The sequence below is a fragment of the Cornus florida genome, unplaced genomic scaffold (assembly GCF_030987335.1).
Source record: "Cornus florida cultivar Cherokee Brave unplaced genomic scaffold, ASM3098733v1 CherokeeBrave_3.0.0_Hap2_Chr02, whole genome shotgun sequence".
In the NCBI taxonomy this organism is placed as follows: Eukaryota; Viridiplantae; Streptophyta; class Magnoliopsida; order Cornales; family Cornaceae; genus Cornus; species Cornus florida.
Window position 1 is genome coordinate 758,415 of NW_026775572.1, and position 120,737 is coordinate 879,151.

General features: G+C 35.8%; 7 protein-coding genes across 9 annotated transcripts; 2 read left to right on the forward strand and 5 right to left on the reverse strand.

The window, feature by feature from the left end:
- The first annotated feature begins 8,613 nt into the window (after nt 1-8,613).
- LOC132290441 (pentatricopeptide repeat-containing protein At1g80270, mitochondrial-like) lies at nt 8,614-22,801 on the forward strand. Its single transcript, XM_059790095.1, has 3 exons — nt 8,614-8,846; nt 11,393-11,981; nt 21,327-22,801. The coding sequence occupies exons 1-3, from the start codon at nt 8,812-8,814 to the stop codon at nt 22,572-22,574; spliced, it is 1,872 nt and encodes a 623-aa protein (XP_059646078.1). The 5' UTR covers nt 8,614-8,811; the 3' UTR covers nt 22,575-22,801.
- A 1,458-nt stretch (nt 22,802-24,259) lies between these two features.
- LOC132290465 (F-box protein SKIP23-like) lies at nt 24,260-25,922 on the forward strand. The gene is made up of 2 exons (XM_059790103.1): nt 24,260-24,466; nt 24,559-25,922. The coding sequence occupies exon 2, from the start codon at nt 24,561-24,563 to the stop codon at nt 25,743-25,745; it is 1,185 nt and encodes a 394-aa protein (XP_059646086.1). The 5' UTR covers nt 24,260-24,466; nt 24,559-24,560; the 3' UTR covers nt 25,746-25,922.
- Nucleotides 25,923-26,022: 100 nt separating this feature from the next.
- LOC132290454 (DNA gyrase subunit B, chloroplastic/mitochondrial-like) lies at nt 26,023-50,533 on the reverse strand. The gene is made up of 21 exons (XM_059790098.1): nt 50,206-50,533; nt 49,830-49,974; nt 49,095-49,175; nt 48,876-48,989; nt 48,153-48,209; nt 47,760-47,861; nt 45,480-45,630; nt 45,257-45,333; nt 44,076-44,186; nt 42,543-42,613; nt 41,544-41,685; nt 38,079-38,177; nt 37,815-37,943; nt 37,562-37,676; nt 34,603-34,670; nt 33,077-33,190; nt 32,885-33,001; nt 32,710-32,763; nt 32,521-32,626; nt 26,710-26,840; nt 26,023-26,335 (listed from the first exon to the last, which is right to left on the reverse strand). Exons 1-21 carry the CDS (start codon nt 50,349-50,351, stop codon nt 26,267-26,269), a joined length of 2,199 nt encoding a protein of 732 aa, XP_059646081.1. The 5' UTR covers nt 50,352-50,533; the 3' UTR covers nt 26,023-26,266.
- An 8,972-nt stretch (nt 50,534-59,505) lies between these two features.
- LOC132290481 (microtubule-associated protein 70-2-like) lies at nt 59,506-68,250 on the reverse strand. The gene is made up of 11 exons (XM_059790104.1): nt 67,877-68,250; nt 65,729-65,814; nt 64,963-65,028; nt 64,691-64,861; nt 61,631-61,801; nt 61,365-61,520; nt 61,114-61,260; nt 60,945-61,016; nt 60,311-60,841; nt 60,028-60,215; nt 59,506-59,755 (listed from the first exon to the last, which is right to left on the reverse strand). Exons 1-11 carry the CDS (start codon nt 68,085-68,087, stop codon nt 59,737-59,739), a joined length of 1,818 nt encoding a protein of 605 aa, XP_059646087.1. The 5' UTR covers nt 68,088-68,250; the 3' UTR covers nt 59,506-59,736.
- Nucleotides 68,251-71,912: 3,662 nt separating this feature from the next.
- LOC132290497 (uncharacterized) lies at nt 71,913-80,896 on the reverse strand. Its single transcript, XM_059790105.1, has 3 exons — nt 80,737-80,896; nt 74,665-74,812; nt 71,913-72,305 (listed from the first exon to the last, which is right to left on the reverse strand). Exons 2-3 carry the CDS (start codon nt 74,785-74,787, stop codon nt 72,228-72,230), a joined length of 201 nt encoding a protein of 66 aa, XP_059646088.1. The 5' UTR covers nt 74,788-74,812; nt 80,737-80,896; the 3' UTR covers nt 71,913-72,227.
- A 2,553-nt stretch (nt 80,897-83,449) lies between these two features.
- Nucleotides 83,450-94,753, reverse strand: LOC132290514 (transcription factor HBP-1b(c38)-like). 3 transcript variants are annotated; one of them, XM_059790114.1, is made up of 12 exons: nt 94,631-94,753; nt 93,956-94,228; nt 92,642-92,742; nt 90,877-90,950; nt 90,574-90,771; nt 90,264-90,341; nt 90,117-90,176; nt 89,831-89,908; nt 89,584-89,635; nt 86,682-86,953; nt 84,613-84,861; nt 83,450-84,078 (listed from the first exon to the last, which is right to left on the reverse strand). In XM_059790114.1, exons 2-12 carry the CDS (start codon nt 94,051-94,053, stop codon nt 83,932-83,934), a joined length of 1,407 nt encoding a protein of 468 aa, XP_059646097.1. In that variant the 5' UTR covers nt 94,054-94,228; nt 94,631-94,753; the 3' UTR covers nt 83,450-83,931. The 3 variants fall into 3 exon arrangements, with proteins under 3 accessions (XP_059646097.1, XP_059646101.1, XP_059646092.1); XM_059790118.1 differs by having other exon boundaries at nt 90,574-90,720; nt 93,956-94,737; XM_059790109.1 differs by having other exon boundaries at nt 93,956-94,737.
- Nucleotides 94,754-116,131: 21,378 nt separating this feature from the next.
- LOC132288768 (uncharacterized) lies at nt 116,132-117,466 on the reverse strand. Its single transcript, XM_059789885.1, has one exon. The coding sequence runs from the start codon at nt 117,464-117,466 to the stop codon at nt 116,132-116,134; it is 1,335 nt and encodes a 444-aa protein (XP_059645868.1).
- Nucleotides 117,467-120,737: the final 3,271 nt, after the last annotated feature.

Here is a 120,737-nt window from a genome sequence, read left to right on the forward strand (position 1 = left end):
AGGTCAACCTTCTGAACCCGAACCTAAACCTTAAACCTCTCTCGTATTCTTCATCACCAATTTAATTAATCCACATTAAGACTTCGTTTGGATGGGAAGATTTGGGGGGATTTGGAAATAAAAGAAAGGAAAGGATAAGGATTGTTGTGTTTGGATGGGATGATTTGAAGAGGAAAGAAATGATTTGGAATGATTTAGAGGGATAGCTATCCCTCCAAATTCCTTATTTGGAATCCCTCCAAAATTGACAAAATTTGGAGGGATTTAGAGAGAAAGGGAGCTAATGACAAAAGTATCCCTCCGATGGATACTGATGACCACAAGTTTCTTCTACGAATTGGCAGTTGCAGAAAGAGACAGCCGGCTGAAGCTTTGCGAACGGCGACTCAACTAGAACAGTGGGTGATGGAAATTGATAGATATGGGTTTTGATTTGTTTAACAATCTGAAATGATATGTGGATATGGGTTTGATTTTTACAGTTACAGAGAGAGAGAGGGGAAGCTGAGAACGAGATAAAGGCTATTGGGGAGGCTGAAATATATATATATATATATATATATATATATATATATATATGTGTGTGTGTGTAGTTTGGTTTTGATTTTTGGAACAATCTGATGATGGAAACTGATAGATGTGGGTTTTGATCTTCTAATTCTTGTAGATTTTGTAGTTTGTATATATATATATATATATGTAGTTTGGTTTTGGTTTTTGGAACAATCTGATGATGGAAACTAATAGATATGGGTTTTGATCTTCTAATTCTTATAGATTTTGTAGTTTGCAGTTAGAGAGAGACAGGAGGGGATCTGTGAGAACGATGGAGTCGATTAGGGAGACTGAAATAATTTTACCCTACTAACCCTACCAAAAAAGGTAAGATAATCGATTAGGGAGACTGAAATAATTTTATCCTACTAACCCTACCAAAAAAGGTAAGATAGTAATTTCATTATTATCATTTCCATTCTTTTATCTTCTTTGTGTTATCCAAATAATAATATTGTCAATTCGTTTCATGTCTTTCCTATACGTTCAAACATGAATATACATCCAAACATGAATATAAATTATACCAGTCCTTTCCTTTATTTTATTTTCTCTTATAACCATTTCCTTTCTTTTCTATATCCAAACAAAGTCTAAAGCTTGTACATAAAGCACCGAAATAAGAATAAACTGTTATTTCTCTTGTTTGACCGATCAAACCCTCAAATATATCGATTGTCACAAGACTGAGGCTTTGGGGTATTTGCGATAAGCTGGATTGCTGGAATTTGCCGAAGAGGGTCGTGGTAGCTTGGAGCTTGCCGTTGAGTCAGTCAAAGCTCACTGGAATTGGAACCAAAACTGAACCACAACTCACCCAAACCTCACCGGAACTGTGTAAAGATGAAGTTCACCGGTTGCATACGATCTGAGAAGCTCGCCAGTTGTGTAGAGGTCAGGCTCACCGATTTGGTTACTGCAACTTTCTGGGTTTGACTAGAGCTTACTTGATCGGACTAGGTTAGTATGATCACTGAATTGAGACGAGTTGGTATTGAGTCACCGGATTGAAATAGAGCACACCGGAATGAGATTATCAGGAACTAAACCATGCTAGCTTCATCGGAACTGGAACGTGCTGGAACTGCTGGGTTGGGTCGTCGTCAAATCAGAGCTCTTTGCTGGTTTTAGGATAGCATAAATTTTCTGGGCTTGTCGGACTGTTTGGATGTTGTCGCCAGAGTTTATGGTGTTGATGAAGCTTTTGGGTTATGCAAAGCACAGAGGATGTTTTTTTTTATTTATGACTCATTATCCTCCTATAATCGTGGGGGAAAGAGAAACACATCAATTTCACTTCTCCAACCACGATCAAGTGCTACAATTCTTATACCACACAGTGATTTGATCAGACTGATAAGAGTACAGATATAGAGAAGAGAGAGATGAGATCGATTAACTAATGATACGTGAATTAGGTTTAGGGATTTGGGGGAATATAAATAGGGTGTGCTTGGCATTTAAATATAAGAATGGGGCAATATGGTCTTTTTGTATAATAAAGGTTAAATGGTCATTTAATTAAAATGTGGCACTCACGCGCGAATTAACTACCATAAAATTTTGCCCGTGGCCGGACTCGGTAAATTGCAACCAGCTAACTTGGTTGAAGGGATTTATTGCATTTTTCGTACTTCAGGTGGGTTAATTGCATTTTGGCCAATAGTTGATGGTTTTTTATTTTGCACTCTACCTTAATATTAAAAAAATTAGGCAAATTCACACAAAGCTAAAAATTTTGTGACAAATATACCCTTAAAAATACTCTTATGTCTTTTAATTCAAGGGCTAATTGAGTCATTTTACTGTAAACAATATCCATCTCTCTTTGTGACAATAATCCATGGATGCACATATCGCATCCAGACACCAAGTAGTGAGAGTTGTTGATGAGATTGATAAGGGAAGGGACCAGTTTTTTTTTATGAATTATGTTTAGAAAAAGTTTATATAAATTATTTTTATTTTTTATATTAATCAAAGTGGTGTGAAACAATAGTGGGGTCCATTTTTTTTTTTTTTTTTTGCAAAATAACAGAGTTATATATATATATATATATATATATATATATTTATATTTATATTATATTTTGTTTCATCATAGACCAAAAAAAAAAATTGAAGAACATATCTGAAAAAGTAAAAGTAAATGATTTTATATGTATAATTGAAAAAATAGAAATTCCTTACCAAAATTTATTAGGAATAATAAAAAAAATAATTTTAAAGCATTACATAAAATATGAAATTATATCTATATAGTATTCATATAATTTTAGACCTAAAGAAATAAATATTTACATTTAAAATGATTCGTTCTAAAAGCAAAATTGTATAGTATTCATATAATCTACTACTTACAAAAATAAATATTTACATTTAATATGTTTCATACTAACACCAAAACTGTAAAGCATTAATAATCTTTGACCTAATGAAATAAATATTTGCATTTAATATGATTCATACTAAAAAAAACATATTATTTGATCTTGGAAATATGAGAAAAGGGTAAATTTGGATTTTTAAATTTACATTGTGTCAAATTTGACCAAAAAGTGATCAGATAGGCTTATTTGCAAATTTTTTGAATTTTGTTGACTCAAATGTACATTTTTTAAAAAAGAAGAATGCATGGTGCACATAACCTACATTATAGGAAGTTTTCTGCATCTAACCCTAAAATATACTAAGAGCATTTTCACTCTTTGTGTAAGATATACACTGCCACATATGATTTGTAATTTTTTACATCTCCAGCAGTCTGTTAAGATACACTGTCATATCACCAATGTGTAGAAGGGTTGTGTATTTTACACCGCCCTTTTACACAGCCACATAAGCATATTTTCTCTTTTCTCCCCCTTTTCCACTCGTGGTTCTCTTTCTTCTCCCTCATTCCTTTACGCATCTTTGTTTCCCACTATTCTAAAGCGCCATAGAGAAAAATTTGCAACTAGCAGTAAGATAAGAACTGTTCGACCATCTTTTATTTATTATTATTTTTTTAATAAACATAATTTGATACATCATTTTCGTTTGACCTTGTCTTCTGTAATTATCGCCGTAAATTCTAGGGTTTTTTAAGATTTTTTTTATCCTTTTACATTATATTATAATGAGATAAATACGACTAGCTAGCCAAAGATTAAATATATATTTTAATCACGTTTTTATATAATTGTTGATATAAAACCTTTGATTATGTAGTTTCCACATAGTTGAATCTTATTTTATTATTTGTTATTAAGTTAAAACTCTGGCGGCGGCAAAAACAGTTTGCTATTGGCGGGATGGGAAAGTGAAATGTAGGGGAAAATTATTATTATTTTTTCTTAATTGAGAAGAATTGGGACGTGAAATTTTATCGTGAAAAAGCAAAGTGAATCAAGTAAGTTTGTAAGAGTTATATAGGGCCTTGGGTATGACACGTAGTTGGTTATTATTAGGGGATATGACACGTAGTTGGTTATTATTAGGAGATATTTTTTTTACACAAAGAGTATAAAACAATCGCTGGAGTTAAAAATAGGTAATACAAATTTTTTTGTGTAAATTTATTCTGCACATCAGATTTACACAAAATTATATACACAATGGTTGGAGATATTCTAACATAACTATAAATAAAAATAACAGTAATTAATATATTGCTGACATTAACTACTATTCATTTATGTTGCAAATATGCGCTTTATCAAATACGATATGTCACTACTTTATTCTACATTAAAGGTGTGTTTTGATTGAAGAAATTGGAGAGAAAAAAGAAATGGGGATAAAAAAAGGAGAAGATAAAAAGGAACAACTTATGTGTTTTCAAAACGAGGAGGAAAATGAGAAGATTACGATATATAACCTAGTCCCTTAAATAACATTTTGTTATCCTCCTTAAATTGGGAGAATTTTAAATGAAATAATTAGAGAGCTTTGATTACCTATATTGTTTCTAATTTTCAAAACAAATAAATAATTTTTGTATTATAAAAACAAAATAATACTATTTTTTCATTGGTAAGATTGCAAATCAATACTTTACTTTCTTTTCTCCCCGCTACCCCTTGAAAAAAAAAAAAAAATAAATTTATTTTTCCCTTCTTGATCTCCCCGCTACCCCTTGAAAAAAAAAAAAAAAAAAATTTATTTTTCCCTTCTTGATTATTCAAACATTATGAAAGATTAACACTATAATATACATTTCTTTTATTTCATAATTAAAATTACCTTCTAGCTTCCTTTATTTCTTACTTATCCAAACTATGCAATTAAACATTTGAATAAATAAATAGATTTGAAATAAAATGATTTGAATAGCAATGAAATATTTAGAAAAAAGAATAAAATAAAATTTTGGAACATAATGAGAGGTTAATACTATCATTCTTCTTTATTTTCTTTCATTATTAATATTACCTTTTAACGTCTTTTATTTCATAGTTATCCAAACTATGCAAGTAAAACATTTGAATATATAAATAGTTTTTGAAATTAAATGATTTGAATTAAATATTTCATAGTTATCGAGAGGGTTAAGTGCAAAAAACTCCCTTCTACTATCGATATGGTGCAAAACGGTCCTTATGTGGTAAAAAAAACCTCATATACTATCAATTTGGTGCAAACAGATCCCTTTGTGGCATAAAATTATGATAATATCCTCAGTTCAGTTGAATAAATTAATAACTATAAATGCAGGGATGTAAAATGACCCTTTTATCCACTTATTAAAAAAAGAAATTTTTTTTTTTTTATCATAATTGGATCGACAAAACGTGGTGGAGTCAACTAGGGTTTCGAGGATAGTCCATGGAGGAAGATCAGGGTTCATGCTGATGCTCAATGTTTATAGCCTAGGAAGACTTGTTCGAGGGATACGAGGTTAGAGAGAGAGGGTAAGGGCCAAAGAACTGGTTTCGTTAGAGAGATAAGGTTTTGAAGGGAGAGAGCTAGTTAAGATCGGAGGGTAATTTGCTGGAGAGATATTTGGAGGAGAGGTTGATGTTGGAGACTCGGTCGGAGGAGTCGCAGGAGAATCGGGTCCACTTGCAGTGGTTGGAGCTGGATGGCGTTGGTGAGATGGAATTCTTGCCCCAATCCTAGAGCCATCATTGAGACATTATAGAGATGAGAGAGAGAAAGATAGCCAATAACGCAAAAATTAAACATGATCAAAACCACATTTTGATCGTAGAATAAGGTCCACAAGACCGAGACGAACACGACGCTCCAAATATAAGCCACAGATGACGTTACATGTGCCTACACGCGCCACCTAAAATTCTACGCTTAGATCTCACGCGTTGTCACGTGTCCCATGCGTCTTCTCTGGCGATAATCCGATTCCGGTGAATTTTCCAGCGAGAATACGGTCACATCTCCGACGAGCCAAGCCGTTTAGTGTACTAATGGGTGAGGGGCAAAATGAGAATCAAAAGGGTAAAATAGGGTTTTCATATTTAATTTTTGTCAAAAAGTGGTCAGATGAGCTTATTTGCATCTTTTTTAAATTTTATGGACTAACATGCACAATTTCAAAAAGTAAGGACTAGTTTTGCATAAACCCTATATATCACTTAACCCATTTACTTTATGTCAATTTTGAAAAAAAAAAAGTGGTTAAAGGGACTTATTTGCACATTTTTAAAATTTTATAGACTGAAATGCATATTTTCAAAAAGGAGGGACTATTTGTGCACAAAACCTATATTATAGGGGGGTTTTACACATAACCCTTATCCAAACTATGCAAAGAAAATATTTGAATATATAAATAGTTTTGAAATTAAATGATTTGAATTAAAATGAAGTATTTTGAAAAAATAATAAAATAAAATGATATCTGTTGAGGTTAGATTCGTAAATCTAGTTGAATGTTAAGATAAAGGTGAAAGAAACATGTACAATGTTTGTGGAAAATGTTATTTGAAATAAATAAATAAATAAAACTCTCAAATCAATTTATCTAAATTATTTAAAAGGAAAAATTAGAATTTGGTTACCAAACCTAAACAAAATTGCGGTAAAGTGACTTTAAAGTCGAGAAAAGAGAAATAGTTACCAATTTTGATTCTTAATTGCTAATAAATGACCATTTGATGGTTTATTACATAAATATCCTTATTGTAATATACATATTTTTAATTGAACAAATTTATTATCAACATTAAACACTTTTACTGTCCCAACGAGAGGATAAGATGAAGAGGGAAGGGAATGGATCGAGGTGTATTTGAATGGTGTTGTGATTTTTAATCTTTTATTTTGTGAACAAGATGCGCGCGCGTATATATATATATATATATATATATATATATATATATATATATATATATATATATATATGTAATTCGATCAAACTTGAAAGTATATAAATTATAATTATGGATATAATATTTTTAGTTCTATGCTCGATCATGGTGGAGAGCTGTGAAAAAAGAAAAAAAAAAGTTAATAAAGAAATTCTAAATTTAAGATATAAGATTATTAAAGAAATCCTAATTTTTGAATTGGTAAGTTGCAAACTAAAAAAGGGAAAAATATAACAAGAAAGAGAGAGGAGAATTAATCCACAATTTTGTCATCTAAATTTTATTTTTAGAATATTTTATAAACAAGTAGATTTTGACCAAATTGTCCTCAAATGGTCACTTATTAGCAATTAAGTTTTAAAATTGGTTACTAACCATTTTTTCTTGACTTTAAGGTCATTTTTTAACAATTTTGTTTACGTTTGGTCACCAACATCTAATTTTCCCAAACGTAAATTCAAATTTTAACTCTAAATTTAAGCTACAACACGTTTATCCATTTCAATTAACTCTAAATTTAAGCTACAACACGTCTATCCATTTCAAATATTTAAATTCACATAGAGACTATGTTTCATCGTGTTTCATGTATTTATGCACGGATAAAAAAATCAAAAAATAAAAAAAGAAGAAGAGAAAGAGAATATGATTAACCATTAACTACAATTTAACATTATGTTAGGTTGAGAATGTTAGTTTAATATGGAAATGTTATATCATTATTATTATTATTATTTGGGTTTAATATTATTGTTCACAGGTCACACAGATTAAACTAATGAAAAAAAGCCCTAAAGTTTGGTTAACTTTGCCCAATTAGTTGATATTAAACAGTGAAAGTCAACTAATTAAAAAAATATAATGCCAAAACTATCCTTCCCTACTTTAAGTCATTTTAATTTGGACACGGCATAAGCCATAAATCAAATAAGTGCAGGTATAAGAAACTTAAATACACCCATGATTGGGCATCTCACTGAAAACTCAAAAAAACATCTAGTGTTCCCAATTTGATTTATTCTTTAAATTAATTCAAATAAATTATTATGAAATTGATTTTGAGTCAATGATACACAATTTAGCTGATTAAGCCAATAATACAAATGAATGATTACTTAATATATTTTTCTATATATAATGTTCATAATATGATGTCACATTTTTTCTCTATTTATTTATTCATTTTATGAATTGAATGGATCGAAGACACTAAAATATTACTCAGCATGAAACATATAATTAGCTTTACCAATCATATGCCTCAATTAAAACATCCAACTCAATGAAAAATGAAATAAAAAAAAGAGTCAAGTTCACGTTATCGCTCTAGTTGGTCTCGAATGGCCTCATATGTCTCATCTATACTAGTCAAGAGCAGTCTTGGTATTATATTTTTTTAATTAGTTGGCTTTTGACTTTTTTAACTGTGGCAAACCGGGGAGGTTAAGATTTTATTCTTTTCTTTTCTTTTTTCCACTAATTTAATATGTGAGCAGGGTGACATTTAACCCTTATTATTATTATTATTATTATTATTATTATTATTATTATGTATTAAAAGAATTTTAAGTAAAATGATGATTCATGAGATAGTCACTCAATCTTTCTATTTTAAGTAAAGTGTTGGTGCATCTGCTGCACGTGCGATGGTGCTACAAGCGGTGTCATTTCAATTCGCAAATTTTATCCATTATGATATTTTTAAATTGAAATTGAACTTAGTGTTTTTCTTTCTTATTTATTTATTAATTGTTTTAATTTTTGTATTTGATATTTTTATAGTTTAGGGTTTTTTTTAGTTTTTTTTAGTTTAGGGTTTAAGAGGGTGGGTTTTGGTTTTTTTTTCTACTTTCGCACAGTCCGAGTCGAAAGCTGCTAGGTTTTCTGTCATCATTTCCTCTAGTCTTTTAGGGTTTATTTCCTATCGGATAGTCTCTTGGAAGTCACCATGTGGGCGCTTCGCCGAGCCTCTAATCCTCTCAAGTAAGACACTATCTCTACGTATATGTATATATATTATACGTATACTTGTCTGTACGTGCATACATTTCTCTGTCCTGTTATATCTTCGTTTTCAAATGGATGAAATTGTTGCGATATTTTATAATGTTTATAGTAATATAGATCTGCTGATTATTTGTAATTTTTTATCTGGTTACTGAGGAAATGGTGGCTTTCTGATAAAAAAGAAGAAGAAGAAAACTCAAATTAACTAGGCCAAATGGTTGGCCTGGTCACAGTTGAATAGTGGGTTTATATATATATATATATATATGTATGTATGTATGTATTATTGAATACTAACCATTAATAAATCTGATATTAGATTTTATATTTCCTTTTATTTTCCTACCACTTCTCAGCAGCCTAACAGATTTTAGGTGATGATTCTATGACCATGGGTTCGTCTGTATTAGTCTCTCTATGTTATTGTCTGTTAATGTCATAATGATTAGTTCATGTCGTAGAAGCTAATAAGCGTCTATTACTCTATTAGGTTCCATTTTGTGTTTTCTTTCGTCTTATTTTCAGAAACTTCTTTTCTTTTTGTTTTCAGTGTGCTTTTTCTTTCGTCTGGCCTTTAATTTCATTTCAAATTTCAAAAATCACTTGTTTATCAAAATAATTTTCTTCACCATTTATTTGTTTGTATTTTTGTACAGCATCCCCTTAGTGAATTCAAAGGGGTCATTAGTTCATTTTTATTTTTAACAAATGTTTGTAGTATGACAAATTTTAGTAGCCTCATATTTAATTAGTATATTAATATTAATAACAAAAATTTGTACATCCATGGTGGATATACACACAAGAAATGAAACTGTATGAGTAAGAGAGGTCAAAAATAGAGAGAATTAGATTTCATCCAGTTTTGGGGTATAAGTGAACAGAAAAGACAGTGCTCAAATTTCCACTTGTTTTCATCATTAAATGTTCTGTTTTAAATTTTGTAAGTTGAATTGAATATGTAGTCCTGGTATCATAATGGCTGCTCCTAAGATTATTTGACAAAGATACATTTGATTGTAAACTGATGCTGGCTTTTAGTTTGTGCTGCTTTAGTGTTGATGACCATTATCTCATCATTCTTCCTTTCATGGACTCACGAATGATTTTATTTATTATGATATTTATAATATATGTAGACACCACATTTTGCCCCACCTTCTATTTCAGCCATTTTTCATCATTTGGGCTTCATAAAGTTCATAAATGGGTGCAATCAAGGGGTTCCAAAGATTCCACATCCACCTCAAAGGTGGAAATTTATCATCTCCTCACATCAATTTTACATTTAAAAAAAATTATTTTCAGAGCTTTCAAGTAATAATTTCTCAAATCAAAATCTTGTTGAAATCAACTTAGAGTACTCTTATGTCAAATCATATATTTTTTCCGAACTACGTTGGATCTGATTCTTTTCTTTTCAAATGAATGATATGTAGTTAGCCTAAGACCGCCCTTTGGTTCGATTCAATCAATCAAACAATTTAGGTTTGTTTCAATTTCATTTAGTATTAGTTGCATTTTTCATTCTCTCGCATGTAGCACTTAGGTTATTCTTGGAGTAGGTTAGTTCATATTGTTTGAGTCAAGTCTTAGGATAATGGATCACATGCATTGTGCCTAGAAGATATGAGTTTAGTTCTTCATAATAGGTCTAATCTCATTTCAATAAGGGTAAAGTAACCAAGAATCTCTAATAAGGTTCTACATGCATTTACATACACACACTTAGAGAATCACATGAAAGACCTCCGAATTCAATCATCTAGTTCGTTAGACCATATGTTTGCCATTACACTGGGCTATGCATTCAATTCATTATCACATACTTTAGGTAACCTAGCACACCAAAACTCGATGTTAGGTGGTGACTCCATTCTTTAGGCCCTATTTACATTGTGTCGCATTTAAAGTCGTATTTTCTCAATAACACCCTCATTCACATCTTTTACACATACATTCTTCATACGAGGGTGTTGTAGGGAAAATTAGGGTGCAACAATATATATATATATATATATATATATATATATATATATATGTATGTATATTTGAGGCGGAATCATTAGTACCTTTGAAAGGATTATGATATTTAAAAAGGTTTGCAGTTTTTCTGGCTATTGTAACCTGTTAGACTGGTGAACAAATGATTCAAGATTCGTCCTATTGATTGTTATAAAGGATATATATTTTTTGATGTGGAATCAGTAATACTTTCGTGAAAGGATAATGATATGTTAAAAAGTTTTGCATTTTTTCTGGCTATTATAAACTGTTGGACTGGTTAACAATGGTTCAAGACTATTGAGACTTGAACTACTCTATGGAGTCCTTAGAATATATAGGCATTTATTTCATACCATAATTTTTTCTGTATTCAAAATATCTGTATTTTTTCCAATTTTTTTTTTGGTTGGTATAATTCTGCCCCAAAAGGTTCATGGACACCATTAATCAATTGGGAACTTCTTTCCTCAATTATTTTGAACTTCTGTTTGTTTTATTATCATTTATGTTTTCAGGAACCGAGGATTTAGCATTGGAACTTCTCAAGCTGGCTTTACTAATTTAGAAATTACAGTTTGTAATTTAGATAACAAGGTTGGTATTGGTGAGTTACCCCAAGTAAAGGCCAATAGATCCCTATTCTTAAAGAGGTTCTACAACACAGCATATGATTCTCCAAAATTCTTTCTGGGAAGATTTAGTTTTTCTTCGCAAGCTGGTGCAAAAAGCAGCGGAGAGGAAGATGATGACTTGGAGGATGGATTTTCTGAGCTTGAAACTTCAGCAAGTGGCGAAGCAATTCAAAATAAAAATGCAGAGGATGAAAATGAAGATGAATTACTTTCTGAAGCTGAGCTCTTTGGAGAGGATGGTGATGGTAATGGGGAATTATTGGATTCTGAGACCGATGTAACTCAGAAAAAGTCACCAAGAAAAAAAGAAAGAGTTCAGTCGTCAATGTTGAAGGCTATCTTGGATGCTCCAGGTTTGTCTGTTCATAATGCTTTGGATAAGTGGGTTGAAGAAGCAAATTTGACCCGGGCAGAGGTATGGCTGGCTATGCTCAACCTTAGGAAGCGTCGGATGTATGGGAGGGCGTTGCAGGTGTTTTTTTTTTGACTTGATTTTTTCCTTACATATGCTTAATTTAATTGTGCATGCATCCTTGATCTTCTATGTGCAAAACCTGAAGCTAGGAATTTCAATATTCATTAAACAGTTTTCTATTAGGAAGTACTTTTGTTGACGTGCTAGGCAGAATTTCATTTTGTATTTTTTATTATCTTTGTCTTCTAAATATATTTCAGCAAAACTCTGACAAAGTTGGGGAAACTATATAAAAGTAAAAACATGTGAAAAAGGTTTTACCAAAGAACCATTTCTTTTTCATTTTCAGCACAAGCGACCATATGCTACATCTAGCATTCCCATTAAAAGCATAGCTTGGTTGTTTGGATACAAGTCAATAAAACCTTAATCCAAAGTGTTCAGGTTTTCCTGATATTTTTTGCATTTTTGTTATTTATTTTTGTTAAATGTTCTCTAAAATATTCCTCTCTATGGGCCTGATGCAACTATTGAAGCTTAAGACGTGCAGTTCTTTTCATCTCAGCCATTACTTCATGCAATGTGGTTGCTTAGTGATAGTAGAATCTAAAGACACAAAGAGAGAAAACAATGGAGGCGCAGCCCCTTTTCTTCTGCTGATTACAATAATATATATTATATGCCCTAATACATAAGGGGCATATATATAAGAGTAAGAGTTAAACTATTTACACACTAACCTCACATATTATAGAGAATTACAGAATTACCCCAACTATATATATAATTACATTCTAACACTCCCCCTCAAGCTAGAGAATATATATCATATAATCCTAGCTTGGCACAAATAATCGTCAATCTGTGATGACCTAGAGCTTTAGTAAACATACCAGCTAGTTGGTCTTTAGACTTCACAAATGGAGTAATGATATTCCCAGTCAGTATCTTCTCTCGAATGAAGTGACAATCAACTTCAATATATTTGGTCCTCTCATGAAACACAGGATTGGATGCAATGTGAATGGCTGCTTCGTTATCACAGAACAATGGAATAGGAGATTTGATTGTCAACCCAAGTTCCTCCAGAAAATGTTGTATCCATGTCAACTCACTAGTGGTATGAGCCATTGCCCTGTACTTAGTTTCAGCACTGGACCGAGCTACCACTGTTTGTTTCTTACTTCTCCATGCAACAAGATTCCCTCCTACAAATGTGCAAAAACTTGTAGTAGACCTCCTGTCTCAGGGGGATCCAACCCAGTCAGCATCTGTAAAACCTTCGACACTGAGATGACCATTCGACTTGTATAGCAACCCAAATCCCGGAGCTTGCTTGAGGTATCGAACAATTCGTAGGACAACATTCCAATGTGGTACTCTAGGAGCTCCCATGAACTGACTTACGACACTAACTGCATATGAAATGGCTGGTCGGGTGATAGTGAAATAAATTAATTTCCCAACTAACATCGATATCTACCAGGCTCGTCAAATATATCACCCTCATCAGACAAGAGTTTTGTATTTGGATCCATAGGAGTATCAGTGGGACGACTACCCAACATACCTGTTTCTTCTAATAAGTCCAACACATATTTTCTTTGAGACAAACTTGTACCTTTCTTGGATCTAGCAACTTCAATACCCAAGAAATATCTAAGTTTACCCAAGTCCTTAGTGTGAAACCGATTTTGCAGAAACAATTTCAACTTAACAATGCCTTCAGAATCATTGCCTGTAATCACAATAACGTCCACATACACCACAAGAAGAATGAAGCCAACATTGGTGTGCTGGTGAAATACCGATTGATCTGTCTGGCATCTGTTAAGACCAAATGCTAATATAGCCTCAGAGAATTTTTTGAACCAAACCCTTGGAGATTGTTTCAAACCATATTGGGCCTTCCTAAGACGACAAACAGTATGGCGATACTCCCCGGTTGCTCCATATAAACTTCTTCAGTTAAGTATCCATGTAAGAAGGCATCTTTTACATCTAATTGAAACAACAGCCAGTTGCAATTGGCAGCAATGGAGATGAGGACTCGGATAGAAGAGATCTTAGCAACAGGAGAAAATGTCTCAGTCAATGCCATAGGTCTAAGTGTACCATTTTGCCACAAGACGAGCCTTCAACCGTTCAATAGACCCATCATGATGGTATTTAACAGTGTAGACCCACTTACAACCAACCGTTTTAGAGCCCGGAAGTAAGGAAACAAGATCCCGTGTCTGATTACGGTGAAGGGCATCCATTACATCTACCATGGCTTAGCACCAATCCGAATTAGAGAGAGCATCCTGCAAAGTCTTAGGAACAAAAGTAGCCGACACTTTGGATAAAAAAAACATGAGAAAGAGGATGAAACTTATCAAAAAGAGACAAAGTTGGAAATGGGATGTGCAGTAACACATGACCGTGGAGCCTTACGGAGAGCAATAGGCAAATCATCAGATATAGGAGGTGGTGTCGGATCGAATGACTCCGAAGAAGATGGAGGGAGCGAAGTAGGCGGTCGGGGGCACCGAGTATAAACCTGGAATGGGACAACAGAGCGTGGAGGAGCGGGAGTAGGGAATAGAGAGGGAAGAGGTGGCAAAGGTGGCTTAGGAGTAATAGCAAAAGGACGACTAGAATCAGAAAAATATGGGGTAGACTTTGAAAAAGTGACATCTACGCTAGTGAAATATCGATGAAAATGAGAATTGTAGCAATGATAACCCTTCTAAGTGCGAGAATACCCAAGAAAAACACACTTAGTGACACGAAAGTCGAGTTTGTCAAGACCGGGTCCAAGGTTATGGACATAACAAACACACCCAAAGACTCGAGGAGGAAGATTAAACGACGGTGAATCTGGAAATAAGACAGAATGAGGAGATTTTCCTTGGAACACCTACGAGGGCATCCGATTTATAAGATGATAGGCCATAAGAATAACATCACTCCAAAATCGTTTGGGAACATGCATATGGAATAAAAGGGCACGACACACTTCCAAGAGATGACGATTTTTTACGTTTAGCTACTCCGTTTTGTTGAGGAGTATAAGTGCAAGATGATTGATGAATGATGCCTTTAGCTTGAAAATAGGTCGTAGAAGGGTCCGAGAAATATTCTTTGGCATTGTCATAACGTAAAACTTTAATGGAACACTCAAATTGAGTTTTTATTTCGTTTCGAAATATTTGAAAAATAGAGAATAGCTCAGAACGATTTTTCATTAAAAACAACCAAGTCATACGAGAATCATCATCAACAAATGTCACAAAATAACTAAATCCCCCATACATCGGAATGAACCAATTCAAAAGGACTTGCAACACGAATATGAACTCTAGGTTTGAAGGACACACGGCAATGCTTGCTAAACTGACATGCTTCACAAGACAAAGACTCAACACGACTAAGATCGGGGACTTGATGTTGCAAAACGGATAATGATGGGTAGCCAAGACGACAGTGCCACTGGAAGGAAGACAAGGACGACTGAAGAGCCGTGGGAGATGGGTCAAAATCAAGGTAATACAAGCCACCAACTTCATGTCCCGTACCAATCTTCTTCTTCGTTGCGAGATCCTGAAAAATACAACATGTGGGATAAAATGTAACGGAGCAATGAAGAGATTTAGTAATTTTACTAATAAACAGCAAATTAAAAGGAAATTGAGGAACATACAAGACAGAGGAGAGATACAAAGAAGATGTGAGATGAGTGGTTCCCAAACCTGAAACTTTATTGGATGAGCCATTAGCAAGAGTAACATTTTGAGATGGAGTAGAATGAAAATCAGATAAGAGATGATAGCTACTAGTCATGTGATCAAATGCTCCAGAGTCAATAATCCAAGGATTCGAACGGGAGGACAAGAGACATGCAGGTGCACTACCGGACTGGGATTGGCAAATGAAACCATGGAAGATGGGGTAGAAGTCCGTTGTTGAGTCATAAGCTGAGCATACTCATCGCGGGGAATCGTGACCATGGAAGGCTCAATAGCCAAGTGTGAAGCAGTTAGTGTCGTAGAGAAAGAAGAATCCCCTTCAATAGAGGTCACTTGATGTGTAAAGGTAGAAGGCGGCGGTTTCCCATGAAGACTCCAACAGTAATTGACCGTGTGATTAGTAAGACCACTGTAAGTACAGATTTTGGAGTCTCTACCTCTTCCACGACCACGACCACAGCCACAGGTAAAACGACCACCACCTCCACGAGAAGATTGAAAGCCACTCTGGGAGACAACCAAAGCAGAATGTTCACTGCTAGGAGGAGCAGGAACATCGCTTGAAGTACCACCTGAAGCTCCACTGGATAGAGTAGTATGCTGAAGTTTGGAAAACATATCAGGAAGAGAGGGAAGTGTAGAACTACCCAAAATCTGCGCTCGAACAGGTTCATACTCTGGTGACAACCCGGTGAGAACACGGACAACATTAAAATCCTCATGTTGTTGTTGCATACTCTTCACATCAGAGGTGATGGGCTGATACAGATTCACTTCTTCACAAATTCCCATGGCCCGTGAGAAGTATTCCTCAAGACTCGGGGTACCCTGCTGAAGATCAAAGTATTGTTTACATGACTCATAAATTCTGGTGATATTACCAGTACCCGAATACAACTGAATACAACTGTTGCAGACGATTCCAAATGTCCTTGGCAGTGTCAAAATACAATAAGTTGGAGCTAATATGAGGTTTAGTACAATTCAACATTAAAGAAATAATTTGAGCATCTCGTTGTTCCCATGAAGCGAAATCAACATCACTCTCTTTAGGTGTATCCTTAACTAAATGGTTGCCAAAGCCTTTGGCTTTCGGGAAAGTGGCGACTGACTTGGCCCATAAGACATAATTCTTGCCATTGAGCTTTACTGAGGTCATGGGAAAATTGAGAGAAGCCGAGGAAGAGAGCAAGTCAGCAGTGGTGCCATACCGAACCAGGACTCCAGAAGAGGAGAAGAGAAGCTAACCCAAAAAAAATTATCAAACCTGAAGAAGACAAGCTCGAATATGGATTCAGGTATTTGGGTCGAATCTGGATTCAGGTGTTCGGGCCGAAACTGGTTTCGGGTATTCGGGCCAAATTTGGATAACCGTGTCGTATACGGATCCGGTGTAGTTGGACACTCGTTCAGAATAGGATAAACTGGGTTTGGACAACACATGCCAGTTGCCAAACACCCCACAACGACTTTGTTTTCTTTACGGAGCTCAGCAACTCCCGGCCAGAAAAGAAAACCACCGACCAACGAACAGATTCACAAGAAGCGAGCAATTCTGCAACGCGACGGGTGATGGCAAAGGCCACAAATCGACCGCCTACCACAAATCAGGCACGGACGGCAAGCTGTAAAGGAGAGAAGACAGAGTTCGCGATCGCGACCCGACCGACAAAAACAAACTGGCGAAAGACCGTTGAAGCTTTACGGATGGAAGCTTTGTAACTTGCCAAGCAAATTCGCAGATGGGAACTCTAAAGCCTCTGCAACTCTCCAAGCAATCACACCCACAATGGCAGATCATTTGATACCATGTAGAATCTAAAGACAGAGAGAGAGAAAACAATGGAGGCGCAGCCCCTTTTCTTCTTCTGATTACAATAATATATATTATATGCCCTAATACATAAGGGGCATATATAAAGAGTAAGGGTTACCTAATTACACACTAACCTCACATATTATAGAGAATTACAGAATAACCCCAACTATATATATAATTACATTCTAACACTGATAAAGAGTCTTAGTTACTCTGCATGTTAACCTATGCAGTTCAGGCAAGAGTTTTGAAATATTTGGAGAAAATCTCTCATATTTTTTAGAAGAAGAGATCAGTTACGTTAGCGTTTCCCAGTTGAATAAAATTTTTGGCTACTGAAATTGGAGAACAAACAGAGGAATGGTACATTGGTTGTTGTAATGGAAGTTCTGTCACATTATCTGTCCACTACATGCATATTATTACATTTACATCTCTACTATTTTCAGCCCTAAATGATCCAAAACTTTTTAAATTTAATCTACTTGCAGTTTGTGCCATTCACTTCATATAAAGCCACATGGTCCACATCTTATGTTTCTTCTTTACTTTTTAATACTCCATATTATCTTGGTGCTTCATCTGCTTTAGTGACACGAGATATCGAAGTGATGAAAAAATTACTTGCAAATTAGTAGATTACTTCTTAGTACTAGGGGCTTTGAACTAGTTTGGCAGCAGAGAAGTTAGCCTTTTACATATTCCAGTGGGTAGATTACTTCTCATTATGTGGGGATTTGAACTGGTTTTGCTGCAGAAACTTAGGCCTTTACAGATTCCGGTGGTCCTTGGGTTTGTTTCTTGTATCTAAATTTTGTATAAATCTTTAATAGGGTTAAAATTATAAAACCCCCACTACTTTCAAATATCTACTTTCAAATATTGAATATGTTTCATAACACCCCAATCTGAATTAAAAAAACCCCTCAACTAACGAAACCCATCATTTTGCCCCCATATCCGTGTCCGACCCGTTAATTGAGTTGTGAAATGACAAAATTACCCTAACTATTTATTGTTAAATTTAAAACTAAAAATTATTATTCTTAATATTTCCTTGGGTTTCGCTCCCCTCTTGAGCGTCTTTTAATAATATTCTTTTATTTATCAAAAAAAAAAAAATATTATTCTTATAAAAAAAAAACTAAAAATTATTATTACTTATTAAAAAAAAAAAAAGAAATTAAAAATTATTATTGTTAATGACGATTTAAACCTTCCATTATCACCCGAATGGTCGTCCCTTTCTCTCCTCAAATAAGTCACGTGACCAAAAACCCCATCCCCACAATTTGCAGATTCAGACCTCTAAAAAATTGTTTCTCTCTCTCTCTAGATGTTCATACATATACTGATATACATACATATACATATACATACATATACATATATATATATATATATATATATATATATATATATATATATCTATCCCATGAAACAAATTGAGTCCTTGAATCTGAATTTTGTTGATTGGGAAAAACAAAAACCATATTTTGCATATTCCAGAGATCATTACAGAAGAAGCAAATTGCATCAGACCCTGCCTCTCGGGGTCTTTATCTTTATTTTGCAGTAAATTCGTTCTGCCACACGATGACTTTGATTCCGATTTTGCCCTCCTCAAGTCTATACATCGTCTCCTGGTCGACAAATTCGAAGCTCTAGCTACATACTCCGGCGAAACTTCGGTGGCTTATTGCCGGAGTATTAGCTTGGGTAGCAGCTCGTTCGAGGACATGGTGGTTTACAACGTCCTCTGTGATGCTATCAACTGCGAGGAGATCGCCGTATCAACGGATATATTTGTGGCTGCGCAGCTGAAGGGGAGGCATTACAGAGAGGTGCGGCGGTGGCCGTGGGGAAATTTGCCACGGAGATCAGGGATTTGGCAAAGAACGGGGGGCGGGTTTATTGAACAGAGGTTGTTGGTTATGAGTTTTGGTGTTGGTGGTGGTGGTGGTGGAATCCATTGCTGGTGCTGCTATTGGTGAGGTTGTTGGTACAAGTTGTTGGGCTCTGATATGGTGATTGGTTTGGGTGTTGTTGGTGGTGGAGTCTGCTGTTGCTATATTGGGTTTGGGTGGTGGCTACTGGTGAGGACGGTGAATGGACTTCATATCATTCAATGAAATCATATAATGAAAGTTCCATTACTAACTGGGTGTGTGTAAACATTGGTTTTAAAAAGCACAATCATAGTCCGAATCAGAGCAATGATGGCTCTGGTTTTAGAGAGAGAAATATGATAGTTTTAGAGAGAGAGGGGGTCAAGAGGAAGAGGATGGTCATCAGTTAATGGGTATTTTTATAATTTTAAAATAATGATGAGCAGCTTTTAATTTATCATTAAATAGTTAGGGCAACTTTGTCATTTTAAAAACTTAATTAACGAGTCGGACACGGATATTGGGGCAATGTGACCACTTTTTAAAGTGTAGGGTTTTTTATTTTATTTAATTTAGATTGGGATGTTATGACACATATATAAAACTAGTGGGGGTTTATGATTTTAACCCTCTTTAATATGAATATTCTTACAATTAAATTTGTTTTATGTTAGTCATTTCCAACCTGCAAAGTTTATTGGTCGAATGGCAGCGCATCTCCAAGAAGTATCTGTCATATGTTTTTTTTTTCCCTCTCATAATTGTATCTGCCATGTATTTGAAATTAGGAATTTTATCTTTAAATGTGGACACATCCAATATGTTTTGAACACGTCTTGCAGTGTCTTAGTGCCTGACTCATGTCTGAAACAGACACGACTGCATCCTAAAAGTGTCTATGCTTCTTAGCTTCCAATCCCTATCACTTTTAGAAGAATAGAAAAATTACTATTTGAAAGGTTGCAAAACTCGTTTTCCTCCTATTCCTTTCATTTCTCTCCTTATTTTTAAGGCTTAATTGCACTTAACCGCCCTGTACTATCATTTTGTGGCATAACCCCCTTGAACTATGTATTTGGCAGATAACCCCTGATTATCAAAAACATTGCATTGCCGACTTATTGTCCATTTTGACGTATTTTCATTTAATAACATATTTCTCTTAAAAATGGACAATAAAGTCATTTCACATTCTTATTTAACCGACAAATAACGTCAAGGGGGTAAGGTGCAGTTTTTTTGATAGTAAAAGGTAGTTTCTGCCAAAAACATAGTTTAGGGGTTATATGCCACAAAATGATAGCACAGGGGTGTTAAGTGAAATTAAAACTATTTTTAAACCAAAACTGAGGGAAGCGCTCTCTTCTCACTCTCTCTCATTTTCCTATAACTCCTTACATCCAAATGTATAGCTGTCTGCTTCTGGTTTCCTTCAATTGGCAAAGGCAAAAGTTTGTCATCGTTCAAGCAATAATTTTGTGGCTGCATTCTGTTTGCTACTGGATCATAATTACTCTGAGAAGATTTGAAGGCATGTATTCTGTGCCATTAATTCTAACAATCCTATTATTATTTGTTTGATTTCTTATCAATTAGGTCCACTATTAGGATTGTAGAAAAGATATTTAGTCTTAATGCATTCATCACGGCGTTTTCCATTGGCATGTATCACCCTGATTTGGCTTCTCTATCTCGCTGGTCCTTTATAACAAACCAGAAGTTTTATCATAAGAGATATATGAATTCACAAGTGTGGTCATTTCTGCTTTATCTTGTTCTGACTTCTGGCATAGATATTGAAATAAGAAGTCCAGCATATTTTTTGGGTAAAAAATAAGTCGAGCATTTTTATTAGTGGCTGAGTATATCTATATCATGTTTGCTTAGTCTCTGTCAATTGAAGGCTCAATTTTGTACTTTTGACATTTTCTGTTTTTTAAATTCTATTTATGTGGTTTTGCAGCTCTCAGAGTGGTTGGAGTCAACTAAGCGGCTAGATTTTGTTGAAAGAGATTATGCTTCTCGTCTTGATTTGATTGCCAAGGCACGTGGTCTTCAAAAGGCAGAAAACTATATTGAGAAGATCCCAGAATCCTTCAGAGGGGAACTAATGTACCGAACTCTGTTGGCTAATTGTGTTGTTGCCAATAATGTGAAGAAAGCAGAGGAAATTTTCAACAAAATGAAGGACCTAGAATTCCCAGTTACATCCTTTTCTTGCAACCAGTTGCTCCTCCTATATAAGAGGTTTGATAAGAAGAAAATAGCCGATGTACTGTTATTGATGGAGAAAGAAGATGTGAAGCCCACGCTCTTCACTTACAAAATATTGATAGATACCAAAGGCCTGTCTAATGACATAACTGGGATGGAGGAAATTGTTGAGACCATGAAGTCTGAAGGATTAGAACCGGACATCAACATACAGTCGATCTTGGCTAGGCATTATATCTCTGGTGGGCTGAAAGTAAAAGCTGAGGCTCTTTTGAAAGAGATGGAAGGAGGCAGCTTAAAAGAGAATCGCTTGGCTTGCCGATCTTTACTTCCTCTTTATGCAGCCCTCGGAAAGGCTGATGAAGTGGGAAGAGTTTGGAAGTTTTGCGAGTCTAATCTCCGGCCTGATGAGTGCATGGCTGCCATTGAAGCTTGGGGGAAATTAAAGAAAATTGAAGAAGCAGAAGCAGTCTTTGACAAGATGTCAAAAACGTGGAAGAAACTATCCTCGAGGCAATATTCTGCACTCATGAAAGTCTATGCAAATAATAAGATGTTGGTCAAGGGGAAGGATCTTGTAAAGCAGATGGCAGATAATGGATGCCGAATTGGGCCATTGACTTGGGATGCGCTTGTGAAGCTTTATGTGGAAGCAGGAGAGGTGGAAAAGGCAGACTCCATTTTGCAGAAGGCTGCTCAGCAGAACCAGAAGAATCCATTGTTTAGTTCTTATATGGCTGTTATGGACCATTATGCAAAGAGGGGTGATATACATAATTCTGAGAAAATGCTTCACAGGATGAAACAGTCTGGGTATGTCGGTCGTCCTCGGCAGTACCTAGTCTTGATCCAGGCTTATATAAATGCCAAAGCTCCAGCCTATGGCATTAGAGAGAGGATGAAGGCGGATAATGTATATGCTAATAGAACATTTACAGGACTATTGTCGCAGGTTGATGGTTTTAGGAAGAACTCAGTTTCAGAATTGCTTGATTAAGGATTATGGTCATTCATTCCTTCCCCTTGGGATGAATTTGGGGTCAGGTCTTCCAATGCTCACCAGCCAAGGATCCATTGCTATATTTTTATTTATATACAGTTAGTATCAGTTGAATTGTAGTAGGTTGAATATCTACTGTGGTTCTTGTTATGCTGTTTCTGTTGCTGCTGAACACTCAACTTACATTTCCATCGGAATTTTTACTATGTATTTTTGTTTTGCTATTTTAGGTGTTTTAATTTATTATTATGTTGTTCCAGTTTTGCTTGGTTGGAACATGGTTTGCTCCTCTCTTGTAGATGAGAGAGCGAGCCATATCAGTACGTTCTGGGCTTTTTTTCGGGGAGCGAAAAGCTGACCCAAAGCTACCTACGGGTACCAAGGCCAACGAAAGAGTTTGGTGGTGGTTTTTTTTCATATCTTTTTGTTGACAAAGAATTGAAGTTTGGTGTTTTTGGTTAATTGCATAAAAAGAAAAGAATGTTTTTGGTCACTTTATAAAAGTCGGCATTCATTTCTCAACTCATCTTTTTATTAATATATTATATTGTATTATATTATATAGAGCTTTTAAGAGTTTAAAATTTTGCATTTCTATGTTTGGACACAGTTTGTGGTATGTTTTTCTACTCAATCAATAGTTCAATACAACTCACTACTATTCTGTGTGTCCTGAGTTCCTAACAAGCATAATAATACCGGCCACCAACCACAACATTCATTATACACCTTGAATATAAAAACACCTCAATAACCTTTATACTACTAAATGCGAATGTATTAAAATAAAAACTCAAAAGTAGGTGTTACAATACATACATACATACATACATACATACAACTTTCATAACATTCATGTCTTCTCTATAAACCTCATTCCAAACATTCACCTAAATCAGTACACGTCAGATCTCTGCGCAATTATTTATAACCTACTATGGACACCTATGACCAAATTCCAAACTAATTGCAAATCTCTACAAATTACAATTGGTGTTGCAATTGAAAGGCTAATCCCTTTGTTTCACGTTTAATAAAACCATATTTCATCAGGATTTTTTTTTTTTTTTTAATTAGAAAAGAATTATATACTTTTCAAGACATGGAAAACATTTAAGAAAAAATAACCAAAAAGTCCCAAAATTTACTAAAACTGTTTCTTTCTTTGTTTCTTCGGAACTGCCTACAACGATTAGGAGCATATAAATTCAAGAGGACTCTTGTCAAGCAGTTCAAGTAACAGGGAAAACACTCAAAGAAGATTGGAATAATGATGAACCACCTTTTGCACCTCTGGATTTTCCAACCTTAATTGTCTTTCGAGCATATAAACAAATGGCAGTAGAATAAGATAACGGTAACAAGTGAAATTAAAGGCCTCTAACAAAAAGAAAAAAATATAAAAAAATGATACATATTTCCAACAATCAGTTACTTTCCACTAAGGACACCTTCAGAATTTGATCTCTCTAGTTTTATGAACACTCGAAACGCACTGTAAATTCTTGCATCATGCTCCTTCCAAGGGACCAAAAAGTGACACAGAAATTTAAAGGCTCTAAAAATAAAGTCGCATTAAAATTCACCCCCTCTCCACCCCAATTTTTAGTTTTGAAAAATACATAAATAAATGAACAAATATAACCAACCAGTGTATTGGATGAGGTCCAACATCAAATTGGTTGTACCAAAAAGCACCTCACCAAAAGTCTATTACTTTATAACACACTTGAATAATACACCTCCTTAGCTCTTAAGAAATACTAGAGATTTGCTTTTTAAAATGACAAAGGAGTCGTAGCATATAAGGTAGAGAGAAGAGAGTGGCATAATGTCTGAAATAAGTGTGAAAAGAGAAAATTAGCGATACATAGCTTCCTTCCATCCGGGTAAAAATCTTTTTTACATCATAATTTTGCATTTAGTTAGTAGTAATACCTAATTGATTGATTGATTTTTTAATTTTGTGTGTTTGGATCAGACATGGCCGATATGGACTGGTCTCAGCTTCCTTATGATCTGATTTCAACGATTGCGAACCGATTAAATGTGGTGGAAGATTTTCTTTCATTTTCAGGGGTTTGTCAGTCATGGCGATCTGTTTATTGGACCAAAAATTGGAGACAAAAATGTCTTCAATTTCCATGGCTCATGCTCTCATCATCATCACATGGAGGAAACAACAACAACGCCGCTGCAACTTTCTTTAGTTTCTTGAAGAAGAAGCGCCTTCAATTATCACTAGTGCCCCAAGCTAGGCGGTGGTGGGGGTCTGCTTGTGGATGGCTTGTCAGCATTGGTGGTGGTGGTGGTGGTGGTGGTGGTCACCAAATCCAAATCCATCTCTTGAATCCCATCACCCGACTCCATATCAATCTTCCATACGAATGTTCCATACACAAACTCTTCGTTTTCAACACCACCTCATTTCCAAGTGATCAAATGGGTGGTGGAGATGATGATGATGACATTGTTCCACTGGTTGTAGCAATTTGTGGGCCCAGGGGTTCTGATTTGGCCTTTGTTAGACCAGGAGATGATTCGTGGGTAATGGTGGCGGCAGCAGCAGCAGCTGCTTTCAAATTTCTAACTCTCTTTCAAACTCATATTTTCGCCATCTGTGAGGATGGATCACTTGTCATGGTTGAAATTGAGTCTGTTGCGCCAAGTGTGATACATATCGCTGCACCACCAAATTATTATTGTTGGGGTCGGGACGGCTTGTTGTACTTGGTGGAATCATTAGGAGACCTTTTGCTCATTTGCCGTTATGAGACTCGTTCTATTACTGATTTTTGTCCTCAAACTGTAAGTTTCCAAGTCTACAAGTTTGATTTCGGAGTTAAGGAGTGGATGGAATTGGATGACTTGGGTGATCGTGCATTATTTGTTGGTGATCACTTTTCAGTCTCACTCTCTGCATCTGATTTTCCCAATTGTAAAAGCAATAGCATCTATTTCACCCATGATCGTGACAGTCGGATGATGGTATTTGACGAACAACACCAACTCCCACTCCCGCCCCAACAACAGGAGGAGGGGAGATTGGATATGGGTATCTACAATATGACAGGTAGATCCATTGAGTCCTTCGACTTGGGTGATCATGATTTCCCACTTCATGATGCCACTCCTCCAATATGGTTCATGCCTACCGGCTCGTCTTAGTATATTATACTCGATGCCTCTCTACTGAATGAGAATTTTGGATGCTCTCCAAAATTCTCAACTCCTCTATTTATTGGATATACAACTACTTAAGAATAGAAGTTAATCGAGAGGAGTTTGTATAATTGACTTGTATTACTCAGACATTAGTAGTAATGTTGCAGTTTTAAATTTTGCGATTCATTGTTCCGACAAGTTTATCATGTGTCACTCGATCAATACATGTCATTTATCCACTGTCCTAACAGGCACCTAAAGGACAACACATCACACAGCCTTGAATATAAAAAACCTCAATAACCATGATAATTTGATAACTTATGTATTTAAATAAAAACTCCCAAGTGTTACATTACAACAAGAACACCATGGGAAGCCTTCATAACTAGCAGCAACTAAAACAGGAAGTCAAAATAAACCTTTTTTGCTTCTATACAAAGTAATAAACAATTTCCAATTCGATTGCCCTTTGTAAAGTGCATCGTACAAAAATTTTGCCCTTTCCACATTCAATGCTACCCTCATATATCCAGTTGCTCAATGTTGATCCGGCTCGCAGCATTCTGTATAAGCTCCTTGCGGACATCCACCTAAAGCAGTACAAGTTAGATCTTTGTGCATAGATATTGAAATTATTACAACTGTGGATAGTTATGACAAAAATCCAACTAATTTACAACTGGTGTTGCAATTGAAAGAGGGTTATCCCCTTTGTTTGGGGTCGAGTAAAAAATTATATTTCAGCAGTTTGTTGGTTTTTTATAGCAAGGAATCCTTGCTCAAAGGATTAAGCACCAAGGTAAATGGTCAAATGCGATCAGCCATCTCATCATGCTTGTGGGTTGCACAATAAGTTGACTGATCAACCCATTTCTATGTATCGACTTTTTAACAATTAAAAGACAAAAAAAAATGTAACTTCTTCAGAATATTTGACCCAAGCTAATATCCATGAACTGCATACCCGGGCACCCATAAGAGACGAGAAAACAACGTTTGCTTCTGCTGCATTCTCAACCACTAGCTGCTTTAGCACCCTTGTACCTGGATTTAATGTTGTTTCCCACAGCTGTGCAGGCATCATCTCTCCCAAGCCTATATTTGTTCATATAGAAAATATATATAAACCGAATCAACAAGAAATTTTTTGCATATATAAATATGTATACTTCCACGGTTATTTCTGTGTAAAAGCCACTAGAGGTAGCCCACACCAATGACAACATAATATGTTCCAAGGAATGAATTCAGTGTGGGTTTTTCCCACAAGAATCACATAAGCAAAAATTGAGGGTTTATAAGTCTTTTGGACTGCCTCCTCAAATGAGCCTTCTCTTGGATTGCATAGCATCCAGACAAGTCAGAATCACACTGTATACACTGCACTAAGATGTGTTCAAAATCATGAGAGAGAGAGAGAGTAATTCTGTATGTATTGTATCTTAACCTTAAGCCAAAAGGGGCTTATATAAAGGAAAAGAATTATAACCTAATTACACAATGTTACTTAATTACACAATAATCCTAACTACTATGGGTAATTACATAATGACCCAACATAAATATATATACACATAACATTCTAACACTCCCCCTCAAGCTAGAGAATATATATCAAATAATCCCAGCTTGGAATAGATAGTCTTTAATCGGTTATGACCAGTGCTTTGGTAAACATATTAGCTAGTTGATCTTCAGACTTTCCAAATGGAGTAGAGATGCTCCCACTTAAAAAATTTCTCGAATGAAGTGACAATCAACCTCAATATGTTTGGTTCTCTCACGAAACACAGGATTTAATGCAATGTGAATAGTTGCTTGATTATCACAGAACAATGAAGTAGGAGCTTCAACTGTCAACCCAAGTTCTCTTAGAAAATGTTGTATCCATGTCAACTCACTAGTGGTATAGGCCATTGTCCTGTACTTAGCTTCAGCACTAGATCGAGCTACCACCGTTTGCTTTTTACTTTTCCATGTAACAAGATTTCCTACAAATGTACAGTAGTCTGTAGTAGATCTCCTATCTGAAGGAGAACCAGCCTAGTCAGCATTTGTAAAACCTTCCACCCTGAGATGACCATTTGATTTGTATAGTAACCCAAAACCTGGAGCTTGCTTGAGATATCGGATAATCCGAAGAACAGCAATCTAATGTGGAATTCTAGGAGCTCCCATGAACTGACTTACAACACTGATTGCATATGAAATATTAGGTCGAGTGATAGTGAGATAAATTAATTTCCCAAGAAGGCGACGAAATCTGCCCGGGTCATTAAATAGATCACCCTTATCAGACACAAGTTTTGTATTTGAATCCATAGGAGCATCAACCGGACGACCACCTAACATACCCGTTTCTTCTAGCAAGTCCAACATATATTTTCGTTGAGATAAACTTATACCCTCCTTGGATCTAGCAACTTCAATACCCAAGAAGTACCTAAGTCTTTAGTGTGGAATCGATTTTGCAGAAACAACTTCAACTTAGCAATGCCTTCAGAATCATCACCTGTGATCACAATATCATCTACATACACCACAAGAAAAATGAAGCTAGCTTTAGTGCGCAGGTGAAATACCGAATAATCAGTCTGGCATCCGTTAAGACCAAATTCTAATGCCGCCTCAGAGAATTTTCCAAACCAAGCCCGTGGAGATTGTTTCAATCCATACAGGGCCTTTTTAAGGCGACAAACAGTGTGACGATACTCCCCCTGAGCAACAAACCCAGGTGGTTGCTCCATATAAGCTTCTTTAACCAGGTCACCATGTAAGAAGGCATTTTTGACATCCAACTGAAACAACAGCCAGTTACAATTGGCAGCAATGGAAATAAGAACCCGAAAAGAAGAAATCTTTGCAATAGGGGAAAAAACCTCATCATAATCAACACCATAAGTCTGAGTGTACCCCTTTGCCACTAGACGAGCCTTCAACCGCTCAATAGACCCATCGTGAAGGTATTTAACTGTGTAGACCCACTTACAACCAACTGTTTTGGAGCCCGGAGGTAAGGGAACAAGATCCCATGTTCGATTACGGTGAAGGGCATCCATTTCATCTACCATGGCTTGTCGCCAACCCGAATCAGAAAGAGCATCCTGCAAAGTCTTGGGAACAAAAGTAGCAGATACTTTGGATAAAAAACAAGATAAAGAGGATGAAATATGACGGTAGGAGACAAAGTTAGAAATGGGATGTGCAGTAACACACGACCGAATACCTTTACGGAGACCAATAGGCAAATCATCAGGTAAAGGCATCAGATCCGAAGACTTTGAAGGAGATGGAGGGAGCGAAGTAGGCGGTCGAGGTCATCGAGTATAAACCTGCAATGGGACAACGGAGTGAGGGGGTGAAGAAGCAGGAAACACAGATGGAACTGTTGGCATAGGTGGCTCAGAAGTAATATCAAGAGGAGTAGTAGAATCAGAAAAATATGGGAGAGACTCAAAAAATGAGACATCAGCACTAGTGAAACAGCGTTGAAAATGAGGACTGTAGCAACGATAGCCCTTCTGAGTGCGAGAATACCCAAGAAAAACACACTTAGTGGCACGAGGGTCGAGTTTATCAAGACCGGGTCTAAGGTTATGGACATAACACACACATCCAAAGACCCGCGGAGTAAGATTAAACGATGCGGAGTCGGAAAATAGAACAGAATGAGAAGATTTACCGTGCAACACTGACGAGGGCATCCGATTAATAAGATGACATGCCGTAAGAACAGCATCACTCCAAAACCGTTTGGGAACATGCATATGAAATAAAAGGGCACGACATACTTCCAGGAGATGACGATTTTTACGTTCAGCTACTCCGTTTTGTTGCAGAGTATAAGTACAAGATGATTAATGAATTATGCCTTTAGCATGAATATAAATCTCAAAAGGGTCCGAGAAATATTCTTTGGCATTGTCAGAACGTAAAACTTTAATGGAACACCCAAATTGAGTTTTTATTTCATTGGGAAATATTTGAAAAATAGAGAACAACTCGGAACGATTTTTCATTAAAAACAACCAAGTCATCCGAGAATGATCATCCACAAAAGTCACAAAATAATGAAATCCATTAATAGAAATATGTTTTATTGGTCCCTATACATCTGAATGAACTAATTGAAAAGGACTAGCAACACGATTACTAGCTCTCGGTTTGAAAGATACACGACAATGCTTACTAAGTTGACATGTTTCACAAGACATGGACTCAATACGACTAAGACCGGGGACTTGACGCTGCAAAACTGATAATGATGGGTGGCCGAGACGACAGTGCCACTGGAAAGAAGACAGATGATTGAAGAGCCGTGGGAGATAGTGCAAGATCGAAGTAATACAAGCCACTTACTTCATGTCCCTTCTTCGTCTTGAGATCCTAAAAAAGACAACATGTGTAATAAAATGTAACAGAGCAGTTAAGAGATTTAGTAAGTTTACTAATGGACAACAAATTAAAAGGGAATTGAGGAACATATAATACAGAGGAAAGGGACATAGAAGAGGTGAGATGAATAGTTCCCAAACCCAAAACTTTAGTTGATGATCCATTAGCAAGAGTAACACTTTGAGAGGAAGGAACAAACTGAAAATCAGATAAGAGATGAGAACTACCAATCATGTGATTGGATGCACCAGAGTCGAGAATCCATGGACTTTGACTAAAGGACAAAAGACATGCAGGGCCACTAGGGTAAAGGACACCATGGAAGATGAGGTGGAAGGCCGTTGTTGAGACAAAAACTGAACATACTCATCGCGGGGAATCGTGACCATAGCAGTCTCAATAGCCACGTGTGGAGCAGTGGGTGTGGCAGAGAAAGAAGAATCCCTGTCATTAGAAGTCATTTGATGTGCATAGGAAGAAGGTGGCGGTTTCCCATGAAGATCCCAACAGTAATTGACAGTGTGATTAGTAAGACTGCAGTGAGTGCAAAGTTTCGAGTCTCTGCCACAACCACGACCACGAGTAAAACGAACACCACCGCCACGAAAAGACTAAAAGCCACTTTGTTTCACAACTAAGGCAAAACGTTCACAACTAGGAGGAGTAGTGACACCACTCGAAGCACCCCCTGAAGCGCCACTAGATAAAGTAGCACGCTGGAGTCTGGATAACATATCAGGAAGAGAGGGAAGTGCAGGGCTACCCAAAATATGTGCTCGAATAGGTTCATACTCTTGTGACAATCCTATGAGAACCCAAATAACATTAAAATCCTCACGTTGTTGTTGCATGCTTTTCACATCAGAGGTGATGGGTTGATACAAGTTCATTTCTTCACAAAGTCCCATTGCCCGTGAGAGGTATTCTTCTAAACTGTGAGTCCCTTGCTGGAGGTCAAAGAATTGTCTGCACACCTCATAAATTATGGTTATATTACCAGTACCTGAATATAACTGTTGGAGTCGGGTCCATACCTCCTTGGCAGTGTCCAGATATAACAAGTTGGAGCTAACATGAGGTTCAATACAATTCAGCATTAAAGAGATGCTGAACATCCCTTTGTTCCTATGAACTGAAATCAGCATCACTGTTTTTAGGTTTATCCTTAACCAAATGAGTGCCAAAGCCTTTGGCTTTCAGGAAAATGGCTACTAACTTGGCCCATAAAATGTAATTTTTGCCATTAAGCTTGACTGAAGTCATGGGAGGATTGAAGGAGGTAGAAAATAACAGGTTTGAACTGGCAGCCATGGAGAAGATAACAACAAAAAAAACGAACCTGAAAAAAAAATTGCAGAATCTGTATTCTGGCCGAATCTGGGCAGTTGGGCCGGATCTGAGCAACCGGGTCGGATTTGGGCTGGATCAAAACCAAGTCTCTGCTATCCCGGTTTTAGTAAACCAGGGTTGGAATAGCATAACCGCGTAGCCAAACACGATTGTTCTTCTTCACAACCACACCGACAGAAGTCGGCAAGCACACAGCGACGACGGCAACCCAATCACAAGCAGCGGCCGACTCAATAAGCAACGACACCACACTGAATCCAAACCTCTGCAACTTCCGACCAAAAGAAAAGACGAATCGATGAAGCCTCACCTCTGCAAATAACGACGGTGGATGTTGGCGAGCTCGCTGACAACCAAAACGGCAACAACACGAGCAGCCAAAAGGACTTCAGATCTGACAACGACGAATGAGGCTCTCAACCTACCGGCGACCAAAACTTCCGACAGAGACACCAACACCACACTCGCGATTCCGATTGCGATTCCAATCTCACACAAGAACAACACAATTGCCATTTCCCACACCCATGAATTCATATTTCTCTGATACCATGTTTGAATTCATGAGAGAGAGAGCGAGAGAGAGAGAGAGAGAGAGATTAATTCTGTATGTATTGTATCTTAACCTTAAGCCAAAAGAGGCTTATATAAAGGAAAAGAATTATAACCTAATTACACAATGTTACTTAATTACACTAATCCTAACTACTATGGGTAATTACATAATGACCCAACATAAATATATATATACATAACATTCCAACAAGATGAAACTGTACCAATAACTTAAAACTGAATAGTGGTTGATAAAAATTTATAAACATATGGCATCATATTTCCTAACAAAATATTCATTTGGGACCAGCTCTCCCAATACCACATAACAATACATTAACGATGCACATTTGCAATACACTAAAGTTCACACTCCTGACTCCACATGAATGACACCTGTGCCATTCCCTGTTTTTTTCCTTTGTTTTTTCAAGTATCATATAAAGAACCAAAAAAATTACATTAGTAATCTTACCTTTGAATCTCTGAATGTTGTATGATGCATTTGCAGGGAAGGAACTCTGAAGTTGCTTGAGTTCTGCATCGTCATAGCAGTAAAATTCTTGCTTTCCCCTCTCAACCTGACCATTTCAGCAAAAACAAATTGAATCATATAACAAACAAGTACAGGTGGTATTTGAACCCATCAGAGCTGAAGGCAGACCTTGAACAGAGGAGGAACACCAACATAAATGCAGCCTTCCTCAAATAAAGCTCTCTGCAAGCGAAAAACAACTGCATTAGCTACATTGTCTTCTAAATTTGTTGAACATAATAATATGCTTTATTTAATTTTCCATATCAATAAATTTTAACAGACAATCATCTCCATTATCCACCTGATATCTAAAGAAAAATGTCAATAGCAAGGTTCGAATGTGAGCACCATCTACATCAGCGTCTGTTAAGATTATGATCTTATGATAGCGGAGAGCCTCCTTTTTAAAATCCTCGCCCTGAAACCCAGATAAGATCAAGTCAGATATAAGCCAAGCAGTTGGCAAGAAAGAAAATAACATACAAGTAGATACCTTCACTCCAAGCCCAAGAGCACGAATAAGATTTTGAAGTTCTTCGTTTTTGTACATTGCTGCTTCGTCTTTCCTTTCAATGTTCAAAATTTTACCCCTTAAAGGAAGAATTGCCTGCATGAAGCCACCAATATGCCATGATTAAGAAAAAAAGAAGTATCAACAGGGAACCATGTACTGCATGAATTTTATCAATTCAAAGAACCAAACTTTATTCCCATAATGTCAAATCTGACTGAATATGCAAGCAATCCATGGCAACATATCACATATGCATAAACATAACATGCTCACATACAAAGATAGACATGAGAGAGAGAGAGAGAGAGAGGTGCTGACAGAGACAAAAAAAAAAAAAAAAAAAGGATTACAACAACCACATTGCGAAAGAGAGAGCAGTTTTCAGTCATTCTTCCAAATCAACATAGTGTAGTCCTCGAAATCAAGTAAGCAATGGATTATTTCATCGAGGACCAGACATGATGAATGATAAGCTTGCTGTGTTCTATGTCACCTTATCAGGAGAATTAGTTTATTTAAGAGAGATGAGGAGTTGGTGACTTATTTGTTCTTGCATTGGCCGGTAGCTAGGGACGAGGGCTTTATTTTTGCATTGCTTGGTGTTTCTTGGGTCATGCCATTTTAGCTTGGAGTGGATGTATAGTGGGGAGGCAACCTCGAGATGCTTGGAGGGATGTGATCTGCTTTGTGGATAGTTCGAGGTACAACTTTGGTAATCCTTCTCACGTAGTTAAATTAAACCAAAAAACAAGAATTTATAAGCAAAATATGCAACAAAAAGTGCGAGAAGTACATGGATCCTCCAGGAAGAAGGCCACATCAATTATATACCTAAATCAAAATTAATGACGACTATCTGAAAAAAAAGATATTTAAGCCTAATTAAATCCATTTCGAAAAAACTGTAAGCTTTGATTCATGATAATCCTTCTCACAGGATAGCAACACGACATCTCAAAAACAAACACAACAGACTCCCTAGAAAGTATATCAAGCACATGACACAAATTAGTTCTGCAAAGGGTGTCCTCTATTATTTGATTCAGGCGTAATTGTCATTTCGGGATGTATTTTATAGTCTAAGTTGGGGGGTTCAAGGGTAGTATTTTCCCACCTTAAATGAGGTTACTAGACTCAAATAACCGGACTTCAGTACACATATTTCCACTTATTTTTTGTTTTACTACTACCACTTTAAGGTGCAATTCAAGCACAATTCCTTATGTCCTTTTTAAAAAATTTTTTTATTTATTTCCCTGTAGCATTTTCTGCAACCACGAGGAAGTTGAGTATCTCTGTGACCAACAGTGCCTGAGCTAACTAGCCAGAATGTTTACTTAAACGTTTTTTATAAATAAATTTTTTTTTTTTCAATAAACAACAAAGACTAAAAAGAATAAAGCAAACCTTGCTAATAATTGTTATGAAGGAGCATAAACCCTTGTCTGCTAAATGAGAAATATCATCACTGGCTAGCTACCAAATGCCAAAAGTAAAACGATCACCTGAAACTGCCTATCACGGCCTTGTTTTGCACTTCCACCGGCTGAATCCCCTTCGACAATAAATATTTCTGCAGAACTTAAAAATAACTTACGTTAAAATTAGTTTCCAATAGATATTACAGCCGCTCCAAACACAATATACCTTTCTGCATATAAAAAAAAATTGCAGATCCCAATTTGTTGGGGGCCTTATCTACCACTGTACCATAATGACACTGGCAATTATGAAAATGATATTTTCTTCTTCCATTTTTTTTTTATCTTCCCACTCATTCCCTGTGGGCCCTTCTTCCCCCTATTCTTTCCATTCTACCAAGGAATTCGAAAATCTAGATCAGCTAATTGTTCTCGGATAGCACCTGCTCCAGTAGAGATCTCTCAATTTTGAAATGTATCAAAGCCTTGGGTAGTCAAAAAAGTGGGATGCTTTATTTCCAGGATTGGATTTCATATTCGAATGAACCTCGTAATCCTAAGAAAGTGGGATTTTTTAAGCTACGGGCCTAGCAAAAGAAAAAAGAACTGAAATGATCCAAATTTGTTCAAAAGCATGGTTATTTAAAAATGAGAATAGTTTTTTACTAGTTAAATCTCAAACTACTTAAGTTGCAGCCAAGCTTAGGTAATTCAACCAAATCTCACCAATTTTTACAAATAGTTTGTCTGAAATTTGATAAAAGCAACAGGGTCAACTTTTCCAAAATTTCAGGAGTCCCACTAAAATCCTCAAAAGTAAAGAAGAATACTTTAGTGGTATTCTATCAACAGTAAATAGCTTGTCTGCAGAATATATCAATCAATTTTTTTCTGGACAATGAGGACAAGGTGTAGCTTAAACAGCAACAAATAATATTCTCGCAATCCAAGAAGTATGAAGTAGAAAAGAATTATATGCTATCAAGGACAAGCAAGGTTTGCAGTCACGGTATCAGTTGTGGTCGTGGTCGCGGTGTAACACAATCGGGCCTATATCGGTGTTACGTAACGGAATCGGTTATCACAGGCGTGATATATTTTTTTTCAAACTTGCACATATTGACCAAAATGCACCGATACGCTACTTTGTACAACATATAAAGATGAATTTTTTGTGAATTTTATTGAATTTCTTAAGATCTTTTAGCAAAAGCAATGACTTCAAGTTGCTGCCATTATTAAAAATGCTTATATTATACTTTTATGAAAATAACAAATTAAAATAAAATTAATGTCAAAATTTGAGGACAGTACAACAAACTAAAGCTTTGAGAACAACACAAAATAATGTCAAAATAACTCATTGAAGACATAATATATTTGTTAAAGGTTGGGAAATTATTTTGAAGAGTTTATAACCAAAAGATATTTGTGGTCCTCAATATATAAGTGTAAACCTCGAGCTTTGTTTCACAATTGAGTTTAATGGTTGCTGGATAAATCATATATGAATATACCATGAACTGCTCAACCTATTGTACACTCATTATTATATGATTTTGATATTAAATATGATGACAACTCCAATTCAACCATCTTCTTTAGTGAGTTTGTAGTTTGTACCATTTGATCGTATGTGCTATCAGATGGTATGGATCAGTTTTAGATACTCCAGTCTTCAAGTTGGAGACCAACATGAATGAGGGTATATGCTCTTCATGGTCTCATATAAGCTGAGCTTAGTATATTTAAAAACTGAGCTTGATATATACCCTTGCTATCATCCAAAATCAAGGTCCTGGGCAAGTATGGAGTCTCCAACATTAATGCGGTTTTAAAGTGCACACACTCAGAGACACAGTAGGCTTTCTTTCTGTTCCACATCGGATAATGTTAGAAGAACTAGTGACTAAGGAGTATTATAAAAGGAACAGAGGCACTCTTGAGCTTTATTTGGAGAGACCGGGCCAATGCCTGGTAAAATGGGCCAACTATTTGATTCAATCAAGTTTGCAATCATAAAACACCCACTACTTTCAAATTTTGATCATAAAACCAAAACCTGTTTCAGAAAACCCTTGCACTTTTAACAAGTGATCACTGCCCCAATATCTGTATCCGACCCGTTAACCAGGCTATGAAATGACAAAATTAACCTTACAACTTAATGTCAAATTAAAAATTACAAAAATACCCTTTAAAATTATAAAAATTATGTTTGAGAGAGAGAGGAGTGAGAGTTTTAAAGAAAGAGAGGGTGAAGAAGAAGATTAAAGAGTATTTTTATAATTAAAAATAATAATTTTTAATTTAACATTAAATAGTAAGGTTAAATTTGTCATTTCACAGCCCAGTTAACTGGTCGAACATGGATATTGGGGAAGTGTGATAACTTTTTAAAAGTATAGGGGTTTTCTGAAATAGGTTGGGGTTTTATGATCATAATTTGATAGTGAGGGTTTTATGAATTTAACCCTAACTTTAATTAATATTTGGTCCGGTTTGTAAAAAACGGCCGATTTTTAGAACTTGGTCCAGTTCTTATGTGAATCCATACGCACACCGGTAAACCGGTGATAACTTTTTAAAAGTATAGGGGTTTCTAAAATAGGTTGGGGTTTTATGATCAAAATTTGATAGTGAGGGTTTTATGAATTTAACCCTAACTTTAATTAATATTTGGTCCGGTTTGGTCTTGGACCGGTTTGGAAAAAACGGCCGATTTTTAGAACTTGGTCCAGTTCTTATGTGAATCCATACGCACATTGGTAAACTAGTGTCAGTGTGCAACGCAATCAGAGGTCCTTAAATAACTCATAGGTACACTTTTCTAGACATGGAAAACATTTCAGGAAAAATAACCAAAAAGTCGCAAATTTTTCTAAAACTATTATTGCAAACTGGATTGAATCAAATATGTCTCAAATAGTGACACTATTATTGCAGAAGGATCCTCATATGAATTCTCACAATTGTTGTCCACTAATTGAAACTTCTCCATGAGAATAACACCGACTTTTACAAAAGGAGAAATAAAACATACCAGATTCTTCCGGATTTGAGGATGAGCAATCGGCGAGCTTGCCGGGAAGCGATGATGATCTCAGGACACTTTTTTGTCTAACCAATTCCCTTGCCCTCTTTGCTGCTAGAGCAGCCTAAATAAAAAAACAATAAGTACATTGTCAAACCAAAAAAGGTGGCAACAGATTCAGAGTCATAAAGAGAACAACTTAAATCACTGAAACAATTGAACTTTGAAGTGAGAAACATGTAGTGGGCAATGAAAATGGTACCTTAAGAGCGTTAAGGGACTTGGAAAGGATTGAATCAAGTACATCTGGATGAAGTTCCAAGTAATCAGTAAGATACTCTTGAACAGCTTGATCAACCACTTTTCGCACCTCAGGATTTCCCAACCTTGTCTTTGAAGGATATAAAGAGAAGGCAGTAGAATAAGATAATTGCAACAAGGAAGAGGAGGAAGGGGGTGGGGAAAGAGGGAGTTGGCATCTAACAAAAGAAGAAAAAAAATTAAAAGAAGCAAAAACAGAATGTACCTTAGTTTGTCCTTCAAACTCGGGATTTGGAACTTTGACTGAGATTATGCAAGTTAATCCCTCCCTTACATGCTCACCACTTAAACTAATATCCTTCTCCTAGAATGAGAAAAACAAACTATCAGCAGTGAACATCATTAATATTTATATAACAATTAATTTTTATAAACATCAATGTCCGCCTAGAGTCATATAAAATAGACTCAGTTTCCTATTTTTTTTTAACCTATGTTGCATCCTGCTTTGTAAGGCAAACTTTTTTATTTTTGTTTAACTTCCTTGCTACACCAGAAAGAGACAGATTTATTATAGAGGAAAACGTTGGAATTCTGTTCTCTAATAAATATAAATAAAAATAGAAAACTAAAGTTGGAACTTTCTATTGTTCATCATTGAAAAATTGTACAACAATTTAAGTTATCAAAATAAAGAACAACAGTATATCACACACGCGTCTCCAAACAAACACAAAAAAAGAGATGCAAAATTTATCTAGTGCATCACTGGTTTATAGGCAATATTCAAACCTCATCCAAGAAGGAGAAAGCATACACAAGCATAAACACTTGCAAACCTTTCGTAATAGACTAATAAAAAATGTACATTATGTCTAAGCCAAAACACTAAACCCTAAAATATTTATAGAAAGTTAGGAGTTCAATAGAATTAATTTTATAAGATAATTTGTACTCTTTGTGCGTTGTATAAAACCTATTAATAGGCCTCTTGAGTTGTTTACTTTAAAGATGGAATTATATGAATAAATTTTGAAATCTCTCTCTCTCTCTCTCCATACTCTTTCTTCTCTAGTCCATCTCTATCTCTTATCTTATCTTCATGAGGCTTGGAACTCCGAGTTTACATACAATCTGTTTCATGTCCATCATCTTATCCTCATTCCTCTTCTTTTGTGAATGCAAGGCTTAAAAATACATTGAATCTTCTCAACATCACTGTATCAGGCCTGGCATTTAATCAGACAGATTGCTGCCCCTTCCTTTGACATTCATTTTGATTAAAATTTGAAACATTCAGACCTATTTAACATGTCCGAATCAAGCCAGGAAGGTGTCCAAAAAGAGTTTGTACAAATCATTCTTGTTAACAACCTAGGTTTCAACCCAAGTGCATTTGGATAATTTTAATGATAATAACATATTAATGTGAGAATTTGACAATCTACTTGAGTATGCTCATTTACAGATCATACACATTGCTCAAGTATTCAAAGCTCATGTGAACCCATGGAATGAGATGATGCTGACATGAAGGTCAAGAACATGGGTATTTTAGGTTGTTGAGTGTTAGGCTTGAAATGCAAAGTTATGCATGATGCATGTGTTGAAAGCTCAAGTCTAGGATTCTTACAGAAAAAAGTCCGAGGACCATTTGAATTAATTTTAGTTTAGGTTGGTGAGTGTTAGGCTTGAAAATGCAAAGTTATGCATGATGCATGTGTTGAAAGCTTAAGTCTACGACTCTTAAAAACAGACCTAGGACCAATTGAATTAATTTCATAATTCATATCACATCATTGTCCCTAGTACAATTGACTTGACCCTTGGACTTAGAAGATTTAAAATATAAGGGTAACAAAATGGTCAGTAAACCTGACCACTTTACTGCAGGTGACTGACAGTGGCCCAGCAGTACCAAGCCCCTACTTCTTAAAGAGAGGTCAGGGATTCAAGCTTTAGTGGAGGCATGAGTGTGGTATGTGAGTACCAACTAAGGAAAAAAAAAATAATGGTTAGTAAACCTGGCAAAAGTCACTTTGACTAAGACGTCTTAAGACACAAGTGACTAAGACGCCTACATGATGAGTAGACAAGTCGTCTTTACGGACTATGGAGTGTACTGAAATTCATAAGTTCCAGATGTCTACAATGAGCTTAAAGATGTCTATACCTTCATGCTTGGGACCCCCACCCAGTCAAGCAGGATGGAATGCCTACGCTAAGGAATTTCAAGCACGAGATATTGATATTCTTTTTATTTCAGTGAGCGCCCTTGAAACTGCAAGTGAGGAGTTCTCATAAAAAGTCATCTTCAGACATCTACTTGCCTTGTACAGACTATGTGCCTGCTATTTCAGCTTTTTCTGAAAATTGCCTTACAGACGTTTATGTCATGCAGACAGACATATAGGCCTTTATCTCGACTGAGAGGACAATTTCGAGCTTTTTTCTGAATATTGCCTTACAGACATCTTGCTGTGCACCGACTTTCGCTTGTACGCGAAACCAAACATATGGTCACTTAATCCATTCATTGCAATTTCTAATTAGGGTAAATTTTGAATATTCTTGCTGAGCCTTTAAAACCTTCATACTCTAGGGTTGAACTTTGAGCTTTCATCATTTGCAATATCCATTACTCTAGAGAGAGAGCTTTGATTTGAAATATACGTTTATAGAGGGATATTTTATACTCAAAATCTTATCTATAGACTGTATTGAGGCTGTTGGAAAAGTGTTGGTGCAACCCTCAAAGTCTAGGGGAGGTGTTCACTTAGCAAAGAGAGACAAACTCAAGGAGCTTTGCAAAGGTTACCTTCCACCTGTGAAGGAAAGTTGTTAAGGTTTTCTCTCCAGCTGTGAAGGAGAGTGAGATAGTGGATTTTGGGAATTCTCAAGAGGTGTTCTTGGGATGTAGACGTAGGCGGGGGGCTGAACCATGTAAAGATTTGGTGTTCTTGTGTTTTCATTTCTACATCCCTATCTCTTTACATTTAAGTATTACATTTATATTAGCATTTCGATTTGCTAAATCTTTTTGCACACCAAGTGTTTGACTAAAGTAAAAAATCTACTATAGTTTGCCAAAAAGACCCAATTCACCCCCCACTTGGGTTATTGTTTGAGCAACAATTCTAGTAAATGCAAAACCAGCAACAAACTGCCAAATCACGGCATTACTTCTGTATGAATTATACATGTAAATGCAGGGACAGAAATAACTATGTATACACATATAAATGCTACATATTAATCTAGTCTTTTTCAACTTACTTTTCATTCTTCAGTATAATTAGACACTAAAATAATGTACTTCCATTGCCATGGTCTAATAGTTACATGGAATTGGATACGTGTGTTGATAGCAGGTACATGCCTATGCATTGGACATGTAAAATCTCAATGCACAAAGACATATGGACATACGTGTGTTCAATATAGGTATTTCACTCGTTCTGAAGCAATAATACAATAAAATTGAATATAGATGCATGTTCAACCAAAAATAAATATTAACACGTATCCTACACCCATGTCTAAGTATTGTGTGTCGGACATAGGTACTTCACCTACTATTGAAGCATTTCATGCGCAAAATCAAATATTATTTTCACAATTGTTGATCACCTCCGAGAGAGAGAGAGAGAGAGAGACGTCAACCAAAGGAAAAAAAAAAATTTGAAGTAGATGTTTCTAAAGCTAAAAGAGCAGGTCCACACTAACGCACCTTTATGATCTTTGACTTCTTCGCTAGGTTGTTAAGAGTTTTCGTTAATGAAGCCTTCATACCATCTATGTGAGTACCGCCATCAATTGTCCGTATGCTATTAACATATCCCAGAATTGTATCTGAATATGCATCAGAACACCTATTACAAAGATTGAAGATAACCAAATTAAACCGTTTGGACAGCAGGATAAATGGCAGTTAACAGTGACCAAAATATTAGTATCTCAATTCTCACATTAACTTTGTGAGCATAAAATTGAATAATCTGAGGAGGCGTCTGATTTTCAACAATTGGTGTTGCATGTGCAAGGTGGAGATGAGTCCGGGAGTCATCTCCCCCTACATTGCCCAGTAGCCAGGGACAGCTGGGCTATGATCTTTTCTTTATACCACATTCAGTGGATTATGCAATAGTCCCCGTTTGGACGGGTCGTATAGTTCAGAGGCAAGCTCATGATGCTTGGAGGGTGGCACCTCTTTGTTTATGGTGGAATATGGCGGGAATGGAACAAGCGGTCTTTTGTAGGGAGGCGGTTCTCATTTGGATGCTGAAATTCTCTATCCTTTGTTCTTTATTCTTTTATGTTCAGGGATCTAATTGTAAATCTGTGGGGGATATAGTAGATTTTGCGGATATGTTGCCAATGCAGCGGGCTTCTCGCCCTTGTGTAGTTCTTTGGGATGCGCTCCCCTTTTGAACGACTTTTATGAAATTATTACTTGTAAAAAAAATTTAAAAAAAAAAAAATTGGAATATGGCATAACTACACAATGACTGTACTGATTTTTAAGTGCTGCATGAAATTCCAATTTATGCAAATGCATCAAGCAGCATGAAGAGAACATATATATAAGCTGACCAAATCTAGTGAAATTCATTTTTCTAGTTAGGATGTGTATAAAAAATAAGAAAGTCAAAGAAGGCACTGCAAACATAGAAGACAAGAAATAAATAATTGCAGAAAGAGACAAGAATAGAAGGGATAAATATTTTACCATTGAAGAGCTACATCAATCGTGATCCCATCTGCTGATTTTTTAAAACCCACAATGTCATGAAGTGGTTTCTGAATCAGAGAACTGTCAGTCACTATACAGTAAAATGCAATGCAAATGCCAAAACAAGAAAACCAGAATCCCACAAACATCAGTTAAATAAAAATGATGAAAATCCTTGTAGCACTATATCATATCCAATTTCCATCGCCTTATGAAGTAATACAAGTATAGGTGCAGCTTCAGAATGACAGTTGAGGTGCTAACTTAAACTTTGAAAGCTATTTGAGCCTATTTCTCAGGGGATTTTCAAAATTTCATATTTTACTAGATTCATAATCAGAGACACGTCTAGGGTTCCTTTCTGGGAGAATCTCACACGACCCTATTTTTAATTTCATGGTTTATGATCATCTTTTCATCCTTCGACTTAGAACTTCCATTTCTCCCAAAATTTAAATTCAGAGTAAATTGATAAGCATTCTTCTCATCTTTCCTTCTTAATGTTGGTATCAGGAGTCTAGTGGCCCCATCTCTTCTAAATCTTAATTTTTCTACCTTCTCAAGAAGTCAATCTTTCCCATTGTCCTTCAGCAAACTTATTGGAGTGTTAATATACTTCTTATAGTCAAAGCTCTAATTTAGTATGCGACTCCCAAGACAGTTAACAAAAGAGATGTACAACAATGTAGAACCAAATAAAACTCCCTGCAGTTCAAGTCTTCCCCAATTACTGGACAATTCCTCCTCTCCAAAGTGAAGTTTAACTTTGATGGTTGTTTCTTTGATTAACCGGGCAATAAGTCAATCAGGTTATCACAAAGGATAATACTTAAAATACCAAATCATTTTCTTTAGACTAGAAGCAAGATGCTATTTGGCACAGGCAGATAAAAGCCCTTTCAGAAGGTCATAGAAAAGCATCTAACATGTACTTGTGGCATTACCTGATCCAGAGCATTTTGGCTTTAATAGAGGGATGAATTGGATCTCAACCTCTTGGTCATTGGTGCTATGGTTTTGAGGAAGACTTTGACTTTGTCATATTCTTTTGAAAAGGAGATTAAATTGATCCCTCAGTTAAGTGCAAAAAAGGCATCAATATTAAGCCCTATAATTTATAGAAAAAAGAAGAAGAAGCAACCGGTAATTTGAAGCATATTGTGTTCTAAATTCAATCTTTTACAATCTCATACATCAATCCAGATATTAAAAAACTCTAAGCATCGCCATAACCAATAAGCATAGCATCTTTTCCATTCAAGATTAGCATTCATAATCTTGTTTTGAAATTGGTACTCCCATCACACTAACCATTAATTCTGTCTAAATATACCTTGATTACTATATGTGGATGATAAAACCTCTATATTTTGAAGTTGTAATACTGTATTAACATTACAGATATAAAGCAACCTGATACATACATCATCTTTGGATCCTAGAAGGTTGGATGTGCTGAAAGATAGAAAAAGATTAACAAAAGACTGCATTTCAAGCATAGCAAGCGATAAGGACGATAAACAAGCATACCTTATCAGTATTTAGCCATCTCACGTACTCTACTAATCCCCCAGCATAGAAGAATTCATTATACTGTTTCTTCGCTGGTTCAGCATCATCTTTTTCTAGAGCAACAGTCAGCTGCAACAGTTCAGACAAAAAATAGTAAAAATAAAGTCAGAGCTATTGTAACAAAGTGAAAACACTACTGTGATGCATGTAAAAAAGGGGGATTACATAAGGGGATCAAATCTTATCTTCTATAAATATATAAATAAATCAATAAACAAAAAAAGAGGGAGGGAAAGAACAGTAAAATATAAAGAAACAAAAAGTGCACAGTTGGCAACACATGAAAAAACTAAATGCAGAAATTAACATAATGGACGGAGGTTTCATTCCAACGGGGTAAGGTAGATAAGATATCTACATGCATATATAAAGGGGGACAATATATATAAATGACATTAATTAGATTAGGGAGACTTTTGTCATTTCCTTTAAGAAAAAGACAGAGAATAATGCATTTGTTGAAAAGTGGAATGTGGATATCACCTCCCTAAATAAATATAAATACATTCTTTGATAAGCGCCAGGGAAGGTACATTACAAGAGGTAATCAACGGCACATATAAAGCTAATCTGGAAATGTGTAGATATAGCCTCTCTAAGAAACTGAACATGTTTACAATTTAATGAAAAGACAATTTTCATACAAAAAACCATTTGTGAGTTAGCCATCATGCTCCCACTCTCCTACCCCAGGCTAAGAAATCGAAACCAAAAGCCATTCATCAGATTTGCTGTAGCAAAAGGAAAATAAACTATCTTCCTACATTTATCATTGTCCAACCATAGAATAACCCATTGTGAAATTTACTACCAATTTAACCAACACATCATTTGATTAATTGGTACACATGGACATCCTGAGTCCCTTCTATTGGAGGTTGAAACAATTGTACTCTAGAGCAAATTGTGTATGATTTGTGGTCACCAAATGAATAAAAACAACATATCCAATTAAGAGGAGGCTGCAAATGAAGAAGAAACAAAAACTAGTATCTTGGTAAATATCCAGCCAAATCCCAGCTTATTCAAGACACATAATAATGCAAAACGGAAATGAAAGGTTCCAAAAGCCTGTAATAACCAATACTAAAAGGGTTCACAAATGTGAAATAACTATAAAATGATGCTAATGACATTACCTCAGGATTAAGGAAAGCAAGCTCCCTAATTCGTCCAGCTATAGTATTGTGATCGAACTGAAAATCAGTAGTAAAAACTGCATAAGAAGTTCATAATCAGACAAAGGATTTGAATTGTGAAGATCCCCAAGTTCAATTATCACTCACATACCAAGATTGAGTCATGAACCAGGAGGTCCAGGATAGTCATAACAAACATCTGCTTTAAATAGTTGGGACTAACCTTCTTTATCAGGCCAAAACTTAATGCGTGTCCCTTGACGATCTTTTGACTCAGCCGGTAGCTCATTACACATTAAAATTGTCACAGGTTTCCCACGGGAATATTTCTGCCAGTATTCTTTTCCATCACGCCAAACGGTAACTTCTAATGCCTGTGAACCAATACAATGACAGAAATTAATGACTTAATCTGGCCATATGGAGACTACAGGCGCCTACAAAACTTAATGTGAAGATACAATAGATAAATAAGGCATATAAGAGCCAAAAGCAATATCATCATTTTGCCAGAAGACAAAATAATATAATATGATATACTGCATAGATGACAAGTCGAGACACAACTAGTGTCTATGATTACGGGTCATAACCAGCCCAGACCATGCCCAAAGTTGTTATGTCCTGATCGAGAGAGCAAGGGCATAACCTGGCAGCATACAAGAAATTAGAGGATTATTGTGCCAACCTAACATATAAATTACTCAGCCGGAGCAACAAGCATGTACTTGGTCTGAAACATGTGAGAAACATAAACAAGGGGCCAACAGAGTTGATTCAAAGCATTCACTTAGTTCAAAAGATGCAAGGAATCTCCTGTAAACAGGCATATCTTACAAAAACAGTATATAACACCATTGCTCTCTTTCTTGAAAAACCAAAGTCTATTGCCATAGAAGAACTATGGCTCCATTTGAAAGAATGAAGATCTTTAAAATGAATGGATTTGGGTTCCAACAAAAGAGTGTTTACTTTGAAGTTGGATCCCAAAACCCAAAAGGATATTAGGCTAGTCGCAAGAGGGACATTTTATTACAATCATTGTGCAGTTAAAATCCTTGCCGGCATTAGTTTCAAATTACTCCTTCCATCTGGTTATTTGAAATCCATATATATAAGCCTATAAATGTTTGTTAAAACTTAAACCCTAATTACTTACTCAAAATTCATCTATAAGCCTTAAATTATTAATCATATACATTCATTTCAAATCCTTCAATCCAAAGGAGCCTAAGTGGGCACAAAAAAATTATCTTTATCTTTTTGGACAATGGAGCCTAAAGAATGTTTAAAAGTTCCAAATATAGCTCCTATCTCTATTATTTTTCTCATTTTATGCACTTGGTGATATATGAAATCCTCTAATTGATTTATAAATATTCTTATTTATATCTACTTTCCAAAATTCTAATGTAAAAAAAAGATTACACTATATTTTATTCTCCTTCATATTTCTACTTTGGATTCTGCATATAAAATATTTTGGGTCTGCCCATGGCTTCTGCCATTGGTTTCCTGGGAACTACTTCGAGTAGGGTTTGATTAAACCATATTCACCCAATAAACTTTTAATCTGGAAAAATCACATTTTACAAAACCGGAAATTATTTCAGTTTATAGCATTGTTGCACACTATTTAAAATAAAACAGACCTTTAATCACCCAAATTAATCCCCAAAACCCAACCATTCTGTAATAGATCCCAAACCCAAATTGCCAAATTCTAGAGCAACTCCATTAATTTGTCCTTTCTACCCAAAAGTTCAACAGAGCTTTTCTCTTTTCCATCACCAAAATAAGCCTCAAAGCTCAGCAAATCTAACCCATAAGCAATCCCTAAATCTCGATCTTTCCTAAAAATTAGAAACCAAGCATTAGCCCACCATTATCTGCTTGTAGGCAGGCAGCATTGATCTCCATTCTTAAAGCTCCGTCCCACATCACATTTATTTGTCAATCATTTCAACCCACTCTCTGTACATCATATACCGCTGCCTTAGCTCACTGGACAATTCCTTCCCACTCAACCATCCCAGCATCATGGTACTGATGGACAGAATCTGTATACGACCAGGGACGAAATACTAATTCATATAACAAAAAGATTAAGAGCGGCCCAATTTACAAAAACCACTGAAGGAATTAGATTTTTTTTTTTTTTTTTTTTTTTTTTTTTCTTCCTTACTTATGAAAAAAAAAAAAAAAATCCATGCAAAACTCTAACCAGCATGTTCATTAAGTTAGGTATTCCTAACCTTTCAGCATTATTTCAAAAATATAATACACGTATCCTTTTGAACTTTTTTTTTTTTTTTTTGGGGTAATTCTAACTGAATGCATCTATTATAAATCAGTTCAAATTTTGGGATATTAAAACCGAAGCACAGTCAACATGAACTAAAGGGTTCTCAAACCACATGGAAAATAATAAAAAGAAACCACTAAAAGATATGTGCCTCGAACAGATTAAATTGACAGCCAAAAAAATAAGAGAAGGAAACACCTCAGACAACGCATTAACAACAGATAAGCCCACGCCATGTAGTCCACCTGAGACACTGTAGCCACTACTTGAACCACCAAATTTGCCACCTGCATGTAAAACCTGCAGAATTTGATTTGATATGTTATTTGCACCACATTCAAAATTTCAAACATTATTTCAATTGACTGGTCAATAATCATTATAAAAAAAAATACACAAACTACAATATATTAATACATGCACTTATACATACAGAAATATTCTCAGTTCAACTCTACTTAAAAAATATATAAAAACTATTTGGGCACATAGAACAAAATTCAAGGTGAAAATTCTGGGCCTCCCACAGAATCTCAATAGTGCACGTTATACACAAATTTAAAACAAAAATATGTAAAAGTGCAATAATACCGTCAACACAGTCTCCAAAGAGGATTTTCTTGTCACTGGATGCAAGTCGGTTGGAATCTGCACAACGAAACAGGGAAGCAAGTGAAAATAGTTGATGTAAGCACAATTTAAGCTGGCATAAATGACATATCTTTAAGCATATTCCCCAACATAACAAGAGCCACTCCATTGTTGCATTTTTAATCAGTAAGTCAGTAACTACATAACATTTTTAGTAACATTATTAAGATGATGTACTATGTACTTATATCAGATACTTCATATATATATATATATATATATATATATATATATAAGTACTTATATACACTAGTCTCCTGTATTTAATCGTTAAGAGTCAAATCTACTTTTATCACAAGGGTATTAAGCTTTTGTCAAGAATAAGCACAAATATCACTACAAATAAAAGCATTTCTTAACAAGATGTTTCGATCTCTAGAAATTAGTTTGAGTATCATTTTCAATTGTTATATGCCCAAATTGCAGAAAAATGGTGCATATGGTTAAAGGACTAACAAGAGAACATTTGAACTAGGTATATAAAGTGATGTCAAGCAATAAAAAGCAAGCACTGAGTTATTTCAGAATGTATAAATATCATGCATCCATGTCAAGGGATATTGATACACCTGTGAAGAAATCATGATGGTTGATTGTATTTAACAGGTGTCTTTGCTAAAGGGAAGTTCCATATGGCAGAAGTAGTATAAATATGTTTCGTACCCCGCGTCCATTGTCAGTGATGCTCACTGAATTGTCTGCATGTAAGACGACGTCTATCCTTGAAGCAAATCCTGCTTGTGCCTCATCAACACCATTGTCCAATATTTCATAAACCTAAAAGAAAGCAAAATCAATCAAATTTGGAAACTTTTTTTTTTTTATATGAATAAGAAAACTAAACGGTATTAATGTTGCAAATACAAAGAAGAAAGAAGGTACCAAATGGTGCAACCCACGAAGTCCAGTGCTTCCAATGTACATTCCTGGTCGTTTTCTTACAGCCTCTAAACCTTCCAATACCTTATCATACCAGGAAACTGTTGTTAAATAATAGCACCAACAACAACAACAACAACAACAATAATAACAATAATACAAAGTCAATATGAGAGCTTCTAAACTAGAGAATTTTAACTTAAAACATCAAAGTTCGCCTTATTTATCAATGCTCAAACCCTAAGGTTGATTATCATTTATAGGTTCTTTCTCTTCTTATTAACTCCTCATTTCCAATTTCAGTTAACTTCAAGATTGACAGTTTTGAACTTGACTATAAAAAAAATAAAAATAAAATAATAATTAAAAAAAAAAATTTCTACATGTCTTCTTTTATATTATTCCAACCATGCCATCAAGTTGAAATCCAAATATATAAATAATGGAACTTTTAGTTTTTATATTGAAAAATAATTATGTTTTCCCCCCATCCACATATATGAAATTAGTACTAATTAGCAAAAAGTTGTTCATCATCCTATTGAAAGCCCGTAAAGTGACCAAGAGGCCTGTGGCCTAGCGGTTTCAGGCCCCTACTTTCCAAAGGGAGGTTAGAGGTTCAAACCTCAGTCGAGTGGAGGCATGTGTGTGTGAGTTTTCCCAACTAGGAAAAAAATGAAAAAAGAAAAGCCCGTAAAGTGATGTGCAAACACGCAAATTTCATATGCGGTGAATTACCTGAATCTGTTCAGACCCATAAGCTTTTGAATTCGCACTTTCCTTAAAAGCTTCGGCCCCAATGCTTGACGACATAAAAGCCCGTGGAGACACTGCATTTCGAATCAAAACCGGATTCGAGAACCTTTTGAATCTGAAACTCGTCCTAAAACAAAAACAACAAAATAAATAATAATAATAATATCACAATATCAGTGAATAAGACCGTAAGATAAGCTCCATTTTAAGGCTGAAAAAATTCTAAAAACTATCGATTAAATTCATTTTCTCTGGGAATACCAGAGTAACAGACTATAAGAAACTCAATAAAATATATCTTTCTTTTTTTTAGTTTGTTTTCTCGGAAACCAAACGAGGGTTTAGAGAGAGATAGTACCTGGTAGTGAACAGGAGGGGGGAGGGGCGTGAAAGAGAAGAAGATGATGAGAGAGAAAAGGAGTGAGAGTGAATAGAAGAACACGTGAAGAAACGAGAGGCCATGAGTCGAAGATAAAAGTTTGGACGAGGTTTCAAGCATGCCATTTTGCCACTGGAAATTTATTTCGAACTATTGGTGTGTGAAGAAGGAAGAGGAGGAGAAGAAAAAGATAGATGACCTCTGGGTACCATCTGTCTTTTTATTTTGTTTTCCCTCTAAACCCTACTTCTTTATATGCAGAGTATTCATTTTGAAAACACAACATATTGATGTTTGGTCAGTGGTCGGTGCTTGCTTCCTTCTCTCCTCCTCTCTTTCCTGTTGATACGATTGGGTTAAGATCCAAAACAAAGATGGGCCTGTCCTAACCTAGGCCATTTTTATAGACTTCAAAATAAACCCTACTAAACCATGGCGTGGCCCAAGTGGGAATAAATTACACATGGGATCATACAACTTTTATCATTTTAACCTCTTCTGAATTTTAATCTTAGTTTGGACAAATTACACACATATATTACATGAATTTTCAGTCCTTCAGAGGATCTTTTATTACCGATGGTGGTCCGGCATGACTCAAGACCCTATCCAAGCCCTCCTCCATCATATCAGAAAGAAAACACTGGAATACATGGATAAGGTTCCAAAGTTAACTATTCCAGAACCCGAAATCTTTAACCCATTTGAACTTGTTAAAGATATGATCAGAAAATAACAACCATTAATTACCGAAGCCGATTTAATGGTTAAATGCATGGATTTTATGAGGACTAAATTTATTAAATCTTTTGATTCCTCCACACCTACAGTACGAGATGATGCATCCATGGTGTAAGTCTCTAGCCAAACCAGTCAAGAAGGTAATCAGTTTTCCTGTCTCGCTGGGTATGCACAAGATCCCAATGAACATCTTATTTCTGAAGATGAGCCTACAGTAGCCGACTATTGGTACTCTCTCACCAGTCACTTGATGGACAAGATGAATCCACCCAAAAAGTAAAGATTCCTCTTATCCTGCCGATAGAAGAAGACAAAGAACTTTTCCCCAAAGTCTTTGGTTCTACAGTATTTCCTTCATCAGATGTCTACTTTCCATCAGATAAGGAGACAGAACTTAGTGGTGGGCTGACCGACTGCATTATTCCCGCACACGATCCCATGCACTATGCGGACTTCAAAATGTTAATTTCAAGTCCATTTTATGTATAAATGGAGGGCAAGGTTTCCCTTCAATGTATCTTTCAATTTTCCTTTTCTTCTCCTTGTAATAATTTTCTGTACTAGCTTGGAAGTCCAATAAAGAAAGTTTTCTGTAAGTCTGTTTAAATTTCTTATTCTTGTCTTATCATATATTATCGTGTTTATTTCTGTATCATCTATCCTATATTATCCTATAATCGATCCCTCGATATTAATTGGTATCAGAGTAGAACCTATTTCAAAGACTTTCATCTTGATTTGAGGATCCTGGATATGATCTATAAGATCCAATAAGGATTGTTGAGTCGAAGTCAAAACATTTAAGCTTAACCCATTCATCTTAACAATTGCCTTATAATAATCATCATGAGAGGGATTACAGGAACATCTAGGATTTCCAATTTCTGCTTCAGAATAAGAAGAAGACTGTAATTCCATAACAACATCCCCATAATCAGCTGATGATTCTGATTCAGAAGAACTAGTATTAAGTAACAATTTACTTAATTGAAGTCTCAGTTCATCTTCTACGTGAAGACTACTGAGTTTCTCCTTAGTTCTGCACTTGTTTGCATAGTGGCCTATACGTCCACATTTGAAACATTTAGCCTCAGCTTTGGGCTTTCCTTTACCCTTTACTTTAGGAATATATTTCCTTTTAGGCTTAGTATATTGTCTAGAATTATTCTTTTCCTTTGAATAATTCTTTCTTTTGGAATACTTCATTTTATAAGGTTTTTCAACCTTATTTCTTTTCCTAGGTTTAGGATAAGATAAGGGAGTCTGGTAGGCAAATTGATCACAAAATTCACCTACTTCCTTCCTACCAGTTAATCTTTGTGCTTTTAACTGGGATTGTAACTTCAGATCATTACAGAGAGCTAGACCTTCCTGGATTACAATGTTGACTAATCCACCATAGGTATAGTTTCTGTAAGGGATAGAGATACCATTATTCATATCTCTAAGCTTTTTCCTGATTCTTTCAGCAAAGAAGGTTGGTAGACCATCTACAAATTTGGCTTTCCAATGCTCATGATTTGCATCATTAAGTTGGAGAACCTTTGCCAAGAATACATCTTTGTACCACCGGAAATGAGTTAAAGATGGGCATCTTAGATTCTGTAGAAGTTCACGACTCCGTTCACTATTAGCGCATTCGGGGCCAACAAAATGTTGGATAATAGTGATGATGAGGGTGTAAACCGCATCTGGAGCAGGTCCGGGTTGTTGAGTAGCTTCATCTTTAACTATCTTGGTAGCAGAAAAGATTTCAGCTTTCTGAATGTCGGTGAGAACATTATCCCACCATCCTTTAAGGATGCCTGTAAAACCAGCAACGACAAATTTAGCAATGGTTGGGTCAGTATTGTTGTTGATTTTACAAACTTGGCTATACATCAACATTTGATGAATAACCTCGTAAATCTGATAATCAGATTTCCCATCTATGTTTCATTCATAAATGGTCTTGCCATGAAAAGATTTCTGTGTATGAAAATAATCTTCTTCATACAAGATATCTTGAGGTGTGGGTCTGGGATAATAATATCTACTCGGAGCAGGGGCTGTATTGGAGTGGATATTCTTATCATAGACAATTCTGTTTAACTCAGGTATCTGAGTAAAATCAGTTTGGAAGACCTCAATATGAGATAACACTTCATCAGAATCAGAACCTATTTCAGATTGATCATGGGATAAAATCTGAATTTTAAGTCCTTGAATTTTCTGAGTAAGAAGAGTAAGGAATTCTTCATTCTTCTTAGGATGTGAAAGATTGAAGCCTTTAACTTCAATTGCAGGTTTGACCAATGCTTTGGACAAGGAAGCTTCAGGAGGAGAAGTCTTATCAGTAATACACTTAGTATTAATTGTATTTAATACTGTGTCTATTCCTGTTTCAATTCTCCCAAGCTGAGATCCTATCGTTTGCAAACAAACACTCGTATAATTGTTCTGCCTGTAAACATGAGAAATGTCTTTCTTAGTAGCATTACAGGATGGATCAATTATTTTAGGTTGGCTATAAGCCTTGGTTTCCACTTTGGCACCACTGTCAGGGTCAATCATTTTCAGAATTAGATGTTCAGTGGGAGGATGGACAGAGTGATAAACCTTATCTTCAGATGTGGTCCATGTTTTGAGAAAATCATTCAGTATGTTTATATTAACAAGAGAATGATTGGTCATAAAGAACCAAGAAACAAAAGGTATAACCATTTTGCGTTCTTGTAGAAAATCATAAAATTGGGTTTTAAAAAGCTGTAATTGATTTTGGTCAAAAGCTTTAAAATACCAATTTCTGAATTCTTTATATTGATCCTGTTGAAATTCAGTATTAATGGCAATTCTATCTGGGACAAAATCCATTAAAACTAATATTCATGAGGGTCATTGATGTCTGTAGGATCATCAAATTGATCCTTGACAGATTCATTTCCGATTCCCATTTCAGATGGAGTTGGGCTGAATTCAATTCCAAATTGGCGACGAGACATACCTATTGGTGCTTTCTCGTAGACTCCTCTTGGAATTTGATTATGAGATTGCTGTATTCCTTTCAGCTTGAGTTGATTTGAACCAACGACTTCAGGGAGATCGTCTTTTCTGTAATCCGACGAAATCGAATGGCGAGAAGGAGGACAAGAAACATGATAAGGAAGATGACTTCCTTTAGATGATGTAGATCTAGGTAGATCTATTGATTTTCTGAAATTCAGGAAAACATCACCACCTTGGTCCTGAATAACACAGTCCAAGCTATGATTAGCAATTGGCTTTGCCGGAACTGCGTTAGAAATCGTCCAATGTTCAGGAAATGTTATTTCACTCCAAGGAATCATCCTTTTTGTGGCAACATTTGATGTGTACATATTGGTGTCCCATAACGCTGTCACTCCTTTAGAGTCTTTGCGTATGGCATTTGGACACATAGTATCAAGTACTTTGTAATGGATGCGATAAATAACACCTATCACTTCCGATCCAGGTAAATAATCATACCCATAGGTCTGAACACGAAGACTGACGGCCTCATGGATATTTTTATCTGTTAAAGATAAATTCAGACTAGGATAGACATTAAAATAAACCGGTCCATGACATAGACTGGTTTCCAGTGCACCCATTAAGGAAGGGTGAAATTTCAGACATCTAGCATCCCGAAGGGTTGCTTGAATACAAGCATCCATACCTAACAAGGTTAAAGGTTTAAAAGCAATTTGAATTAAACCTATATGGATGTACTTATATTTGTGCATGTGCCTCTGAAAGTCACGGGAAGACAATAACTTAATTATGGTATCCTTAGTGCTTAATTGCATGGTCTGTTCCATGGTCTTGACAGTCCATAGATCAGTTAAATTAAGCATTCCGATTTTGTAAATGCTCTTAGCACTTACTGGAGGGATAGTCCATCTGTTTAATTTATTTTGAACATTGGTCCATTCCACTAATTCAGTATTTTTTACCAATTCTGAATCCTGGTTTTCTTGTACTCCTGAAGAGGAGGAAGAAGACGGTTTTAACATGTCTGTTAATTATTGTTAATGCTTTAAGGTCTGCATAGTATAAATATTATAATATTATATAATGAACAGTAAGTTACAATTCTGTCGTCGTTCTGCTTAAGAGAGATTCTATTACTCGTCTGTCAACGATTTACTGGAAACAATACCCTGTGCAGCAATTTAATGCAAAAAGCGGGCTTTTATGGAAAGTCTTTGAAATAGGTTCTGCTCTGGCACGATCTAATGAGGATACGGATAATCTAGATTTTCTGAGAGCAGAAAATCATTACAGCATGAAAGAAGTTCTAAGCAGATTAGAACACCAATGACAAAATTCTCGTCCTGCTAATCTCCCTGATCTCAATATGGAGATTAATCTTTTAAAAGAAGAAATTCGCCAGTTAAAGTCTCGTCAACATAAGATGGAACTGGAAATTACTCTTTTAAAAGCAACATCTGTAACTGAAACTTCATCATCCCAGATTGAAGTCCCTCAAACCGAAAGCACGAATTATCTTCAACTCTTGAATCAAGTTACTTACCAAAAATGGTATATCTCTATCAATTTGGTAATTAATCAAGAGTACACTATCACTAATGCTATTGCCTTAGTTGATAGTGGTGCAGATATGAACTGTATCCAGGAAGGATTGGTTCCTACTCAATATTTTGAGAAAACCACTCAAGGTCTTACCAGTGTAAGTGGTGGTAAGATGCAAATTAAGTATAAACTTAATCATGTTTTCATTTGTAAAGAAGGTATTTGTTTACCATCTACTTTCTTACTCATCAGGAATATGGCACAACAAGTTATTTTGGGCACCCCCTTTTTAGCTTTGATCATGCCAATTGAGAAAATTGATTCTCATGGAATATGCTCTAATTTACATGGTCAGTCAATCACTTTTCAGTTTTTGACCCCACCAGTAAACAAGCATATCAATGCTCTTAAAGATAATATTATCTTTAAGGAAAAACAACTGAATTATTTGCAAAAGGAGGTATCCTCCTTAGCAATTAATCAAAGATTGGTACAACCCACTGAGCAACAGAAAATTGAGTCAATACGACAAAACTTTCTAAAGGAAATCTGTAGTGAGATTCCTAATGCTTTTTGGGCAAGAAAGAAGCATATTGTTTCTTTACCCTATGAAAAGGGATTTACCGATCTCATGATTCCTTCTAAAGTTAGTCCCAGCCACATGAAAGCTGACTACTTGGAATTATGCAAAACTGAAATCAGCTCTCTAATGGCAAAGAAGCTTGTCACTAATAGCTACTCCCCCTGGAGTTGCAGAGCTTTTTATGTCAATAAAAATGCTGAAAAAGAACGAGGAATTCCTCGATTGGTTATTGATTATCGACCACTTAATCTAGTTTTGAGTTGGATCCGATACCCAATTCCCAACATCAAAGATCTTTTAGATAGGTTACAATCTGCTGTAATCTTTTCTAAATTTGATCTTAAATCTGGATATTACCAGGTACAGATTGCAGAAGAGGACAGGTACAAAACAGTTTTTTGCGTACCTTTTGGACAATACGAATGGACATTAATGCCATTTGGATTAAAAAATGCCCCTTCAGAATTTCAACATATTTTGAATGACATATTTAATCCTTTTACTGAATTTTATATTGTTTATATTGATGATATTCTCATATTTTCAAAATCAATCGATCAGCATTATAAACACTTGAAAATTTTCAAAGATGTTATTTACCGCAGTGGTTTAGTAGTTTCTGCTCCTAAACTAAAACTGTTTTTAATTAAGGTCAGATTTCTTGGTCATGAAATTTGTGATGGGAAAATTAGACCTATTAATCGCAGTATTGCGTTTGCTTCTAAATTTTCAGATGAAATTAAGGATAAAACTCAGCTTCAAAGGTTTCTGGGTAGTTTGAATTATATTCGAAATCACTACAGCGATCTTGCACAGGATACAACAATTTTGTACACCAGGTTAAGGAAATCTCCTTCCCCATGGACTTTGGAACACACTAAGGCCGTCCAGAAGATTAAACTCAGAGCCAAACAAATTCCTTGCTTAGCTCTAGCCAATTCTTCATGGTTCAAAATTGTGGAAACAGATGCATCAAATATTGGATATGGTGGTATTCTTAAACAGAAGAATCCAAATACAGGAACAGAAGAGCTTGTTCGCTTCACTTCAGGAACTTGGAAAAATGCACAATTAAATTATTCAACCATCAAAAAGGAAATTCTTTCTTTGGTTAAATGCATTTATAAATTCTAAGATGATTTAATCAATCAGAAATTCTTGTTACGCATTGATTGTAGTGCTGCTAAACAAGTACTGGAAAAAGATGTAAAGAATTTGGTTTCCAAACAGATATTTGCTGGTTGGCAAGCCGATTTATCTGCTTTTGATTTTTCTATTGAATATATTAAAGGCAGTTCTAATTCTTTACCTGATTTTCTAACTCGTGAATTTTTGCAGGGTTCATGAATCAGCCCCCCCATGGGCAGGGCCGGGGTAATACTCCAAAGGCTCGTGGCAAAAACAAGGCTAAGGCCAAAATGGTTATACCACTAATCAATTTCCATATTTGGATCATGTTGCTGATCTGCTCAACACACCTTCTAAAGGAAGCAACAGTACACAACAGAAACAACAGAAACCAACCATGAAAGAGGTTCTTGAACAAGAGACTCCATGGATACCTAATCAAAGGTATATTCAGACAGTATTGGTACTGGATTCTCAGGATGAGCAATGGATGCCAGATCCTTGGGAAGTGAAATCCAGATATTTCCAAACTCAACAATATGCTGCACCGGATGGTCGCCATAGATAAATCTATGAAGCCATTCTTACTGAAACTTCCTCTGTGGAGATCAACCACACGAAGCAATTTCCGAATTCCAAAGATAGTCCTCTTACTTATAGTAAAGCTATCTTTAAGAGGCTTATACGGCCTAGTGACTGGGGATTAAATCCTAATTTGCCAAGGAAAATATACTATGGTCACAGTTACAATTATTGGGATTATATTTCAGCTTGGACATATTCGTTCTTTTATCAAAATCCGAAGCATAAGCATTCTTGGTTCTTCAAGATATGCCCTCAATCAGTTAAGGCTGATTTCTCAAACTGGGTTATACCCTGGTGGGCTATATTTGGCCCTGATCTGGATATTTTGCTAGAGTCAATTCGGCAGTTATACTTGCCATGGCAACAATTTCATCCTCAATTACGGGGACAGGATAATATTTCTGTAGGGAAATCCACCCTCTTGTTGTTTACTGAATTTGGAATCCCTTGGATTTGGAAGTGGGATTTCCAATGTGGTTATACCACTGACAAGTTACCAGTCCTTCAGAGGATCTTTTATTACCGATGGTGGTCCGGCATGACTCAAGACCCTATCCAAGCCCTCCTCCATCATATCAGAAAGAAAATACTGGAATACATGGATAAGGTTTCAAAGTTAACTATTCCAGAACCCGAAATCTTTAACCCATTTGAACTTGTTAAAGATATGATCAGAAAACAACAACCATTAATTACCGAAGCCGATTTAATGGTTAAATGCATGGATTTTATGAGGACCAAATTTGTTAAATCTTTTGATTCCTCCACACCTACAGTACGAGATGATGCATCCATGGTGTCAGTCTCTAGCCAAACCAGTACCTAATAAGCATTAACAATAAAAAAATGTTTGCAATATCAGTAACTTCTGTAATTTGCATGTACATATATAATTTATTATTATTTTTTATAGTTATTATTATTTTTTTCCCTAAACCTTATTTTCAAAGAAGAGGGCCATGAGGCCTTGAGATATTAAAAGTTGGTTTTGAACAGAGGTGTTGCACAACCAGTATGCAAACACGTATATGTATTTGTATAGGTACATACGTATGCTATGTTATATACAAAATTGTTTTAGATTACTCTCTCCTTTTAACACATCAATCTAATAAGTCGTCGGAGCCTCAAACTCGGTTCCACTAACTGTTTGTATCTTATTGATCCGGACAATAATTATATTCGTATTGCAAGCACAAGAAAAATAAGCACCACGGACCCACCACCGCCAGCTCACAATAACCCTCATCAGCGCTACAAGAAGTTAGAATTAGGTGGCTCTTGCAATTTAGTGCATCTCATAAGCAATGGAATTGATTGCAGCAGCTGTGCTGTTGAGGCTTGTGGTTTAGTTCATGGTTCTAGTTGAGGTGGTTTATTATGAATCGGGTGGACTGACTAGTGAGCTGCCATAGGTGAGGAGAGAAGACCATCATTATCAATCCCCCACATGCATCACAGGTGACCAAAAAGAAGTACAGGATGCTGATGAATTAGAACACAGTACATGGAGGAACATCCTGCATTCTAAAGAGGCTATAAAAAGTAGTGATTGTAAAGCCAAAGGAGTGAAGGAGGAAGGCCAAGTGAAGCATTTGATTCATGTGTCCCTTGTGAAAAGTGACCATGTCTGTCTCTCCCTCTATATATCATTTTCTTAACCTTTCTTTGTATTTCCTTAAAAGAAAAATAATTTATTAGACCAACTATTTAGTTAATGTCAAAGCACACTTTATTTCCAAATAATCACTCTAATACACAAAATATACAAGAAGTGAATGATGTCTCGGATCGGAACACCTCAAATCGATCAGTTCTATACAAACCAACTAGTTGGCCGAGACTGCTAATTAATAAAAAAGATACACAAGAAGAATGAGATGAGGGAAAAGATAGATCCCCTTGTTTGGTCAATGTATTGCAGTCACCCCCTGTCCTGCTTATGAGTTCCGTGCATTCCTGAAAAATGAAGCTTTTAAATATATAATTATTTTTTCACTGAATTCATTCTTGACAAGAAACCAACAATACTCTTTTTTTTTTTAAGGACAAATGAACTTGTGAGTTATGAATTTTCAACGAAGACTAAAAGTCTATTGGCTTTCCATTTAACAATTTGAAATCCATTTTCTCAATGAATAAAAGCAACCATCCTGTTACCATCATTCTCCTATGGGATTAGCTGATTTTGCTTATAAAATAGGGAAATTAGAGAACCTAAATTATTTCACCTTGCAGAAAGTGGGTGAGAATTATTTATGGCTCCCTTGGTAGCACCGAGCCGTCTTGCCCTTTGATCTTGATCCTTGCTAATTCGTATTGCAGCAACTTCCTTTTCCATGGCAGCTACTTCTCTGCGCATTTTTTTGGCCTCAATTTCCATTGCTTTGTTTAATGTATCAACCTTCTTTGTCAACATCTGAACAATTTCATAGTCCAAGAAAATAATATCAGAGAGAGAGAGAGAGAGAGAGAGAGAGAGAGAGAGAGTAAACAGGTAGATAGGTTTCCAACCTCAATTGCATCATTTTTGTCTTTAAGGCTCTGATCTTTCTCATGGCAAGCTTTCCGCAAAGTTATGACCTCTTTCTGTAACATATCATACAGCGTTCCTGAAACATAATCTTCATGTTGTAATTTTGTTTTCTCAGTAGCACCCCCATCCCCATTCTCCTCTTGTGTATAAATTATCTCATTACTTGGGATATGATCACCAGCACTGGTGGCTCCATTATCTACCCTAATCGCATTTGGAATCATCTTATCTCTATCAAGTGATCTACCACCATCATATGATCTCGATGAGATCTGGACATGCTTTAATAATGCAGCACTATTAGATAGGAAGGATCCAGATTGAGGAGTAGTTCTTCTCGATAAAAGGCCATTTGAGGATGATTTGGACAAATGTTCTGCTCCACCAAGAGACTGGCGTCGTGAAGGCCCATTACTTATACTTCTTCCTTCTGAATTAGTGCGGGAAATGCCATTAGAAGATGATTTAAGTCTTTCTTCCAAAACTTTAAATCGTAATTGATATTTTTCCTATGCAACAGTTCAACCAACAAGCTATTAGATAAGGTGAGAGTTGGGAAAAAAGAAAAGAAAAGGACCAAAACCAAGGAATATTATAAAACTAATTCCTTACTTTTAACTGTGCTTCTGCCTTTGCAGCACGCTCTGCTATTGCCAGTTTGTCTCGAAGTTGTTGCATTTCTCCCTGCCGAGAAACAACAAACTATGTTACATACTGTTTAGAACATTAAGAAGTATAGAAATGTTCAAAAACATAAGTTGAGTATTAAGCCATAACATGCCTGAAAAAATCTTCTTTCTTCAAGCCATTGCTTTACAGGCATTACTTTGTCATTGGCATCTTTCCACTCATTTGCAACTACAACAGCAACCCGATTTGCAGTAACCTTTGCACGAGCCAGTTCTCGGTCCAGGGTCTTTCTCTCTTCCTACACAAGCCTTGGAATCAGATCCAGCTCAGAGATTTGTTATAGATGAGGGATTGTTACCAGTTAACACTTCCAAGAATGATAATACTATTACAGCTTATTACATTCATCTCTTGTACTTTTCGCTGGTAATCACGCACAGCATTGGCAGCAGCACCACCAGCCAACACAGCCTCCTCAAGCTCACTTACAGTTTGGGTTAGTTTTTCGACCTCTGCAACCTTTTGCCGATGCATTTTATCTAATATCTTATTCTCCTCCTGAAACAAGAGCAGCACATGATACATCAAACTGTACAGCATTGATTAATAGCCAAGCTACGTGCTTGTACTTCCATATATAGCTTCTTTAACTTCAGAGATAGTCAAACCTGGCATATTTCAATCTGCTTCATTAGCTCTTGGTTTTTATTTTGCAGATCATCAACCAATGATGCTTTGGCCAAAGCCATTTGAACAGTTCTCTCAGCCTCCAGTAGAGCAGCCTCCTTGGACTTAGTAAGTCGATCCAGCGCTCTGTTGTCATCCTGCAACTTCCCTACCTAATATATCCAAATTTCCAACAAAATCAGAGAACTTTCCAAGTTACTTTAATTGAGTTACTTCAATTAATCTTGTATATTAAGCAACAAACCATGAAATGGCTGCAAAAATTTAACGATACAACCAAGATGGAAAACCAACTTCTAGGTGTGAAGGTGGACAATCAATTTTTTCACAATAAAAGGATTTGAGGAGCTGATTGTATTATATTCTTAGCATATGAAGGATATTTATACTTAATTTATCCATAATGAAGTCTGACCACATCTGTGGACTTGATTACCTTCATGCATAAAGATACTAGATTACTGAGTAGAAAGGATATAAGAAAATCGCAAACATCACTTTCTCTTTGCTATTGCCTTTTCTTGATTCCAACAGGATGATTATATGGTTTTTTTTTTTTTTTCTTCCAAATTTTAAATATGTAGAAATAAACAAGAAACAACATGTGTTATGTCAATAACACCGAGGAATATTTAATGAACGAAACTGGGAGTTAATGAATATTATGGAACGGAGTTACTTTGAGGTTAAAATGATTGCAATAGAATATATCATATGCTTCATAATCTTACGTCACCATAGACTTCTGAATCTAATTTTAGTAGTTTATCAGTTTAAGATAGTTTAAATTTAAAAATTCATTAGTTTATTCTTTTAAATAAGTTTTCTTTCTTTCTTTCTTTTTTTGTCCTTTTTTTTTTTTCCCTTTAAGGCTGTTGACAGTGTGGACTCCATTAATCAAGGATGGTGGAAAGGGTAGGGTTAGTGCATGAAATGAAGCAGGTTTGATCCAAGACGGAGATCCAATGTCCAGTATGGATCTTCATAGAGAGATCCATCATGGATCTGGGTCAGACCTGGATATATCCATGACGTGGAATGGATCGAGTTTACCCTTACAACCAGGGATGGACCCAGCAGGGGACTAGGGGGGGGCAGATGCCCCCCCTGAATTTTTAATATTTTCATTTTATACCCTAATGTTTTTAAAATTTATGAAAATGCCCCCCCTAAAATTACAATTTGCCCCCACTGGATTCTTTTTTTTTAGCATTTTATACTTCAAATTTTGATAATTTATGAAGATGCCCCCACTATAATTATAATTTCCCCACTGATTTTTTTTTTTTTTCATTTTATACTTAAATTTTTTTAAAATTTATGAAAAAAACCCTATTAAAATTACAAAAATGAACCCATCGTATAATTTTGTACCCACAAATTAAAAATTCGCCCCTCCTCACCAAATTTTCTGGGTCCGTCACTACTTACAACCAACCCAAATCATATCATATTTTACTTTATTAGGATCTTGTTTAAATCAAATGGATCATTCCATAGGTCCCGATTCAGATCCAGAAATGGATCTTGACACCTTAATATGGATATGAATTTAAATTTACATGAATCTACTCCAGATCTGCTCCATTTTAGCCCGAGTAAGCTCGGTACAGATGCATATGATATCATTTGCTTTAGGACGGTTATGCACTCAGAACTATGTTCTCACACCTCTGATCTTTACTTGCACTAAACAACGGAAATCATCATGTTTTCCTTTATTAGGATCGTTTTAATCAAATGGATCATGTCCATAGATTCCAATTCAGATCCAGAAATGGATCTTGTCACCATTATATGGAAATGAACTTAGATTTACATGAATCTACTCCAGTCTGCTCCATTTTAGCCCGAGTAAGATGACGTATATGATATCATTTTCATAGAACGGTTATGCACTCAGACCCATGTTCTCACACCTCTGATCTTTACCTGCACTAAACAATAGCCCTTGTGTCGTTACTAACAGGGTAAATTACACTGACCTCCCTGAGGTTTGGGCAAATTACACACCAGTAGAGCATTTGGCCTTTATTACTTTGACCTACCTTGAGATTTGGCGCGTGTGCTCAATGACACCCCCTGCCGTTAAAATTCAAAAAATGACTAAGTTGCCCTTCGCTTGTGTTAAAAGACCTCAATAACCTTATATTTTGACTTGAAATGACAAAAATACCATGAAATGCCATTAAAAGACAAAGTATCAATTTTCATACCAATTTTATATTATTAAATTTTACTAAAATGTTTTTTCTTTTCTTTTTTTTGTTAATGACATTTGATTAGGTTTCTTTTTAGGGTTTGACTAGGTTACTTTTTTTTTTTTTTTTTTTCAAAAAAATTTTTTTTAGGGTAATATAGTGTTTACAAGATGGGAAACAAATTTGGCCTAGCGGTACCAAGTTCCTACTTCTCAAAGAGAGGTCAGGATTTCGAGCCTCAGTGGAGGCATGTGTGTGTGAGTACCAACTAGGGAAAAAAGAAAAAGAAAAAAAGAAACAAAGAAAAGAGTAATATAGTGTTCACAATAGTCTTTTGGTTTGACAGGTTTTTTTTAATTAAATTATTTTAAAATTAGATAAGGGTATGAAAGACATTTCACACTTTTAGGGGAGGTCAAAATAATAAAGGTTAAACGCTCTATCCATGTGTAATTTGCCCAAACCTCAAAGGAGGTCAGTGTAATTTACCCTTACTAATATTATAATTATTTTTGCTAACGAATCATTATTAATTAATTAGAATTGCTCAGGAGGTGCACAATCCACATATATGTGTGTTTGTGTGTGTGTATAACACACTATTTCTGCTTATTTTTTCTTATTCTTTTAGGGATAATATTGAGCCAAGCAGTTTGTGGAAATCAAGCCTCCATTGCTGGAAGCTGTACAAATCTGTTCTAAACCAGAATTCTCACTTTCTGCAGTTATTGAATGTTTAGTCTATCAGTACTTTAAGCAATGGATTCTCTATTCTGGGAGGACCAAGATGCTGCTATATAGGAAAGTATCGAAGTCACTTGTGGAAATGTTGATGCTTACCTCCAACCTAGCCAGTTTTAGCTCTGCCTCCAGCGGAGCAATGATGGCCTCAATGGGAGGCATTTCATCATCTTTTTGGGCAGCATGGACTCTTCGAAGAGTGGCTTCTGCAGCGAATTGTGCAGCCAGCGCTGCTTTTTTCTCATCATTTATCTTCTTGATCTCTAGGTTCTAGATAAATAATAACAAACTCATCAGTGCATACTACAATCCTAAATTGGATATGGAGAAAAATAAAATCAAGAAACAACAATGATAACTACAAATGGTACCTTGCTTTCTAAAAGAGCTTCTGTTGCCTTTAGCTTTTCATCCACCCTTTTTAGCTCATCAGTTAGCTAAAATGGCATCAACCAAAATAAATGCTAAGCAACCTTCCCACAAATATATTTTAAGCAAAAGATTTAAATCATTTACCATACTAATGAAATCATCTAATCCACCATAAATGGAGCAAGTTAAAGAAGCACACAGCTGCCCATTTTAGAGATTAAGCAGCAAGAAAGAAGAAAAGAAACAAACAGCACAATATTCAATGTTTATCATCAACAGTCAAAGAGTTCCATGAAGGCTGTTCTAACTGATTTTTCTCAACATAATCAAATTGTAGAATATAATTTTATTGGAGAGGGGAGACAAAAATGTTCTAAATGAGTTCCACATAGAGCAATAGATAAAAATTAGCTCTTTCAGTTGAAACAAAAATGTCATCTTATCCTGACCGCCCAAGAAATGCCATCACAACTTAGAGGGGCTTTAACTACTTTCTTAAAAAATACGAAATACTAAAAGATGCATTTTAACCAGAGAATCTGTCATTTAAGTTGTAAAAGATTCTATGTTCCAACCATGAACCACCCAAGAAGGATCATCACAACTAGAAAGTACGAAATACTTCTTAAAAAGCATAATTAATATGTAGTAAAAAAAATTCCAACAATATCCTTAAGTAATTTTGCTTCTTGATACAATGCAAAAATTAATACCAGTGTTTTAGATTATAAGCAAACTATTGGAGCTAATTTCAAATTTAGGTACCTCTTCAACTGCCTTCTCTTTTAGGCGTTCAGAGTACTTCAATGCCTTGATTTCTGCATGTGCATCTCCCAATTCCCTATCTTTATCTGCAAATGTGGATAAAACAACAAACATATCAGATTCCTGATCAATTCTACTCTATATGGTATAAAGAGAGCTTATGTGGAAATCACTTATGGTCTCTTTCCTTCAAAAGTAAAAGATTGCTACCTTAATAATTTCTATAGTGAGGGAAATGAGTATTTGATATTGTACTTATCTTGTTGAAGGGATTTGAAACTGAACATGCAGAGATACAAACCAATGCATTAGTCTCATATGTATAACTAGCATCTTCTATAGCTAGACGACCACTAGCCATCCTCACGATTCATTGGAAACAAACAAGTATACAGCAAAGCAACATCTGGCCTAGAGGAAGTGGACTTTGGCCAATGATGACTTTCAATAAAATAGTTTTCAATTTGATTATTTTCTTCAATTTACACCCACCAAGCCTTGTTCAGAACTTGAAATATTAATTTTTCTTATTGGCTACTAACTTGTACAACCCTTCACTGAAATACAGGATGCTCCCTTAAGGCTGTTGGTAGTCAAAATTGCCCTTTAATAGAATGTACAAAACAAGGTTACCCCATAGGGAAGCCACACCAAATTTAATAACTCCCGTCCCTCCATGAGCAATTTTCTTTGAAACCATAACTAAGATGGAAAAGCAAAGTACTGTAATATAAAATCCCAAATAGAAACACACTATAGCACTAATCAAAGTTTGAGCTTTGAGTTTTGACCTATATTGCATAAACACTTCAATTTGTTGAAGTACTCATGTTGCAGTTGGCCAAAACACACGTGTATGGTACATGTGTCCAAAACATTTACTTTTCAAATGCCTACAGTAATACATATACTGTTCACTTAAATTTTCATGGGATATGTGTTCCAATAGTTACATACCGCAAAGGAACCACCAAAACCCATCTGCACAGAAACTTCATTGTTTTTCAGAATGCCGTGGAAACTACATTTTTTGGTAAGTTAAAGATAAATATCTTTCTTTTCTTTGATAAGAAGACACAAATCTTTGTACACGAGGAGTATGCAAGAGAGTGCATACACCTTAAAAGGTATAGAAGTTAATTATGAATACTAATAAGCCATAGCAATCATTAAGTTTTGAGGCTGTGTCATGCAATTTAGGAATTTAAGCAATCGAACAAATAGACAAAAACAGGCACCTAACAAGCATATCTGGGCCATCTGATCTGATATATATTTTCAAATTTGGGAGAATACAAAGAGAGAACTGTAATTGTGACACAGTTTCTTGAATGTCTCAGTTTGACTTAAATTTTCCAACATCTTTAACAATCTAGTCATTTTCCCAGCGAAAATCTGGTATTTCCAACACAGAGTACTTGAGTTAGATAAAACAATTCTCATAATCTATAAAGATATTTGTTCAAGAAGAAATTATACGATAGACCATGGAATGGAAAGAACTTCCCGATGCCAAATGGCTGTCCAGCTACCCATTGTTAAGGTGCATTTTCATAAAGAAAAAAAATAAAAATAAAAAGGGCAATTACCAGTTAAATCTGACACATTATAGGCACCATCAATTTTCATGAAGATACTCTCCAGGAAAATATCTATGTCCTGGCAAAAAATTTCTGAAATTTAACTGAACTGGAAAGGCAGAGATTCGAATTTGAAGCCTTGCATATTTTTTTTTTCCCGGTGGAAAATGTTATAAGAACAATCCTCGGTTAAAACGAACAAAGCATACACTCACGACCACCAAACACGAACGCACATAAATAGACATTGAATTTTAGGATGAAAAGAATTCCAAATATATAATAAAAAAAAAAAAATTAATGTTACCCCAGAAAACCCCATTTCTCATATGGTAAACGTCAAACAACTACGTCTATTTCCATGAATCAAACCTCGAAAAAATTTCCTGGAAAATATAATTAATATAAGCCTTCATATTCATGTAGGCGTGAGTGTAGGTTGAGGTTTATTTATTTTGCCTCATCAATTAGCCCCCGAAAAGTATTCAACCAAACGGACACTATTAACTCGGCAATAATTTCCGGGGAAACTTTTTCCGTCAATAGAGAGCGAGAGAGTAATGCAAACCTCGGACTTCATTTTCGAGGCGATTGAGCTCGACTCTGACTGGATCGGAGCCGTGCAAGAGGTTGACGATGTCATCGACGTCGGAACCGGCTCTGGACATGATAGTCGGCTTCTTCCGAGACTTAAACGAAGCCGACGAAGTCAGGAACGTCGGCTTCAGCGACTCCGGCCCCGGCGAAGCCTCGCCATTGCTAACGTGAGTGGTCGCCATTAGAGATCTTCCTCAGTATGCTGAGACTAGTTTGAACCCTAAAATTCCGGAGAGGAGAGAAAATAGGAAAGGTCTGCGAGAAAGAGCGCTTAAATCTATGTTTGAGCAATTATATAAGGCAGACTTAAAAAGGGTTTAGGCGGGGTTTAAATGAGATAGAAATTTAGTTTAAGTGGAGAATAAGGAGATATGCATATGCATGTCTTACATGTAATGATTTGGAACATCCTAGTCAAGAGGCTACGCGTCATTGTCCTTCTTAGATGGTCATGGAACAGCCATTTCGCCAGAAAAAGAAAAGGAAGTGCTTATTTTTCCTGATATATTCTAGAGTAGTATAATTTTACAAATTATTAGGAAAATTATACTGAACTAATAGATCCATCAAAAGCTTAATTGGGTATATAATTTTAGTATTTAGCTCTTGAAATCTATTCCTCATGGTAGTCTTAGTCTTTATTTTATATAGATGGATCCAGCACGTGAATTTTTTTAATTTTATTTTATAATTTATTTCTTCTCTTCAATTTAATTTTTGAAATAATTTTTAATAATTTCATCGTACTAAAAAATTTTGATTGGCCTCTTTCTTATTTACCTTCTCAACGAATAACTTTAATAAGTGTGCCATCCAACCTTGGTTTAGTTGCATAGTGCTAGTGTTGGATTCCCACCCCATCATCCCTCTGCTTAACTCCCTAACCCTCTAACCATTGCCTAAACAATAAAATAAAATAAAGTCTATTATTTTTAATTTTATCATTTTACTTGGAATATATCTAAGTTTCCTCTCACACATTCATTATTTTTAGCGTTAAAGGAGAAGGTAGTTTGGATTATACTTAGATGTCACATGGTGGTGTCCAATTTATATTGAGAGTGTGAAAAATGTTTATTTATTTGTTTTTTTTTTGGAGTGGGAGAGAGAGTTTTAATTGGGGGACCACATGGTGGAGGACATTTACCCTTTAGGACATCCAACGGCTAGATATAATAATTTGGGCTTTCTATAACGGTCCTCCTTAAAGCTTGGGGTTGAACAAACGGTTATAGCGTGTGGTACACTTTTCACTATGCAGAAAAGCCTGAAATCGTTGAGCTATTTATGTTGATCAAAATCAATCCATGTGTAGATGATGAGGTAACATGAGAAGTAAGGTGAGATGGCGAAGCAGGGGAAGATGAACATGCAAGAGAATAATACAAAATGAAAAGAAGGTATGCGGAGATAGAAAGCAAAAAAATAGAAAATAAAGGAGGACAAGTGCACATGGGAGTGGGTAAAGCGTAAAAAGAGTAACACATCACATGGAGGGAGTTGAGTTTTAAGTTAGAGAGACAAAGCGTGAACGTAACCAGTTGATGGGTCCTCCTTTGATTTCTTAGCTCATCACTTCCTCCAACCCACACGACCGCCTGTTATTGTTTCTCATTATTTGGACATAATATGTGTACCTGTATATGTTATATACACACACTCATATATCCAAATGCTCTCTCGAAAATCAAATCATAAACATATGTACATTTCTTTCCTTAAAAACAAAACTTCTATTTTCTTGGACACTTGTACAATAAAAGGACTTGCAATATTCATTCCATCATTTATCATTTAAGATGGGTCGGGTTGGATTGGATTCCATCCATCTCACTCTTTTATTATTATTATTTTTTACTAATAAAAAATTCACAACCCCATTTATCACTATGAACTTTTTTATCTGCTTATTCATCTAATATTTCCACGTACCGCAGCTGATGATACAGATCCGTCTTACAAGTTACAACAAATATCAAAAAATTAAAATAAATTCTAAAATTTTCATACCAGAAGATGTTAATGCTTTAACGGAAAAGCAAATAAACAAAATAATTGGAGTTTTACCAACTTTTAGACTATATCTGGATTTGAATGGAAAAGACTCCATGACACCCCAACATAGCCTAAAAAGAAGGGAGTTCCTCCTCTTTCCCTCCCTTTTTAATTTTTTTTTTGGACAATGCGTAATTATTCACTAGTGAGTAGGGTGAAACTACTTATTCCTATGTGATTCAATAACAAAATAACATATCACATTTAATAATAAAATAATCCACACATTTTTTTGTTTTCTCGGATCAACCATTGAATAAACGTATATAATATTTTCAGGTGTGGATTACTTTATTATTAAATGTGATGTGTTATTTTATTATTAAATTATATGGGGTGAGTAGCTAAGCATTATCTTTTTTTTTTACTTCCTGATGATGGAGGGCCTTACTATGAAGCGACACAGACCTTGCTCAAAGCTTATCTTTGTAACTTATCCGTCACTTGTCCTACTATTGAAATGACTTTCTATTTCCACTTTTCATTTCTATTCCCTTCAGATTTCTATTCCCTTCGGATCCGATAAATTTTTACTTTTAGTTTACTCCAATTCCTCAAATGTTTCAGTGTACTTTTCTTCTCAAATAATGTAAATATAAATAATATTCAACAAAATATAAATAAATCAATATATATATATATATATATATATATATATATATATACACACGGCATGTTTCACTAAAATTTATAATTAATAATCATGCAATGAAACCCTCGTACCATTGTTATGATGCAAAACTATTATATATATAAAAAAAATGAATGATTTGTGCATGAATTCTAATCTCATTCTCATAAATTATTCATTTTATGATCAGGTTTGACATTAATATCTATTATTAATAATTTAAATTGATATATTTATTTGGTGAAATTCATTATTTTATATATATATTTATGTTTTAATATAATATCTTTTATAATAATATAATGTGTAAAAGATCTTTAAGGTAAAAATATAATATATACAACCCTCAGATTTCAGCTTTTGTATTTAACAAACAATTTTAATGATTAATATATTCAGCGCTTAAAGTTCATTACAAATTTTCAACGCTTAATTTTCAATTTTATCAAACAGGCAGTTCCACGTTCATAGTCACAATGAGGTGCTAGAAGCTAGGAGTACATAGCCTCGAAGATGCTACTACTTGCAGATTTTGAGCATAAGCTTCTCACTACGACTTGAAAGCTTGACTAGAATCAGACACAACCACAAGGTCACACTAGCAAACCCACTTACTGAACAAAAAGGGGCCCCAACAAAAAGCACTGTGAGCTATTCGGGTATTGCCGGCTGCAGACCTCCTCCTCTAGCACACTTCATTACAAACCTTTTAGCCAAATGGAATGCCTTGACTACCACCTCCACCAAAAGAGAGGCATTCATTCAAATATTCAATCATTACCCGTGCCACCAGTCACTGGTGGGTTGGGAACATGGATCATTCTGTCAGCTGCTGTTTCTGCACCATGCTTTGCCCCCTCGCTTAAAATTAAAAACGCATAGAGGCCAGCAACCGTTGCATGATTAGCAGCTCTGGCTAAAATGCCCCAGACGGCCCCTAGCAGATCTCCAAGGAGAGGTTCTCGCATTTTTTTGGTAAGCAAGAATTTAACATTTTCTTTTCTTTTACTTTTCCAAATCATACAATTCCCATTTAGGAATATATATATATATATATACTGTTTCCCATTCCGAAGGGAAGGTGACAAAAACTGGTGATTCAATAAAATGAAATGGCAAGAGTATTGCGGTACCTCAGGGTTTAAAAAACATATGCATTTTTCTTCGTATCTTCATTTCCATCATTCCCTGTGGAACCCCCAACTATTCATAATTCACAAAATAACCCTTCTTACCAAGGTTACTGACGTCAGCCACATGTAAACAGCACACTACCATGAACTAATTTGCAGCTTATCAGGTAGAAGTCATTACACCCTCATTTTTCAGAAAATAGCCGCCCCACGGTGATAAAGATTATCTTGTGCGTTGGCCCAAGTAACAAGAGTCACATTGAAATGTTCTTGAGTCACAACATTTAACTCTAGCTTGTTATCAGCAGTATTTCATGTTCCTTGTTCAACTATGATTGATAGAAACCATTAGAAGGCCTTTACAAGATTTTTCTTTCTTTTTTCTTTTTTTTTTTTTTTTTTTGGGGGGGGGGGGGAGAATTTTTAAAATCACCCAAGTATAATGCTGCAATTTTACAAAACACCAGACGATGCACATTAGCTGAGTTCCTCTTCTGAAAACCCTAACCTTGGAGACCTTTGCCTCTTAAGTCAGATCCCTTTGCTAAAGCAGCTTCACGTTCCTGACGACGACTCTCTCTCTGAAATGAATCAAACGTCCACAAAAAAACATTAAGATATATAAATAAATTACCTAGTCTATAACATCAATCAATGCAAAGGTTACACACGGATTTCCATTTTATTTGTCAACAATCGAGATCACTTAAATACAAATAAGACCTTCTTAACCAGCTTTGATACATGCCATTATATTGCCCCAGTTGATATACATTCTAACAAATGCCTACACTAAACAATATTTGGAATCTTCATTAAGACTGGCTTATAATTTAAATAACATTGTAGATGAGAAGATATCGTTGATAAGTTGAAACAATCCAAAACATAGAAAATGTGAGCTTACAAAAGCCACCACCAGAAATTCGGAATGTGTTTCACAAAAATGTCAGAATGGTCTAGCTATCAAAGGCTAAGGAACATCTACAGTTGGGTTAATTATGTCAAGTTCTTCCGAGCTGCGAAGTCTGAAAATAACATGTGCTTAGAATTATGAAAATAATATTTTAAAATTTTTTAATAGCAGAGGATGTGAACTACCAGTTACAGAAGGAACTCTAACTCCCTCCTTTTCCACAGTTCCTCACTCAAGCCAAGACTTTGCAGCAGTAAAACAAGAAGGGGAGGGCATCATATGAAATATACATTTATAATCTGCAAAATTTGCGGAGAAATTTTCTAGCGGTTTTCATTTTGTTCTAGATTAGCTTGACAAAGCAGCCAGCTAAAACAGGGGATTAATTCACTTGGGCTGGACCCTCAACCAAGAATTGCAATGGAAACCATCCAATTGCCATGATCTGTTAGACCTGGGATTCCAGTCAATTTGGCCAGATCCACATCATAAGGGTGATATTAAAAAGGAAAGGTTTCATGCCTGAACCTCTACCTTGCGATTACATGCTAGTATTTCTTGAAGCTGATGAAGGGTATTGCCAAAACAGGTTCAGCTTATTGGTAAACATGGAAGCAGGACTAAGAAAGGAACCAAGCACCAGGAAATTGTGGGACATTATGGGATTATATGTGAAAGAAAAACGACTTTCCAGCTGGTACAACAACTCATTAAATCAACCCTTCAATATCTATTAAAACGACTTCCTGTTATTTAACCGGATATTGTAAAGTAAAAAATAAAAAATACAAGAAGAAGAAGGGATACAAACACACATAAAAATGATTTTGCATTGAAAATATTATTTGAAGGAAAGAGGAAGTCAAAGAAGGAAAATTAACCACCACCTGGGGTCTTAAAATTGTAAAAAAAAAAAAACTGCACACCGGATATTAGTAATTACCAGCACGTCTTAAAATTCAAAAAACTGCATACAAAGTTCCAAATTCAAAACTAAAGCTACTACTTTACACCACCATCCAAAAGGTGGATGTGTTTGTGGAGATCTGGAAAGTGGAGAGAAATTACTGGAGAATGGATGCATTTGAACAATTTTCTTGGAAAATGTTAAGGTAACAAAGACGAGAGAGAAATTTTTTAAAGGGGCCAAGCTTGCTTTCTTTTCAATTGACTTTGAGATATTATTGTGATTTTGATTGACTAAGGCATTGAAACAATGTTCCTGTGAACAGTGAATAAGACAACAGTTGGGTTGGGTCAAAGAGAATGTGAACAGTAAAGCTACCTAACGGACTCCAACCAAGGACCCAGAACAAGCCATAAGTCATCGAAGAACATGTGAAAAGTTAAGGAGGTTTTGAGAAGGCCACCTTTGTGATTTAGAGGGTTAGCTCATAAGCTGAGCGCATGAAATGAATTAGGATCTTACATTTGAAAGTCATTTTTGTTACTAAAGGTATACAATATTTTATAGGTAAAACGTTTTATTGAGCTGTGTGTAGATTCAAAATCTGGAAGAAAGGAAGATATTTCTGAGAATGTTTTACGTTGGAACAGATGCAGTGAATAAACCTTCAACTAAAAGGCCACCTACATAGGATGCTAGGAGAGAGAGACAAAATACAAATAGAAATTTTGACTTTATTTTTACACATAGTGGGCTGCTCTCAAACTCGAGCCTATGTTCCAAGCTTGTTGGCTAGAGATTTTACCATTGCACGATCCAATGGCGCTTTCATTAAAATTTAAAAAGAAAATGAATACCGTGGCAAGGATATTACAATGATGCAGCCATGCAGTAACATGATCCAAAATATCCATCAAGAAGTATATGTCCCTGCCAAAAAGCTAAAATAGCTCTTTGAAGGGGGATGTACGGTGAAATTTGAAGTATTATCATTCAACTGACAGGATTACATCATTACACCATTTAGAAAAGACAGGTGGAATATTATAAGGAAGTCATTAGCGTTGGAAAAAGTACATGGACTTCATTGCTAAAAGAATGAAAGTAAGAATCATACCCTTCTTTCCCAGTATGGAAGAAAGCAAACGAAATCATAGACCGGAGTAATGGTTGATACCAAAATAGCATTGAGCCCGATAAAAACCAAGAGTGCTGCCATTGGGCGAGTCTTATGTGGCATCTTCTTTATGTTTGAGTTTCTAACTCTGCAATCTCATAGCAGAGGTATTACTAAGCATATAGAAAATACACACACACACAAGCAAGCAAGTGGAGCTTACTTATAAACAAAATGAAAATTAGAGAGAAACTAAGGTAGCAGCAAAATTCAGGGAAAAAAAGAAAAAAAAAGAAGGTAGCAGCAGAACACAACAGTGTCCTACAACCTCTAAAATGAACATCTGGCTCAGCCATAGAGGATTAGATATGACATTCAATGTATACAAAACAGAACTACATTTTTGTAACTTAAGAGGTGGCATCGACAGAACAGGTGAGCTGGCTATAATTGGACAAATCTTCCTCAAAATTGAGGTAAGCAACATTTATAGTTGCAGAAAATAGAAAATAAAATGACACTACTACAATTCTACAGAAACCAAAATATTAAGAAATAGAATTGAAATTTATTTTTTTATTTTTTATTTATGATAGAAAGGAATCCGAAGTCAATAAGTTACTCAAAGACCTACTAGCCTCATATATAGCAGCCCATGGATTACATAAGTTAACCTTCCCAGGCTCATAATACTCAACTGCTCGAGTTAAAGACCACCCCTCTACTGCCCCATATCGGCCATATCTAAAAACCAAAGCTGCAACCCTTCCAGACCAGAAATGAAGTCACCACAAAAACTACTTATCGGGAACAAATATAGAAATTATTAATTTGAATTAGGTCTGACTACTTACCACATGGGACCAAACAATGACAGCGACTAAAAAATCCTATATGAACAATAAAAATAAATGCCCAACATCAATTATATCAGTTAAATATTTAAATGCATGGATGAATTAATTAGTAGCTATACAAACTTCAACATATCCACATTATAGTGATCACTAATGGAAATAGATCCCTTGTTTCTCAAGCTTCTACAGAGCTATGAGATAACCATCCATAAATAAAGTGCAATTTAAGACTTCATCAAGCTTTTGACCTTAAAAGAAGCCATGCATACATTTAATAAAGATACAGTTGCTGAATCATTATTGCAGCATGACTGGATAGTTTACACACAATAAGTATTGGGTGAACAAAATTGTTGAAATTTAGTACATATAAAACAATTGAATTTTCCATAGTAATTCTCCTGTTGGCAATAAGTTTCTAATGTTTCCACTTCTCTCTTCCTTTTATATATATATATATATAATTTTTATCTATGTATCTCAAAAAAAATCATATGTTATCTGATGCTACTACATTTTATGCAAGTTTGTGGACACATCCTATAGTAACATACAAATGGTACAAGAGAAAATTAGTTGACATTCAAAGCTGTTACAAATATATAAAAATAAAAATAAAAAATAAAAATAAATAAAAAAAAAAACAGAAGAAGAAGAAGAGAAAAGAAAGAAAGTCATGTGTTGTAATGTGTCAAAAAAACTTTTGTACCTCATTTTAGGAGCAGTTTAGTACCATAATAGTTTTGTGAGTAGACATGTAGAAGGTAGAGTTCTAGTCAAAGCCTTGGGCAAGTAAAAGTGAGATCAGAAGACAGATGAGTGTGTTCCTCTATGATGGGTGGGTTTCTACTTTCTAATGAACTTAAGCACTAGGGTTAATACTGAGGACTCCATAGCAAAATCCTTCAGCTAATAAGAAATCTAAAATGCCATTGTTGCAATAGTCTGATAACGACCTTAAATTGGAAAAAGATTTGCATAACAACTAATGAACAATCAAACATTTCAAATGAACTTAGAAACAAGTTATTCAAATTTTAAATTATCTCTTTATTATTTGGATTATATAGGATTTTTTATTTTTCATTTATACAAGAAAATATTTCATTTACGGTCTTATGAAGAATCAATTATCTATGGCATGGGTAATGGAACTATTTCATTCAATATTCGATAGAACTTTATGTTCAAATCGTGCAGTTAGAATGACGTAATCATGCCCACCAACTGATAAACACAGATGGATAATTGCTATAAAATTTCAATGAGAATCTTTAAAATCGTGTCAAAAAGCAGAAGCAACCATATACGAAGGCAATAACATACTGCTAAGAAAATTAAGTAAGAATGAAAATTGAATTTTACTTGTGAATCTTTAGTTTTATATAGATTGTGTTTCATCTATTTTTCTTTTGACAAAAATAGGGGAAGAGAAAACTCAGTTCAACAGCACCACCAATTAACGAAATATACAAACTAGACTCAAAACTTCAATTCGTACTTGTTTTCTACCTTCTCTCGGCAACTAATTAGGTGTTTCTTTAAGCTTTGAAGAATTGTCTTATAGTATATTACAAGTGTGTGTAAATCAAAGTACCTGATTCGAATTTCGAAGAAGGATTCGATTTTTGAGCTGATGACGAGAAAGTCGTGAGTCAAAATAAATCTGAACAAAGAAGTTCAGACAGAGAAAAGGAGCATGAGCGTGGGGGCGCGGAGGTGGGCAGTAGGGGTGTGCTGGTCGGTAGCGGAGCAAGTGGAGGAGAGAGATGTAGGTAGGGATGTCAATTTCCCCAACCCGGCGGTTAGGTAGCCCTTAAATGAATTTGGGCTGAGTATGGTAAAATAATTAAAAATCCGAAGGGATTTGTGGGGGGACGGATTTAATAATAAATTCTTATATATATATTTTAAAATTATATATATATATATAAAACATATATATTTAATATTTTTTAACACCATTGTTATTTTGCTGCAAATGTCAATTAATATATTATTCATTACTTAGTAATTTAAAATTTGGGTCAACTTATTTATCAGCACAATTTGAGCACGAGAGCTAGTTTTTTTTTTTTTTTTTATTAAATAATAAAAGTGGCATAACCCGCCCTGCCCTCGCAGAATGCGTGGGGCGGAGTCGGTATTTTGTCTGTCGAAGTAGGAACGGGGATGTATACCAATTACAAATCCGTCCCGAAATAGGAGCAAGTTGATATGACAAATTTTCTAACGGGGTGGAATAGAGTTTAGCTAAACCCACCCCAGCTTCGCCCGTTGCCATCCCTATATGTAGGGTATCACCTTTATATTTTTTAGTTTTTTTTTTTCATTATTATTATTATTTTCCTGATAAATAGGAATTACGCCGGGATCCTATAAATACTAAATCAATAAAACTTGAAATAAAATATTTTTTTCTCATTTTTATTTTTGGGTAAATTACAATGACTTCCCCTGTTAAATTTCAAAATAATAGAGGCCTTTCCTATAACATTATTCTGTCAATATTGACTTGGATCCGAAGGTGCTAAATCACAATTATATCCATTGTATTTTTATTATTATTTACCATTACAACATATGGATAAAAATGCTTTTTCAAACTTTCTAAGGCAAAATTGAGTACTAAATAAATTTCAACCATGACATCATCTAACAATATTAACAAATTTTATGGCAGGGAATATCAGAGTTACTCAAATCAGAGCTACATGGGAGGTTAGTATTATTTTTGAAATTAGTGAGGAGGTCGCTATTATTTAAACATTCAACATAAGAGGTACTGTACATTTATTTTTTAATGAATCATTTTTCATTTATTTGATTTTAAAAAGGGTTAATTTAAGAAAAAACACTTTAACAAGCCTTATTTACTAGAATGTAAACACTTAAAAATAAACCCATCAAAAAACACTTTAGGAAAAAGTAGTTACAAATCTGTCAATTTTTACTCTTCATAAATACATGGAGACCAAATTGCCCTTAAGTACTTTATAGAATTTACTAAACTACCCTTACTTTTCTTTCCATGTCATCTCTCTAACCATTGCCAATCTGAAATTTACTTCTTCTCCTCACCATTTGCAGAATTAGGGCACATTTATGTGCTGAGAGACCCATTTTAGACTAGACCCATTTCGAACCGTCATCTCTCTATATACTCTCTCTCTCTCTGCTCAAGAATCTTAAATAAAAGACCCATTTCAGATAAGAATTTTCCCATTCTATTTCTCATCTCTCTTTCTCGCTCTATATGTTTGTTATTTGGATCTGTTCTTCTCTCGCTATATTTCTCACATCAGATGTGACCCATTTTAGACAAGACCCATTTGATGAAGCTTGATGCTTACCGTAACGATGATATCATTCTCTGTTTTTTTTTTTTGGCTGATAGATCTGTTGTATATATGGCTTGATGCATAATGATTAATGTATTCTATCATAAATATGTTAAATCCTGGAAGCATGTTCGTGCAATACTTGAGTGCATTAAAATTTTACTTTGTTTAAGTGCAAGTTTTACATTATTCAGTAAAAGTTTTACATTATTGCAATTACCGTTTTACTTTGCTTAAGTGCAAGTTTTACATTATTCAATAAAGATTTTACATTAGTACAGAGAACGTTTTACATGAGTGTAGTGAATCTTTTTTTAAAGCTCATTCTTCTTTTTCATGTTGTGCTCTTTCGCAAGAGTAGGTAGTGTCAACAAAGGTCCGAGATATGAGGGGGTTCGAAGTTGATCTTGCAGAGACCCAGAAAGCGAGAGAAGAAGAAACCCAAATAACAGGCATATAGAGCAAGAGAGATATGATAAATAGAATGTGAAAATTCTTGCCTGAAATGGGTCTTTGTTTCAAGATTATAAGGAGAGAGAGAGTGAGTATATAGAGAAAAATGAGACTTAGAAATGGGTCTTGTCTGGATTGGGTCTCTCAACATGGAAGTGTGCCTTAGGAATGCAAATGGTGAGAAAGGGAAGTAAATTTCAGATTGGTAATTGTTAGAGAGATGGCAGGGCCGGCCCTGAGATTGAAAAAATCTTGAGAGGCCCTAGGCGAATTTTAAATGTGAGGCCCTTTATACATAATGTTTCACACGCACAAAAAAAAAAAAAAAAAAAAAAAATATATATATATATATATATATATATATATATATATATATAAAAGTGCCAAATTTTTATTAAAGTAAATGTGATCATCTTGCATTTTTAGTTGCAAAAGTATCAATTAAGGTGCTCCAATCAAGTTTCTCTAATATATCTTTTTCAATAGATAAGATAGCCAATCCATTCAATCTTTCTTGTGTCATCGTACACCACAAGTAAGATTTGATTAACTTCAACTTTGAAAAGCCTCAAGTTTAGCATCTCTTGGAAGACCTCTTTCAACTAATAAATCTCTCAATTTTTTATCAATCTTTCTCCAATTTGCTGGATCATTTATGTTCAAGGGAAGATTATCATTCTCATTCACATGTTCTTCATTACCAAATCTTTAAGTTCATTCACATTTTCTTCATTTTGATTCTCATTCCTATCTTCATTCATTAAATCTCCATGCTCATTAAGATTTTCTTCATTCCTATGTTTTCCATTCACCAAATCTTCAACTAAACTCTCTATTTGTGTATTATTCCTAAAAAACTTACGAATAACGCCTTTTTGAGATTGAATCAATTCTTTTTCTCTCTTCTTCTTTTTTTCCTTTTTTTCATGCCCAGATTCAAATTTTCTTGTAGACATAATTGGCAAAAAAAAAAAAAAAAAACCTTTGTAATTTTCCTTATTGTTCATCAGTACTGTTTTTATGATTTTATTACTATATATAATATCTATATACTTGGAACACAACCATTAACACTTGGACATAAAATTATATAAATAGCAATCCTAGCAAGGCTGAGATCTTCATAATCAGAAAAAGAATGGAGGTTTTAGTCTGTACGGAAGATTGAATTCTTGATTATCCAATTTATCCCGCCTTTTTTGTTCTAAGCCTCTGAGTCTCCTATTTCAAGCGTCCCATAAATTTTCAAAATTCTATAATCAACCAGACCAATGAAATTAGATTCAAATTGATCAAAAAGGAGAAAAGGGATTCCATAAACACACGGAATCAAGAAGGAAAAAAAAAAAAAAAAAATTTCAATTTCAGATTGGAAAATGCCAAAAAGGAACCCAGTACCATAAATTGGATGAGCTACTTACTTGTAATCTTTTCGGCGCTGCTCCCGAAGAAACTGAAGCTAATCTCCCAAACACAAAACCAAATCTTATCCTTGGAGGAGCGACAGCCGACAGGAGCCCTAGAACACAGATCGTTTTTTCAATTTTTTTCTTGATTCGAAAAACATAAAAATGGGTAAAGAAAATCAGTGGCTAAAAGATCCAAGCTGAACAAAATTGGGCCCATAAAACCAAACGTTTTATTTCTATTATGGGCCCAGTATTTTTTTATTTCTGTATGAGTTTTTTTCTGTAGGATCAACTTTTTTTTGGGCCAAATTTTTGGCCTAGTATAAGTATATTGGTTGGGCCAAAATTTGAGGCCCCCATATTTGGAGGCCCTAGACGACGGCCCAGGGCCGGCCCTGAGAGATGGGATGGAAAGAGAAACAAGGGTAGTTTAGTAAATTCAATAAAATGTTTAAGGGTAATTTGTTCTCTATGTAATCATAAAAGTAAAAATTGACAGATTTGCAATTACTTTTTCCTAAAGTATTTTTCAATGGGTTTATTTTTTACATTATAATGAATAAGGCTTGTTAAAGTGATTTTTATTAAATTAACCCTTTATAAATCTGAAAGATATATATATATGCATTTTTATCAAAGAATATACAATAAGATCTATTGTGAGACGAAGTGCAATGAGAGAATGAGGTGGGACCGTGTGATCGTGTTTAAGCCATTGACGAAAAGGATTAAAATTTTCATGTCACGTGAATAAATCTTTTTAATAAAATACAATTATTATATTAGATGTAATTTCATGAGTACCATTAACATATGTTGTTGTTGTAACTTTGACAAGAGTGTAAATGTAGATTTTTTCAAATTATACATAAGTAAATTAGGTTTGACTTTAACTTATTTATTATTTTATTTATAAACGATGGATAATTATTGATCCTTTATTTGTTAAACTATAATTGGACCAAGGTAAGAAAACAAAACCAAACATACATTTCAGTTCGTTTCTATAGATTTTTCATGCACCCCTAGTTGCCATTATCTGCTAATTATCGATTTTTATTTGTAGAACTGGAATTGGACCAAGTGTAAGAAAACAGAACCAAACATACATTTCAGTTTGTTTCTATAGATTTTTCATTCACCCCTAGTTGCCACCAGCAACCCATAAATTTGAAATGAATTCAAATTTGATTGGATATAAATTGCCATAAATCATACCAGAAAGGGTCACGGTATAGTGATACATCTTCTTCTTTCAAAATAAAAAATTGAGGGTTCAAGTATCTTTTAAGAGCAAAGTGAGTTTGTGAATGATTTTCTTGTAAAGGTAAAAAAGAAAAAATAAATTTCCAAAGGACTCAAGTGCATAAGCTACACATAGAGAAAAACTTGGGGGTATTTTAGGATATAATTTGATTATTGTTGATGCAAAATTCTTTCCCAATTCAAAATAAATGACATTTTTGTCATAAAAGGGAAGTGGTGACCAAAATTGACATTGATCGGGTACACTCCGATGATTCAAAGACTATTTGGTATGTAATTATCGTCATGAATTTGGATCCTCTCAAGCCAATTTTTTTTTCATAAACTCTGCCTACATCAATCTTACTATTCAGTATATGAGGTGGTAGAATCTAAACTACAATATGTAGAGTTAAGGGGAAAGTTTGGAATCCTTATAATTTTTTTTTTGTCGTATCTCCCTCCTTTTTTTTACAGGAGAGTTACTTGCTAGTGTATTGTGGTGAGAGATTGGTTCCATTACGAATTAGGAAAGATACTTAGAAAGCTTTATCTTCTTGTGGCTTATTGTAACGGGTGGGCGCTTATCCATTTATCCAAAAGTTCGAACGGTTAGGTAGTGTTACATACCCACCCATTTATACCCATGTTACTTTCCATCCGGATCCGATGTGGGACAAGTCTCCCCCACCCGAACTCACAACGCCCTCGTTGCGGTCGGGCCACCCTACCTACCCGGAGCGGCTCACCCGGACGCTTGGCGTGGCACCAGATCAAGGATTGGGTCTGGCTCTGATACCAACTGTAACGGGTAGACGCTTACCCATTTACCCAAAAGCTCGAACTTTTGAGTAATGCTACATACCCACCCATTTATACTTATATTACTTTCCATCCGGATCCAATGTGGGACAAGTCTCCCCTTGGAACACTTATCTTACCTCTTGTTACCTTGTATCTGTATTCCTTGAAGATGAAGAGAAAAGTCAGATCGGAATCGGATGGTTGAGATTAAACAAGTAGCAGGTTTCTGAAATCTCACACATCTACTGCCATACTTGTGAGCAGAGATCGGGGCCAAAACATGAATCCTTCTTTAAACATATCTATGGAGTGCTTTAGATATAATTTATTAGCTCAAATTTCATTTTTCAAATGCACAACATAAACGTGGTAATTGGGTTTCATTTGGACTTTGGAAAGAGAATAAAAGGAAAGCAAAATATGAGAACGAACGCATAGAAATAGATTTCTTCTTGGAATTGCATTTTTAAGCATTTCCCTCTTCTTTCTCAATTCCTTTCAAAGTTTGGAAAAAAAAAAACCTGTCCCTCTGTTTGAACCAGTTAAAAGTCCCAGAATAGACTAGTTCATTGTTACGAGCACCTTTTTATTATTCACAACATTTTAGCTCAACGGCATTCCAAAAAGAAATTCATTCAAAGCACTCCCACACTGAAGTTCCTTCAACTGGAACTAATTTTAAAATTGTAACTTTTACCACTTTATTTCTTTTTTCATTCTAATAAATATCAACATACACGTATTATTTGGTACAATATTGCTTTGAAAGTAAGATCTTAGCATACAACACCTAGTGGACATTTGTGATTACCCTCAACATAATAAATTAACATACAACAACCTATTGCTTTGAACACAAGAAACTAACAAACACCTCCTATCAGACGTGATTACTTTTACCTTTAAAAAAAAAAAATACCTAACATACACTACCTATCAAACATATGTAATTTGCACATGCATCTTTGGGGCATAGATACAACATAACCTTCCTGCACCATAGAGATGTGATGGCTCATGGAGCACTGTCATTGTACCCAATCAACCCAACGAATGGTATTGCACCAGCAACGATTTGAAGCATGTTGTTACCGTTCTGATCCACTAAAAATATAGCCAATTATCATGATGAATTCATAAAGTGGTATCTATATCTTTTTACTCCCGTGGCCGGGCAAGCCAAAGAGAACTGAGAGCTCGAAGCCGGGAGAAATAGTCATTTATCGCAAGAAGGGCGCGAGCTGACTGTCTGGTTGTCAATATACGGTGCATTTGTTGTAGTGTTTGTTGTCGTAAATTATCAGCCTGGTAATTTGCCAAAAAGAAAGTAGAAGACCTAAGTTATTTTTCAGAAGACCTAAATTGATCTGCAAAGAGCTTTGCTTTATTGCAAGAAAAAAAAAAATTGGGATGCTGACAGCCAGAAGTGGAATTAGCACATTAAACAAACTACACAGGCATGCAAGCGTGCAAGTGCACACACATACCCACAGACACACAGAGTCAATGATCCAACCATTAACTCGTTAGTACATAATTAACTAAATGCTAAAAATGTAGTGTTTTCTACATAAAAAGAGTTCACGCACAACCCAGGTTGGTCACAAACAGATTTCTCGTAAACCGGAAATAAAACCAGCAGATCCAGTAGTTCAAAATGACATGCTCTTGACGACATCACTTGGAAAAGAAAAGAAATTTGAAATCCTAAATCGCCAACCTATTAGAGGATTCCAAGTTAATTATACATTTACTTAAGCTTTCTTAGCAACCAATCAGAGCATATGAACCATAGAGGGTACACAAAACAGTATGATCAAATCAATATAATGGAATTACCTGGTGGAGGAAACCTTCGAGAGTTCCCAACTTTCCCATGGCCATTGCCATTTGACCCATGTAATTTGCCACATTTCCGGATGACCCTGATGTGCCAGGAGAGCCATTGGCTAATGTCTCAGATAGAGATTGCTGCAATGCCTCCATCCCTTGAGTCAGAGCGTCTTCTGCCTGTTGTGATGATTGCTGCAAGTTGTACATGCCCACTAACTGTTGCTCAGTTAGAGGCTCCAATTGATTCACAAGAAGCTGCACTGACGCAATCCAATTCAAAAACCAGAACTAGAAGATGCTAAAACTAAAAGTGGACAAGCTCAAAACAGTGTTAAGGTTATATTAATTGTTCCACGTGCAACGTTAAATACACAAGTGGCAAAAAATCAAATGCCTTAGCTGCCACAAGTTCATTAAGTACAGTTTATGTCGAGCAGCATTTGGAGAGTAAACCACAGCCACTAATTTTTACAAGTATGAAAGTCATGAATAGACCTGTAAACGGATCGGATACGGACCAGATCACAGTCGAGCTGAGCCGAATCTGATAAGCATAACAGGTGATCTGATCCGATTTGAATATCTGAAGGATTTTTATTTACTGAATCCATATCTGATATGAACTTTATCAGATGTCCGATCCAACAAACCCGGTCTATTTAAGCTATACACTGTAGAAATCAAACAATTGATCCAAACAATTACCTCTCTTTTTCTCGTCAAATAAATCAAACACAAAGTCTTAGCATGGCATGGGTTTACTGATAGTATGTTTTATATTTTCCAGTTAAAAGGTAGAACAAAGAGGATCACAACATTTTGTACAAGAAATACTGGATTTTGTACTCTATTAAAGAATGAAAATCACCACAAAGAGAGAAAAAGAAGAGAAGAGAGGAGGGGGGGATGGATCAGAAATTTCTTTTTCGTGAAAGATGGAAAATTAGGGGTTGTGATGGAGAAGAAAAAGAAGAGGGTTTGTTGAAAAAAAGATGGAAAATTAGGACTTGTCATTAAAGAAGAAGAAAAGGAGAAGTGTAGAAAAAGAGGAGAAAAGAAATAAATAAATCTCACTGCGCGAGGGTTCCGGTGAGAGTTCCAGTGGTTGACCAAAGCTCCCTTCCTGCTGTTTCTCTTAAGCCTGAGAATACTCCACGGTTCTGGAACTTTCATTTGGTTATGTATTGAAGTTTAGGTCATATGTATTGAGAGTTATTATTATGCAAGTGAGCACACCGTAATTTTGTATACATAACATTGTGATTAGTCATTTTAGTTAAATCTAAACAAATCTGATAGTTGATATTTTAAAATATAAAGACAATAATATATTATTTTAATCGGATCGAATTAGCTCTAATCCAAATCCGATTTGTTAAGTTAAGGGATTATTGTATTTGGATCACTATTGGATTATCGGATTTGCTACTCAAGCAGCAAAACGTGTCCCTCTTCCTGTACCCCAGAACCCACAAGTACCGGTAGAGGACCAAGAAACTACCCAACCCTGTACATCTGTAACAGTCACAATGGTATTATTGAAACTTGCTTGAACATGAATAACCCCCTTTGGTATACCCATGAACCAGCATAACCAGAACCCTCAGACTGGCCACCAAAGCTCTCCTCTGCTGGATCTGATGCGGGAAATGAGCCCAGCTGTCCATCTCCACTTGTTGGTTGAAGGCCAGCCCATCAAGAACGAGTGAACCAATTCTAGCTCGTGCATTCATACCTCCTCAGCAATCTCTCCGGAAGCAACAAGCCATGAGGCCGAAGGAGGCGAGTACCAACCAACACTACGTGAACCAATTCTTGGTATAGCTTTTGCCATATTTTATCAGCCCATAAATATGAGTCAGAGATATATGGATAATCTTTCTAAAAGAGACTCTCTAAAAGACCTGATGTACAAACAACCATAAAGGATCTGTTTTGACATGAAATCCATATCCAAATAATCGGATTGGATTTGGATCAGAATCCGATCCATTGACTGGTCTAGTCATGAAGAATCAGTAATTTTGTTATTCGCAATATCACGCCACAGCAAAAAAAAAATATATGACTCACACCTTTAAGAGTTCAGATGAGCGGAAGCCACCAATCCACATGAAACACCGTTCTGCAGGCGTTTTCCACATTCCTGACAAGATGTAAAAGACATCAGCCTTGGCTGCAATACCTTTAAGCTTGAAAATCTCATCATAATGTGCCGTCACATTGTCCACTCTACTGCGAAGTTCAGTGTCACTTGCATGTGAATTGACCGCCCCCCTAAGTTCACTTATCAGTCTGTTATGCTCTTCCCACCACCGTGTATATTCTACGTCAAATGCCAAGGCCCCTGCAGAGATCAAGAGTATCTTTTCTTCTTTAATTAATAGAAGACCCATTTTCTAAAAAATGCAATTATAGTTTAAGAAGCACTAAGAAATCAACCAAATAGACATAAAATTACAAAAATAAAACGAAGTATGCAGAGTAAAACGTTCTAGTCGTCAATCAGTCAACTAAGGTTAATTTCTACAAGCTCAACCCCAATTACATGTAGATAACCACCAGCACAAAGCTTTATACAATCGGACCAACTCCCACCCATCCCCGGGCCAATTAAATTTATTAATTTTTCCCTAAACACAACACAAAGTAAACCTAAATAATCCTAATGACAGTGATCAGTCACCATTGACACAGAAGCAACCACATGCACCATGATCTATTCAAAAGATGCCCCATGTAGAGGGTACCGAACAGCAAACAAAACTGAAACCAAAGCAAAAGTGAGAGTGAAAGCCGAAGAGTAACATTTCCAAAAATGGACAAGGTCCACAGTGTCTCAACAAATGCATAATGTAACATATTTATGGGGCACAATCATTCAAGACTCATTAAAAAAAATAATGGATTATTAATCCTAAGACAGATCAGTTGTAGCTCGATCATTCCTGCCTCAACTTATGTATCGTGAGAGATGTGTAAGAGAATGATGATGCTGCGAAACCAATGGGCCATTAGCCCAATGGTATAACCTCCCTATCCTCAAAGAGGAGGGGAGGGGTTCGAGTTCGAGTCCCGGTGTGGGCAAATGTGTGTGTGAGTACTTATCTGATAAATAAAATAAAAAAGAGAAAGAAAAGAAAGATAATGAATTGAAACCAAAGAACAGCCACAAGGGATTTTTCATTTGCTCTCAGAGAAAAACTGGAACAAAAGATGGACTTTAACATAACACATTATTTCTTAATTCTGACCCCAAATTACCTTCTTTTTAATAACCTTTTTCAAAATTTTTTTTTTTTTGGAAGTTGCATTTTTTATAATTGCATTCCTTAAAAGTGTCTTTTGCAACCCTTGTACACATGTAGTACACCCTCGATTTGCACTTTGCAGTTATCCCAATGGCTACTATGAAAGAACAATATATTTTACTCATCTGTGATCTGCAAAATCCAAAATATCTTTCCCGGTCCTCCCTGTCACCTAGTCAAAGAGAACAAGTGTTTTAGTTCCTACATCAACCCCTCCGCCTTTCAAATGACTGTCAATTTTCCCCCAAAGACATTTCATGAGACGGAATAGGGTAGCATTCCATGTATTTTTCTTTCTCAAGGTAATTCTTTTACATCTCTTGCAATGAAGAAATTTTTTACTGCTCTAAGAAATACAGTAGACATCCCAAACAGAACTACCTATAGTGCCCACACCTCTTTTGTCACTCTACAACTATCATGTAAAGAAAGAGAAAGGTAGCCCATCCACTATCTTGTTCCATTTGACCAGCTTACATAATTTACAACACTAATGAGAATTTCACATGCAACAGGATTCTGATTGTGATTCAAACCTTCCTTTCACTTTATGCATAGTATTGCTAGAGGTTAGGTTTAGAATCCACTCTCCTAGCACCCCGTGTAGGCAGAATCAACATTAGACCAGAGTATTTATTCAAACATTCCTTTCCCTATATAGAAACATCTAGATGGCTCCCAAGGCTCCATGTCTTGTGATAGAGATCTAAAAAATAAAGTCCAATTTGAAAATGCAAATTCATCATCTAATAATTCAACATGTTTTACTTTTCAGCATCTAAAATAATGACATGTGACCTAGAGAGAGAGAGAAAAAAAGGGGGTTACAAACTGAACACATAATAACATATAAATGAAGTACTCTATTAAATACTTTCTAGTTTTAATTAGAGACAAGAAGTGAGCAAGCTGACCAATCCAAATACTAGACAATTTGGTCTTTCTATTGACTGATCTCATAAACTTTTTGCATGCTCAATCTTGGGTTGGATCATTGGGCAGCCGGCAGCTTAGCTGGTTAAATTGACCCTTAATCCTTAATATCATTCAATGAAAGACTTCAAAGGCATAACTCTGCTTCCTTCTATCAATGTGAGAGCAGAACTGCTCCCTTCTCAAGTGCAGCCCCTAATAGATCACATAAGTAGGAACTCCCACTCAGACGATTTTAAAAAATGAGTTAAAGTAAGGCCCATTTTGACGTGTTTATTCTAGTGGAGCCCAGCCCTCTTTAACTTTTATGGATTTTTGGCCTTAAAAACATTGTGAGTTAATACTTAAAAGAATATAATAGTTACTAACATCAGGTGGAGAACTATCTAGCTAGCTTAATTTTGGCCTGCTTTCCATCCGAGCTTTGAAATGCAGACAAACTAGCTTCATTTTGGCTTGCTTTCCATCCGAGCTTGAAATGCAGGCTCATGTTTGACCACATCCAATCATAGAGACAGGTTTTGGCTCCGTGACCATCCAACAGTATTCCAATATATCATTTTGTGAATTGGTAGATTACATATGACACTGCTATAAACTTTGCATGATTTTTGGATGAAGTCTAACAAAGAGTTTAAATGTTGTTAAGTCTCCAGAACTTTGTTGTCATATTTTAAATCCAGGTGAACAAATTGAAAACAAATAAAGAAGTGGTACAAGAAAGCATGCATACCATTTCCAGTCATTGTGTGAGATTGATCTCCTGAGCTTGACACGAATATGCCCTATAATAAAAAGCAGTTTAAAAAACAAAAGTGTGTGAAACACATCACTATGTTAACATTTTAAACCGAAAATAAATAATTTAATACTTTTTTTTTTCCTAGTTGGTTAAAATAATTTAATACTGAATATATATATATATATATATATATATATATATATAATTTAATGTAGCAAAGGGGCAACGGAAGTGAAACCTGCTGGCGGGCACGTTGGACCTCCTGCTCAAGTTGGGTAAGCTTCAGTCGACTACTCTCCAGTTGTTGCACATAGGCCTAAAAGTAAGCACAAAAAAAATTCAATCAAACATAGTTCAAGTATTTTAGCATTATCACCTCACTTAAACAGATCTACTGAAAAGACAGTGCGTCAAGCAGATAATTATTGATACACCATCAGCAAATTACGATTACAGCATGTGCAACACAAGGGAGAAAATGATTTTCAAACAAAAAAAATTGAAATTGAAATGCAAAAACTTACCTTTTTTCTCAATCGGCTCTTCCTGGCAGCTTCACGATTTTGAGCAAGCCTTCGTAAGGTCTGAAATTAATGGTTAATAACTAAGAATTAGAAAGAAAAATGAACTCATCTAAAATACATGAATGAACGTAGTCTAAATTATGTAACCTTCTGATCTCCTGTTTTTTCTTTTGATCTGTCACTTGAATCAGATGCTACAACAGCAGTAGATTGGCCCCTTTCAAACTGTAAAAGAAAGTAGTAAAATGTTAACTAACAACTAAACTACATGGGAAGCCAGCTCCTCTAAACAATAAAGAGGTCTCTTCTTTTTAAATTTTTCTTTTGAGAACAATGAAAGAAACCATGAGTAAAATAAAGCAAAAGAGCTTCATCATAAAGAAGCATAGGGCACGGGAATTACTGAATAAGGTGTTAACAGAAAAATAGTTGAAGAATATACTTGAAGATACATCACCTTTTTATTTTTATCATCTGCATCCACGTCTGTGGAGGTATCAGTTCGAGGACTAGCATCTGCCATATTGGACTCTCCCCAGTTCTCAAGATGACCACCAGATACAGAAACCAGATTTGGCTGCGGTCCCTTTTGTAACTGTACTGTCTGAGACCCAGCAAGAGCAGCAGATAAATGCACGTTGAAGGAAGCGAGTGACTGAATATGCAATAGACAAAATGGAAGTACTTCAAACTTATTTAATTTGAAATCATATTACCAGACTTACTGAGAAAAGAAATCGTATAGCCATTCAAAAAATACCTTATTAAATGCTCCAAATTGGAAGTCAGAGCCTACTGCTTGGCTACTTGAATTTGTTGGATTTGATATGGGGTCTAAAACACAACAGGTTGGCCAGGGAAAAAAAAAAAAAAAAGAGTGAGATTATGAGGGAAACTAAAAATAACAAGGACATCATAAGAGGCAAAATCAGTCTTTCTTTCTTATGAAAACATAATATCATAGTTACACCTCAAAAGTACCAAAAACTGGACCGATACAATAAAAGCAACAAAATCAATAACACAGCTACCTGATCGATAAGCAATTCCTGTGTAAGTCACATGGTTTTTTTCAAACATCAACATTTTAGAATCAGGGTGTCTCTGTCAACTACTGTAGTCAAAGCATTTTCATTGACAAAGGGATTTGGGCTATAAATTATGTCAGCGATGGACAACCAAGTGATACAAACATCTTGAACACAGTCTTGAGCTCATGACATGTGGATAATACTGCTATGTTGCATATCTTCGAAGGGGGCAAATTAAGTAATTAAGTTTAGATTTGGGCTACAATTATGTCAATGACAGATAGCCATGTGATACAAACATCTTGCACACATTCATGAGCCCATGACACGTGGATAATGCTGCTATGTTGCATATCTTCAAAGGGGACAAATTAGGTATTTAAGTTTTGGCTTATACTGTTGAATTTACTAACCTTGAGAACATTGCATACTTCTGTATCTATGGACCTCATTAGCCCTTAGTTAGAAGGTATTTATGTATCTAGTCAACATTTAATCCCAAAAGATCGCTGGAAATTTACAGCATATTTTTTTATGCCATCAGACTTTTCCATGAATATACAGCTTTTAATGTGTTAATTTGTGAACCATGATCTTTTTTTCCAATTCTCTCGAGTCTATTCTCTGAGTTATTGGAATAAGTTTAAACCATACCCCAAAAGGTATTGAACCCTCTATTCCTTTATTTCCTTCTTATTCCCTCATTCTTTATCTAATACATTTTTCTAGATCTAGCTTCTTTTCTTCCCCTCCACAGAACTACACTCATCATTGCAGATTACATAAAATCAAATAGGGTGAAGTTTCCAGACCTCCAATCAACAGTCCATATAGTACTCCTTGAATAACTTTTCAATACTATGGAATATCTTATATTTGGCCCTATACATAGCTTCGCTGTCACTGGAACTATTTAACTGAACCTAGTCTTTTAATAAAATTTTCTAACCAAAGACATCAAAATGTGTTTTTTTAACACTACTTCCAATTTTCTTCATTTGTTTGGTGGCACTTCAATAAGTCCATGAATATTTTTTTTATCCTTTTTATCAAAAATAATTTTCTTAATAATAACTGTTTATTTTTGTAGTTCGGTTTCTAATCTGAAGTATCCAAGACACACAATCAGGAACTCAAATACGTCATTTGTAGGGAAGTAGATGGATTAGTACTCATGAACATGGGTAGCACACTGTAAATTAAAAGAAATCAAATAAAATAAAGGCCAAGTTCCCTGCATGAATGCAGCAGCAAGACTGATACTCTATGATAAAATGAACAAATTTGAACCTTGTAGTTGATGAAGTACCAATAACCAGAAATGCTAATTTAAAAGCTTATTTAAAGTACCACCAAGGACTGTGGCCTAGTGGTATCTCCACTCTCCCAAAGTGGAAGGTGATGGTTCCCACAAGGACAAATGGGTGTATGGAGTTTCTTGCAAAGGGGGAAAAAAAGTTAATTTCAAGTGTGATTAAGATTACAAATACATACATCTACTATTAGCAGCCTCTCCTATGCGAAATCCAAGAGATTGCTCGAGCGCCCCAAAGTCAGACATTTGAGAAGAATGAGTAGCAGTCTCCTCTGCAACACTGTAAGACACAAGTCAGTAGAACAGACAGATTGCAGCTATATACAAATGCAGCTAGCAAGCCAAACCTTTATTAACTCTTTATTCCTGAGTCAAGATAAAAGGGTAACATCATATAATACTTTTGGGTTGCCCTAGGAAATCCTAATGACAACTTTTAGTTGTGCCATCCCAAAAAATATGTCTGCATTCAAAAGGAGCCAATACTCATAACTTTTATTTCTCGGACCAAGGATGCCATTTATTTAATATCCATCTATTTTGAAATTTCAACAGCGTAGAATGACCTATAAAACCAAATTTTGGGATTGTGCTTTGAATATCGTTTTTATACCAATTAGGACCAAAACAGTGTTGAAACAAAAACTTCAAACTTAATTGAATTTACACCTGCTCTGAGACACATGTAACGAAGAGAAATACATTATTTCTAACTATTTTTAAGATTAAAGCAAGCACGCATGCGTGCACGCACAGAGATCAGAACTGAGTTTTTATTTTATTTTGGACAGGAGAGACCTACAAAATGTTTCTGTTATACAATTTCATTAATTTTGCTGTAGCTTATTTGACTGCTCAATGAGCACATCTACAGAATAAAGTTTGACAATTATCATAAACACGGCGTCTTGGAGATAAGTATCATTTCCAACCAGCAATTAAGAGTTATATTTGTAAAATATTGATTTGATTAATGCTTAAAGTGGCATATATACAGAACATACAGAGTTCAGTAGCTATCCTCATTCAAGGTTGATTGGGGTGGCCATAGTTTCCTCCTCATAATATAGTCTTGGCAGATGAGTATTTTATACTTATTTTGTGCTAATCATTATAATTTTTTTTTTTCCTGCCCAAACTTTAAACATATTTAGTTGGATAAAGAAGTCCCAACAATAGAAATTTAAAGCAGAAAGAAATATATCATGATTTTAACATTCAAATTTCAAACAGCATAAAAGTATTTCTTAAGTATGGACTGCAAGATATTCTCCATAAGCTGACAAACAGCTACTTCTGTAAAAATATAACATAAAGATGGTTGATCAAAAAGAAAAAATCATCTGATAAATATTAAAACAGGGCAATCAAAAACAAAATAATTAGAACTCCTACCTAAAAATAACAAGTACGGATGAAACAAAGCAAAAAATAAAAAATAAAAAATAAAAAAAAATCAACAAATTTAATTTAATTCGGATAAGAAATTTTACATGGGATTGGTAATGGGCATCTGAGGAACGTAGCTTGGCATCCTAACCGTCACACTTTTATCATCCTTTGCAACAATCTTCCCTGTTCCACTACCCATAAGTCACCACCATCATCACCACAACCTTAATTCTCACAACCAGGGAAAAAAATCGCAAGGAAACCTTAAACCACTTCAACAAAACCGACAATAACTGACGAATACCCAGAAACTTCTAAATCACAAACCAAAACCTAAAGATCATCTCAACCGCACCAATTCCGTAGAATTTTACCTAACAACAAAAATAAATAGTACTTGTCATAAACAAACAGCTAAAAAACTACACATCCAACTCCAATCCCAAATCAAACAGCATATTAAAACCTTCAAAATCAAATAAACGACCAGTAAACTAAAAAAGCAAAACCCTATAAACCCTACGTTGTTTCAGTACTACCTACCGATTAGAAACCTTCAAATAACACTGTATCTAAAGCAAAATAAACCCTACCCCTAACTCATCAATTTACAACATTTTAGAAGAACTGATATTTACCCAGCCCAACACAAAATTTGAACCTCTTAAACGATAAATTAATGAATCTTTTTTACTTCCCATCTGAGTCGCTGAACCAAGTTACCACTACGACACAATTTTATTTCCCTATAAAAATTTCACAGACTCAAAACCCACCTCGAATTTTGAGTTCTTTTCTCTCTCTAAATCGCAAGAGAAAGATGAGAGAGAACAGAGAGAGAGAGTGCGAGGTTTAGATCATTCAGAGCAACTCCATACGTCATTTTCTTCTGTAGCCTTTTTTATTTTTTATTTTTTTTCATTTTCCAACGCCCCCACTTTTCTAGTGTTTTCATGTTTTGAGTGGTAAGTATATTTTATTTGGCAAATTAAATAAGGGATGCTATTTTTGTTTTTTACTGCATCCACGTCCTCCCCCTAAACAATTTATGTGAACGACGTGAGCTGACCTTGGCATAAAAACAAAAATTAAATAAAATAAAAGACAAATAAATGGTCTTCTCTATCAAGTCTCAACAAATGAAGAAATCTTTAAAAAAAAAAAAAAAAAATGAATTCAAGATTCTACAAAATTTTTGAACTAAATCACCTATGACAAATAAAATTAAGAGTTTTAGTGATGACTATAACTTCTGTATTAAAAACAAAAAGAATGAAAGACATTCTACAAGAACATATCTCACACTTTACAAAATCAAGTAAAAAAACTAAAAAGTGTTGCATCTCCAAAATAACAATGTCAATTACCCACCACACTGGTTGCTCTCCTCTTTGTAGCTCCAATGTAAATTTGTATATATTTATAAGTTGTGTATATATATATATATATATCTACACACTCGTATATTATACAACATAATACATGTATGCATGTATTTTTTAAACGTATTGTAATACTTTTTAAAATTAAGAAAATTGTAAACACTTTGATAATTAGTTCAATATATCTCTTAATTTAAAACCAATTTAAAAATAAATCAGCTATGTTATAAAATGTTTCCCATCTCTTTTCCAGAAAATTAAATGAAAATATATTTCATTTGCTAGTTTTAAGGACATAACTTGTAGATAGAAGATAGGTATTGCAATGAGAAATTCTGAGGAGGGTCAATATTGAAACCATGACGGACACGAAGGTGAGCTTTTGATATTACTTAGTTTTTGTAACTTTGTCTGCAAATGTGTCACTAAATCCCCTCGGTGGTGGACTAAAGTTGATTGCCCTTTTCACCAAACTTAATTACAAAAGTTACCATCCGCAGCGAGTGTGAGATGAATGAATAAGGATAGGGGTAGGTAGGTCATTAACACGAGATTGAAAAACGTGCCAGATGAACAGTATGATACAGGTGGTTGACGAGTAAGACCCGCATTCCTTTTCCTGCGCCGCCCGCTAAGAAGCTTTGTAGAAGTTGCTGTAATAAATAAATTAACAATAAAAAGTTGAATTCAATTCACGATGTAGTTGGTAATTTGGTATTATTACTACCTTTTTTTTCCTAAAAAAAAAAAAAAAAGAAAAGAAAGAAATCGATGCGCAGTGTTGTTGGAGTGTAAGATTCTTCTTATGGTTGTTAATTAAATAACAGTTAATTATTACTTTAAATAAATAACAGTTAATTATTACTTTTAATAGATATTGATGTGACACAATTTTGTCACCAGCTAAATATTATACAATTTGTTGGGGAAAAAAAATTGTGTCGTATCAATATATACTACGGACATTATAAGTAAATTACATGTGGACCTTAGGCTATTACAACCCAGCAAGTTGGAACAAAAGGCCAAAATATTTGAGCTGAACAAAATGATCAAACTCGGCCCAAAAATCCAAACAAATAGCCTTTTGTTTTTAATAGGGCGAATCTTGATCCAAATTCGAACCAATTAGATAGATATGAATTGAAAAAAAAATTCAATAACACAATTACGATCCGAATTGAATAATCCGTTAATCTAACAAATCGGATATGAATTTGCTGATCCGATTCGATAATAATCCGATTCGATTCGAATAAAATTATATATATTAATAATTATATATATATATATATATATATATATATATATATATATATATCAGATTTGTATCAAAGTGTGATATCCCTCGGATCCGAGACACAAGTTGATTAGGCCCGGGTCCAAACCTGAGGGAAATATCAAACAATTAATATATAACCGAACACAGAATACAAGATGAAATAAATAATAACAATAAACTGGAAGAATACTAATTGAAATCTTCAAAAATATAACTAATGAAATCTGTTAAATCCAAATTCCGAAACTCCACAAGTTACAACTCGGGAATCCATCTAGTGGACCCCTTATTATTAAAAATCCCAATTGAAACTAAAAATAACTGAAATAGAAACTTAAAGTAAACATAAAAAAGATTCCTACGTAGTCGGAGGAATGAATGTCTGTATCTGCTCTGCACGTCCAAGTTTTAACCCTGGAACTGACGAACACCTGAAAAATAAAAGAATGGGTCAGGCCCACATGCAAGTCCTATTCTATTACGATCCAAACAGTAATCCGATACGCAAATACATCCTAGGAAGACTCAACAATATCTAGAGTAGTCCATATGTATATATATAGTACACACTATAGGACGCTCACTAGTCTAATAGATCTGTCTCAGCCTTATCTTTTTCTTATAATCATTGTTTTTTTATTCTCTTTTGACATTAATTTATATTTTTTTCTTTTTTATTATAAAAAAATCTACATTTTTTTCGAATTTTTATCGGATCAAATATCCGTTTATTAACAAATCGGATTCGGATTAACTTACAAAATATCCGTCGAATTATCGGATCGGATTGGATCAACTAAAATGCTTGTCGGATTCGGATCAGATTAGACCTAATCCAGTCCGAATCCGATCCATTTACAGGTTTGATTTAGCGAACTAACATTTAGCTGATGACAAAATTCCTGATTTGGTCCGAATCCGATCCATTTACAAGTTTGATTTAGCGAACTAACATTTAGCCATTAAACCAGAATATTTAATTTATAAATGACACAATTTTGTCATCAGCTAAATATTATACAATTTGCTTAATTTTTTCGAGGAAAAAAAACCATTGTGTCATATCAATATATACATTAAAAGTAACTTACATGTGGGTCTTTAGCCAATACAACCCAGCAAGCTAGAACACAAGCCCAAAATATTTGCGCTGAACAAAAAGATCCCAAAAATTCAAACAAATACCATGGTTTAACGAATTAACAATTAGCCGTTAAACCAGAATATCTGATTTCTAAATCCGGTACAAGCCCTAACGGTGATGAAGGACCTCTGGTCAAATGCTTCATTGCGGCAGTCTTAGTGGTGGTATACAGTAAGATGGTGGGAGATTCCAATAGAGAGAATAATTTTTTTAACTGAGCAATCCTTTAAAAATCCTATTTTAAGGATTGTGGTGATGGTGTGGGGATGACTTCCGACGAAAGATTAATTCATTCCGTTCTTCTCATGTATGATAAACCCATGAATAAGAAGCAAAGCTTCCTGACCAAGTTGATTGGTGAATTTTGCTTCAATCGTTCGTTGATCCATGTAACAAGATCATCCCAATCCTAAATCGTTGCATGTGTAGAACCTGCATTTATCTTGAGTGAATTTCCAAAATGGGGAGTTAAAAGTGCAATTGAAGAATAGATGGTTATGTGATTCTAGTTGGTTATGGCACATCACGCAAATATTGTGATGGCGAGCCATGATGTAATGTTTTCGATTTTTCATATTTTTTAATTCATGGGTTTTTCAATTTTTCTAGATTATTTTAATATTTGCCTCGTTTTGCGTGACGAACACCGTGGGGTGTGCTAGGTGTGGTTAGAAGTTGGTTAGGGCATTCCCTTGAGTTCAGGACTCTTGGAAATACATTGGTTGTCATTTCGGCATTTTTTTTCCCTTTTTGGGCCGGGAGGTCCTAGGTGGGACCCGTTACCAGAGTTATTGAGTACGAGGACTGTGTTTAGGGTTCATTATATTTCATGCATTTTGTTTTGTGCATATTTACATGGTTATATGTTTATTTAAGTGGTGGTAATATGTTTAGTGTATATATAATTATAATGTTATAAAGTGAGATTTTTATTAATGCCATGGGATCCACCTTTGTATCAATACATTACTAATGACTTTATGGTCATCAAATAACCACTATATCTCATCTCTCATTCTCGCAACTTATTCTCTGTATCCCAATTTTCATTTTTCTTTTTCTTTTTTCTTTTTCTTCCACAAACAAGCTCAAATATAGCCATTTCTATTGTGAATTTGATCTTGCCACTGAAGGCAAAGTTGACGAGCGTAACGAGGGCTTCGTATTGATTAGAGCAAAGCCCCATTTGGGCCACTTTATAATTTTAAAAAACTAGGGGTTTTACTTGGTTTGCTCTTCTAATTGAGGTAGGGGTGTTCTAATGCCCATTTCTTTGAGCTTAGTGAGTTAATCTCTTTTAATTGTTGTATAAGCATGTTTATATTATGTTAAATTCTCGAGATGTGATCCACATGTATATATATATATGATTTCTATGGTGTAAATATGAGCATGTTTATGTGTTAATTGTTATGTTGTGATGATATACATCTAAAATGATGACTTGGTATACTTTCTATGTTAGATGTGTTGGATTTGTTATATAAAAGCATGGTGTGTATTATTTTTAGAATTTCTATAAAAGCATGTTATATTCTTGTAGTTGATTACGAATTATTGAAATTTATAAATTATCATGGTTTAGTATGGCATGAAGCATTCATGCATTATCATTGGGAAAGAAAGGGAAAGATTAAAAAACAATGAAAATTGGTTTTGGGAAAAATGTTTTGAAAAGTATTTGCGAAAACCCGGACGCTTAGGAGTTGCCTAGTGGTCCATGGCGTTAGTGTGGTCTAAGGGGGACTAGGAAGAGACCCTAGCGTGGTTGAGCTACTTAGGCCTGAAACGACGCATTGGAGTTGCCATGTGGTTTGGGATAGCTAGCCAATCCTCATTTCGTGACACCGTGGAGTTGTCATGGGTCGGATTGCATTAACGATTTGGAACAATGAAACGAAAATGTTTGGGAAATGGGAAGCGACATTGGCATGCATTGTATACATATGGTTAGATGGCCTGTTTTGTAATTGTTGTTGATATTGTTATGTTTTTCCCCTATGACATGATCTCATTTACTTTTACTCTATGCTTTATGTGGATTTACGGGGTCTTAAGAAGTGTGTCTTAGACACCTCCTACTAAGCCGTTGTGATCACTTCTTATATTAATATTTTTAGGACACGTGAAAGAAGTGGCAGACAATAATCCACCACAATCTTAGCTTGGACTAGAAGATCATTTTGTTATCTTTTGTAATCGAAGTCCCATTTTGTAAAAATGTAATCATAATATGTACCATCTCAAAACTTATGGCCCTTATTGTAATCATAATTTATTTTAATGTATCATAACTATTTTTGTAATAGCCATTAGAATCATGTAATGAACTATGCTGTTATATTTGGAAATAAATGGGATGATGATGGATTATTTTGAGAAGTTTATTGACGTATATGATTGTGGGATGTTGTGTATGTTTTGCCGTGAATTTAGGACAGGTTGTGTATCAGGTTTGGCTCACAATGAGCCCGATTCCTTGAGGTTTCAGTCTGCAAATAGTAACATTTCTGGCCGGTTGGCCGGGTGACAAGGGATGTAAGTCGACCAACAGTGCATTTTCGAGTAGGTCAGAGAATTGGGGTTTTGGTTTGTGTTGTTTAAGCTGGCCGACAACCTCAATCAGCCGACCGAATCCCTTTTTCCAGCCGTCCGACGCTGAATCATCAGTCGGCCGACAGACCATTTTATGAAGATCCCGAGAGTATGTATTTTGATACATCGTTTCGGTCAGCTGACCATCTCAATCGGTCGACCGACCTATTTATTTCAGCTGGCCAGCATATTGCTATCAGCCGGCCTACTCTATCATTTCCATCTACAATTGTGTTTCTTCTGTGATGTTGAAGTTCGGGAAGTTGTGGACCTTGGGATGAGGTGCAGGTTATGCATTGACATAGGAAAGGACGGTAATGCCCTTATATGACCTCGGGTTTGGGTAATGATCCGGTTAGAGATTCGAACCCTCGATTCGGGTCGTTACATATGAACTTGTTATCAAGGGTGGTTGGCCTTTTTTGGACTACAAACTAGAAATTAAACTTCATCCGAGGGATAAAGGGGGAAAGCCGAACCAGATTGAACAATTGGGCGAAAGTGTCAGGCTTACAAGTTTAATTGTGGTATGCTTCAAATTAAAGAATCTATTTGGAGAGGTTGTCCATATAAGTTTGTCATTTCTATTTTGGAGATGGTGGTTACAGAGTAAGTAATTCCACGATAGCAACAGTCAAGCAAAAAGGGAAAGACCATGTGTTATTGACAATAAAGTCATTAACTTTGGTGTTTTCATCAAAACCATTATCATTGAGAAGCTGTGAGGGGAAACGTAACCACAGAGGATCACCTAATTATGCCCAATTATCTAGCCAAAAAGCTTATATCAGTTCCATTATCGATGTTGTGTTTGATGATAAGCCTTACTATGTGCCTTAGCTGCATAATTTTCCTCCAAGTACATAAATACGAGTATGGGATCTTCAGACTCCAAAGATTTCTGCTTCTGATGAGATGATTTTTGCACTATCTAATCCAAATTATGTCACTGCAATCAGTCTGAAGGTCCCAAATATATATATATATCTCAATATTGCTGTTTTGTTAGAGATTTCAAGGTTTGGGATCCCTAAGCCACCTCCCTCTTTAGGCGTACGGACTGCTAACCAATCTACTTTAACTCCAGTGGTCTTCATCTCATGGCCTGACCATAAGAATGATCTGAATACTTTGTTCAATTCATCTATGACCTCTTTTGGGGTAATAAAAATGCTACACCAATAGAGCTGAGTTTAAACAAGGGCAGACTTGATGAGTTGCAACCTGCTTGCATGGGAAAAAGACCTTAAAGACCAATGAGAGATACAGTGAGTGATTTTTTCGATAAGTACTCTGCAATCAGAAAACTTGAGGTTGGTTGTGATAAGAGGCACCCCAAGATGTCTGATTGCATGGTAGGTTGCCCAATCCAATACATATAATATTGGTGATGGCATCTTTCATTAATGTGTTGATAAACTCCAGCGAGAAAGATTGAGCTCTTGGTCAGATTGATTGTAAGCCCAGATATTGTGCAAAAGTGATTAAGTGCTGATTTTAGTATTGAGACTGATGTTATGTCACCATGGTAGAGTAGAAGTAGTTCGTCTGCAAATGAAATTTTCATCAACTAAATACACCAAAAAAATCAATAACAGTGCAGTGAATCTTAATATGTTATTAAAACATTCTCATAGCACTTGTTTCATTGCAAATTAAAATTTTCAAACCAAACAATATGGATATTAATAAAAAACCAATAGTTGAAAGGATTTTGATATATATATTTTTTCTTTCTTTCTAAGTTTTGATATTGTTGAGATATATAAAGTTCCAACACTTCATCTAAGGATGTCATGGTGGTGTTAGGCGCTATTGAGCATGCAAATATGATTCAAACATGGCTAGAAATGTCTTAAAATTTAAATAAATTTTTCTTTGGATATGGCTAAAACACGTCTTGGACACTTTCTGAATGCGTACGGTTGGTTGATTCTATAATTATTATTTTTAGAAGAATAACAGTCAATGTAATCTAAAATATATTATGGGTGGTTAGTTGACAAAATAATCCCACAATATAAAATTTAAAAAAACAAAAATAACAAACATTTATCTCTAAACTCCAAATTAGTGATTGTATAGATAAAATAAGTAAAAATATAATATTTTTTATATAATATATAATATATATTATTATTTTTTGATATATTCATATCGTCTTTGTGTTTAAAATTAGGGTTGATTTCACTGACACCCCCTCAGGTTTGGCCAATATCAGTCTCAAACATCTTTCAAAAATAACTATCACTTAGGTCCATTTTTGCTTTTCCGTCGTAGTCTCCGGTTAAAACATAGGAAAGACAACTTTGCCCTTAATTTTTTAATCACATTTATTCCAAAATATCAGATAACTTAAATGACTATTATACCCCTTGCAAATTTATAATTTTATATATATATATATATATATATATATATATATATATATATATATTTGAGATCAAGTGTTGTATTTATAAAGATCATGTTTAGTTTACCTTTTCATGAATTAGAGTCATTGTATTACAAGGAATAATCAAATATATTTCACCAGACTACTTGGTTTGGTAATTTTTTAGTTTTTGACTAATTCTCTGGAGTCAACAAACCGCAAAATCCAAGTATATATATTTTCGTATAAGTCTGGTTTAATAGAAAATGTTGTGTACTATTTGTTCGATATTTTGTTATGCTTTCTGACAAAATCTTTCTTGAATCGATTGTGAATGCTTTGCAATTCATCGATTCAATTGAGGTAACACTACCATCGTCGCAACCCAAAGTATTCGACTAATGTGTCCAAGCCAAGAAAAGAAGGAGCGGTAGGAAGAGCTAAAAGAAAGACTGAACCGGGCATTTTATCGCTGAGCAAGCTTCTCCCTAAATAAGTAGTAAAATCATAAAGGAAGAACGCATACACGCGAATCGTCCTACAACTCCGTTATAGCTTTAATAAACTGCATCAGGTCTCAATTTTCCCTCTTTCTCTCCTTAATTACTCTTGGGTAATTAATTGATGTATCCCCAATTTGATCAAATATATGAAGAAATCTAAATACAAACAGAAAAAAGAACCATGCTAGAGATTCAGAAGCCAATCTTAAATTAAAAATGAACCAGAGGGTTAGAATGAGAAAGAGAAGAGAGAGAAAGAAATGATGAAGATATAGAGATAAAAACATCATTTTATGACCCAAAAAAAAATTTGGAAGAGGGATGAACCAGAACCAAAATTGGAGAGAGAGGCAGAGTAGGGATAGAAAGAACCCATGAAAACAGAGGGAACGAGAGGAGAAAGGAAATGAGAGATTGCAAACCAGACCCAGATTTAACCCAGAGAGAGAAACGCCTTGTCAAAAATAAAAAGAAAAGAAAAACACAATACTGGGATGCTGTGGCACAACCACGTCAGAGTCAAATAAGGTTAAACATATCAAAATAAAGTCAAATGAGGGTAAACATGTCATTTGAATCATTAAAGAAATAATTTAGTAGGTCAAACCAAAGTTAAAGGGTAAAAATATCTTTTTACATGTAAAAAGTGATTTGACATACTTGTCAGTTAACTTTTGGAGTGTGAGTGAAAAATGGGACATACTTGTCTGTTAACTTTTGGGGTGTGAGTGAAAAACGGAACAAACGTTTGTAATGTGAGTGATAATTATTTTTGAAAGATGTTTGAGGGTGATATTTGGACACCTAATGCCCTAAAGCCGTCTGATTTGCCCATTAAAAAAGTACTATTAAAGTGAGTCTGAAAAATAAGAGAATGGGTCAGGCCCACATGCAAGTCATATTCTACTGGTCAGCCTTTGGCTTCTTTCGACCTAGCCGGGCCCTTTTTCCATTTTTATATTATAGAAAATAAAAAATCAAAGTGCTATTTCTTATTATACTTTCTTCCTTTTTTATTTACTTTCTTTTTTGCTTCACTGAAATAAAGAAAAAGGGGAAATTGTGGATTCTTGTGCCATGCCATGGAGTGGGGAATATTCCGAGTCTCGCGTGTATAGATTACAGGAAGTTGAACAAGGTTGCTATTCATAACAGGTATCCGTTACCTCGCGGTACTTGTTTGCTATCGGTCTCTAGTGAAATTTACCCTTAAAATTATTAAAATTTATTATATTATCAGGTTTTGGGTAACAGTGTCATGTTCCAACTTCTTTGCTTTAATGGACCCGAATTTTATTTAGTAGAACAATAATTCCTGTTTTGTCTAATTTGGAATGCACTTTATAAAAAAGTTGAGATGTTTAGCTATTTATTATTCATAAAAGGAGATTTTCTTCATTTCTTTCATACAGCTAAACTACAGTATCATTATTATTAGTTAAAATTTTATTTTATCCTAGCAAGTTTTTTTTTTTAGTTAAAAAGGTGAGCTTGTATATATAAAAGGAAGATGATGAATATACATGAGTGGCCGAAACGGGCACCAAAAGAAAATACATCAGGCAAAAGCCCACAAAGCTTAGTAAAACAACTAAACATAGATAAGCAATCCTAAAAACAACACTGAGCTTACAAGGGGAAATAACAGGTGGAGAACCACTGCATTAACAACCAAGTAGTCATCATCACCCACTAAGCAAAAACATCAACCACTGCTGAATCAGCCAGGTGTGACCTCCAAATAAGGAATAACCCTTGAAGTAGAGATTCTGCAGGTCATTGTAGGACACAACTTGACTAAGGTCTGAATTGCTTCTAAAAGTGACAGAAGCTAGCCTTGAACGGATGCTAGATTTAATCAAGGAAATAACGTGCTGAGGACGTACTATAAGGTTTGTTCTTGAAGGCTCTGGAATTCCTTTCCATCCATAAGAAGTAAACTGCTGCAGAAAGCAACAACTTGTGAACCAGAAAAGTCTTTGGAATCCATTGAGTGGAACACCAAGCAATCAAGTCAGCCCAAGAATTTGACTGATATGTGAATCCTGCAACCTCCTGAATAAACCTCCAAATATGAGAGCTGTAGTTGTAATTGAAGAAAAGATAATCTAAGGTCTCATAGCCTGAGTTACACAGAAAACAAGCATTTGTGTAAATGCTTGTTTAGCATAGGTTTTGAGTCAAGAGTGTAACATTTATTTCTGACTGCTAACCAAATAATGGATCCATATTTTGGAATATGGTGTTTGAACCAGAGAAGATGGTGCCATTGGAAGATAATTAAGGGGGATTGAAGTATGTCATGGTATGTGCCAAGGAGAAAGACAGTGCAAGACTAGGCAATCATTCAACTGTGTCCTGTGCATCCGAGGGTGGGGAAATACTGTGGAGCTGGGATAAGAACTTTTGTGATTGGAAGAAAGGAAACTGTAGCGTTTGTGAAATAACCCACTGAAGGTTGGAAGTTAGGCTATCAACTGATGCATAGGTGTCCAGTTGAAGAATTTCCACTTCAGAGAGTCCCAATTGAGTGACAATTGGACCATTTGGAAGCCAGTAGTCCAACCACATCATAGTATCTCTTCCAGCCCCAACCCTGTACCTGATGAGACCTCTTGCCAATCCTCTAAGCTTCATCAACCTCCTTCAGAATCCAGAACTCAATGTTGTTGGCTTAATAGTCTAAATACTTCTTGCTTTGATGAGGTACCTATAAGTCCAAGCAACCAACGAACTGTCCTTCTTAATGCATAAATTCCGTATGTGTCTTGGGCTTGCAAAGATGTTGCAAGGATTTTATCCAGGCAAGTTACAAACTATACAAGACTCAATTTGTATAGTAATTCATTACTATACATATTTTTATTTGTCTGCACGTAAATAAATAAACTATTTTTCTAGTCACAATAAGTCATGCCAAGCAACTATCTAATAATTTCTCCCCATGTAACATGAGAAATGATTGCATAGTCCAGTATTTTATGATCCGATCAACTATAGTTCGATGTGTAAGCAAAAAAAAATTTGAGTAAGAGACGCATTTATTGGTGTGTGAGTTCTAAATGTCCGGGACAATTCCAGACTTTAAAACAAGGCACGTTGAGATGAAGGCCCATTTTCTTAAAAATGCATGATGGGCTGTGATTAAGTATGAGCTTTGTACCTCTGTAGTATAAAAGAAGGAAAATATCATATCACATAAGCCTAATTCCAGATTTTGAAAATGGACTGAGACAGTAAAGTTCATCTCCTAGCATCTCTTTGATTTCTATAGTTGTGGAAGATGTTAGGCGTTTAACTACCAGCGGCATTGGAGAGTATTCTTTTGCATATGTGCAGGCAGCTCGATCATTAACGGTAATATGATATTAATTGGGACATGAAAGAAGACCGTAAAATAACTAAACGAGTAGTGATACTTAAACCAATTAGTCAAAGTGAATTACTTGATTTATAACTTTTGATCGGCCATAATTATGAAATCGAGTCTTTAACCTGTAGCATCAAGAACCATAGTAAAAGCAAACTATGGCACCTTAATATAATATCGTATTAAAAGTAGTTGAAATTTTTAGGAAAATTAAGAGCATGCCACTCTATGCAATTAAAGCCTATAAGTATTTAACGTTGCTACATACCAAGAATATTGCCAATATTATAACAATTAATTTAGAAAAGGTTAACATGAAATAATATGAAAGAATGGATCATGTGACTGGTAAATAAAGGCAAACATGCTCCCGGACGGATCCTGGATTTAAAGTCAGGGGGCACCATGCAATGTGTGTGTGTGTGTATATATATATATATAAACATTACAAATATAAAATAGAAAAGAAGAAGAAGAAGAAAAAAATTATTCAAATATGTATATTAAAAAGATGAATTTTAAGAAGTAGAAATAGAAAAAGGAAAAAAAAAAAACTTTAAAAGGAAAAAGCTAAGAGTTTCAATTGAAGAATAAAAATTTAAGGAATTTGAAGAGTATAACTGAAAAAAAAGAAAATAAAGAGATGATTTTAGAAATCACAAAATTTAAGAGAGATACTATAGAAAAAATATAAAAAATTACTACATATATTATAGAGGTCGAGCCAGGCCAGGGGGCACGTGCCACTTGGCCCTTCATTGACTCCGTCCCTCAACATGCTGATGAAGAAAGTGAGAAATCCCAACCCAATGTGAACATATATAATGTCAGCAAAATAAAAATACCAAGGCTTTTATAATCTTAAAAAATTGATGACAAAACACTATCAATGAAAAAATTGCAAAAATTGAAAGAGCAGTTTGCTAGACGTACTAATTAAAATGTAATTAGCTAGAATGCACACGAATGGAAGATCCTAAAAAGATAAGAAGAAATCCAGAAAATTGAAAACCCTACTTGAATAACATGCATAGCATTAAGACTCACAAGGAAATAGATCATAAAAAGGTTGTAAGAAAAGTAATACGTGACGTGAGAAATAACTTTTTTACAGTGCCCAAGCCAAACATTGGTACAACAATCAAAAAAAAAAAATGACTAACAAGATAAATAATATATCAAACAGATGTTTATTTCATAGCCGCTGAAAAAAGACAAAAACCTAAACTAGTTTGTTTATAAGAGCAACCCCAGCGCGAGCATTAAGTGTACAATATCAATACCTGTGTTGAATGAAATACTTTTCTATGCACATTACACACTGTAAGTTCAAAATTCTATTCAACCAATAACAATTGAGAAAAATAATACAACACACTCAAGAACAGTAAAAATAAATAAGAACAGTATCTAGAGAAGCGTAGAATTGCTTGGATCCCTTTATTGGAGGTCTGGGCCTCTATTTATATACAAAAGTTAGAAGAATTATGGTAGGACTTGCGTTGCTTGTCCTCTAATTCTTTCCATATATCAATTTCTTTACAAATAGAATTCTTTCCTCTTTATAATTCTTCCTTTTCCGGATTTTCCTTGCACAGAACTTACTTCCTTTGATGAATCCTTTTCCTTGTAGGACCGGTTCCTTCTTTAAATGGATTTGGGCCGCATCTAACTTGGTACACCTGCCTGCTGGCGTCTTGATTCGAGCTTTAGTAAAGCCCGTAGTTAGATAGCGGTAGTTTTGGGCTAATGACCAACTCAACTTGGGCTTCTGACGAAATGGGCTTTGACCTTTATTGAAGATAAAGTTATATTTATGATGACGTGGATTGCTCTTATTGGAGGGAGATTTTTCCCACCACACTTTGCCCCCAATTCCCTCTTTAATTGGATTGCGGCTCCTATTAAAAAAGGAATTGAAGTTGCACGGTTGTCTTTTTTACCAAAAAACGTTTCGAAGATTGCCCATTGCCATTCTGCCTTAAGAGATTCTATAAGGGTTACTTTTGCTCTTACTACGTTTCTTGCATTCTTCACTCCGTCGTCTTATCAGGTTAGTTCTCCATCTTTTTCTCTTCGATCTTGCATTATGAGTACTTCGACTACTCCTGAACGTATAGATATCATAGATTCTGAGTCCACTCCCTCGTCTTCCCCTAATCTCATTAGGGTTCCCCCACCTAGGGTTTTGAACTTTCCTAAACCCGTAAGTGACTCGGCTAATCAGCCAGGTGCTTCTCCGATCCAGGCTGAAACATCCACTTCTGGGTCGGACAATATCCTCACTAAGGAAGAGAGGAGTGCAATTCTATCTATTCGTCGCATCCCGTTCTCCGCTGAATCCGTAATGGAAGAATTTGAGATTCCCGAGGGGATAGAAATCGCAGAATACCCCAAATGTGCTGATTTTTGCGCCGGCGAGGGCATCGGAGAAGACGAGTTGCTCCTCTCTGTTGGGCATCTCAATGCTCTTAGGTTCCCCCTTCATCCCTTCCATCATTTAGTATTCAACAAATTGGGGATTGCACCCCTGCAAGTAAACCCTAACTTCCTTCGAGTAATCTCAGCACTCCTCATTCGCCGGTGGTAGGAGAGTCTTGACTTGACTCTGGCTGACTTGCTGATTACTTATTCTATTTCTAAGCATGGAACCGAACCTTGTTGTTTCTTTTTCACTTCTCCCTTGCACCAAAGGATATGCACAGACCTTCCTACTTCTGAGAAGAAGTGGAAAGAGAGGATGATAGTTGTTAGAGGGAAATGGGCCATGCCCCAATCGAGCAAACTCCCAATCCCTCGCAAGTTCGGAAAATAAGGTATAGAATATCCCATTTTTCTTCATGAAGAGTGCTCGGGCTGTTTCCCATGTCGATTCTTACTATTTCGATATATTTACGAGTTTCTTGGTGTTTTTTCAGCAACATTTCCTTCTTCGGCTGCTAAGAAGAGGCTTTCCTTCCTGGAAAAACGGGTTTGGAGCAACCCTTCCTCGATCGAGAGCTTACTCACTTCTGCGAGTCTTAAAGCAGTTGCTTCCAGAGCTGTAGCCGCTGATCTCATGGACCTCTCACTTTCATCTTTTGACAGCTTTCCCATGACTGAGGAAGAAAAACAGAGGGCTGAAGCCTTGAAGAGGAAAGCTGCAGAGAATGCTCTGTTGACTATACTGCGCACAAATGAGCAGGAAAAGGAGATTGACGAAGCCCCTTTGAACAAAAGGGCAAGGCTGAACTCCTCTTTAACCGCGAAAAACAAGGGTGCTTCCAACCCAAAAAGCAAAGGGAAGAAAACCGAAGAGGTTAACCCTGAGGATGAGGTCAACGCTTACGTCCTTGCCGAGGCTGGAGCACCTTGGACTCCTTCCTTCTCGAGGGCTGACAAGTCCATCCTCCATGTTGGTGATTCTATGATCACTGACCCATCTGCAGCACTGGCCGTTGCTCCGGGAATGTGGCTCCCCAAGGATGAAGAAATTATCTGCAGAATGGGGCTGGAACAACTACTCCCATCTGCCCCTGTTCGAGCCATAGAGGTTTGCCCCGTCTTTCATTTCCATTGTCATAAGTGCCTTACACACTTTCTTACATTGTTATTATCTCACAATGCAGGGCTTGTATCATACTATAGCCCTCTGTGCTACTGCTGAGGCTCAGTCTTTTTCCCTTAAGAAGCTGGAGAAGGACCTCAGTAATTCTGAGAAGAAGGCATCCCATGCCATTGCTAATGCACAAATTGCATACGAGGCTCGGGATGTTTACAAGAAACGTTTGGCTGCCTCTGATGCCAAAGTTGAGTCGCTGGAGGCTGAAGTCCAGCGTTTGAGTGATGCCCTTAGTACCTGTATCATTGCAGGGAGGCAGATGCAGGGTCGTTACACCAGTTTGGTGCGCTTATCTAGCGCCAAGGCATTCAGGTCCGGCTTCAATCAGGGTTTAGGGGAAAAGACAACAGATCCCGAAGCTTTTGATGAACAAATGGGAGTGTCGTTCCCTTATGATGAAGGTCCAAAAGCTCAAGAAGCTGAAGTTCTTTTTGCCGAGATGGTGAAAGCTCATCCTGAGGTCCCTACAACTCCAAGTGTCTCTACTCTTGCAACTGGCCCATCAAATCCTCCACCTGTAAGTCCAGCTCTGGTAGATGCTTTTGAATCTACCCCGTTTGATCCGAAGAGGAAGTAGGATAGAGTAATATATATATATATATATATTGTAATGAAACAACATTGGGAATGAATGATATATCCATGTTTCTTTAAGCTGTGCCATTTTTATTCTGCTTTGACCGAGTATGCTTGTATGCTTTTAATATTGCACACACTTTGTCAGATGAGGTTATTTCTAAGGAAAGTACCCTGCCTGAGAGTTCGTTATCTGTTCCATTTCAAAGCAAAATAAATAAGATGTGAAGAAGAGATTTCCTCTAATGGTTTATCTGATAATAGAGGATTATTTTTCCCTTTGGTGATTTAACCGTTAAGAGAACTCTTCTTGAAACGGATTTGTGTGAAGCAAGTATATTTATACTTGTTTCTTCTTGTAATTTTTCAATGTGGGACAATCTCGTATCTTATATTACTAAACTTAAAATCAGTGAATATGAGCGTAAGAGTTAGGTTTGCCGAGCCGGAGGCTTAGGGTCTGAGGCGAATGAATTACTCTCCGGCGCTGAACCTGAGGGGAGGTTGGTTTGCAGAGCCAGACGCTTAGGGTCCGAGGTGAATGAATTACTCCCCGGCGCTGAGCCTGAGGGGAGGTTGGTTTGCCGAGCCGGACGCTTAGGGTCCGAGGCGAATGAATTACTCCCCGGCGCTGAGCCTGAGGGGAGGTTTGCCGAGCTGGACGCTTAGGGTCCGAGGCGAATGAATTACTCCCCGGCGTTGAGCCTGAGGGGAGGTTTTGTTTATATTTTTTCTCAAACAACTTATCATGAGGCCGAGGATTCAAAAATGATAACAGGCCAAGAAAGCGAGTAACAGTGGCTGTGAAGTTTCCTATTTGTTAACTTTGGAGACTTTCCTCCTCCATTGATACTCCCTTCTTGGCAACCAAATGTAGTGGACTACGCATATATTAATCGCATTTCTTTTCTATTTCTATCCGATGTGGGACATAGACTAAATTTTGTCAAAAAGGTCGGTGTAAGGAATGCCTCTGGTATTGAGCTTGACAACCTTAAATACCAGTGGGCCCTTCTTACACCGCAATTAACTATTTGAATATTCCCATATATAACAGAATGTAGCACACACTTTTTTGTCGATGTGAGATAGAAAGTTTTAACATAGGCCATAACTCATGTTTTGTTTTTTTTTTCTTCCTAAAAATCATTGTGACGAATGCCTTTTTTAACAGCCTGCTTCTAACATTGCTTTGCATAAAAATTGCATAGTGCGACTTGGCATGCATAAAAGTTGCAAAATCATAGAGTGGTATAGCCCCCATTTTTATAGAAAGAAATAAATAGAGTAGAATTGTACTGAATATGATAGAAGTAAAAATAAAGAAAAGTTTGGCTGACTGTGGATATACTCAGCCTTATTTGTGAAGAATTTGTAGCAAAATTGACAAACTTATCTAATGGAAATACCTTTTAAGGTGTATTGCGTTCCAAGGACGCGCAATGGGACGCCCGTCAGCTTCGGCCAAACGATATGCTCCTTTCTCCACTACTTCGGTAACCCTGTAGGGTCCGGTCCAATTAGGTTCCAGTTTCTTTACATGATATGTTTCTTACTTCAAAACCTAATCGCCTACCACAAAGCTCCTGAATCTGACGCGTTTGTTATAACTGTTGCGCAGCTGTTGCTGATATGACACAAGCCTAATTGCTGCAGCATCCCTTTTTTCGTCCAGGAGATCGAGACTATGTTCGAGCTGCTGACTATTGTTTCCTTCAAGCAATAAGAATGTCCGAAGGGTCGGAACTGCCGCTTCGGTTGGGATCACAGCTTCAGATCCATAAGCCATGGCAAAGGGACTCTCTCCCGTAGGCCGCCGCGGTGTGGTTCGGTACGCCCAAAGCACCTGAGGGAGATTCTCGTACCATTTCGTTTTGAGTTTCTCCAATTTCTTCTTTAAACAACTGAAAATTGTCCGATTAGTTATTTCAGCCTGTCCATTCCCTTATGGATGACTAACCGCAGCTAACTTTTGTACAATTTCATGCTTAGTAAAGAATTTTCTTGTATTCTATTATCGAGGTTCTTACCATTGTCCATCATAATGACTTTTGGGACCCCAAACCGGCAAATGATGTTGTTCCAAAGGAAACTTTTTACCTGCTCATGGGTCACACTTGAGTAGGCTTCGGCTTCTACCTATTTAGTGAAATAATCTATAGCCAGTAGCACGTACTCCTTTTGTTCCACAGTCTTGGGTAACGGGCCCACCATATCAATCCCCCATTGTGCGAATGGCCATGGATTCGCCATTGCGTGCAAATCTTCGGCAGGCTGATGCTTCATAGGACCGTGACGTTGACATTTGTCACACCTTCGTGTATACTCTTCTGCATTCCGGGACAAGTACGGCCAGAAGTAACCTTGAGTCAGGACTTTATGCGCGAGGGATCTGCCCGCGGAATGGTTACGACAATCTCTGTCATGGATTTGTCTCAACACCACAAGAGCCTCAGTAGGGCTTAAACATTTCAGGCAAGGACCTGAAAATGACTTTCGGTATAACTGATTGTTAATGATGGCATATTTAGCTGCGGTGATTCGGAGCTTCCGTGCTTCGGACTTCTGGTCTGGAAGAACCCCATACTTGAGGTAAGCTTCCAATGGATCAATCCAGCATGGTTCTCGAGGAATAACTGGAATTACCATTACTTCCTGCGGAGGATTAATGCTGGGCTCGTCCAGAACGTCAATCGGCACAATCCGAATCATATCCTCATTTGAAGATGATGCTGATGTGGCCAATTGATTTGCTTCGGCATTCTCAACACGAGGTACCTGATAGAATTCGATCTGATCGAATCCCCGTGCAACGTTCTCTACAGCTTCTTTATATGCTTTCATTCTTTCCTCTTTGGGATAGTACTGACCTGTCACTTGATTTATAACAAGTTGTGAGTTACTAAAAACCTTCAAGCAACGTACCTGGAGACTGCTAGCCAACCGAAGACCAGCAAGTAATGCCTCGTACTCGGCCTCATTGTTCGTAGCTGGGAACTTCAAACAGATAGATTGCTGCAGCTTGGTGCCTTTGGGAGTTGACATTACAACGCCTACTCCTGCACTTGCTTGATTCGAGGAACCATCGACTCGAAGTTCCCACTGTGGTTCTGGGTATGCCGGCTCTTCGAGAGTATCTTCATACTCAAGAAGGAAATCCGCTACGACTTGTCCTTTATGCGACACCTTTGGCTCATAGGTTATGTCGAAGGAACTAAGCTTGATAGCCCACTTGGTAATTCTCCCAGATAAATCAGGCTTAGAGAGTATACCCCGTATAGGATAGTTGGTGAGTACCACAATGCTATGAGATTCAAAATAATGCCGAAGCTTCCTTTTGGCGTAGATCAAAGCTAAAATAACTTTTTCTGCTTTACTATATGACGTCTCCGCATCTGTCATGGTCTTACTTGTGTAGAAGATTGGATATTGCCTTTTTCCTTCGTTTCTAATCAATGCTGCACTTGTTGATGTGTTAGAAATTGCCAAGTACATAATAAGAACCTCCCCGGGTTTTGGAGCGGATAGAATGGGTGGTTCAGCCATGTAACCTTTCAACCGACTGAGGGCCTCCTGCTGCTGAGGTCCCCATATATCTTTATTCTTGGATCGTATAGCATCGAAGAATGGTTTACATTTATCTGACAATCGGGATATAAATCGACTGAGTGCTGCAATCTGACCAGTAAGTACCTGCACCTTCTTGCGATTTTTTGGTTCCTGATTATGGATGAGGGCTTTTGCCTGAGCCGGACTTACCTCTATCCCTCTTTTATTCACTATGTGGCCGAGGAATTGACCTGATGATACCGTGAATGAGCACTTTGATGGATTCAACTTCATGTTGTACTTCTTCAAAGTATTGAAAACTTCCTGTAGATGCTTCGGATGATCTTCTTTCTTCACACTTTTAACCACCATGTCATCTATATATGCTTCAACTGTCTTTCCCAGCAGATTATCGAATATCTTGTTGACAAGGCGTTGATAAGTAGCTCCAGCATTCTTCAGTCCGAAGGGCATGACCCTGTAACAATAAGTCCCCTTCTCTGTAATAAAAATCGTTTTTTCTTCATCTTCGGGGTCCATAGGAATCTGATTGTATCCCGAGTATGCATCTAGGAATGTCAACCTCTCGTAGCCGGTGGTAGCATCAACCATCTGGTCTATCTTGGGCAGAGGGTAGCTATCTTTAAGGCAGGCTTTGTTGAGGTTGGTATAATCTACACAAACCCTCCACTTTCCATTCTTCTTTTTGTACGACTACCGCGTTCGACAACTACTGCGGATATTGTACTTCTCGAATGAAACCTGTTTGCAATAATTTGTTTACTTCTTCAGCTATAATGTGATTGCGTTCAGGGGCAAACCTTCGGTGTTTCTGCTTGACCGGTTTGAACTCCAGATCCACCTTCAGGCTATGGCAGGAAACTGTGGGATCGATCCGTACCATGTCCAAGTGATCCCATGCAAAGGCATCTGCATTGCTCAGGATGACATCAATTAATGCCTCCTTTTCTTCTGACGTGGAAGAAGAGCCTAGATAAGTAACCTTCTGAAGGTCGCCGAAGATAACTTCCACGGCTTCGAGGGTCTCTTCAGTGTGTTTCGCAATTTCCTCTTCCTCCTTTCCCTTAAGATACTTGGGCAGTGGGCTCTGTAATTGCTATTTGGGTCCAGTTTTGGAAGCCTCACCTGGTTGCTGTTGAATTGACATCCTCTTCGCCTCAACCTGTGTCAGCATATAGCATTCCTTCGCTGCGACTTGATCGCCCCATAGATTAATTACTTCTTTCCCATCCGGAGATAAGCACCGCATCACCTGGTGGAGGGTGGACGGAACTCCTTTCATCCGATGTATCCAACCTCTTCCCATGATAAGATTGTAAGAAGGATGGATCTCTGTTAAAACAAAGTTCTCCTTTAGAGTCCTCTTCGCCGCGGTTACGGACAAGTCTATTATTCCAAGGGATCTACTCTTGTGCCATCGAATCCCATCAACTGGCTAGAGGTAGGTCAAATAGATGATGACGTGTTCTCTAACTGATCAAAGACAGTCTTTATGATTATGTTAGCGCTACTTCCTGGATCTACCAAAACCCTCCTGATCATACAATTGGCCACTAAAAGACTGATGACCAATGGATCCTCATGGGGGAGTTGCACTCTGGATAGGTCGCCATCTCCGAATCCAATACTAATGCTACCAGAATTGATAGCATTGACCGAGGATATCTTCCTGAGCTTGTGGGTCGCCCTCAATCTGGACCTGTACACCTCCTCGGACTCTTGATCATCTTCAAACCTACCATGTATTGCATGGATGACCTTTACTTGCGTACCTTCTACCTTGCGGGATAGACCTCGCGGGGCTTTGCATGCTCCTTTGTCATGAGGTAATCCGTCAACTCACCTCTAGCGATCATATTCTCCACCTGTCGCCTGAGGGATCAGCAATCGTTGGTTGAATGCCCATAATCTCGATGATGAGCGCAATGCTTGCTTTTGTCCTTTTGCTCCAGGGGTTGCTTTATTGGCTGCGGAGTTGTGAACTTCGTCTTATTCTCTTGGAAGAGCCGAGCCAAGGTAATTCGGAGAGGTGTAAATCCTTTCTCTACCCTTTGCCTTTTTTCAGGTGCCTGGGTGACTGGCGTTAAGGAACGTTGGCTTTTTTGAATCTTTGGAGTTGGGATTCTTTCTCGAGGCTTATTTTCCACTATCACAAGGGTAGCGTGCTGCGCTCGGTGGACTATATTTTCCTCAAGCAGAATATAGATCTGGGCTCTGGCATTTAGAGTCTGCATGTCGGGAGGAGAATACTTGACTAGAGAAGTGTGGAACTTCGTCCCCTGAATCATTGCAAGTTTAAATGTCTCTATAGCAGTTGCGGGATGACAATCCGCTATTTCTAATGCCTCAATGTTGAATCTTGATAAAAAATCCTGTAATGTTTCCCCCCTTTTCTGCCTTACGGTGAAGAGGCTGGCAATGCTTTTCTTTTGCTTTTTATTTCCGCAATACTGTGCCAGGAACATGGTGCATAGAGTTACGTAATCCGGGATGGATTTATGCGGTCTATTCCTGAACCACTCTAGTGCTGCTCCTATCAAACTGGTAGGAAAAACTCTGCACATCCAAGGGTTATTACGATCATCCAAAGCCATCTTTTGAGCATAATGATCTAGGTGCCGAGAAGGATCCCCTGTTCCATCAAACTGGGTGAAAGAAGGCATGGTGAATTTCTTGGGCCTCTCTACCAGATACACATCGTCAGTGAAAGGAGTTTTAATCAAAGAATTTTTGTGTTCTCTAGCCATCTCGGCAGGTGTTTGAATCTTCAGGAGTCTCTTCTCATCAAAGGCATCCTGAGTACCTGCACCATCTGGGATTCCATTGGACCACATCGTAAACTTATGGTTGGATTCGACTTGCTCATCCTGTGTGAGACGAGGGACGTTATCTGAAGACGCAGCCTCGAATCTTGCCTTCCGTTGCTGCTGAACCTCATTGGGTCGTGCCCCATTAGGTGGAACCCCATCAGGCAGAAGTCCAGTAATCGGAGGAATATTCTGACCAGGGGGTGCTGCTGTGTCACCCACTAGTGGCGGTGGTGCCAACTGAGACAGCGTCGTTTGCAGAGCGTTATTCTGCTGTTGAAGCAAGGCGATCTGAGCTACGCTTGCTTCGTTTGCCTGACGAAGTACGTCAAATTGGTGCAGAAACTCTTCACGCATCTTTTGCATCAACTCCGTCTGTTGATCTGCTGAAGATCCTCCGTTCGACATTCTGGACGGTTAGCTGCAGGATTCACTTGTGAAACAAAAACAAGAATGGGAATATATTTGCACACGATTCCCCAGACGGCGCCAAAGTGTAAGTGCAAAATTCTACTTAACTAATAACAATTGAGAAAAATAATACAACACACTCAAGAACAGTAAAAATAAATTAGAACAGTATCTAGAGAAGCGCAGAATTGCTTGGATCCCTTTATTGGAGGTCTGGGCCTCTATTTATATACAAAAGTTAGAAGAATTATGGTAGGACTCGCGTTGCTTGTCCTCTAATTCTTTCTATATATCAATTTCTTTACAAATAGAATTCTTTCCTCTTTATAATTCTTCCTTTTCCGGATTTTCCTTACACAGAACTTACTTCCTTTGATGAATCATTTTCCTTGTAGGACCGGTTCCTTCTTTAAATGGATTTGGGCCGCATCTAACTTGGTACACCCGCCTGCTGGCGTCTTGATTCGAGCGTTAGTAAAGCCCGTAGTTAAATAGCGGTAGTTTTGGGTTAATGACCAACTCAACTTGGGCTTTTGACGAAATGGGCTTTGACCTTTATTGAAGATAAAATTATATTTATGATGACGTGGATTGCTCTTATTGGAGGGAGATTTTTCCCTCTACACACACAAATAGGGCCCATGCAATATTACACACTCCAAACGCCACAGTTGAAGAATCAAGTAGCGCCTGGCAACAGTAGTAGATGGGCCATTATGTGGGCGTTTGTGTGTGATAATAATATAAAATGGAAAAGTGATATTGTGTGATGACGTATAAAATAAATATTGTATGTGTATTGGATTAATTAATTAATGTAAAGATAGTCAAATTTTAATTAATTTAAAAAAAATATTTTTTCTAAATAAATAAAAAGAGTCATTTAATTTGCATAATAATTTAATTAATTATTTTTTTTTAAAAAAAGTTTGTACTATTTGACTTATCAATTTTATGATGGAAAAAAAATCTAAATGATACTGCAACACTGGCGGTGAAAGCATGGATCGAGAATCGACAAAATGAATTATGGCGCGTTATACAAAAAGGGACAATTAATTATAATGTTTACTATATTTTTTTCATGTGTGGAAGTATTAATGTATTTTTTTTTTCCTGAGTTGTATTGTTTTATTTTATCTGTAGGAAGTTATGTAATGTACTTTTATTTATTTATTTATTTTTATTTTTTACGTATGTAATATTATTGTTTTTTAATATATATATATTTTTAAAATCTTGTATCTAAATCGGAGTAAACAATTATAGACTAATAATCGGAGTAAACAATTCGGAGTATTATATTTGTTGAGAATAAAACTGTTGAAAAAATAATAATTATAATAATAATAATAATAAATTTATTTTATTATTTTAAAAATAATAATATAATAAAGTGTACAATGAAAAAATGAGTGCACAACAAGAACTTGTAGCCTTCAAAATAAGTGTATAATTAATTACTGATGTGACTGTACACTTTACATAAAATTAGTGATGTGATTATTTATATAAAGTGTAGAATGAAAAAAATCCCTGCGCTGGGGTTACTCTAAATTAAATTTTGTTCAATGTTTTTAATTTTATTTTATTTCCAGATAAAACACTCCCACACACTTTGTTTTCTTCCAAACAAAACGAGGATTAGGTTTATGGTTTAGAATTTAATAATTTATTGGTGAGAGAGACACCGACATATAATATGTAGGGCCCCCTTATCGAATTAGTACATAACAATCTAAACGTGGGAGAGAAGCAATTAAGAAAATAAAGCGAGTGAGTCTCCATCGCAAGTATGTGTGATACTGCCCTTACTCTATCTCTTCTTTCCACCGCAGCTGTCGGTAACTATAAGTTAGGTGTTTCCAACTTTTCTTTCCAGCTTCCAAAGTCAATACACGTGCGTGAGGGTTTGTTTTCAAGTGTATCTCTTGCACACCCAACCTTTAGTTGATGACCATAGATGATGCTGATTCTAATGGATCAAAGGTTAAGCCGAGCCGATTCAGTCAGACTCAGCCGTTATAGCGATGTAGATATTATGACGTGGCCATATGACGTTTCGGTGACGTTAGGACATCTAAGTAGCCTATCAGTGGTTGCCAATTATTGGCACACTGATAGCACCGCTTCTTGCTAAAGCTCTTCCTTCTTCACACACATGTTCCGCGCGTGCGTTTCATACACCATTTGAATTTAATTAAGTAAAAACTACATTTGCATAGAGTTATGATTCTTAAATAATAATCTAGCTTATTTTAAAAAGTTCATTTTTTATTTTAATTGAATTAAATAAAATAATTACATATGTATTAATAATTATTATTTAGGTCAAAAATACCCTCCAAAGACTTATTCCAAATTACTAAAAATTATTCTCCGAAAATCAAGGACTTTTTTTTAAATAATTTATTTCTTTTAACTTTGAACCATATTGCTGTAACTTTCATATATGCACACGATAACTTATGTAAATAATAAAAAAGATTCAATATAGTAAAAAATAGGGCAATCAAAGATTAGTCCCCAAAAAGAAAAATATAATTAAACTCAAGAATGTATAAAACGTCTTTGTTGTAGATATGTGGTACATGCATTGAGATAATCATTAATTTTTTAACTCAATTAATTACACTTATTTTATAAATAATAAAAAATTGATTGCTGGTGTACTATTTACTGAAGCAACCATTTAGTTTTTTTATGATTTCCCTTTCTCTTGCGTGTGTACTGTATATGTGTGTGTGTATATATATATATATATATATATATATATATTCATATGAAAGTTCTCACATTTGTAGGTTTATATTGGTATGAATTTGGAGATATGATTAATGTTAGATGCATATAAATTATATATATATATAGAGAGAGAGAGAGAGAGAAAGAGAGAGGATGAATTTTCACTTACTAAAAAAAAATTCTATACATAATGAATTTTTATTAAATTATTTGTATATTTTTAAATTAATATTTGCAGTTTTGAACCGGATTAGAAGATATGGTTAAAAAATTTGTACAAAATTTATATAATATATATATATATATATAAGTTTATTTTATTTTATTTTGGTAATATATACATCAATGCCAAGTTGAAAGTCAACTTAGAAAATTTGTTTTTCTAAATTTTATGAATGAAAGAATGACTTGATTTAGGAAGGATATTTTGATATTTTGAAATAAGAGTTTGGAGGATATTTTGAATTTAAATAATAGTTTTTAATGCACATGTCATTATTTTACCTAACTAAACCAAATTAAA

What these genes read in the sequence shown, in the direction of transcription:
- LOC132288768 (XM_059789885.1), bottom strand. Translation starts at nt 117,466, where the DNA reads ATGTCGAACGGAGGATCTTCAGCAGATCAACAGACGGAGTTGATGCAA.
- LOC132290441 (XM_059790095.1), top strand. Translation starts at nt 8,812, where the DNA reads ATGTGGGCGCTTCGCCGAGCCTCTAATCCTCTCAA. An exon ending in CGAGCCTCTAATCCTCTCAA is followed by an intron (nt 8,847 to 11,392) that starts GTAAGACACTAT and finishes TTATGTTTTCAG; the next exon opens with GAACCGAGGATTTAGCATTG. An exon ending in TGTATGGGAGGGCGTTGCAG is followed by an intron (nt 11,982 to 21,326) that starts GTGTTTTTTTTT and finishes GTGGTTTTGCAG; the next exon opens with CTCTCAGAGTGGTTGGAGTC.
- LOC132290514 (XM_059790114.1), bottom strand. Translation starts at nt 94,053, where the DNA reads ATGGGTAGTGGAACAGGGAAGATTGTTGCAAAGGATGATAAAAGTGTG. An exon ending in AATTTGGAGCATTTAATAAG is followed by an intron (nt 90,772 to 90,876) that starts GTATTTTTTGAA and finishes TTGCATATTCAG; the next exon opens with TCACTCGCTTCCTTCAACGT. An exon ending in TCACACAATGACTGGAAATG is followed by an intron (nt 86,954 to 89,583) that starts GTATGCATGCTT and finishes TGATCTCTGCAG; the next exon opens with GGGCCTTGGCATTTGACGTA.
- LOC132290454 (XM_059790098.1), bottom strand. Translation starts at nt 50,351, where the DNA reads ATGGCATGCTTGAAACCTCGTCCAAACTTTTATCTTCGACTCATGGCC. An exon ending in CTTTGGAGACTGTGTTGACG is followed by an intron (nt 47,862 to 48,152) that starts GTATTATTGCAC and finishes CAAATTCTGCAG; the next exon opens with GTTTTACATGCAGGTGGCAA. An exon ending in GTGTTCCTCCTCTGTTCAAG is followed by an intron (nt 32,627 to 32,709) that starts GTCTGCCTTCAG and finishes TGAAATGGTCAG; the next exon opens with GTTGAGAGGGGAAAGCAAGA.
- LOC132290465 (XM_059790103.1), top strand. Translation starts at nt 24,561, where the DNA reads ATGGCCGATATGGACTGGTCTCAGCTTCCTTATGATCTGATTTCAACG.
- LOC132290497 (XM_059790105.1), bottom strand. Translation starts at nt 74,787, where the DNA reads ATGCCACATAAGACTCGCCCAATGGCAGCACTCTTGGTTTTTATCGGG. An exon ending in TTCCATACTGGGAAAGAAGG is followed by an intron (nt 72,306 to 74,664) that starts GTATGATTCTTA and finishes GATTCATTTCAG; the next exon opens with AGAGAGAGTCGTCGTCAGGA.
- LOC132290481 (XM_059790104.1), bottom strand. Translation starts at nt 68,087, where the DNA reads ATGGCGACCACTCACGTTAGCAATGGCGAGGCTTCGCCGGGGCCGGAG. An exon ending in AAGAGAAGGCAGTTGAAGAG is followed by an intron (nt 65,029 to 65,728) that starts GTACCTAAATTT and finishes ATGCCATTTTAG; the next exon opens with CTAACTGATGAGCTAAAAAG. An exon ending in GAAAAGTACAAGAGATGAAT is followed by an intron (nt 61,261 to 61,364) that starts GTAATAAGCTGT and finishes AGGCTTGTGTAG; the next exon opens with GAAGAGAGAAAGACCCTGGA.